Source organism: Aegilops tauschii, chromosome 7 (assembly GCF_002575655.3).
Source record: "Aegilops tauschii subsp. strangulata cultivar AL8/78 chromosome 7, Aet v6.0, whole genome shotgun sequence".
In the NCBI taxonomy this organism is placed as follows: domain Eukaryota; kingdom Viridiplantae; phylum Streptophyta; class Magnoliopsida; order Poales; family Poaceae; genus Aegilops; species Aegilops tauschii.
Genome location: NC_053041.3, coordinates 537,123,005 through 537,266,673, shown reverse-complemented (window position 1 = coordinate 537,266,673; position 143,669 = coordinate 537,123,005). Strand labels below are relative to the sequence as shown.

At 46.2% G+C, this 143,669-nt stretch overlaps 7 protein-coding genes, 2 long non-coding RNA genes and 1 pseudogene across 20 annotated transcripts; 5 read left to right on the top strand and 5 right to left on the bottom strand.

The window, feature by feature from the left end:
- Positions 1–23,604: 23,604 nt before the first annotated feature.
- On the bottom strand, positions 23,605–35,028 carry LOC109768842 (pentatricopeptide repeat-containing protein At4g13650). Of its 11 annotated transcripts, XR_012189589.1 has the most exons (6): positions 32,961–35,028; positions 30,692–30,771; positions 27,213–27,416; positions 26,991–27,084; positions 26,170–26,442; positions 23,605–24,460 (listed from the first exon to the last, which is right to left on the bottom strand). XR_012189589.1 is itself a non-coding variant. In XM_020327575.3 (2 exons), the coding sequence occupies exon 1, from the start codon at positions 35,012–35,014 to the stop codon at positions 32,984–32,986; it is 2,031 nt and encodes a 676-aa protein (XP_020183164.1). In that variant the 5' UTR covers positions 35,015–35,028; the 3' UTR covers positions 27,276–27,411; positions 32,961–32,983. The 11 variants fall into 11 exon arrangements, 2 of the variants coding, with proteins under 2 accessions (XP_020183164.1, XP_040250509.1); XR_012189590.1 differs by lacking the exon at positions 26,991–27,084 and having other exon boundaries at positions 23,605–24,725; positions 27,314–27,416; XR_002234192.3 differs by lacking the exon at positions 26,991–27,084 and having other exon boundaries at positions 27,314–27,416.
- Positions 24,047–28,906, top strand: LOC109768843 (beta-carotene isomerase D27, chloroplastic). The gene is made up of 7 exons (XM_020327577.4): positions 24,047–24,381; positions 25,818–25,957; positions 26,205–26,297; positions 26,641–26,702; positions 27,274–27,380; positions 28,565–28,654; positions 28,737–28,906. The coding sequence occupies exons 1-7, from the start codon at positions 24,066–24,068 to the stop codon at positions 28,769–28,771; spliced, it is 843 nt and encodes a 280-aa protein (XP_020183166.1). The 5' UTR covers positions 24,047–24,065; the 3' UTR covers positions 28,772–28,906.
- Positions 35,029–45,117: 10,089 nt separating the features above from the next.
- On the top strand, positions 45,118–45,998 carry LOC109768847 (uncharacterized). Its single transcript, XM_020327580.4, has 2 exons — positions 45,118–45,607; positions 45,715–45,998. Exons 1-2 carry the CDS (start codon positions 45,318–45,320, stop codon positions 45,767–45,769), a joined length of 345 nt encoding a protein of 114 aa, XP_020183169.1. The 5' UTR covers positions 45,118–45,317; the 3' UTR covers positions 45,770–45,998.
- Positions 45,666–48,799, bottom strand: LOC109768841 (cation transporter HKT2;4). The gene is made up of 3 exons (XM_020327574.4): positions 46,371–48,799; positions 46,061–46,291; positions 45,666–45,960 (listed from the first exon to the last, which is right to left on the bottom strand). The coding sequence occupies exons 1-3, from the start codon at positions 47,477–47,479 to the stop codon at positions 45,774–45,776; spliced, it is 1,527 nt and encodes a 508-aa protein (XP_020183163.1). The 5' UTR covers positions 47,480–48,799; the 3' UTR covers positions 45,666–45,773.
- A 315-nt stretch (positions 48,800–49,114) lies between these two features.
- LOC120968102 (uncharacterized) lies at positions 49,115–72,950 on the top strand. 2 transcript variants are annotated; one of them, XR_012189588.1, is made up of 5 exons: positions 49,115–50,300; positions 51,247–51,448; positions 51,556–53,614; positions 54,087–55,166; positions 72,358–72,949. It is a non-coding gene; the product is annotated as an uncharacterized lncRNA (long non-coding RNA). The 2 variants fall into 2 exon arrangements; XR_005762221.3 differs by having other exon boundaries at positions 51,556–55,166; positions 72,358–72,950.
- LOC109768846 (cation transporter HKT2;1) lies at positions 50,383–52,696 on the bottom strand. Its single transcript, XM_020327579.4, has 3 exons — positions 51,525–52,696; positions 51,177–51,398; positions 50,383–50,920 (listed from the first exon to the last, which is right to left on the bottom strand). The coding sequence occupies exons 1-3, from the start codon at positions 52,694–52,696 to the stop codon at positions 50,719–50,721; spliced, it is 1,596 nt and encodes a 531-aa protein (XP_020183168.3). The 3' UTR covers positions 50,383–50,718.
- LOC109756467 (protein FAR1-RELATED SEQUENCE 5-like) lies at positions 59,251–64,998 on the top strand (annotated as a pseudogene).
- Positions 65,555–66,482, top strand: LOC109768838 (uncharacterized). Its single transcript, XM_073505039.1, has 4 exons — positions 65,555–65,882; positions 65,983–66,065; positions 66,157–66,201; positions 66,289–66,482. Exons 1-4 carry the CDS (start codon positions 65,732–65,734, stop codon positions 66,334–66,336), a joined length of 327 nt encoding a protein of 108 aa, XP_073361140.1. The 5' UTR covers positions 65,555–65,731; the 3' UTR covers positions 66,337–66,482.
- A 49,103-nt stretch (positions 72,951–122,053) lies between the features above and the next one.
- Positions 122,054–125,157, bottom strand: LOC141027738 (uncharacterized). The gene is made up of 3 exons (XR_012189587.1): positions 124,330–125,157; positions 122,805–123,023; positions 122,054–122,293 (listed from the first exon to the last, which is right to left on the bottom strand). It is a non-coding gene; the product is annotated as an uncharacterized lncRNA (long non-coding RNA).
- A 2,476-nt stretch (positions 125,158–127,633) lies between these two features.
- LOC109774749 (uncharacterized) lies at positions 127,634–129,046 on the bottom strand. The gene is made up of 3 exons (XM_020333512.4): positions 128,741–129,046; positions 128,432–128,560; positions 127,634–128,213 (listed from the first exon to the last, which is right to left on the bottom strand). Exons 1-3 carry the CDS (start codon positions 128,969–128,971, stop codon positions 127,917–127,919), a joined length of 657 nt encoding a protein of 218 aa, XP_020189101.3. The 5' UTR covers positions 128,972–129,046; the 3' UTR covers positions 127,634–127,916.
- Positions 129,047–143,669: the final 14,623 nt, after the last annotated feature.

Here is a 143,669-nt window from a genome sequence, read left to right as displayed (position 1 = left end):
GAGCCCAAAAGGCATAGACACATAGCAGAAGGCTCCAAAGGGAGTTATAAAAGATGTCTTCTCCTGGTCCTTAACTGCCATCTTGATCTGATGATAACCAGAATAAGCATCCAAAAAACTCAAACGCTCACAACCCGCCGTGGCATCAATAATCTGATCAATACGAGGGAGAGCAAAAGGATCAGCCGGACAACCCTTGTTTAAATCCGTGTAGTCCACACACATACGCCAAGTGTCGTTCTTCTTGAGTACCAGAACCGGGTTAGCCAACCACTCAGGATGAAAAACTTCCACAATAAACCCAGCCGCCAAGAGCCGGGCTACCTCTTCACCAATGGCCTTACGCCTCTCTTCGTTGAAACGACAAAGAAACTGCTTGACCGGTTTAAACTTGGGATCAACATTAGGAGTGTGCTCAGCGAGTTTCCTCGGTACACCTGGCATGTCAGAAGGTTTCCATGCAAAGATGTCCCGGTTCTCAGGGATGAACTCGATGAGCGCGCTTTCCTATTTCGGATCCACATTAGCACTGACGCTGAACTGCTTTGATGAATCGCCAGGAACAAAGTCAACTAGCTTGGTCTCATCCGCTGATTTAAACTTCAGCACCGGGTCGTGCTCCATAGTTGGCTTTTTTAAGGATGTCATGTCAGCCGGATCAACATTATCTTTGTAAAATTTCAACTCCTCTGTCGCACAGACCGACTCAGCATAGGCTGCATCACCTTCCTCGCACTCTAAAGCGATCTTCCGGTTCTCGTGCACCGTGATGGTTCCCTTGAAACCCGGCATCTTGAGCTGCACATAAACATAACAAGGCCTCGCCATGAACTTAGCATAAGCCGGCCGTCCGAACAGAGCATGATAAGGGCTCTTGATTTTCACCACTTCAAAGTTCAATGTCTCTGACCTAGAGTCATGATCATCTCCAAAAGCAACTTCCAGAGCTATCTTACCAACCGGGTATGCCGACTTACCAGGCACCACGCTGTGAAAAACAGTTTTTGATGGCTTCAGATTCTTATCAGTCAACCCCATGCGACGGAAAGTTTCATAATAAAGGATATTGATGTTGTTTCCTCCGTCCATGATAACCTTAGTGAACTTATAACCTCCCACCTGAGGTGCCACCACCAAAGCTAAATGACTCGGGTTATCAACCCGGGGTGGGTGATCATCCCGACTCCATACTATGGGCTGCTCAGACCAGCGCAAGTAATGCGGAATCGCCGGCTCAACGGCGTTCACTGCCCTTTTACGGAGTTTCTGATCCCGCTTGCATAAACTTGTGGTGAAAACGTGGTACTGCCCGCTGTTCAACTGCTTTGGGTTACTCTGATACCCAGATTGCTGCTGCTGATTCCCCTGACCTGACTGTTGATGGTAACTACCTTGATTACCTTGATTGCCTTGATTACCTCGGAACCCAGAGTTAGAACCGCCGCCACCGTAACCCGGACCATGAGAACCAGAGCCTGGGTCGCCGCCCGGCCCATGATTGTCTTGAAATAGATTGGAATTTTTGTACTCCCTCATAATGAAGCAATCCTTCCAGAGGTGTCCAGATGGTCTCTCCCGTGTACCATGCTTCAGGCAGGGTTGATTCAGCAGCTGCTCGAGATTGAAACCTGATCCCCCAACCCGTGGGGGCGGCTTACCCTTACGACGCTGACCATTATTCTATGCATTAGTGTTGGCCACAAAGTCCAAACTGTTATCAGCTTTGTGCTTACCATTGCCTCCCTGATTCGCCGGATTATGTTGCTGCCCTCTGGTGCTATTACTCTTCTTTCCCTTTCCGGCTTCTCATCGTCAGACTTGGGGTCCTTGGTACCATCAGAGTCAGTGTACTTAACCAGAGCCGCCATGAGTGTCCCCATGTCGCTGCAGTGGCGTTTGAGCCGCCCTAATTTCTGCTTTAGGGGCGTAAAACAAAAATTGTTCTCCAACATTAAGACTGCTGAATCGGCATTGATGCGATCCGACGAGTGTAGGATTGCTGAGACCCGGCGCACCCCATGGGTTGTCAACTCACCTTCTTCTTGGACACAGGAGGCTAAATCCACAATTGACATAGGTTGCTTGCACATATCTTTAAAATTCTGGATAAACCGGGCTTTTAACTCGGCCCATGACCCAATGGAGTTGGCTGGCAACCCTTTCAACCAAGTGCGAGTTGTCCCTTCCAACATCATGGTGAAGTACTTAGCACATGCGGCATCATCAACATCCAGCAGCTCCATCGCCATCTCGTAACTCTCAACCCATGCTTCAGGGGGTAAATCGGTAGTGTAGTTGGGTACCTTACGAGGACCCTTGAAATCCTTAGGCAGACGTACATTATGTAGAGCCAGTGCCAAACACGGCACACCCAAAGTCCTGAAAGTCACACCTGTCTCCACCGAAGTCGTAGGATGAACCGGGGAATGCTGACGAGCCGCATAATGAGCCGCCAGCTCAGCCTCCCGATGCGCTCTTCCTTGATCCACTACGTTCTGGGCATTAACCCCACCACCTGTCGGGTTATGTCCACGGGGCGGGTTGCGGTTCCGCCCACTGCTTGACACGGCCAGCTCCTTGATATTCCTGCTATAACTTCGGCTCGGGCGTGGGGTTGAATGAATCCTTTCATGACTGTAAGAATAAGTCTGCTGCTGAACCAATGCTGTCTGAAGAAACTCTCTGGCCCTTCGCGCACCGCCATTGGAGACTCGCCTTCAACGGGGAGGGCCGCCAATCGTGATGCTGCAGCGATCATGTTATCTAAGGGGTTAGAATAATGACCCGGTGGCGTCGGCACATGCTGTGGCGGGGTATTGTTCTGACGAGGCGGGTCCATCGTGCACGGCTGAACCGGCGCTCCTGTTACGGGCGTTTCAATCCGGTTTACCACTGGCTGGTTGCTAGTCCCTGCTCCGGGCGTGTTAAAGAGATTTCTCGCCTCGTAAACCGGAGGTAGGCGAGTCTGATGCTTTCTCCTCATGACTTCGTTTGAAGCGTTCTGATCTAGCATGAGCCAAAAAGACTCTGACTGAATCCGCTGCGCCTGGGCATCTAAAGCGGCCTTCTCCGCGGCCATCCTAACTTTTTCTGTGTTCAGCTCCTCCTTGGCATGCGCTATCTCATCACGTAATTTTGCAACCGCCGCATTATGTTGATCCTGATTTGTTGGGTTAACCACTGCCATTAACAATGTTGTTAGTTTATCTAGCAAGTCAGTTAAGACCTGAGCCGGTAGGCGCACAGGGCCTCCTGCCCCGGCAGCCGTGGCCGCTGCTGACCCGGAAATCATCTCTGTCGCAGTCGACGAGTTCTGCACTGCCTGTGTACTGGCCATTCCGGCCACACCAGTGCTTCCCCGAGCTCGCGCACGACGCCATCGAGACCGCCGTGAGCTCTCCTCCGCTTCCCCTCCTTCCCCGCGCTCAATTTCGTGTCGTAGCCACGCTAGCCGCCGGACCCGAGCAGTCGCGCCGCCGTGGTACCTCCCCGTCGTGGCCAGAGCCACCGCAGCCCGCGCCTGCACCTGCCACTGTGCTCAGCAGCCTCCCAGAAGGCCAACGCCGCCGCCCGCAGCTCCTGCCGTGCCCTACAGCACCCGCGTGCACCTGGCCGAACTCCGGCCGCCGCCTCGAGCTCGTTTCGGATGAGCTCCGTCCACCCCCGTCTCTCCCGCTTGCTCCAGACGACGCGGACGAGCCCTGGCTCCTCGCCCGTGGCCTCCGCCGCCCAAATGGTCGCCGGAGCGACGAACCCGACGCGCTCCGCCGCGCTCGCCCTCGCCAGCGACTAATCGCTGGTCAAACTGGGTCAACCCCGCTAACTAACCCCCCCCCCTATGACACTAACATGTGGGGCCCGACCCTGCTAATTTTTAGTTTATGATTAGTTTGACAATTAATTAACTCTGTTAATTAACCATGATACTGACGTGTGGACCCCACACGTCAGGTTTGACCTGGTCAGCCACGGTTGACTCGCTGATGTCATGCCTTTGTAATGCTGACGCAGTTAATCATTTTCTGGTATTAAAATAAATCAGGAAATTCCAGAAAATTAGTAAAACTTATAAAATTCATAGAAATTCAACCGTAGCTCAGATTGAAATAATTTATATATGAAAAATTATCAGAAAAATGCAATCTATCCATCTGTACCATGTTCATGCATGAAAAATCAAGTTATACCTGCTGTATATGTGAAAACACATTCATGGCATTTTAAGAGACTTAATTTAGAGTTGCATTTGAACCTTTGGTTCAAATGGACCTCTTCCAAATAGAATGCTTGATGCATTAGCACAAACAACATCACATATTCATGCCATGTTCATACATCATATTGTTGCATATGCTTGTGTTTTGATTGCCGACATCGTTCCTTCTCGATAGGTCCTGCTCCGGAGGGTGTTCCAGAGTACCTGTCTGAGAAGCAGTGCCCCTCTGTTGATCTATCAGGCAAGCAAACCCCGCCTTGTTCATTCCGATACAATCCCACTCTCTCACTCCTGCTCTCTTTTATTGCATTAGGACAACAGCGATTCAACTGCTACTTTATGCTGCGGTAGTTGAACCCATTCCTCTGCATGACCTGTCATTGCCACAGTAAATAGTTGAAACCCACTAGCATGTGTAGGAGTTGATTGAGCCATGTTGTGTTCCTACCATGCCATGCCTGCTATTGCTTAGAGTTGTGTCAGGTCTGATTCATTGGGAATGAATTGGAGTGTTATGATATGTTCTGGTGCTGAGAGTTAAGTGTGTGAACACGATTTGGTAAAGGTAGCGGTGAGAGGCCATGTAGGAGTACATGGTGGGTTGTCTCACTGGAACCGTCCTTAAGCACTGAGTTCTGTGTATGTTGTCCAATGACTAGCTACTACCATACATTGGAATGCTTAAGTGCCCCTCTCGACTTATTAACCAACTTGATCTCTGTCCAGGAGTTGCAATTAGTTTCTGGTGTTTGTAGGTAGTGTTAGTAGTCTACCAAGTGGCACCCGGCCAGGTGGGCTTGGGACAGACTAGGCACAGTGGCACGGTGTACCAAGTGGCACCCGGATGGTGGGCTTGGGAACCCTGCTCACATCTTTTGGGGCCGTGAGCGACACCCCGGCCGGATCTCCTTGCGGATGGAACCCGAATAGGCAATAAACCTGGACTAGAGTCTTCTGTGGTTAGTCAGGTCGTGGCCGACTCCCTCGCCAGGCTTCCGCTTGAAGGTTGCCGAGATACACGACGTGTACATGGTGGTAAGTGGCGAGAGCGTGTGTGAAGAAGTACACCCCTGCAGGGTTAACATGATCTATTCGAATAGCCGGGTCCGCGGTTATGGACTTCTTGGATGCTTACGTGGTACATAGACAACTTGAAGTGGATACTCTAAAATGCTCAAGATAAGTGTGAGTGCTATGGATGGCTTCTCGTAGTGAGACGGGAATGAATCCATAGTGGTGTATTGAGGTGGTGATTAGTGGACTCGTGTGCGCTTTCTTACCTCAAAGAAGTTACTCGTAGTCGTAGAATAGGTTAGCCACTGAGTCAAAGCTGGCTTGCTGCAACTGAACCCCACATTGCCTCATTGATACTAATGCATGTATGATAGGATCTGATGTAAGTCTTGCTGAGTACCTTTGTACTCACCTTTCTTAATTTATGTTTTTGCAGATGAGACTTCTGTCTCAGTAGTAGTTCTGCATGGACTTCGACGACTAGCTTGTTACCTCAGCTACGGTCTTGTACCCTTGGGAGGGTCTTGTAGATAGTCAGGCTTCTCAGCTTTTTCTTTTGTAGTTGTCTGTACTCAGACATGTAATGCTTCCGTTGCTTGTATGCTCTGAATGATGGGTCATGTGACCCCTGTTTGTATTTAATGCTATGTGGCTCTTCTGGGCCTTATCTATATGAGTTTGCCTTATGTTGTGATGCCATGTTGTACAGCACATACTTGAATGTTATGCGTACGTGTAGCATGTATTGCTATGCGTGGGATCCGACAACCTAGTTGTCTATCCTTGGTAGCCTCTCTTATGGGGAAATGTAGTCTAGTGCTTCCACCGAGCCATGGTAGTCCGCTACAGCCCGGTTTACCGGAGTCCTGCTAGCCCAGCACTACTGCTCCGGAACACTTAGACTGGCTGGCATGTGATTCACTTCGTTCCTGTGTCTGTCCCTTCGGGGAAATGTCACGCGGTGACATCCGGAGTCCTGCCTAGCCTGCTACAGCCCGGGTTCCCGGAGTCCTGTTAGCCCAGTTGCTACAGCCCGGATTCACACGCTGCTGACTGACATGCTCGATGTTTTTCATGTATGCATGTCCCCGTAAGTTAGTGCCACTTTGGGTTCACGACTAGTCATGTCGGCCCGGGTTCTCTGTCATATGGATGCTAGCGACACAATCATATACGTGAGCCAAAAGGTGCAAACGGTCCCGGGCCATGGTAAGGCGACACCCGTGGGAATACCGTGCGTGAGGCCGCAAAGTGATATGAGGTGTTACATGCTAGATCGGTGTGACTTATAATCGTGGTCCTGACAGCTTTGGTATCAGAGCCTGACTGCCTGTAGGATTTCCAAGCCAACCTGGTCGAAGTTGAGTCTAGAAATTCTTTAGTTATATAGGGGAATTGATTGTGGAAGGGAACGTAAGGCTCTTTTTACTCCTTATACCTCATGCCTTCTGATCTGAGTCATCCTATCTTTCCTACAGGGTTAAGGAACTAGGCTTTCTCTTCCGTCTATCAGGATCACGAGTTACTACTCCGTAGTCTCTTAGGATTGGTTGATCAGAGTCATATTCCAGTTTTCAAGTACTTCCGGTGTAGTCTGTTTATTACTATCACAGAACCTTGAGTGATGATGTTGAGTATGGTACTACCCCATAATTTGCAGGATGTATAATTTTGAGCATTTTACTGCCGTTATGCTGCCGGAATTGTCCTAGGAGTTCGAGAGATACTAATTTCCTTGTGCTACATACTGCATCCTTTAGTTGATGTTGACTCTGCCCTTGGTTACGTTTCTCAGGATGTCGTCAGCTAACCGAAGTTCTGTTGCTCGTAGTCGGAACCACGGAGATGGTAGGGATGAGGATCCTCCCGACCAGTCTTCGTTGGCAAAGTTCATGTTAGAGGTTGAGATGAACAAGCGTGAGACCAACCGCTTGTTAGCACGTATCGAGGAGAACACCGCACCCCAGTGCAAGGAGTCAGCGACCATCCATGATTTCATTGGTCTGAAACCACCTACCTTCCATCATTCCATTGAGCCACTCGATGAAGATGACTGGCTTCGTAGTATCACTCACAAGCTGCGTTCTGCGAACGTAGCTGAAAGAGACAAGGTCACCTACGCTGCATATCACCTGGAAGGTCCTGCTAGTCTTTGGTGGCAGAACTATGAGGCTATGCTTCGAGCTGGCCAGATACCTACCTGGAAAGATTTCACTGAGGCTTTTCGCGAGCATCACATTCCTCAAGCCCTCATTGATCGCAAGAGAGAAGAGTTCTGTAGTTTCACCCAGGGTAAGATGGCTGTTGATGCTTACAGTAGAGAGTTTGAGAACCTCGCCGGCTATGCTACAGAAGAAGTGTCCACGGACGCCAAGAAGCAGGCTAGGTTCCGGAAAGGGATAAACCCGAAGTTGCGTCGTGATCTCCACTTGCACCATTGCAATACATTCCAGGCTCTTGTGAACAAGGCCATTAATGCGGAGACAGCTCAGCTCACTTACGAGGAGTCTCGTAAGCACACCCGTGATTTGGGTTCTTCCTCCGGTTCTAGTTCTCAGAAGCGCCGGATTTGGGTTCCGAACTCCGCTCTTCCACCCGGATATTCACCGAGGCCATTTTATGTGGCGCCTCACTCAGTTCAGCAGTATGCTCCACCCAGGCCTATTGGTAGACTACTTGTCAATACGGGTCCACATCCAACTTCAGGGACTTGCTTCACATGCGGAAAGCCAGGACACTATGCACGTGACTGCTCTCAAGCCAGTTATGCTCCACCCCAGCCCGAGAAGCCTATTGGCCATGGTAAGCCACCATGCAAGATGATCAGTGTCAAGTCAGCTCCCACTGAACGTGGACGTGTGCATCACGTCTCAGCTAAAGACGCTCATGATGATCCGGATGTCGTTCTTGGTACACTCCTTGTCAATTGTCATCCAGCATCGGTTTTGTTCGATACTGGAGCATCTCATTCTTTCATTTCTGAAAGCTATGCTAGCTTGCACAACATATAATTTTGTGATATTCCCTCTCCACTAGTCATTCAAACTCCTGGATCCAAATGACAAACTTCTAGTGTAAGCCATGGTAATGAAATCCTTGTCGACAGACTTGTATTCCTTGCATCACTTATAGCCCTCAAGTCTACAGATATTAACATCATCTTGGGTATGGACTGGATGAAAGCTCATTATGCCAAGATTGATTGTTACACTAGGTCTGTTCAGCTTACAGACCCATCTGGCAAGATAGTCACTGTCTCCACCAGAGTTGCAAAGCGTCAACTCTATTCTCTTAATGCCAGCCCTCTTCCAGACCTTGAAGATATCCCGGTAGTCCGTGACTTTCCGGATGTCTTTCCAGAGGAACTGCCAGGTATTCCACCTGATAGAGATGTAGAGTTTGTCATAGATCTTATCCCAAGAACCGCCCCAATTTCTAGGAGACCTTACAAGATGGCACCCTTAGAACTAGCTGAGCTTAAGAAACAACTTGATGAGTCCTTGCAAAAGGGTTTCATCCGTCCTAGTTCTTCTCCTTGGGCTTGCCCCGTTCTCTTCGTCAAGAAGAAGGATGGTACCGATAAAGAACAAGTATCCGCTCCCCAGGATCAATGACCTGTATGATCAGCTCGTGGGATCCTTAGTCTTCTCCAAGATGGATTTGAGGTTAGGCTACCACCAAATCAAGATTAGAAACGGGGACATTCCTAAGACGGCTTTTGTCACTCGTTATGGCCAGTACGAGTACACTGTCATGTCCTTTGGTCTAACCAATGCTCCAGCTACATTCTCCTGCTTGATGGACTCGATCTTCATGGAGTACTTACATAAGTTCATCGTGGTTTACCTCGATGATATTCTTATTTACTCGAAGAACGAGGAGGAGCATGCCGAACATCTTAGACTTGTGTTAGAGAAACTCAGAGAGCATCGCCTTTATGCCAAGTTCTCCGAGTGCGAATTTTGGTTGCCAGAAGTGACCTATCTAGGCCACATGATATCTAGTAAGGGCATTGCTGTCAATCCCGAGAGAGTTCAGGCCGTTCTTGATTGGACTCCACCTGAAACATTTAAACAAGTTAGGAGTTTTCTTGGTCTAGCCAGTTATTGTCGCCGCTTCGTTGAGAACTTCTCCAAAGTGGCCAAACCTCTCACGGAAATTCTCAAGAAAGATAAAAAGTTTGAGTGGTCCCCACAGTGTGAGTACAATTTTCAGGAACTGAAAAGACGCCTGACTTCTGCTCCCATACTTGTGCCACCGGATTTCACTAAAGACTTTGTTATCTACTGCGACGCCTCACGACAGGGACTAGGTTGCATTCTTATGCAGGATTGCCATGTGATTGCCTATGCATCTCGACAGTTGCATCCACGTGAGGAGAATTATCCTACACATGATCTAGAGCTTGCAGCCGTAGTCTATGCACTTAAGACATGGCGACATTACCTTCTTGGTAAGCGTTGCAAGATTTACACCGATCACCAGAGTCTCAAGTATATCTTCACCCAACCAGATTTGAACCTTAGGCAAAGACGTTGGTTGGAGTTGATCTCAGATTACGACTTAGGGATTACCTACACCCCAGGCAAGGGAAATGTCATGGCTGATGTGCTAAGTCGTAAGTCCTATTGCAACAATCTTATGTTGCAGCAGGGCCAACCATTTCTCCATGAGGAATTCTGTAAGCTTAATCTTCACATTGCTCCTCACGGATTCCTTTCTACCTTGGTGGCGAAACCTACCCTTGAGGATCAGATCATTTCTGGCCAGAAGTTTGATAGGGGTGTTATCCGCATCAAGAGAAACATTAAGAAGGGAGTTGGTGGATGTTCTCTATGGATGATCGAGGTGTTGTTTTCTTTGAGAATCGCTTGGTGGTTCCCAAGAATCAACATCTGCGACAACTGATCCTTAAGGAGGCCTATGAATCTCCTCTCACGATTCATCCCGGTAGTACTAAGATGTATCAGGACCTACGCCAGAGGTTCTGGTGGACTAGGATGAAGAGAGAAATCGCTCAGTTCATTGCTAACTGTGATGTTTGTCGTCGCGTTAAGGCAGAACATCAAAGACCTGCTGGCACCCTTCAGCCTTTAGCTATTCCTGAGTGGAAATGGGATAAAGTTGGTATGGACTTCATCACCGGCTTTCCCAGGACCAAGAAAGGGAATAATGCTATCTTCATAGTCATTGATCGTCTTTCCAAAGTGGCTCACTTCCTACCTGTTCGAGAGAATATCACCGCTAGTCAGCTCGCTGACTTATATATTTCTCCAATAGTTTCACTTCATGGTGTTCCACTAGAGATCAATTCAGACCATGGTAGTCTTTTCACTTCTCATTTCTGGGAAAGTTTCCAAACTGCCATGGGCACCCATCTTTCTTTCAGTACCGCTTTCCACCCTCAGTCGAGTGGTCAGGTGGAAAGGGTCAACCAAATTCTCGAAGACATGCTCAGAGCATGCGTTATCTCATTCGGTATGGATTGGGAGAAGTGTCTTCCTTACGCCGAGTTTGCTTATAACAATAGCTACCAATCCAGTCTCAAGAAAGCTCCTTTCGAGATTCTCTATGGACGAAGATGTCGAACACCTTTGAACTGGTCAGAAACCGGGGAAAGACAATTCTTTGGACCGGATATGATTCAGGAAGCAGAACAGCAAGTTCGCATTATTCGTGAGAATTTGAAAACAGCCCAATCTCGTCAAAAGAGCCAGTATGACCGTCGTCATAAGGAAGTGGCTTATGAAGTTGGCGACAAGGATTACCTTCGGGTTACCCCTTTGAAGGGTACCCATCGATTCGGTATCAAGGGCAAGTTGGCTCCTCGTTACCTTGGTCCTTTTCGCATTCTCGCTAAACGAGGAGAGGTTGCCTACCATTTGGAACTACCCCCACATCTTTCTCGAGTTCATGATGTCTACCACGTCTCTCAACTCAGGCGTTGCTTCTCGGATCCCATCCGTGGAGTGGACCACGAAACGCTTGATCTCCAAGATAACCTCACATATCGAGAGTACCCTGTTCGCATTCTTGATCAAGCAGAGCGTGTTACCCGACGTCAGAACATCAAGTTTCTCAAGGTTCAGTGGTCTCATCACTCTGAGAGAGAAGCTACTTGGGAGCGAAAAGATCGTCTTCGACTGGAGTACCCCACCTTCTTTCCATCGACCCCTGAATCTCGGGACGAGATTCTTTCAAGTGGGGGCGAGTTGTCACATCCCTAGTTCTGGTATGACCTCGGCTATCCTTCATGTGTGCATCATGTTTAAATTTCATTTAAATTTGAAATGGGGATTTGTGAAACCCTTAGAAATCATTTCTGGAAATGACCCAAATAAAAATTGCTCCAAAAGGTCCAAGAAAATGTTCATGTTGCTCTCTAAAAATATTGGTCAGAGGTAAATTTCAAACCAATATTTTTAGGAGCTCATAAATATTTATCTTGGCCATTTGGAATTAATGCAATAATTATTTGCATTGGATATATATGTGTTATATATTTTATATATGTCCAAAAATTCTGAATTTTGGTGAGGGGCTTTGGATTAATCCCTTAGGTCCCTGCAAAAATTGACAGAAGTAAATAAAATGATTTAGTATTTTACTAAATCAGAACAAATGTCAGAAAAATAAAAAAATAAACAAAAAGGGAAGAAAACCCACCTGCACTTACCTCCCTGTACAGCCTGGCCTGGCCCAGTGGCCCAACAGGCCGGCCTAGCCGACTGGCAGTGCCAGTCGTCGTCCTCCTGGCGCCAGGAGGACGAGAGGCACGCGCCCGCCGCCCGCGCGCATGGGCGCCACGCAACCTGCTTGCCTGGCCTCTCCCTCGACGCCGTGGCCGGTCCTGAACGTTGCCACGCGCCGCCCCGGATCTCTCTCACTCTCTCTCGCTCTCCCTCCTCCCATGGATCTCTCCCTCTCCTCGGACCGAACGCGCCCGTCGCCGCCGCTCGCCGTTGCCGCGCCCACCGCCACGGCCTCGCCTCTCCAACAAGCTCAGAAGCTTCGTCGTGTCTCCCTCGTCCTCTCCGTCGAGCCACGCACCTCCGGACGGCCTACATCGCCGCCACCAACGTCGTCTTCACCTCCGGCCGCCTGAGATCGCCGACGACATTCCGGCCACACCAGTGCTTCCCCGAGCTCGCGCACGACGCCATCGAGACCGCCGTGAGCTCTCCTCCGCTTCCCCTCCTTCCCCGCGCTCGATTTCGTGCCGTAGCCACGCTAGCCGCCGGACCCGAGCAGTCGCGCCGCCGTGGTACCTCCCCGTCGTGGCCAGAGCCACCGCAGCCCGCGCCTGCACCTGCCACCGCGCTCAACAGCCTCCCAGAAGGCCAACGCCGCCGCCTGCAGCTCCTGCCGTGCCCTGCAGCACCCGCACGCACCCGGCCGAACTCCGGCCGCCGCCTCGAGCTCGTTTCCGACGAGCTCCGGCCACCCCCGTCGCTCCCAATTGCTCCAGACGACGCGGACGAGCCCTGGCTCCTCACCCGTGGCCTCCGCCGCCCAAATGGTCGCCGGAGCGACGAACCCGACGCGCTCCGCCGTGCTCGCCCTCGCCAGCGACTAATCGTCGGTCAAACCGGGTCAACCCCGCTAACTAACCCCCCTGTGACACTGACATGTGGGGCCCGGTCCCTGCTAATTTTTAGTTTAGGATTAGTTTGACAATTAACTAACTCTGTTAATTAACCATGACACTGACGTGTGGACCCCACACGTCAGGTTTGACCTGGTCAGCCACGGTTGACTCGCTGATGTCATGCCTTTGTAATGCTGACGCAGTTATTCATTTTCTGGTATTAAAATAAATCAGGAAATTCCAGAAAATTAGGAAAACTTCTAAAATTCATAGAAATTCAACCGTAGCTCAGATTGAAATAATTTATATATGAAAAATTATCAGAAAAATGCAATCTATCCATCTGTACCATGTTCATGCATGAAAAATCAAGTTATACCTGCTGTATATGTGAAAACACATTCATGGCATTTTAAGAGACTTAATTTAGAGTTGCATTTGAACCTTTGGTTCAAATGGACCTCTTCCAAATAGAATGCTTGATGCATTAGCACAAACAACATCACATATTCATGCCATGTTCATACATCATATTGTTGCATATGCTTGTGTTTTGATTGCCGACAAAGTTCCTTCTCGATAGGTCCTGCTCCGGAGGGTGTTCCAAAGTACCTGTCTGAGAAGCAGTGCCCCTCTGTTGATCTATCAGGCAAGCAAACCCCGCCTTGTTCATTCCGATACAATCCCACTCTCTCACTCCTGCTCTCTTTTATTGCATTAGGACAACAGCGATTCAACTGCTACTTTATGCTGCGGTAGTTGAACCCATTCCTCTGCATGACCTGTCATTGCCACAGTAAATAGTTGAAACCCACTAGCATGTGTAGGAGTTGATTGAGCCATGTTGTGTTCCTACCATGCCATGCCTGCTATTGCTTAGAGTTGTGTCAGGTCTGATTCATTGGGAATGAATTGGAGTGTTATGATATGTTCTGGTGCTGAGAGTTAAGTGTGTGAACACGATTTGGTAAAGGTAGCGGTGAGAGGCCATGTAGGAGTACATGGTGGGTTGTCTCACTGGAACCGTCCTTAAGCACTGAGTTCTGTGTATGTTGTCCAATGACTAGCTACTACCATACATTGGAATGCTTAAGTGCCCCTCTCGACTTATTAACCAACTTGATCTCTGTCCAGGAGTTGCAATTAGTTTCTGGTGTTTGTAGGTAGTGTTAGTAGTCTACCAAGTGGCACCCGGCCAGGTGGGCTTGGGACAGACTAGGCACAGTGGCACGGTGTACCAAGTGGCACCCGGATGGTGGGCTTGGGAACCCTGCTCACATCTTTTGGGGCCGTGAGCGACACCCCGGCCGGATCTCCTTGCGGATGGAACCCGAATAGGCAATAAACCTGGACTAGAGTCTTCTGTGGTTAGTCAGGTCGTGGCCGACTCCCTCGCCAGGCTTCCGCTTGAAGGTTGCCGAGATACACGACGTGTACATGGTGGTAAGTGGCGAGAGCGTGTGTGAAGAAGTACACCCCTGCAGGGTTAACATGATCTATTCGAATAGCCGGGTCCGCGGTTATGGACTTCTTGGATGCTTACGTGGTACATAGACAACTTGAAGTGGATACTCTAAAATGCTCAAGATAAGTGTGAGTGCTATGGATGGCTTCTCGTAGTGAGACGGGAATGAATCCATAGTGGTGTATTGAGGTGGTGATTAGTGGACTCGTGTGCGCTTTCTTACCTCAAAGAAGTTACTCGTAGTCGTAGAATAGGTTAGCCACTGAGTCAAAGCTGGCTTGCTGCAACTGAACCCCACATTGCCTCCTTGATACTAATGCATGTATGATAGGATCTGATGTAAGTCTTGCAGAGTACCTTTGTACTCACGTTGCTTAATTTATGTTTTTGCATATGAGACTTCTGTCTTAGTAGTAGTTCTGCATGGACTTCGACGACTAGCTTGTTACCTCAGCTATGGTCTTGTACCCTTGGGAGGGTCTTGTAGATAGTCAGGCTTCTCAGCTTTTTCTTTTGTAGTTTTCTGTACTCAGACATGTAATGCTTCCGTTGCTTGTATGCTCTGAATGATGGGTCATGTGACCCATGTTTGTATTTAATGCTATGTGGCTCTTCTGGGCCTTATCTATATGAGTTTGCGTTATGTTGTGATGCCATGTTGTACAGCACATACTTGCATGTTATGCGTACGTGTAGCATGTATTGCTATGCGTGGGATCCGACAACCTAGTTGTCTATCCTTGGTAGCCTCTCTTATGGGGAAATGTAGTCTAGTGCTTCCACCGAGCCATGGTAGTCCGCTAAAGCCCGGTTTACCGGAGTCCTGCTAGCCCAGCACTACTGCTCCGGAACACTTAGACTAGCGGGCATGTGATTCACTTCGTTCCTGTGTCTGTCCCTTCTGGGAAATGTCACGCGGTGACATCCGGAGTCCTGCCTAGCCTGCTACAGCCCGGGTTCCCGGAGTCCTGTTAGCCCAGTTGCTACAGCCCGGATTCACACGCTGCTGACCGACATGCTCGATGTTGTTTCATGTATGCCTGTCCCCGTAAGTTAGTGCCACTTTGGGTTCACGACTAGTCATGTCAGCCCGGGTTCTCTGCCATATGGATGCTAGCGACACTATCATATACGTGAGCCAAAAGGCGCAAACGGTCCCGGACCATGGTAAGGCGACACCCGTGGGAATACCGTGCGTGAGGCTGCAACGTGATATGAGGTGTTACATGCTAGATCAGTGTGACTTAGAATCGGGGTCCTGACATGTTGTGTGAATTTTTGTTATTTTTCGGGGTTCGTTTGGACATTTCTATGCATTAACTGAGTTTCCAATGCATTTATGTGCATAATTCAAATTTGAAATACATGCACATGCTCCAATGCATATAAATTGGTCAAAAAATCAAATATGTGTCCTTGGGTGCATGCTTAGGTCCCATGCAAGAAATGGGAATGAATTTCAAACACCAGGGCACCGTTGATTGCCGGCAAAACATTGAGATGCCTGGTTTTTAAATTCTAGTAAATCCAAAACTTGTCTGAAATTCATGAAACTTGGCATGCTATCATGGAGTGGCATCAACATGTCGTGGTACAAATTTTGTCCCATTTGGGGCACGTTTGGGTATATGCTTCCAACAAACCGGAGCTTCTCACAACAAGCATGATGGTTTTCAGTAGGGAACGTCCCATCTTTGGGGACGAAACAATATCCATTGCCTCTTATTGCTTTCAAAAAAAATTCTCGTGTCAACATAGAACAACAGGAGTGTTGTGTGAATTTTTGTGATTTTCGGGGTTCGTTTGGACATTTTTATGCATTAACTGAGTTTCCAATGCATTTATGTGCATAATTCAAATTTGAACTAAATGCACATGCTCCAGTGCATATAAATTGGTCGAAAAATCAAATCTGTGTCCTTGGGTGCATGCTTAGGTCCCATGCAAGAAATGGGAATGAAAAATTTCAAACACCAGGGCACCGTTGATTGCCGGCAAAACATTGAGATGCCTGGTTTTTAAATTATAGTAAATCCAAAACTCGTCTGAAATTCATGAAACTTGGCATGCTATCATGGAGCGGCATCAACATGTCGTGGTACGAATTTTGTCCCATTTGGGGCAGGTTTGGGTATATGCTTCTCACAAACCGGAGCTTCTCACAACAAGCATGATGGTTTTCGGTAGGGAACGTCCCACCTTTGGGGATGAAACGATATCTATTGCCTCTTATTGTTTTCAAAAAAATTTCTCGTGTCAACATAGAACAACAGGAGTGTTGTGTGAATTTTGGTGATTTTTCAGGGTTCGTTTGGACATTTTTATGCATTAACTGAGTTTTCAATGCATTTATGTGCGTAATTCAAATTTGAATTACATGCACATGCTCCAGTGTATATAAATTGGTTGAAAAATCAAATCTGTGTGCTTGGGTGCATGCTTAGGCCCCATGCAAGAAATGAGAATGAATTTTAAACATCAGGGCACCGTTGATTGCCGGCAAAACATTGAGATGCCTGGTTTTTAAATTCTACTAAATCCAAAATTCTGTTAACCATTCACGTGACGCCACGTGTCTTGGTTTTAATGGCTGTAGGAGGTGCCATGCGGACAGCTGCTTGACCTTGACTGAACGGGAGGCGTGCGAGCGCCGTACGGTGCGCAGGTTGACCGAGAGGCGTGCAAGCTCTCCTCGAGTGTGCAGGCTCACCGAGAAGCGTGCGAGCTGTACACTGCGCAGGCTCACTAGGAAGCGAGCCCTTTGACTTGCATGGCCGCCCGCCTTGCTCGCATCCTCTCCATTAATGGCGCCCAAGCCACAGTTTAATTCCCTTTTTAAATATAAAACACTCATCGCAAACGTTTTAGTTAGAACACTCGTATGCAAACCGACAGCTTCTCCAGGAAGCCAAGAGAAAATGTGCCGAGCAGGATTTCTGCAGGTCTTGATCGCAAACGTTTTAGATAGAACACCCGTATGCAAAGTGAGAGCAGCGCAGGATTTGTGCATCCCTTCAACGTAAACGGTTGTTTTGGATGACCCGTGTGCAACCACGTACAAACAATTTGGTAAGATTTGTCAATCCTTGTAACACTGCGATTTGTCAAAATATGAAGCTAAAAATCACTAGCAGTATCTAATTTTTGCAACTAAAATTCAGTAATTAAGCATAGATTTCATTCATAGATTAAGCAGTAGTTCTTAATTTATACAAACAGTTCAACTTGACAGCTGAACCGACCAAACTTTTCCCCAATTGTTGCCAACCACGTACTGAAATAGCTAGTTCAACTATATATACTAGCTAATTTTAAGTACGTTGTACAGTTCCACCACATCTATAGTCAGATAAACTGAACAAAATAGCCCCTAAATACTACTACCAGTACTACTACTGCAGAGGGGCTTTGTACTACTTCCGGCTACCTCTCCTCTGCCGAGCGCGCTTAGTAAGAGGCAGAGGAGGAGGAGCCTACGGACGAGCTGGGCAACCGCAATGCGGTGCGTGCCGCTAATGCAGCTTCAGCGACGCTCACCTCAAACGCCCTCTGCCGCTCCAGACGACCCCTCTCGAAGCGGTGGTTCTCCTCATAGATCTCCTGATTCCTCGCCTCTAGGGCGGCGTGTGCCACGGCCACGGCAGCGACAAGGCTCTTTGCGTGCTCGACGAGGCGCTCCTCCTCCTCCCGCAGGAACTCGGTGTAGCGCGCAAGGTCGTTGACGCACGTGCAGGCATCCACCTCCGCCTCCCGCCTTCGAGCGGCGGTGGCGGAGCGGGTGATGACCCCGGTGGTCGCCGGTGGGCTGGCGGCCGACGACGGGGTGGCGGCCACGAACACCACCTCCCGTTTTCGGGCCGCGGTGGCGGAGCGGGTGATGGCCACAGTGGCCGGCAATGGGGTGGCGGCCACGACGGCCACCTCCCGCCTTCGGGCCGCGGCAGCGGAGCGGGCGATGGCCCTGGCTTTCGACGATGGTGTAGCGGCAACGGCGGCCGGCAACAGCTGCCGACGGGCACCGGCGGCAGAGCGTGTGGTGGGTGTTCCGCGCACACCCAACAGGGACGCCACGCGCACTACACTACGCCGGGGACTGCGCCGCCGCCGCGTTGTAGCCTCCCAGCTGGAGCTGTCCTCTGATGACGGTGGAGTGGCTGAGCGATGACGATGGACCGGTGCCATTGGCGATTGTGGGAGAAGCAGACGAGATAAGCTACATGGATGGAGGGAAAATGCGACGCATGACTCGCCGGCCGTGAGGGTTTTTATAGCAGGCCGGTAAGCATTGGGATTTGAGGGATTTCACCGAGTCGGGCGGGAAGTTTGCGCGGGAACCTGCGAGGTTGCGCGGGAACGGGCTCACCGACGATTCATTGGCGCCACCGTTTGGCAAAAAAACGCCCCCGCGTGCTGCGCAAGCTTGCACTGTAAGCCGTCTGCGGCAGTGGGGTGACAAGACGTGCGAGAGGAGGACGAAAGGCCACGTACACATACGGTTAATAGAAAATCGTTTGTAATTTAATTACCTACTATACCACCGTCCTGGTTTATAAGTATGATTTAACTAATAAAATACGAATGCATGTCGCCAAGATTATATAGTTGGATTTGTATTTGAACATAGTTTTCAATTATATAATTTTTAAAACATCCATTAACATTTTGTTGGTTAAATTTGAGGGCAAAGTATGACACGGAATATAAAGGAGACTATAGACTAGACAGAGGTGGTACCACAGGGCCGCTCTCTACGCAGCGAATCAACTGTCGGCCGGCTTGTAGGCGACCATTTCCTGCGTGTTCAACTGCTCTATGCGTGTGGTTGCTTGCGGTTCAGGCGGCCGCGGCGCGCTCCGCTCGCGTCCCGCCGCGCGCGCTCTGCTCTCGCGTCCCTCCGGGTGCTCTGCCCTCGTCCCTCCACGCGCGCTGCCAGTGTTTGGGGCCGGTGCACGGTCACGCACGTTCGTGTAAAACCGGTTGTGCCGGGCGCGGCGCGACGATGCAGTTACCCGCTGCAAAAACTGCCATGCGGACGCGCCGAGAATCCACGCCGCCCAACCCCCTTTTATTCCTGTAGCCATTTACCTTCATCTCTCGTCTCACACAAAACAATAAGCACACCCACGAGGACACATATAGATAGAGGACATCCAGCGGTTCCAATGGCGCTCCCCGTGGCTCCAATGGCGCTCCCACCGGCCGACGACGACAATGGCGGGCAGTTCACCACGCATCACGTAGTGGACACCCGCGTGAGGGGGAAGGCCCTCTCGGTGATGTACACGAACGATCCGGTCTCGGTGGAGAGCTCCATCCAAACTATGAAGCAGTTCCTTGCCGAGGACAAGTACTGAGTGGTCGGCTTCGACCTCGAGTACACCATCGGTCGTGCCGGGCACGATCAGAAGGTTGCCGTCGCCCAGTTGTGCGTGCGACATGACTTCCTCGTCTACCACTTCCACCTCGCCACAAGGCCTTGCGAGCGTTTCTCCAGGTTTATCAATAGCTCCGACTACAGTTTCGCTACGGTGGACACCACCAACAATCTAAAAGCGCTCAAGGTTTCGGACTTGAAATGCCCGAATCTTGTCAACATCCAACACCACTACAAGGTCTGGGGTAGCGACAAAAACAAACTGAACTCCCTGGTTGACCTCGCCTCGGCCATCATCGACCCCTACTACGCGAAGATGAAGAATGAGAGCAATAAGGACAAGAACGCCTGGCACAGTGTGTGGCATAAGAGACTGGATGAACAACATGTCAAATACGCGGCCATGGACGCGTACACAAGCTACGAGATGTACAGGCGGATCGTTGATATGAGGAAGTGTCTTCTTTCTGATAAAAACGAGGGATCGAGCCACATAGTAGTGGCGGGAGCGTCACAAGAAGTAGATGACTAGACGATCGTTTCTCCTACTTTAGAATGCATGCAATTGTTTATTGAGGTGTGTGTGAATGATCTGTATAGTCACTTATGTAATTGGATCTTTATTTTAGTTATATATATACATGTTATTCTACTGTAGACAGAGCAATTCACACGGCTTATTAGCAGCAATCATCTGTGTTATTATTGGTCTTCACACACATTTTAGATTACGGACCTGTTTGCCGTGTATCACACATATCTTGTTCAGTTGAACCGTTTCCATTGTGTTGTCTAATCACACACAGTTCATCCCAGTGAACCATATGATGTATATCGCACACGCCTTCATCTGGCTGCCCGTTTCTTTTGTTCCTCCTCATCCCAAACAGTTAATTGAGCTGAACCGTATCCCCTGCATCGCACACGCAACTAAAATCTGAACCGTGTTTGATGCATCCGTCATCGCAAACGTTTTGCACCTTTTTTTGACGGTTTTTTTACACCACCGTTGCGATTATGGCATCGCACACAGTTTCGTCGAAGGGTCTCTGATCGTAGTGTCGCGTTTGGACCATCCTGCAGTAGTGTTATATCATGATAAATGTTTATTATTCATGCTAGAATTGTATTAACCGGAAACTTAGTACATGTGTGAATACATAGACAAACAGAGTGTCCCTAGTATGCCTCTACTTGACTAGCTTGTTTATCAAAGATGGTTATGTCTCCTAGCCATAGACATGTGTTGTCATTTGATGAATGGGATCACATCATTGGAGAATGGTGTGATGGACAAGACCCATCCGTTAGCTTGGCACTATGATCGTTTAGCTTATTGCTATTGCTTTCTTCATGACTTATACATGTTCCTCTGACTGTGAGATTATGCAACTCCCGAATACCGGAGGAACACTTAGTGTGCTATCAAACGTCACAACGTAACTGGGTGATTATAAAGATGCTCTACAGGTGTCTCCAATGGTGTTTGTTGAGTTGGCATAGATCAAGATTAGGATTTGTCACTCCGATTGTCGGAGAGGTATCTCTGGGCCCTCTCGGTAATGCACATCACAATAAGCCTTGCAAGCAATGTGACTAATGAGTTAGTTGCGGGATGATGCATTACGGAACGAGTAAAGAGACTTGCCGGTAACGAGATTGAACTAGGTATGATGATAACAACGATCAAATCTCGGGCAAGTAACATACTGATGACAAAGAGAACAACGTATGTTGTTATGCGGTTTGACCGATAAAGATCTTCATAGAATATGTAGGAACCAATATGAGCATCCAGGTTCCGCTATTGGTTACTGGCCGGAGATGTGTCTCGGTCATGTCTACATAGTTCTCGAACCCGTAGGGTCTGCACGCTTAACGTTCGATGACGATTCGTATTATGAGTTTATGTGATTTGATGTACCGAAGGTTGTTCGGAGTCCCAGATGAGATCACGGACATGATGAGGAGTCTTGAAATGGTCAAGACATAAAGATTCATATATTGGAAGGCTACATTCGGACACCGGAATGGTTCGGGTCGTTTCGGATAAGTTCGGAGTATCGGGGGTTACCGGAACCCCCCCCCCCCCCCCAGGAAGTTATTGGGCCTCATGGGCCTAGTGGTGGAAGAGAGGAGGCAGGCCAAGGTGTGGCGCGCACCCCCCTAGCCCAAACCGAATTGGACTAGGGCTAGGGGGGCCGGCCCCCCTTTCCTTCTCTTCTCCCTCTCCTCCCCCCTTCTCCTTATGGAAGTAGGAAAGGGGGGGCGAATCCTACTTGGAGTAGGACCCCCCTCCTTGGGCGCGCCTCCTCCTGGCCGGCCTCCTCCTCCCTCCCTCCTTTATATACGTGGGAAGGGGGCACCCAAAGGCACAGCAGACAATCTCTTAGCCGTGTGCGGTGCCCCCCTCCACAGTTTTACACCTCGGTCATATCGTCGTAGTGCTTAGGTGAAGCCCTGCGCCGGTAACTTCATCATCACCGTCACCACGCCGTCGTGCTGATGGAACTCTCCCTCGGCCTCAGCTGGATCTAGAGTTCGAGGGACGTCACCGAGCTGAACGTGTGCAGATCGCGGAGGTGCCGTGCGTTCGGTACTTGATCGGTTGGATCACGAAGACGTTCGACTACATCAACCGTGTTACTAAACGCTTCCGCTTTCGGTCTACGAGGGTACGTGGACACACTCTCCCCGCTCGTTGCTATGCTTCTCCTAGATAGATCTTGCATGATCGTAGGAATTTTTTTGAAATACTACGTTCCCCAACATGTACTGCATCATTTACATAGTTACATGCGTTTGTATGGATTTGAGGTATGTTAAATTGAGGTGTCCAATTGTGAGAAGGAAAATTTAAGGCGTGACCAGTTAGTGTCCGCGGACGCGTCTCGGCGTGTCCGCGAGCGTTTGAGGGGCCAGATTTGCCAAGTATGTCTGTAGATGCTCTTAGGGTGTATTGTCACTTATATGTCGAATGCAGTCACTACTTTTCTTCTCAACTGGTCGCTCCAAATATCTAAGAAAAAATGAACTAATGTCTGGCAAATACTGGGGTGAAGTTTTTAGAGACTATCTTCGATGCAGATTAACCCTAGCCGCCACTCCATCTCATTCCCCTTTCACCGCCGCAAGGGTGCACCGCTTGCGGCGGCGGGGAGGCTGCTGATCGTGGGAGCCTGGTATGGAGGGTTTCGGTGGACTGCTGTGGATTGGCAACGGGGATGTGTGACTGAGTTGCGGTCTCCAGCAGGCAATGTTCGACAACGGCGTTGGTGTTCTAGCGTAGCGATCTTCAGCGAAGGTCTGGCCTGGCTACGCATCGGAGAAGAGGAGTTCGGTGCATGGTCCTGGACGGCGAGCTTGACATCAATCTCAGACCTGGCGTGCAGCGACATGGGTGTCGTGTTTGGTTTGGGGAAGCGAGACGATGGCGTTGCTCCAGTGTAGGAATAATGTTCTCCCCGCCCTTTCCATCTGCCCCGTTGGTGTGCTCATCGCCGGCGGAGGGCGTGTGGAGTCGTGTTTCTAGCGGGTCTTTCGAGATCCGAGTGATTTGGTTTTCGATGGATCCATCTGGATTCGGCTGGCTTTTGTGGTCTTCAAAGTTTCTACATGCCCCTATCGGTGTATTCTTCTTCATGGCAGCAATTTGCTTTGCAGATCACAGTTGATGGCGTCTTCCCGGCCGCCGCTTCTACGAGCTCCCGGGTTCAAACAAGTTTGCTTCGCCGAGGTAGAGGCCTGGTGGCAGCATCGAGCTATGCGCACGGCGCACCATCGGTGGATGCAGGCGGAAGAAGACTTCGACACTTTCAAGGATTTGAATGTAATTTTATTTTTGGTGTATAAGCACCTATGATACTTAATTTATGGCTTTGGGCCCTTTTGCAAAAAAAAATGCATATACGAAATGTTAGAATTGGTCGGTCCGGGGTCCAAGTTGGTGCAACAATTTAAACACCAGCATACACGGAAGTGCAGACATATGTCGCCGTGGAAACGAGCGGGTGCCCGGGAAAGTGTTATCAATTCTCATGTCTACGGCATCTCAAAAAAAAAACTCATGTCCATGGATCTTTTCGCCTGGTCCAACTGACTAAAGGAGGGAGCATCAATAGGCAAAGCCCATTAGAAACTGACACAGCTCGCTCTTGTCCATTCCGAGGTGAGGATCTCGACTCGTGGAACATGATGTTAGCCTTGATTCCATCGTCCCACCACACCAAGATGCCCCCCTCCCTGCCGTTTGGGCTTTTCCTCCTCGTCTCCCTCCATACGAGTCAAATCATAAGCTTAGGAATTAACATCCTACAAATACTCCTTCGACTCTTCCTCTTCTCCCACTCTACAAATATACCCCTCCCTCTCTCTCACACACACACTCATAGCTAGACAGGCCATAAACATGGAGGCCACCGCACTTGTGCTCCTCCCTCACAGCCACAGCGGCCTCACGGCCAGAGCACCCCCATGCGTGGGCGGAAGAGGTGTCTCCTGCGTGACGAAGAAGAGCTACGTGAGGAGGATCAAGCGGAGCTCCACGGTGCGAGGGGTCATGGCGAGGCCACAAGAAGCGACGCTAGCTCGGGTCCCGGCACCGGCGCCAACAAGGCCGGTGAGGGAGACGGCCGCGGCCACGACGACGACGACGGTGTACCACGACACCTGGTTCGACAACCTGGCCATTGGCTACCTCTCCAGGAAACTTCAACAAGCTTCCGGTTCGTGCTTGATCGTATACATATTTGCCAGCTTTGGAATGATCCTCTATCCTTCATGTGGTTTTACCCATGTGAGTTCCTGATGCATGTGAAGAGACATAGTTTTATTATAGCGAAATAAACCAGTGTTACTTTTAGCTATCATTAATGGTAACGGAGCCCTATTTTGATGATAAGCAAAGCCGCCACGGTTTCTTGGCTCGCCCTCACGATCTTTGCCTCGACGAGGAAGATGGCCGGCCGTGTGGCTCAGACATTTGTGTCCCACGCGGCCACACGTCTTGGAAGGTCTTTTTCTTTTTCAGAAGACGGGAGATTGTCGGATCTAGGGAGTATAAAAGCCGCTACGTTGACAAAAGAAAAGTTCGTGCTTAAGTTGGGAAAATAAAATGATCGTAAAAAATTGTTGAATTAAAAATGAGTAATTTGAGGTTAGATGCTTCACAAGAATAAAATGGGCATTTCCCAGATGCTTCTTTTCGTCGTTAGCTGATGGCCTTGCCACCTGACGGGTGCTACTATGGTCCATTTTTGTCAGTATAGGCCGATTAATTTAACTTAGTTAGCCAATAGTTAATTGATCAACGTTGATCACGTAATGCTATGCTTGCCTTGATGCTTTCGTCCGTACGTGGCACGGCAAATTTTCTACCATTGCTGTATGTATATCTATATATACGATCATATATGCCCCACATGCATGTATACAATGTGAGAGAACAAAATTCACTCGAGATTAGTGATGGCAGAATAAAAGGGAAAATATCAGACGATCAAACCAATCTGATAATATGTTGAAGAGCATAGGTACGCGATCGAGCGAGTAGCATATATTGCAAAACAAGCGCAAGTGCGTATCAGCATATATAGCCAGGCAACTACGAGTGGCCATAACTTGCCGATCGTATAACAATAAGAATGTGAGGTGCACACTCTAGGAATCTTTCAGTGGTGAGTCTGTCCTTTTTGTTCTTCTTCTTCACACGATACTACCTAATGGTAATGGACAAGTCAAACAAACATCATGTAGCAAATGGTTTCGCCTAGGAGCTAGCCACTTAGTTAGTGTGTCTACTATGTGGCAGCTGTAAATTCCTTCTGGCACTGATCAGATTTTTCGATGATGGTGTGACTAGACATGCGAATTACCATTCGGCGCGAGTGGTGAGCTATCTCAGAAACAATGACTAGACACGCGAATTAGCACGTAGCTATGACGTACCCCTTTTTAGTTTTTGCCCAGTTCGTCGATGGTACCCAAGAAAAAGTAGATATTGTTTTCTAGACTAGCTAGAGGAAAGCGTTAGTATCAGTGTGCTGTTTGTTGTTCACTATAGTTTTCTACACTACAGTTTTAGTTACATGTGGTCCAAATTAAGGATGGTCGACACTTGCTGACTGACGTGAACATCATGTATGTATGTCATGTATGACAGGGATAAAGAACGGAAAACATGGCTACCAAGGGTTAATAGAGGCCGCGGTGACAATCTCCAGAATCTTCAGGCTCGACACACAGTGCGAGATTGTGGCCAGCGCTCTCGAACGAGCAATGCCAAGCTACATCGTCACAATGGTAAGTACACACCCCAGCCCCATGCATAATTAACTTCATAATAGTATTCAGATTTCAGCTGGCTATGCTATCCCACCAGTGATTTATTTTCTCAACAAAAACAAAAGTAAAAAAGCAACTATATAGGATTTCAAACTTCTGCTTTCAAATTTAAAGGCCTTCTTTTTGGGCATGGAGGAAGGGGAAACAGTACAAATGTCTCTACTTTTTACCTGGATTTTGGTTTGACAGAATTCTGTTTGGGCAGATAAAGGTGATGATGCCGCCTTCAAGATTTTCCAGGGAGTACTTTGCTGCCTTCACCACCATATTCTTCCCTTGGCTGGTTGGACCATGTGAGGTACTATATCAACAGATTTTCTCTCCTTGACATGTTCTTGCTCCATGCAATAAATATGCAATATTTCACTTCATAAAATAAGTAGCCTGCCCTCAAGGAGGGCATCATTCAAAGAAAGACTCCATGCTAGTGCTTCTGGTGAGCCCTGCCCAAAATGAACCGATATAAAGCCACATGCCAAGTTGATAAATATTGCAAAAGTGGTAGGATGTGGCTTGGATGTAGCAATATACAAGACATTTATAGTACATATATTAATATTTCTTTAATGCAGTCCCACATGGAATACACTCCCCACTTTGGATAAGTTTTCTGAGTGATCATTATTATGTCATTGAACAAGGTCAGGGAATCTGAAGTCGATGGAACGAGAGAGAAGAATGTGGTGTACATCCCCAAATGCAGGTAATTCAATCATAACCGAGGAACTTTTCCGCTGAGTAGCTAATGCTAAGGAAACTAAATGCAAGAAAACAAATTGTGGAATGAGTTTAACTAGGTTGAATATAAGGTGTCCCAAATATATTGGTCCAAACGGTTGCTCTGAGCATTCATAGGTGCAAAAACAATTAACTTATTTTGAAATAAACAGTGCATGATTCTGCACCCATTGATTGAATGAATTTATTGCAGTATGTCCATCTTATAAGTAAATCCACTTGAAAGAAAAGGCAAGAAAGTACTAAGGCTGACATGCCACTTGTACTGTCCATGTCGCAATTGTGGCAGACTGATGTTCCTACTCACACTCCACAAACTGCCTATGAGAATAGGCGAAAAATACCTTCTGAAAATAAGAAGAAATGAAAAGTAAGAGGCAAATGCAACATACCAGTACTACCCATGTTTGAGACACTATCCCAATTAACACCAACATAAGGAAAATATTTACTAAGGTGCAGAGTGCAGACATACCAACAAATCTTGACGTAAGTGGTACTTATCTTACTTAATTTGTTATCTTACTCGGTGACAGGTTTCTGGAAAGCACCAACTGTGTCGGTATGTGCACGAACCTTTGCAAGATCCCATCCCAGAAGTTTATGCAAGATTCACTCGGAGTTTCTGTGTACATGTCACCCAGTAAGCTTCCTTTGCTCTGATCCACGAGAGGCTATCCTGAATAGTGAGTATATCAGTGGGTACGCAAAAACTGAAAGATAATCGGTTCGAATACAAGTGAAATAATAAAATTAATATTCCGGCCTGCTGAATAAATTCAGCAAGAGATTAATGGATTATCACTTAAGATATTGAAACCTGAAAGTGCATCTTAATTACCCTGGTCAGTGACCAAATTATAATACAAGTGTAACAGTATAGTAATGTTGACTTCAGTGAACTTAGAATGCCATCTTTCCACTTTAAGTAGTGCTATAATAGGTCCCTAGCCACCCAAATGTTTAGACTAGCCCTTGAAGGGAAATGTTAACTCAAAGCATACATGATATCAAGATTCTCATATGAATAATACAGAACTTGATACTTAAATAGGACCTTTCCATCTATACCTAGGTTATTTACCTTTTTTTTGGTTATGGGACCACCATTTGGGGAACAAAAAGGGTTGGAGCGGGACCAACATGTTTGCAGGTCACACATTAATTGCAAGTGTTGGACAGAAATAGGGCTAGAGAAAGGGAGGCTGGCAGACAATTTGTACTGTCTATTCCAACTGTTCCACAATCCAGGACTAGACAAACACAGTATAGGCACCTTCGCTTTAAAGTGCAGGGCCATCATGTTTCAAATATCACTATAGCAGAGCAATATGGTTCAGTCTCACTTATGAGAAGCACTTGTGAGTGTTGGTTCTTCCAGGGTGATTCGCTGTATATTTCAGCTGCAACAATCATTGTTTCTAGGTCATATGATGTTGATATTTTATGACAGCAGTCCACCCAACTAGGATCAACTTGCGTTGGGATATGCAAGGCATGATTCTCCTTTTGTGCTTTCAAGTACATAGCTCCAGGGGCAGCCAATGAATGTTGCTTACTGCCACTACAAAAGTGCTAATTGTCTTACCCCTTGGGGCTTCACTCCTGTATATTGCAATGGAGCGTTTCCAACTCCATGTCTGATGCCCACAAAACCAGATAATCTATTCTTGCTTTATCTACTTTCTTTTATTTGAAATTAAAAACCCACAGAGGGGGGCATATCAAGTTAGGTTCAAACAAGCCCTTAAGGCCGTTACTAGTTAATTATGTATGAGAGGAAATAGAATATTATGTACTTATGTCAACCATATTGTTACTGTTCAGATTTTGAAGACATGAGCTGCGAGATGATCTTTGGACAGCAACCTCCTGAAGATGACCCAGCACTGAAGCAGCCCTGCTTCAGCACGAAATGTATGGAAGTCCCCAAATGAGACATTCAACATACTCGACAAATATTCTTCTTAAATTCTTATGCTTTTTTACTTTTATGCAGGTATCGCGAAGCAGGACTATGGTGTGAGTTGCTAGCATACTTGATCAGATAGAAATCATTAATGATTAAACACTCCCGAAATATCAGTGAAATGCCCACAGCTCCATAGTTGTATTTTTCTTGAGAAACTTGCAGAAGGCATTTTTAATACATTCAACTATTACGTCAAATTGTTACCCAGAGTGGTCTAAGATGAAATGAAGAGCAGCGAAAATCATCATATCACTCAGAGCAAGAAATATGTAACATACTAACATCACTTGGTGGATCATGTTGTATACTTATAGGATGCGTATAGCTGTTCGGTAAACACTTACCTGGTTACCATTGATGTGCGTCCACATCAAGTACGGACCGGTAACAGAAGAAATTAGTTCAGATCGTTGGTTCAATCTTTGTAAGACCAAGAGAAAGTCTGCTCGGACTGTGAAGGTTAAATGAGTGTAATCATCAATGAGCTCTGGCAAAGCAATCCAAGACGAGACAATCCAGGACGAGGCTACAATTTGGTAGATGGCAAGAGCAGAATGATCGAGGGAGTTGTGTGCATCACTGAAAGCGCAAGTTTCAACATGAAGGCCTTCATAATACTACTCCATTTTGCTATTTCTTTAGTTTCTTGTAGCTTACTAGCTTATCTCGTCTATCTGGCACAAAGTCTCTTGTTCACAACCTTGTAAAATTTCAAGCCATCTTAATAGGAAACTATTAGAATTCTCAGCTAAGGTTGGTGTTTCAGAATAGGTTATTGGCTTTATCTTTTAGTTTCATATATTATTTGATCTCTGTTTTGAAGAGCAGCATATCTCATCTCTTACATAATCGAATTTGTTAGAGGCTTTATGTGAAGACGGGACCTCATACATTTAGGTCCAGCAAGAAATAAATAGAGAAGTGCACGCAAACCTTGCAGGACTCAAGAGCCTTGCGTTATGGCCATGGAAGAGCCTAGTCGTGCGATCATCGATTGAGGACGAGCTCTCCAACTACCCTCTTGTGTGTGTACACACACACACACACCATTCTAAGGTATAGCAAATGTGCACCAACACAAAAAGAAGGGCAACGCGGAAAGCAAGCTTTATTTCGGGGATGTGAAGGTTATCTATCTTACTTGATACAACTCCGTTATTATTCAGAAATTTCTTGTTTCTGTCAGTAGTCTGGAGTTAATTATGTTTTTACACTGTTCACTCACTCATACACAGGCTCAGACCACACCTGCAGAGAGTGTAGCTAGAGGCAAAAAATAACATGAGGGCATCACTTTGCGCTTATTGTGATACATTTTAGCCCAGAGCTTCTGACAGTACATTATGCAATCACATAAGATCTTTTACCAGTTAATTACATACTACCTCCGACCGGGTTTATTATTAGTCCCATTGGTATTTGGGTCCATAATTTTACTAATGAAATATAAGTTACACTCCCTCCGTTCCTAAATATAAGTCTTTTTAGAGATTCTAATATGAACTACATACGGAGCAAAATGAGTGAATCTACACTCTAAACAACGTCTATATACACCCGCCATATTAAAATCTCTAAAAAGACCTACATTTAGGAATGGAGGGAGTATTTAGCAAAAATAGTATCATTGGAAAGTACTTTCAAATATGAATCTAACAATATAACTTTAATGACATATCACTTATATTTTGCTAGTCAAATATACGGTCAAAGTATGACCCAAAATACAATGGCGACTAATAAACCCAGACGGAAGCAGTACTAGAACAGGATATGACGTCTACTTGGCAGAAAGTGCACAACATTTTCTGAATATACGAAGTTGGCAGTGGCATATATCTAATTAATCCATCAATCTCATACGTCTAAGTATCTTCTCGTATTTTGTAAAACAATCAGCCAAAAACTGGATCACACTTAAAAACTCTAATATCTATTAAGGGAAATAAGTGTCTCAGAAAGGAGGGAAAATAGTTCAGCACCTTGCTAGATTGTGGGGCATATCTCCACAGAAGTTGTTCTTGGTCCGAGAAAAAGGAAAAGGGGTTTCCACATCCTGATTCTGGAAACATTGGTAAATAAATCATGACTGACTTGACTAAAAAAGTAAAAAGTATCACAGCTTCAACATTATTACAGAAAAGAATAGTTAGGATCTACCAGCCTGAAGATGCCACTTTCTGGGACCTAGTGCACTTACAGAATATATTCACATAAAGAATTCATACAACACAACAAAGTCAAGACAAGGATAATCATCATTCAGCACTACCGACATGGCATGCACTATTACCATGTTTTGGCTGCTGAGTTATTTCTGTGGCTTGCTTTGATAATTCTATTGGCGTTGAAACTGATACTACTCAGAACAGTTCCTGATCCCTCACTGAATGTGCCACACATTCTCTCTTTCCCTGACACTTATTTTCCTTCAAAAGCATATAAACTTGTATGGTTACAGTAGTACTAGTACCGCAAATGGTGCACATAGAAATTTAACATTAAGGAGATGTACACTCATGTTTCTATTTATTAATATTGAATGTCATTAGAGATGCAAATAAAAAATGTTAGCATTAAACAAGGTCCCCGGTTTCCTAACTTAAATAGTCCGCAAAAGATAAATCTCCAAAAAAAAATGAGATTTAAGTTTAATGAGGGGATAAAATCATATCTCAAAGTCTATTCTCGACATGCAGATATGGTCACTACTCCCTCCATCCCGAATTAGTTATCTTAGATTTGTCTAGATACGGATGTATCTAGAGTTCTAGAGACATTTTGGTGTTAGGTACATCCGTATCTAGACAAATCTAAGACAACTAACTTGGACTGGAGGTAATAACCAGTTGCAATTTAAGAGACATGAAAGGACAGAAACCCAATAATTCATCTTTTCATGGTATCCAGCTAAGAGATTCTAAATTGAATTTGATATCATGATACAATATGTCTGAAACTTAAAAGAATGCCATGAGCCCAAAAGGCATAAGCTCCAGAACTCCATATAGTTCCATTTCTAAATTCCTTTTCAATAGCACTGAAGGATTGTGAAATAGATGCTAATACTAATCTTTCATTCACAGAGGTAGCTGCACAAAATTTCCTACCGAAGGGACTAAGATAGAACATCTAGCAACTCACATAGAGACGTGTGCATTCCAGTTACTTTAAAGGACAGACCCAGTGCTAATAGCTCCCACACCAGGGGGGGCTGGGGAAGGATTATACAAGGCAAGCCTTACCCCTGCACAATGCAATGCAGAGAGGCCGCGTCGAAACCAGGACCTCTTGGCACAAGTGGGGAGTACTTCACCACTGCGCCAGGCCTGTCCTTCGTGCATTCCAGTTACTTGAGAAATAAAAATAGAACAGGAAATGCCAAAGTGCAAATAAACAATAATCCCCTCATAAATCACATAAATCATTACTCCTATAAAGACGTCAATCGGTGGTGGCGGTTAATCACCTTCTGGCTCCTTTCTGCTGTGAGCCGTTAATCTATTGCGAACGTGTGAGACAGTGGTCATGCTTGCCACCAAAGTTGGAATAAAAGCAACATGCTGGGTCGTGTAACTTGATTCATCCATAGCAACGCATAGGTATTACCTAGTGTTGAAAATATTATATCATGAGATTTTAGCATTACGACCAATCCCCCTCTTGAGTTTTTGTCCTTCAAACTACTTTTCACACTGAGTACCTTAAAAATATCACACCTGGACTAACTATTAACACTCAACACATGGTCTAGTCACGCATTTGATGTTTTCCGAGAAAATGCAAAAGACTTTTGTGTTACATTTCATTGAAAAGGAAGGGTTAATCTTATGGTCACACTCCAAGGTTTTGTTGGGTTCACAACTTATAGTTCTATCAGTGAATGTATTTGTGAATTGTAATTAAAATATAATTGAAAATCTCATGCTCAAATAGCAGTTCCAGAGTGTTGAAGCAAAGGTGCATGCCCTAACTGGTGTCACATCAGTAGTATTTTCCACGTCTACAAATAACTGTGCTTAAGGTCGGTGGTTTGAACACGAAAGTAAAACTCAACCAGGCAAAGAGCTGTAAGTTGGATGACTTGAGTATTGGTTATGCTAAAAGAACTATGAAACGTTACCATTGAATGGTAAGAATATGATACATCTAGACAATAATATCAGAGCCTGCTTTAGAACTGAGAACATGATAGATGAAATATAAACAGAGGTGAGAAAAGAGGACGATTTAACCATATTTGAGTCATACCATCTAGCATGCACTTGCAACATTTAGCCACCTTCAGTCCAGCTGCAGCCTGGTTTCGAGTCTAGCCCTCTTGACAATGATAGTCTAAGGATATTATCAGCACTATCCCTTCTCCCAAGCGAGACATAAATATCAGCAAGCATTTTATAGTTGGCTCGATTTTCTGGATCCAGAGACAAGAGATGTCTGGCAGCTGCTTCTCCAATCACCAAATCCCCAGATGAACGGGAAGCACTTAGCAATATCCCCCATAATATATGATTGTCTACACGTTCAGAAATAGTACTTTTTATCAGGTCATATGCATATGCATCAGTCAAGCGTCCAGTACGACAGAGCATATCAACAACACATGAAATATGCTCAACATCCGGCTCAAGACCATATTGCTCTTCCATGAACTTGAGCAAGTCCATTCCCTCTTCAACAAGACCTGTGTTCTTACATGCAGACAGCACAGCAAGAAAGGTGTAGCGGTTCGGTTTCACTTCTGTTTTCTTCATCAGCTCAAAAAGCTCGACAACTTCAACAGCATGTCCATTCCAGGCGTATACCTGAATCATAGAAGTCCAAGAGATTACATCCTTGTCCACAATCCCACTAAAGGTGTCAAATGAATGTCTAAGATCCCCACATCGACCATACATGGTAATGAGTGAATTAGCAATTGTCCTTTCATTCTGGAAACCTCTTTTAACGATCTGACCATGTGCTTCCATCCCCTTCTTCAGTGATGGTATCGAAGAAATCATAGGTAGGATCTCCAAGAATGTGACAGCATCTGGATCAATGCCTACCCTCTGCATTTCCACTGCAAATCCTATTGCCTTTCCCACATGCCCGAGAACTCCACAGCCTTTGATCATGGCATTCCATGCAACTATGTCATCTCTCATTGCTGCAACTCCATGTAGAAGAGCAATTGAAGAATCTAACTGTCCACACCTTGCATACATATATATCAGTGCAGTTACCAAAGATGGATCTCTATTGAATTCACTAGAATCAGCCAGCACATAGCTTTGTTCAATCCATCTTCCTTGTTCCCACTCCCCCAGCTCAGCGCAGGCCGCAATGACATTAAGCAAGATGGACCTAGTGGCCGACACAGTCGAATTTGACAGCATCCAGTGGAAAAGGTTAAGAGCAGAATTCGGTCGTCCATTCCGAACAAGCCCACCAATAATCGTACTCCAAGTGATGGAATCTTTCACCTCCATCTGACGAAACAACATGACAGCCTCCCTCAAACAGCCGGAGTAAAGATAAAGCTCCAGGAGAGCGTTGCAAACACAGACGTTAAGGTGGAAACCAGACCTAATCACAACAGCATGAATCATATAGCAGACCTTCCAAGAACCATAGCTTGCAAACCCGGAAACCAAGCTCACCAATGTTGCCTCAGTCGGAGACACTCCATCCACCATCCTCATCCTTACGAATAACCTGAGAGCCTCTCCCATGCAATTCGCACGGGCATAGCCAGCAATGAGGGCATTCCACACCACGTCATCGCGGTGCGGCATTTCATCAAACACCGTGAGAGCAGCCTCCATGTCACCTGCTTCAGAATGCATTACGACCAGCGCCGTCCCGACCAGGAGGTCGGTTGAAAGTCCTCTGGAGCATGCTTCGCTCCCGATACGCCGACCGAGCTCAAACTCCGACGCGCGAGCGCACGCCGTCACGGCGAGGTGGTACGTGTGGCGGTCGGGCGGGCACGCCATCTCTCGGAAGACATCGACCGCCAGGCGGGGGAGGCCGAGAGCGAGGTACCCGCGGATCATGGCGTTGTAGAGGAGGGGCTTAGGCGGCGGCGCCGAGACGGGGAGCGATGCTGCCCGGCGAAGGGGAACAGCGTCGAACGCCCTGCGCGCGGCATTGGCGGCGCCGAGGCGGAAGTAGCGGGATACGAGGAGGGAGACGACGTAGCCGTTGCCGGCGAGACCCGACACTACGACGAGGGCGTGGGGGCGGCGCACGTCGCCGGCGGTGGAGATGGAAGCGGCGAGGGCCTCTTTGAGCGCTTGGTACTGGTAAGTCGCGAGGGGCATGTCTTGACAGGAAAGAAAGCAGGGAGAATACTTTCTTAGTGTAAGGGGAATACTTATACTTTTTTAATGTTTTTTTTAAAAGGTGTGTATTATATTAAATAATCAACATAGGTTCATTACAATCATCATCGACCAGTCGCAACACGCAGGCTGAAACTGAGCCGATCAACACACCCTTACCCACACCACTCCTACCAAAACTAGCGAGAGCATGGGCAACCCTATTGCCATTTCTAGGGATCTTAGCAATAGTAAAATTAGGGAGTTAGCCCAGCAAACTCTTGAATTCCCTACACAAGCTATCAATGGGAGATCTATTAAAGTCCTTTGAAGAAATTTGTTGGATGACATTCGCACAGTCGTTCTCAATAACTACTGGCCGGTCTATGAACTGCATGGTATCTCGGATTCCTTCAAGACAAGCTTCAGCTTCGGCCGCCTCAGCACTAGCGCAGTTACGGATTGTGTTCCAAGCAGATCCAATCACCGCCCCATTTGTATCTCATAGAACCGCCCCCCAAGCTCCATGGTTTGTCTCCTGAATAAAGCTTGCATCAACATTCTGTTTGAGCCAACCTGAGTTAGGTCTGACCCATTTATAATCTGCATCTTTTTGTTTAGTCTCATGGGGTGAAATGGCTGGCATCACTTTTCCTTTTCATTTAAAGTCAGGAAGCGACTGTCCCGCTCTAATCGCCGCAAGGCCGGGTTGCCAGGCACCTGAGTATGCCGGCGGAGCACCGAGGGTGGACGGAGCGGACCAGGGCATGGGCCATGCTTGAACAAGCCCCGTCCAAGGATCATGAGGAGGCCGCCATGCAACCGCAGATGGAGCACTGGTGGGTGGTGCAGGACTCGGTGCTGGTGATGTCATAGGCGGAACCGAACGAGTCGACGGCGGCCTGTAGATAGGGTTTTTGCCGCGGTAGTTCGGACTAGGACGCCAGCCTGGGGGCGGTTCAACAGATGACGATGCGGACGGCCCGGCGGTAGGAGCCGTCCTGGAAGGCGGCGCTGGTGTAGACGACAAAGGAGGACAAGCCGCAGCATGAAAGACCTTGGGGCGAGAGTCCTTGCGAGCTTGTGTTTCCGCCGCGAGTTGTAGCAAGGAACGAACTTCAGCGAAGGTAGGAGGGGGCCGTATCATCGGTATGAACGAGGCTTGCTTGTCAAAGTCTTCGCTGAGGCCGACGACGACGATATTGATTAGCTGTGAGTCGCTAACTGTATCGCCGAGTTCGTGGAGCTCATCACCAATGGTCTTAACGCGCTGGCAGAACAGGTTCACCGGGGCGTCTCCTTGCACCATATTGCGAAGCTCGGTGTGGAGAGCGTTTTTCCGAGCGTCGGTGTTGCTTTGGAAGAGCTGACGGAGGGAGTGCCAGATGTTGGCAGCGGTGGCGCCGTCGTGATCGAGCATGTTGAAGATCTCGGTGGTGATGCGGGTGTAGAACCAGTGGACGATCGCGAGATCGTCTTTCAACCATTGCGGATCGTCGGGGCGGGGAAGACAGTTGGCGGCGACATGCGAGCGCAGGTTGCAGCGGCCGAGGTGGAGATCGAAGAGATGTCTCCAATGGTAGTAGTTGTGGGCGGCGAGATCAAGAACTATGGGGATGTAGGGGCTGACGTCGGAGATTGTGTCAGCAAGAGATATTGGTGCGGCGAGGATGGGTGCAGGGTAGTTTTATGGAGCTATGGTGAGGGCCGAGAGAGAAGCGGCCGCGGCGTTGGCAGCCTTGGCGATGAGTGTGGCCCGGCGCTCGAAGTAGCCGGACGGCGGCGGCGGCGGTGGCGTTGGCGGAGCCATACCCTAAACCCTGGGACCGGTATCTGATACCATGAAAGCTGAATAAAACTGTTGCTTATTGATGATTTGGTGCGGCATACAAGAGTATATAAGAGGGTACAAACCGACTTGGGATAGAAGTATAAAACTGACTTGGACTAGAAGTCGTATACCATAATGACTACTCTAACAGGAGCTAGCATAACTTTGTAGGAAATCTGCTGATGCCTTTATTGTATCTTTCCCGTCACCAAATATAATGTTATTTCTAAGGTGCCACGCTCGCCACCAGATGAAGAGGAGGTGTGTACGCTCCTCCTCATTCGCCTTATCAAGAGTTAGAAGGACCCACTCACGCCCCGTACATGTGAGATCAGTGTCCCGGGGAAGGTTCCAGATCTCACGCATGGTGTCACGCAGGGCTTTAGCTTTGTGCATCTCATGACTACGTGATATCCATCTTCTGGTTCCATCCCACAAATAGAGCATGTAGGGAATAGCTCCAACCCTCTCTTATGTCTACTTGTCTGAACTCCGAGTGACTCCGTCGCCAAACGCCATCCAAAATTTCTAATCTTGGGAGGGACATTTGCTTTCCAAAGCACGCTCCAAATCTTTCTTTCTCCAGTTGGCGATGTACTGCTTTGTCCCAGATCTCGATTCGCCTTCTTGTCATTAACGGCTAGCCTGTACGCACTGCGAACCGAAAAAACACCTGAGCGTTCAAAGTGCCATGCTATAAAATCCTCAGAGGTAGACTGTGGAAGGCGAATTTTTAGCACTTCATCAACATCATGAGGTAGTAATATTTTCCTAATCAGTTCCTCATTCCATGTCCTTGTCACTGGATCGATCAGTTCGGAGACCCACTTTATCCTAGTACGAGAGTGTTTCCCAGTGATTTTTAAATTTCCCCTTGGATCCAATTATCTCTCCACACTCTAACTTTATCACCTTCACCAATCCTCCAAACGATGCCTTTCTTAAGGAGATCCAAACCATGGCAGATTCCTTGCCAGCACGGTGACACGTTCTGGATAAAAGCAGTGTCAACAAGATTGCCATGTGGGTAGTATTTTGCCTTTAACAGTCTCGCACATAAGCTGTCCGGAAATTGGATAAGTCGCCAAGCCTGCTTCGCCAGGAGGGCTTGATTAAATAAGCAGAGGTCCCGGAATCCCATACCTCCCTTCTCTTTTGGCATTAGCAGCTTATCCCAGGCAAGCCAGTGTATCTTCCTTCTATCATTTTTGTCCCCCCACCAAATGTTTCTGGTGATCTGTGACAGCTCCTCACATAAGCCTGCAGAAAATTTGAACACACTCATGGCATAGGTAGATAGTGCCTGGAGTACCGATTTTATGAGGCTCTCCTTAGCCCCACTGGATAAATATCTCTCACACCAATCCGTACATCTCTTCAATGAACGCTCTTTAATGGGCTGAAATTTACCATTCTTCATTCTTCCTTCAGGGACTGGAAGTCCCAGATATTTTTCTTCAAAATCAATTTTCTGAACACCCAGGATTTGTGCCACTCTCTTTCCTTCCTCCTGACTACAGGATTTGCCAAGCATGATAGAGCATTTACTAGGACTTAACAATTGACCTGTAGCCTTTTCATACCTCGTTAGTACATTCTTAATTCTCGAGGCTTGGTCCTGATTCGCCTTAAAGAATAACAGGCTATCATCCGCGAATAGTAAGTGAGAAATGCCAGGCGCCCCTCTGCAGATCTTGAACTCCTGAATATGACCGGTGTTGATCTCCGATTGTAGCAGAGTAGAGAGACCATCGGCAACGAGCGGGAATAGGTAAGGAGAATACGGGTCACCTTGACGCAGGCCCCGAGAAGGCGAAAAGACTGGAGGATAGTCCCGTTCATTCTCACGGCATACCTGACTGACGTCACACAACTCATCGTCCATCTAATCCATTGGTCTGCAAAGCCAAATTTCCTCAAAACCCGGCTCAAGGTAGTCCCAGTCCACACGATCATACGCTTTTGTGAGATCTAGTTTGTAAGCGCAAAAAGATCCTTTGGCATCACATGACTTTTGCATGGTATTTATACACTCAAAGGCTATTAAGGCGTTATCCGTAATCATCCTCCCAGAAATGAAGGCACTTTGGGTGGGGGCTATAATATCCTCGAGCAAAGGTCTAAGGCGATTTACCAGACACTTAGCTATGATTATATAAACAACATTGCATAAACTTATTGGTCTGAAATCCTTCAACTTAACTGGGTCTTTCTTCTTTGGAATAAGGACTATAACTGTATCATTCACCCCATCAGGCATAACTCCATCAGCAAAAAATTTCTTTACAGCCCGAATAATATCATCTTTTAAAGTAGCCCGGTGTCTTTGGAAAAAACGAGCCGGGAAGCCGTCTGCCCCAGGCGCTTTTAGTGGCCCGATTTGGAATAAAGCATTTGCAATCTCATCATCAGTGAATTCTTTACATAACGTATCATTCATAGCAGCATTAACCCGGCCTTGGACATGGTCAAGGATAATATTAGGTTCGATCTGATTATCTTTGGTGAAGAGCTCCTGGAAAAAACTTGTGGCCATGTCCTCCAAATCCTCTTTTTTGTCAATAATGTTACCCGCCTCATCTTGAAGCTTCCGGATAGAGTTTTTCTTTGCGCGCCAAGTAGCTTTTCGATGAAAATAATTTGTATTTCGATCGCCCTCCTTCAGCCACTCCACTCTTGATCTTTGCCGCCAAGCAATCTCTTCTTTATCTTGTAGTTCATCTAGTTCCTTTCTTAGCCGCTTTCGCTCAGAGTTTGCGAAACTGTCATTACGGTGACTGATAGCCTAAATTTTATTCTGAAGGTCCTTTATTTTCTTTGTGATAGAACCAAAATTCCGTTTGCTCCAGTCGTGAAGAGAACTCATCACACCTGATAGGTTTGCTGTAATATCTCCTAAATCTCTGGCTGGCCGATGCTTTGACCAAGCCAACTCAACTTCTTCAGTTAATTTGTTATCCTTTTCCCAGAAAGCTTCATATCTACGTTGTTGACTGACTGGGTGGTGTACAGGTTGCTGCACACAGCACACCTCAATGGGGCAATGATCTGAAGCTGTACTAACTATGTGATTAACCTGATTGTTTGGGAAAATATTCATCCATTCCGGGTTCGCCACCGCCCTGTCAAGTCTAACTTTAACATTGCGATCGCCATCTTGGCCATTGTCAAAAGTCCACGGCGCCCCTAAGAAACCTAAGTCATGAAGATCACAGTGGGATAGGATTTCTCTAAAATCAAACATTTGTTTTTTTATTTCTACACGTTCTAGAAAAATGCTCTTCCTGCCACATACACTCATTGAAATCGCCTGCCATCAGCCATGGTCCCGGCGAGGTTAAGTTTTCCATTTTACGCATTAGATCCCACATAAGATGGCGCAAGTGTGTACGAGGCTCTCCATAAACAAAGGTGCATCTCCACTTTATTCCAGAGGGCATATTACAAATGAATACATCAATAATTCTCTCGCCTAGCTTAAAAGAGCTCAACATCGACACTCTCATCCCAGAACAAAGCTAGGCCACCCCCTTTACCTTCTTCTATATAGGAAACTACATTGCGGAGGCCTAGCCTCCATCTAAGACCTTCTACAAACCTTTTATTTTGACGAGTTTCAGAAAGAAACAAAATTTTTGGACGCTGAGCATGCACAAGCCTCACCAATTCTTGAACTTTCCGGGGTCGGCCCAAGCCCCGGCAGTTCCAACAAAGTATCGTCATGGCTCCTGACAGGCACGCTCATCCGTGCCTGTCAGTTGACCAGCGGCCCCATGGCTGGTTGCCTCCGATTTCTTGGCGTCCTCCTTCCTGGTCTCCTCCTCCAGCGACACCGAAGGTGATCCTCTGCTCTTCTTGCTGCTCTCAAAACTGAACTTTGGCAGGTTTTTCTCATCATCCAGATCCATTGGAGCTCAGTCCTCTCCGCTGAGCTTACCAAGAACTTGATTCTTCCGGCGGTATACGCAGGCAGCGCTGTTGGTGTCATCTGGACCGTACAGCTCACGGCAAATAGAGCTGTCACTCCTGCCATATTCGCGGATCGGGGAGTAGGCCACCGCTGCCTGCACTGGCCCATCAGTAGCACCCCCAGCAGATGGATGCAGCGCCACTTGCTGAATTGCAGCGACCCCCATCACCTCATGTGCTGGGGTGGTCACTACAAGGCCATCAACACCCCCTGGATGAATTGGGGCATCAGAAGGCTTGTTGGCTTCACGACCAGTAGCAAGGCCAGCAGTATGCTTGGCCACTCCGGCCCTGGTAGCTGCAGCCAGTCGTCCCAGCCCTGGGTTCCTTTTGGCCGCCTGGAAGAGAGGCTTCCCACGCCCATTGCTGCTAGCCCTGGAATGTTTAGAACGGGCACGCTGATTCCAGACTGTCTTCGACTTTACTTGCTGTTCTGGATTCACCTGCATAGGAATGTTAGCTATCCCGTGTACTTTGTCCGCTACAACCCCTTCATTGGCCTTGAGATTCTCCACAGCAGCAACCACCCCTTTCACGACAGCCTTGATCATGGGATCCGTTGTCGTCCGCTCATCATTGTCGGTGGCCTTCAGATTGGTGCCCAACTTTTCTGTCTCCCCTGCTTTCTTCCCGTTTCCATCTTCTGCATCCATCACAAGAGCCTGGGAAGGGAGCCTACCAAACTGGAGGTTGCGCTTGGCACTGCTCACCTTCCCTGGCATATAGAAGCTCCGGTGCTCGAACATCTTGTATGGCGAGGCACGCTGCTCCGTAGAGAACCACCCTATCTTCTCCTCTTCTATTATCAGACATGATTTCTCTGTGTGCCCAATGATGCCACAATAAAAACAAAAATGGGGAACGCGCTCATACTTTACAGGGCATCTTTTCCATCCGTGCCTTCAATCTTTATCCACCTCCTGAGCGGTTCAACCACCTTGTGCTCGATCTGGATGCGGAGGAACTGATCTAAGGTGCGGCCATTATTGTTGGTGTGGACCAGCTGCACCTTTCCCAGCTTCTTGCCCGCTTGCTCGCAGAGGGTATCGTCCATCATGATGAACGGCCGGAGTTCGTAGATGTGAGCCCACATGGGCAGGATGTCGACGGGGACCTCCGCAGCCGCCCTCATGCCATCATGCGCCGCCACCAGCAGGGCGTCGTTGTCATGGATCCACGGGCCACCCCGTAGGATGTGGAGAATACTTTCTTAATGTTTTATTTTATTGAGAAGATCATATTTCTTCCAGGAGAATACTTAATACATTTTTAGTGTAATAAGGGGAATACTTAGACAAGTACTGCTGTGGGAGTTGGAAATGTGGTAACAAAATTTCACTTTTGGGGCTTCAATGAAAGCATGGAAGCCAGAAACATGGCCATTCCAAGGAAGCAACTGGTTAGAGACTTAGAGGTATCTCTTAATAGCACCTTGTAGAGATCATATTGGTGAAGCGCAGGGACGCATGAGAGTGCACCATGTGTCATTTTCTAGTGCGGTCCTGCGACACAGCAAAGGTGTGCTTCACACGAGATACAGGTGCAGGTGGAGCACAGGGAGAGGTGTTCTACCTAGGGTGAAGTACTAATATGCCCCAAAAGAGAAAAAAAGGTGAAGCATAAATGGGCTACACGGTAGAGCACATGTGTGCTTCTCGCAGAGCACAGGTGTGCTCCGACAGGTGGGGCACATGTATGTTCACCGTGATGTGCTTCCCAGTGAAGCACACGCTTCATGATAGAGCACAATTGTGCTCTCTTCAGGGAAGCATATCAAACCGAAAAGGAAAAATATATAAAAAGAATCAGTGTAATCCTTTCTTCTTTCGCTGCATGTCAAACGCGGAGCACCTTGAAGATCGGTCTCGATGGGCCACGTTTGTCACTTGTTGCGGACGGAAGCAACAGAAAAGTGAACCCGTAAAGGGTACTCTTAACATGTGAGTTCGTCGTTCAAGGTCAGGAAGTTCTGCCCTTTCAGGGCCTCTATCATGTCCATCGCATCGGTTACAAATGTCACACGGTATGTTGTCCTTGGTCCCACAATATGACAAGTCCTCCATAGCCCATAGCCCGTTCCCCTCTAGCTGTCGCACGTCCACGCCGACCCATGGAGACGCCACAACTCGGGTACTACGATGTGTGTGCTCCATTTACCCAACGAGCCATCGCCAACCGCTACAAAGGTCTAACCAGTGGACACCTGCGACGCCGCCTCGGTATCGAGCAGCAGAGAGAAGCGGTGGTTCCCCCATGATGTTGTGCCCGCACGCGCCCATGGAAGATGAAACATGACTGTTCTGTGTCTACATCATCTTAACTCTTCAAGCTATGCCAAGAGGAGGGCAATTACTTACATACAACCCCCTTTATTAGAACACAAGATGCAAACAAAGAATCGGTCACCCCAAGATCTACAAAACATGTACAAATCAGAGCTAATCTTTCCATTTCCCAACATGTCAAAATGCGCACTCCGGGTTTCTCTTCAAGAAAAAGTCAAGAAACTGCAGAAGACGTTGATTCATTGGATTCAGTGGATGTAAGCAAATTGATAAGTGAATTCACTGAAGTAAATGCCATTCATGTCAAGTATTTATTTTCTTTGCAATGTGACCTGAAATTTATCCGATATTGGCACCAATTGTATTGAACAAAATTTGCAGCAGTTGGAAAATTCAGACAACAAGTACACTTTGAGTTATTGGCAAACAGTGTAGCATGATGTGTGCATCAGGAGTTCATGACACGTGCTTTTTCCTCCCTTCCTGATGCGATAAATAAATTCTGGATTGCTAAATTGTAATTTTTCATCACTAGATGGTATACGAATCTAGATGTAGTTTTTATTATTTTTGGTGTTCGCTGTAAAAAATAGTAACTTGGAATAGTTCAAGCGCCAAAGCAATCCTCTTGGAGGATCGTGTGCCTATTTTTTATTCATGGAAATATTTTTAACATGAGGGACACATGCATCAGATGAAACCATTGGAAGAGATCGAGTGGCAGATGCCTGCACAAATCAGATCCAAGGCTATTGCATAAACAAATCCCTTGTCTTAATTGATCAATTGTGATAATAAATTTACACTCATTAATTCATGGTAAAATTAAGAATCTCACTCGCACTACTGGAAAACATCCCAGTGCAATGCTCCTAGACACTTGCAACCAGATTATATAGCTGACAACTTGTTACTCCCTCCGTTCCGAATTACTTGTCGCACGTATGGATGTATCTAGATGTGCGACAAGTAATTCGGAACGGAATGAGTACTTATCTACTTGCTTCTTTACTTTGCTCGGCTAAGTAAGACCACCAGTACTGCAGAGTGCAAAGTGCAGAGTCTACTTCCTCTGCTTCTCTCGGCTAAGTTAGAGCACCACCGGTAATACTGCACTGCACACCGGAAGAGCTTTCTCCTCCTCCTTGGATCACTTCACTTGAGCACACGTCCGTGGATATGCATGCATGCATCACTTGTACGTCTCCATGTCCCGTCGACGAGCCATCGCAACGAGCTGAGCTTGAGCACGCCATGCTTCTTGTCTTGCTTCGAGCAGCTCCTGTGGGGACTTGGTCACGTCTGAGGGGTCGATGTAGGGGGTCGTTGAACTGCACGGTGTCCACCATCCGCTCCACCTTCCGCCGGGCCTCTGCTCTGCTGCGCTCGATGTCACGCCGACGGCTGGCCTCTTCTTCCGCGGCGGCAGGGCGAGCCCAAGCCTTGGCGTGGCGAGCATTCTCGATGAGTTCGCGCATGTTGATCGGCGGCTTCGATTGTGTCGCGCTCGCCGGAGATTCGGCGACCTGGTTCTTGATCACGGAGGACTGGAAGCACGCAGGACTCTTCGGATCATTGGCGCTCGTGGGACACGGAAGGTTGATCTTGGCGGTGGTGACCGCGACGCGGAGCTCGCCGCCGGGGCAGACGCCGCGTACGCGCTTCGCCGGCGGCTGCGGTCCGTCGTGCACGGACATGGCACGCTTCGGCCTCTTGGCAGCGGCGGGGTCCGCCATCAGGGCAGGGTTCACGCGCACGTGGGAAAAGCACGAGTGAAGGTCGGCGGCGGCGGCGCTACGGCGCGGGGGCAGAGACGGCGGGAGCACCGTGGTGCCGCCCATGGTCGCGGCCGTGGAATCGCGAGAGCAATGGATCAGACGTAGCGCGAGCTGGTGGCGGGAGGGAGCAAGAGGACGTGGATCGTGATTCTGGGGCAAGAAGGCGAGCTCGCCGGATCGGAGGTCGGGGAGCGGGAGGGGCAAGCAAGGGTTGGAACCGGTGGTGTGGCGGCAAAGGAGTAAGCCGGATTCTCGATGGGGGGAATTGAATCCGAGTTGGGCCCTGAGACGCGCTGTTGGGAACGCGCTTCGATTTTCTGTGATTTCGTCCAAACAATTCGAACGGGCTAAGCTTCTCCAAACTCGAAGCCCAAATTAAAATCTCGAAAGCCCGTCGCGACGTGACGGCCCAAACCGGGCACACGGCCGCCGCAGCAGAGATGGCCGCCGGAGTCAACGCCGATGGTCCTGAGCCGGCACACCAGCCTCCGCCCCCAGCCCCTGAAAATGGCGCCGACTCCGAGGACGAGGACTACGTGGGCGACGGCGACAAAGCCCCGGTGGCATTCTCAGCGGTGGCCGGCGACGGGAGCCACCTGGAGCTGTTCGCTGGGAGCATGTGCGCGGCGCGAGGCGAAGGGAGAGCTCCGGCGTGCTGCGGGGCACCGGCCGCGGTGTTATACGGCCTCGAGCTCGGGGCAGCCCGCCGCCCGGTAACCTCCACCATCCTGTAAGCGCCCGTACTCGTGGCTTTTCTATTGTGTACAGTTCAGAAGCATGTATAATTGCACATACTGAAGCATTATTTAGGACCAATTTCTTGCGAATTTACACCAGGATTGAAGAGCACAACGAGGAAAAATGGCCGGAAAATTTGACGGCGTTGGCGTAACCGACTAGCTCCTCTGCCTGTGGAAGCATTTGAGCCTCCCGCAGAGCATCACCAGGACAAGAACCACCTTCCCCTGGTCGCTCCACCACCCGGAGAAGCTGTACGGCATGTCCTGGCAGACGCTCTGCTTCTCCGGGTGCGGCAGCCTCGCGCAACTGTAACCGGTGGACAGCCCTACGTTCCTGTACGCACTGCACGCGTGGAAATCGATTCAGTCACAACACAAGCAGTTCCTGAAGAATTATGAGAGGGCTAAAGTTTCAGAAGATTTCAGTGTGTTCGGCTAATTACCTTATGACCTCGAAGATCATGTTGAATGTGGAGAAATTGAGAGGGTCGGCGGAGAGCGATCTCCTCTCGGTGATGCAGACCAGCATTATCAGCACCGCGGTGCAGGCTAGCGGTGAAAACAGCATTTTATTCAGTGACAGTCTTCTCTTGTTTGCTCCATCCTTGTGTTCTGTGATGCCCCTCTCGGCATGTTCATGCAGTGAGAGAAATGATGTCGAGGCTGGAATGCACCTGAAAATGTACAGATACTTGTTAATTGCTCCTGTGGTTGTTTGCCTGCCAACAAGAACTTGGAGGGTGCGAAACTTACATCATGGCGATGCATAGTATTAAAACCGCAGGAGCGACGAGGGAGCAGTCGATGGAATTCTCCCCTGCCTGCCTTGTGTTCACCGCCATGAACAATGCGTTGGTGATCTTCTGATTGGGGGTCAGCCCCGCAAACACTGCGGATTCCCAGTTCAAGCAGCAGAAAAACGTGACGGCCACGGCTATGAGAGCAGCGACCGATGCTGCAAGGAATACTGTCTGCTTGTTAGGCAGCAAGTGGTTAGAACCCAAGGCCTTTGTGTTGTTCATCATGAACTCCAACTCTTCAGGTTTAGCTCTGGTTATGCTTAGTCCTCTCAGTGCCCATATCACCAGCCTCAGAAACACAGGAAGCAGCGTGTTGCCTGCAAGAATCTGGCCAGTGAGTAGCAGGAGGAGGCCCTGGTTTGAGGAAAACACCGCCATGCTCTCGTTCGTCGGAATCAGCCCTCCGTTGGTGAAAGAAGAGACAGTGACTGATATGGAGAAAAGCATGGTATTGATGCTTTTCCTTGTTAGCACATCTCTTGCAGTTGAAACATGTGCTACGTACAAGAACACCAATAGAGAACCTACAAGAAGAATCAAGACCATGTATGCCAACAGCACAAATCCTATGTATTTGCGGCAACCCTTCTTGAGGCTAGTGGTATTAGTTGATGGTGTTACCGGGATTGCCTCTTCTATCTGCGACTCATCTTGCACGGTAACCGATCTAACTCTACTATCTTCAGGGTCATGCTTGTTTTGCTTGCTCAACTCATGAATATGGCCAAGCAGGGAAACAAACATCTCACTGCCTAACAACATCAAGAGAGTTAGGATAACTACTTGAGAGGTAGAAAGATCCTCCATTTTGATTGTAGCTAATCCTGTAACTGTGACTGCAGATGTCGAAAGGAAAAATATATCGACATAGCGAGGACTGTAGTTAGGGTTGCTTGGCTTCAGCGCCATCAAGGCAGCAAAGCCAAGTACATCAACGATAACAAAATAGGACAAGTGAATCAAAAGTGGGCTAAGATGGAAAGCAATGAACTGAAAAATGAACACAGATGAATTGCTGACATGCCTTGCAGAACTAAGAAAAGTATGCAGCCGGATAGGCATTGGAGTTAGATAGATGGCAGTGTGCCTCTATATCTTTGATGTATGTGCCTTGATTCAGCAGGCAACTACAAGTACAAGTGAGCAATGGAAGTATATATACAGCCCGGTCAAAGTTAGTGGACAAGCAGACATGGACAATGCGGTTTGAGATGCCTTCCATATTTTCTTTTGGAAAAAAAGATACCTTTCAGAACTTAATGCTATGCGTGCGGGTGTGCAGACGAGCTTAGAAAAGAACAGTTTGAATGCGTGCTAAATTTTTGTCCCACCATTTGCCAATTGTCATGTTTCTAAAGGCAACTATGACCAGCTCACCAGAGTAGGCAAGTGAAAGTGTTGTTTACATAGAAGGCAATTTGCCAATTGCCATGCCACTAAGGCAACCTTGATCAGGTGGTGTAACAGTTCTGGTGGTGGAATTTCCTGGAATTTATGGTAAACTTTTTTTTGGATGGATGTAAGATCACCTCTGAATTTTGCATTGTAAAGTGCAAACAAGATCACCTCTGAATTTTGCATTGTAAAGTGCAAACAAGAATGTGCATGAGACGATTTTGGTACTTTGCATTTGGCTCTTCCCTTGAAGACAATTTTCCCCATTGCCATGCCAATAAGGCAAGCTTGATCAGGTGGTGTAACAGCTCGTATGTTCTGGTAGTGGAATTGCCTGGAAGTCATGTTGAACTTTTTTGGGATGGATGTAAGAGCACCTCTGAATTTTCATTGCAAAGTGCAAACAAAAATGTCCATAGAGCGATTTTGGTACTTTGCATTTGGCTCTTTCCCTGAAGATGTCCAGCAATAATGAGTCAGAAAGTGATTGCAGCTGCTATGCTGCAAGGACACAGAGCATGTTTAGCTGTAATGGAACTCATGGCTAGGAAGTATTCTATGCCATGCTTCAAGGGAAATGTACAGACACAAGTGGACAAGAACCTTTCTCAGTTAGTCCCTTTCTAGTCAGTTCCCTGCTCAGCATGGTACATCGCAAATCCAGGATGTAGTTACATCTTGATTGGTCCTAAGCTGAGGAGGTAAGATGAGTCCCAAGGTTATTCGAGTGCATGCGGCTAGGATTTCTCTACTCAAATTTGTGCTCAAATGGAGAGTGTTGCTTGATTGAAATCTTGAGGTGAAATCTGTAAATGTTACTGACTGAAGATGCTAATGGATTCACCTCACTTTGGAAGAGGACCCCAAAGAAGGTTCACTGAACTTAATAGCTCTACCCCTTTGCATGATTTGGTGTTTGTTGTGACTTTGGCTTCTATGATGGCCTTTTGTGTTCTATTTGTACAGTTATTTCTTCAAGTGAATCATTTGTGCAGTACTCAGACTGAATAGCGCCTCAACAAAATATGCCGAGGTATTGTTCATTATTTTCATGCAGACTTTAGGCTTCGATTCCATAATCAACTAACCTTTGTTCAAAGCCATCAAGGAAACAAAACCATGTACGTTGATGAAAAAAAATAGGACAAGTGAATCAAAAGCAAGCTAAGATCGAAAGCAATGGACTGAAAAGTAAACACAGATGAACTGATGATATGCAGCTGGCTAGGCATTCGAGTTAAATGGAGTGGTTCGAGCTCTTTATAGTGTATGTTCCTGGCATTTACAAGTGAAATTTTATCAATGGAGTATTGGAGTATATCATCAGTTCTTAATTTTTAATCTTTGGAAAAAGATACACTTCAGAATTTAATGTTATGTTTTAGGATCATGCACTGACATGCTCAAATGCACGCTAAAGCAGCATAGAAAGAACAGTTTCCATGTGTACTAAAACTTCCTCTCACCATTTGCCAATTGTCATCTTTTTAAGGGTAACCATGACCACATCACCAGATTAGGCAAGTGAAGGCTTTGCTTCCATACGAAGACAAATTGCCAATTGCCATCCCGCCAAGAGCAACCTCGACCAGGTCCCCAGACTAGGCAAGTGAAAGTGTTGCTTACATATATGTAGAGAAATAATGGCACAACATCTAGCAAGTGCTACTGGTAGTGGAGTTTCCCAAAAGTTATGCCAAACTTTTATAATATTTAAATGGATATAAGAGCATCTCTGAATTTCACAATGCAAACAAGAATGTGCAGAAAATGATTATGGAACTCTGCATTTGGTTCTTCCCTTGAAGATGCCCAGCAGTGATGGTCAGAAAAGTGATTGTGGTGCTATGAAACAAAATGGTGACACGCTGCATGTTTAGCTGTGACTGAACTCATGGCCAGGAAGTGTTCTAATGCCATGCTTCAAGGGGCATGCATAGACCACCAGTGGACAGGAAACTTCCCTCAGTTGGTCACTTTCTAGTTTGTTGCTTGCTAGCCATGGTACATCATAAATGAGGCATGCTGTTGTTACATCTTGATTGATCCTTAGCTGAAGAGGTAAGATGAGTCCAAAGGCTATTTTTGCGGATACAACTGGGACTTCTAATAGGGCCGACATACTCAAATGATAATTGTTCGGATGGAAAGTCATTGCTCACTGAAAATTGAGGTAAACCTGTTATTGTTATTGATATGGAGGCAAGGTTCAGTGATTTCAATAACCAGCAACTGAATGGCTCTACTGCTTTGCATGATTTGTGTGTTCGCTATGACTTTGCCTTCCCTGGTGGCCTTCCGTGATGTGCATGTACAATTATTTCTTCGCATGAACTGATCACCACATGTTCACGTCCGGAAGCAATTATGTGTTAGTGCAAAACTCAGACGTGTTAGCTGGATCTTCATGCTTGCTCTGCCTGTTGACTAGTCAGTAACTCGATAAATTGTGGAACGCCTTTTAAAGACCTCAACAAAATATACCAAGGTATTGCTCATTATTTTAATTCAAACTTCAGGCTTTGAGTTTCAATAATTAAGTGATTTTTTTTGTAGTTTCTCCCGGAACTTCTGCGTAGAGTAGTATGTACTAAAATGATAGGGCAACATTAGCTGTGCTTATAAATAGGGTGTCAACGCTCACATCTATATTGTAAATTGTGTGAAGTAATACTAACCCCGCCCTAACAATAAGAATAAGAATTCAATTGTCTTTCTGCTGCAACTCTGCGGAACCCACGTCAAGATGCCACACATTGATAAATGATTTCCATTGAATGCCCAACATCCACCTACATATTTTTTTCATCCACTGATCCAGCTAGAAACCTGATTCGTCTTGCAAGTACGCGGCAGTTATACCAGTTTGGCACACTTGCCCTTACAGTTAGTCTTGGTCAACTGTATCATACTTTCCAGGATTTACCTGTGGACACCACAAACGCTTTAAGCCTTCCATAGAGCATGACCAAGACTAGCAGAAACTTTCCTCCGTCACTCCACCATCCAGAAAAGCTGTATGGCTTGTCCTGGCAGATGATCTCTGGGTGCAGCTGATGCAGCCTAGAACAACTGTAACCAGTGGATAGCCCAACGTTGCCGTATGCACTGCAAAACAAAGCATACAAAATTACTCTCCTTACTGAAATGCATTCAGGAGTAAGATTTTGCCTTCTAAGTTAGTTTAGTGCCGTGTTTAGCTCTTGCAGACTCAAAGTGCTCGGTTTATAAATTAAGTTCATTCTTATGTTATGTTGCAATTGCCATTTATGTCTAGTCTATGCTACCATTGCCTTACTAATTTTTCTCCATCTTTAGGGAGAGTAATGTAAGGTTTTTTTCATCACATGAAAGAATAACACACCTGATGACCTCAAATATCATGTTCAAGGTGGAGAAGTTGAGTGGATCGTTTCTGAGCCTTCTCCTTTCAGTGATGCAGGCAACTATCACAAAGATGATGTTACACCCGAGCGGTGAGAATACCAAATTCTGCACCAACGACCCTCTCTTGCCTTTTGTGCTCGCATCGGTGGTTTTAGTATCTCCATTGGGTGGTGCAAATGTTGCTGATGATGGCAAATACCTGAGACCAAGAAGCAAATTGTCGCACATGAATTTGAGATTCCAAAGCAAGTAAGTAGTACCTACCAATCAAATGATATGAACTGAAACATTAATTAAATGAAGTGCTATTCAGTCATGAACTTACATCATGATGATGAATAGTACTATAATGGCAGGGGACATGAGCGAGCAGTCGATGGAATTCTCCCCAGAGTGCCTCGCATTCACCACCATGAAGAATGCATTGACAGTCTTCTGATAAGAGCTGAGCCCATCAAACACTGAAGAGTTCCAGTCAACAGCGCAAAACAGCGTGACCCCAGCTGCTGCAAGGCCAACAACCGTTGAGGAGAGAAAAACAGTCCGCAACCCAGGAAGCAAATTAGCGAAATGCACTTCCTCAGGGTTCTTGATCATGAGCCTCAGCTCCTTCACCTTTGTGAGCTTCCCCAGGAACCATACCAGTAGCCTCAGGAAGAGAGGGAACAATGTATTGCCTGCGAGCATCTGGCCACTGAGCAGCAGCAAGAGGCCTGAATTCTTTGAGAAGATGACCATGTTCTCATTTGTCGGCACAAGTCCTGCATTTGCAAAGGAGGAGACGGTGACTGATAGTGAGAAGAGCACGATGTTGATCCCTTTCTTGTTCAGTGGGGCACTTGCAGTTGGCACATGAGTTATATACAGAAAAACCAGCAGAAAGCCCAAGACATGGATCACAGCAAAGTACCCAAAGATCACATGTCCGAAACACTTGACAGATTCAGTCCTCTTCAACTCTGTACATTTCTTTGGTGGAATTGCATGAGCAGCTTCTTCAAGCTGCGACTCATCACATAGTGCCATGCTGTTGGCCAAGTCTAGCACTTCAAGCTCGACAGGAACTGAGCTGATCTTCACGCTCGGAAGATCTTGCATGTCTTGATGGTTCACTCTAAGCATGAGGCCTAAGAGCGAAACAAAGATCTCCCCTCCTACAAGCATGAGCAGTGTTAGGACCACAATCTGAGAGCTCGAGAGGTCCTCCATCTTGACGGTGCTGAGGCCAGAAACTGTTAGAGCAGAGGTTGACAAGTACAACATGTCAATATAAGGAGGGCAGAACTCAGGATTGCTTGGTTTCAGCGACATCAAGAGGACTGAACCAAGTATAGCCATGGCAAGGAAGTAGGACAGTTGGATCCAGAATGGATGAACATGCAATGCGACGAACCGATAGATAAAAACCATCGAATCGACAACATATCTACTGATGCGGCTGAAGCTATGCAGCTTGATATGTATGAAATCCTGGTAAAATCTTTTCACCCGGCCCATGGTGCTATATATGAGTGAGAAACAAATGCATATGTCTGTGACAAGATAAGTCTCGTATTGGTGCTACTTATATGGGTGCACTGGATCATTGGCTTGGTACCATGAGCAGATCAATCTAGTCCTATGATTCTATTTCGGGTTTTAAAAATAATTTGCACTTGGGTGTTCTTTCAATTGAGCTCAGGGCAGCCGGCCGGTGAGTTATTCATATGGTGCACAATAATCACAATAATGCACCAATGTTTATTGGACGTTGACGAAGAGTAATATCCATTGTAGCATCTCAGAGAGTCGGTCCCATGTGCAACTGCAGGAATGTGTGCCCATATAGAAACGGACCAATCAGGAGGGAGAGACTTCAAATAATTGCATATGGTCAAGCTGGAATTCCGGTCAAGCTACATCGTACACACTCACATGTTAGCAAGATAGCAACTTCATGCTATAGCAGACTGGGAATCTAGGATCAAAGCATATTCTGCATCCGTCCCACTTCCAAATCCAGAAAAGTTAGAGAATAGGATACGGTAGCGTTATCCGTTCGAATTTGGTCTGGTTTCACCCCTGGTGCACTGCATCATTAGCTTGGTACCATAAATGAGGAGACCAATTTAATCCTATGATTCCAGTTCTGATTTAAAAATTGATCATCAGACAGCCAGCCCAATAGAATCATGTTGCACCCTCAATCAATCAATAGCGTATTTTTTTCCTTTCCCGAGAAAAAATATTGTCACTCACAGTCATACACTTGATTATGTTTGTCTTCGCTCACAATTATGCATTCATGTTTATTGGACGTTGACAAAGAGTAATATCCATTGAAGGATTTGGAGAGTCTTGACCATGTGCAACTGCAGGAATGCGCAGCCATACAAAAATGGACCAATCAGGTGGGAGAACCTTCAATAATTGCAGGTACATATATACTAGTAATACATGTTAGCATACTCAATGTTAATAGTAGACTGGGATCAAAGCATGTTCTGCTTGCTCGTACTGTCGTACAAAGAGACTGGGATATAGTAGATGGATGATACATCCTAAATTGCTTCTTTGCATTTCGACGTTTCTTTCAGTTGAGCACAGGACAGCCGGCCGGTGAGTGATTGCGTACGGCGCACATGCATGTCCACTTTCTATTCGCCGCTGACTAGTCCTGAAAAATGTATCAATTGGGGCCCTTTTTATTTCTGTATTATTGGCTATCACCAAGCTAAATCTCACATGCCCTGTCTTCAGTTTCTCTTATGAAACTGTGATGGGGCTTTGGGTGTTAGTTCAGCAAGTTGCTTGAAATACTTGAAAATGTGTTCTTGATTACTTCACAATGTTCCGACTTGAGCCTCACCTTGCCAAGTTTCATGCCACTTTTCTTCTTGGATGCAAGTCCTCGAGGGTACTACATATGTTGTCAGGGAATTGTTCTGAAGTTGGATTGGTGGTCATGCGGAGTGAAAAATCTCATCCTTCAGTTTATTGGATTGGATATGCTGATACGTGCAACTGTGGAAGGTTGTACCCCTCTTGTACTCATTTCATTCCCTTCTATCAATGAAAGGTACGCAAGCTTTACATATTCGCGAAAAAATAGTTATAAACAGACGATGCAACTAAAATACCGACGATACCAAGCTAGGACATGATTTTGAAAATGTTACAACAACTTTCTTTGTGTTTTCTTTGGAGGAATACTGAAGCTTTCATGAGTAATAGGTTTTGCTGCTTGGCTTGGGTACTACAACGAGATATTGCCCGGCAAGCTTACGGACACAAAAAAGGCTGTGAAAGACAAAGCACAAGGTGTCTTCATGTCACAAATTGCTTCTGCATGTACTGGTTGATTTTAGTAAGATCACTCCAATTTTCTTGCAATGATTCTGACTCTGCCTGCTTTCCCTGCAGGGTTAAAGTTTATTTGTCTTATCAATCCCTGCAATTTGGATGAAATAGAAACAGTTTTGGCATTGAGTGAAACATCTCTAAATTAAAACTTACTCAACTGAATCGGATAAACATAGGTTTCTGAATGAATGGAATGTCATAGCACAAACGAATCTACTATAAATGCATATTTGGCTTACACGTTTATGATAATGCAAAAGCTAGAGAGAGAGAGTAACCATAGTTTAACACAAGGTGGATAGGACCATGGGATTGATCATGAGATATTGTCATAGTTTTAAATAGCGCACTATAGCGTTTAGAGAGATCCGCTGCTAAGAGGCATAGCCTGCTATTTAAAACTATGACAGTATCTCATATGCACCTCGGATTTGCTTTAGAATTGTTCTATTGTATTGCTCGCATGTTCTAAAATGTTTGAAATGCTCTTTGCAGACTGACTTTCTATGTGGGGGGAGGCTCAATTGTTTCAACACATTTGAAAAGTTTGTGGATTGTAAGAAAAAGTATGCTTATTTGAAAACTGTTCACGAATTTGAAAAGAGTCAATGGCTTTTAAGGAAAGGTATGTGAATTCGAAAAAAAGATCGTGGATTTGAAAGTACCTTGTGAATTTGAGAAAAGTTCATTGATTTTTTTAAGTTTATGGATTCAAAAAGTGTTCGCCAATTTTAAAAACATTCATGGATTTTGAGAAAAAGATTTCCAATTTTAAAAGCATTTGTGGATTAAAAAGAGGTCATGGATTTGAAAAAAACTCAAGAAATTTAAAAAAAATCATGGATATTAAAAAAAATGCAAATTTAAAAAAAGTTCATGGATTTTGAGAAAAAGCTCGCAGATTTGAAAAGGGTTCGTGAATTTGAAAAAGTTCATGTATTTGCAAACAAGTTCACATGGTTGAAAAGTTTTCATGAATTCAAAAAAAGTTGGCAAATTCAGAAAAGATCATGGCCTTGAAAAAGTATGCAGCTTTGAAAAAAGTTCACGTGTTCGAGAAATGTTCAGAACTTTTTTAAAGAAAGCTTAGTTTTGAAAAATAAAAACCAAAATATTAAGAGGAAAGAAAATCTAAAAACTCAACTGATAAAAAAACAGAGAGAAAACCAAAAAAAAATGAACGCGGAACCTTCCAGGATCTTCACAAAATTGGATCGGGCGGCTCAATCACTGGTCATTTTACATCAGCCGGCCCAAATGCTTAGCTAATGAGCACCGCGTATGGAAACAACACTATTCGGCGCGGTAAGCGCCAAATAGGACTCACACGGTAAGAGACGTCTTAATTAGCGCCTTCGGTGTTTCCTATTTGGCGACCGCGCGCCTGCTAAGCAGGCTGACGAGTCATTCTCATCGCTGGAATTCGCTTGCCTGGCACCAATGACCTTTGACCAAAATTATTGATCGTTGACTATCTAAAAAATGTTCACAAAGTAAACATGTCATCGCAACGAGGCTCGGCGAAGACAGTCTAAAAAAAGGTTGTCGTTTAACTTTAACCAAGGCGCTACAATGGGGGGACAAAAATAAGGGGCAAGACCGTACGAGTGCTCGCCTATAGCACCTGCGCCAAAGGGCGGGCCCAGGAAATTGTTCTCAAGTTGGATTGGTGACCATGCTGAGTGAAAAATCTCATTCTTCAGTTTATTCTACGATGGCGCTCATACGTGTAGCTGTGGAAGGTTGCACTTGCATCCCACAGTACCTGGTATACCAGTCCTCAATCAAGTTTTTTTTAACTCGTCCTCAATCAAGCTGATGTTGTTAATAGCAACACTCCGGAAGGTTAGATTACATCGTACTGTACGAACAGTGTAGTTTTTTTTTTCTTACGTTAGGGCATCTCCAAAGTGGTACCTCAAAGCTCCCTTAAAAGGCCCGGACAATTTTTGCCATCCAATTCAGTCCCCTAAACGTTTGTGGAAGCAACCTTTTGTGTGTGCACCACATGTCAACATAGCCTATGTGCTTTCTCCTTTAGGTCCGCCTGGCCCATGCCCAGATTTGATGCCTATTTGAGGGACATGGTAGGATGCTCGGCTCCCATATCCTATCTGCGGACGCGTCCGGACATGGTTTGCGGAAGAATAGTGTGTCCGTTTTAGGGGATAGCGTTGGAGATGCTCTTAGAGCATCTAAAACCGGAGTTAACAAATCGTGAGCACTATATGTCCGTGGACGCGCTCGCGGACAGTGACCGAGCACATATCAAAAGTTCTCTCCACAACTAGCTCCCTCAAACCAAATCCTCAAATCCATACTAGTTTCATGCAATGTGAAATTACATACGTAGTTGAATACACATGTCATGGGACTACCGAAATTTGACATGTTCTACTAGCTGCGACAATCGAAGAAGTTCATCCACGGCTGCCCTTGCCCTTGTCGTCTTCGTTGCGGAAGTAGCGGTCGAAGATGCAAAACGGATCAAGGTAGATCTTCTCACTGTCGAAGCTGTCTATCGGTGTACACAAACCGGGGTGTTTGTTTCCCCCTGACTTGTGCACAGACAAGGGCAGTTGCCGGGGGCAGCTAGGTCCTGCAGGGCGCCGCAAGGCCCGAAGTAAGGTGATGCCTAAACAGATGACCAAGTCAACAACTAGTTTAAAGGTTCTCAGAGGAGTCTCCCTTGCCGTCCAGGCGAGGCCGACAGGGCCGGAACTACGACTAGGATCGAGACCGAGCCGCGCCGGCGAGGTCTCCGAGGCCGCCAAGGTCAAGGCACAGCCACAAGACGAAGGCCCGGCAAGCCCCTTTGACATGGGCTCCCCGCCAACACCAGTGCTTCGCCTCTCTGGGCAGCTGGTCGCTGATTAGTGAGGTGTCGAGCCCACATGTGCTTCGGTGGACGTAACCCACGCTTGTCAGCTTGCTGGAGGGATAAATCACCTTTATCGACACCCGTCCTGATGGCGTGTCATGATAATAAGAGGTAGTTAAACAAGCCGTGGGAGAACCTTTCCGGGACTGCCTCTCCACCGGACACCTAATGATGCATTTAATGCTCTTTGTCTTAACTGGGAGAGTTAGGTGTGATAGCTCTGTTCCAGTCTAATCACCCTTGTAATGACCTTTTTGCCACTGTGGTAACCCCTTGAGCTATAAAAGGAGGGCCAAGGCAACATTAGAAGGGGTTCAAATCTTAGCAACCCTCACACATAGGTATTCGTGCAGCTGCTCTCTTCCAACCACTTGCCGGGGGGAGAGCGCTCCGTGTATTTGTGCCCAACACCTCCAATACACCCAAGGAAGGAGTAGGGTTTTACGCCTCCGGGCATCCCGAACCTGGGTGAAAACCGTGCGCCCTTCATTGTGTTTGCTCTTTGCGCCGATCGCCACCCCTTGCCGAACTAGCAAAGGGTCTATACTGCTCCATAGATCGCCGGCTCCCATGCCGACACTATCCGTTCTGTCGACATCCTCCGCCTTCTCCTCTTTGGGTAGCACTCCGCCATGACACGGGTCGCCTGGCTTTGCTCCCTTGAGAGGGTGCACGTCGCCCTCCTTCGTCGCAAGCACATGGGGTTTCCTCATTGATGTCCAAGCTGGCGTGCGACTCTGCCGGATCCACCTTGAGGGCTGCCTCCGCCTCGAAGACTTCCTTCGTCATGAAGGGTTTCCTCGGTGACTGGACACGCCTTGCCTCGTGGCTGGTTTGGCAGTAAACCATGACGACGTTGACCTCCATTTAGGAGGCCGATGCCGCTGGGACGAGGCACAACCTAAGGGGCTCCACCACCACCCCAGGGTTGCGCAGCCAGGCAGGGGTGACCGCAACCGGTGAGGCCGAGGTGACGCGCCTAGAGCCACCAGCACTGATGGATTCAAGCGCCATTTGAGCGAACACAATGGATTCCTGCCGGATCGAGACTGACCGCAGTCGGGTGCACTCCTCCTGAGACCAGCGGAGAGCCAAGTGGACGACTATCTCCTCCTCGTCCCCGCATGGGACGAGGTCCTAGTCTACGGATCCGGACATCTCGGAGTTGGATCACTACCCGCCATGCCGAATAAGTCCAGAATTCGCCATGGACACTACTAGGAAAATGCTTATACATAGAAGTTTACCAGTAGCATTTGTTTGTGTCCCCACGCTACTGGTAATTACCAGTAGCGCTGGGTACAAAGCACGCTACTGGTATGGCTTAGCAGCAGCGTTGGTTTCTTTGGGGCACGCTACTGATAAATAATTCTCGATCGTGCCCCGCGGACAAACCATAACAATAGCGTGGGTGGTAAACCTATGCCATTGCTAATGGGATAACCGCAGCGTCGGTGAGACACCCTGCGCTACCGCTAGCACAGTCCGTCAGTCCCACACCGACCGAGATCCAGTGCCTCGCCAGAGGCAGGTCACGGAGTGCCTTGCCCCCTACATCCATCGTTCAAATCAATCCTACGGCTGGCAGCATTTAACATCCAGTCAAAGCGACTCAATACAGGGGAAAACTACGCGGGCTGCCAGACACATTCGCGCGGGCAGGGGAAAACTGCGCGGGCTGGGGCATCGGCCGCCGCTGCTCGCCCGTCGCGTCCGCCGCCTCCGCTCGCCCGCCGCGCCCGCCGCCTCCGCTCTCCCGCCGCGCCCGCCGCCGCCCTCGCCCTCGCCGCCCTCTTTCTGGCCCGCCCCCGCTCCCGTCGCCCTCTTTCTGGCCCGCCCCCGCTCCCGTCGCCCTCTCTCCGCCCCGCCACCGCAGGAAACGGAGTGGATCGAGCTCCGGCCGCGGCCACTGAAGAAAACGGCGTCGACAGGTTCCTCCGTCGCCACTCCGGGCTCCTCCACCGCGCCCCCTCCGACGGGCTCCAACGGCTCCCTCCATCCATTCCCGCGGCTCCCCTGCAGTGGCCATTGAGCTCCAGGCCGACTCAAACAGGTAGTCGTCTTTGCTATTTAGCTGATTTTTTTATGTGCTGTGTGAAATTGATGTGTGTACTGTCCCATTTAACAGAATTGTTGCTGATTGGGCTGCGGAGTTGTGCAATTTGACAAGATTTTAGTGTTGTGAGTGTTGTGCATTTGCAAGTGTTGTGCAATGGGTGAAATTGATAAGGGAATACCTCAAGTTGGTATGAGGTTCAGAAATGTAGATGAAGCTTGGGTGTTTTGGGTTGCATATGGTGGTCGTGCAGGGTTTGATGTGAGGAAGAGAAACAAGCATGTAAGCAAGTTTGATGGTGAAGTGACTTCATGCAGATTTGTTTGTTCCAATGAGGGTCTTAGGAAAAAGGGATAACATTGGATCATGTGCCAAAGCGTATTAGAGCTGAAACAAGAACAAATTGCAAAGCCCGGATGACTATAACATTGGATCGAGTGGGGAAAAATTATGAAGTCACAGATATTGTGCTAGAACACAATCATTACCTCCAATTGCCACAAACTTGTCACTTGATGGCATCACAAAGGAAGATTTCCGAAGTACAAGCTTTTGAAATAGAAGCCGCTGATGACTCTGGAATCATGCCAAAAGCTGCACATGAGCTTGCTTGTCGTCAAGTTGGTGGACCACTTAACCTCGGCTACACTTGTGTTGACCAAAAGAATCATTTGCGAAGCAAGCGGCAGAGAGAGTTGGCTTTTGGACAGGCTGGTAGTATGTTGAAGTACTTCCATGACAAAATCATTGAGAACCCATCTTTCCAATATGCTTTGCAGTTGGACTGTGAGGAGCATATAACCAACATATTCTGGGCTGATGCTAAAATGGTTCTTGACTATGCACACTTTGGCGATGTTGTCACATTCGATACCACTTTTGGCACAAACAAAGTGAAAGATCGTGGATGTCGCCTAGAGGGGGGGGTGGGTGAATAGGCGCTTTAAAATAATTACGGTTTAGGCTTGAACAAATGCGGAATAAACCTAGCGGTTAATTTGACAAGCACAAAACCTACAACAACTAGGCTCACCTATGTGCACCAACAACTTATGCTAAGCAAGATAAACAACTAAGTGATAGCAAGATATATGACAAGAAACAATATGGCTATCACAAAGTAAAGTGCATAAGTAAAGGGTTCGGGTAAGAGATAACCGAGGCACGCGGAGACGACGATGTATCCCGAAGTTCACACCCTTGCGGATGCTAATCTCCGTTTGGAGCGGTGTGGAGGCACAATGCTCCCCAAGAAGCCACTAGGGCCACCGTAATATCCTCACGCCCTCGCACAATGCAAGATGCCGTGATTCCACTAAGGGACCCTTGAGGGCGGTCACCGAACCCGTACAAATGGCAACCCTTGGGGGCGGTCACCGAACCCGTACACTTTGGCAACCCTTGGGGGCGGTCACCGGTACCCGTCAAATTGCTCGGGGCGATCTCCACAACCTAATTGGAGACCCCGACGCTTGCCCGGAGCTTTACACCACAATGATTGAGCTCCGAACACCACCAACCGTCTAGGGCACCCAAGCACCCAAGAGGAACAAGCTCAAGGGCACCAAGCACCCAAGAGTAATAAGCTTCTCAACTTGTAACTTCCACGTATCACCGTGGAGAACTCAAACCGATGCACCAAATGCAATGGCAAGGGCACACGGAGTGCCCAAGTCCTTCTCTCTCAAATCCCACCGAAGCAACTAATGCTAGGGAGGAAAAAGAGAGGAAGAACAAGAAGGAGAACACCAAGAACTCCAAGATCTAGATCCAAGGGGTTCCCCTCACAAAGAGGAGAAAGTGATTGGTGGAAATGTGGATCTAGATCTCCTCTCTCTTTTCCCTCAAAAACTAGCAAGAATCCATGGAGAGATTGAGAGTTAGCAAGCTCGAAGAAGGTCAACAATGGGGGAAGAACACGAGCTCAAGGGATAAGGTTCAATGGGGAAGAAGACCCCCTTTTATAGAAGGGGAAAAATCCAACCGTTATGTGCTCAGCCCGCACACGAGCGGTACTACCGCTCCACGAGCGGTACTACCGCTCTGGCGGAAGAAGCAGGGAAAAGGAGCAACCAAACATGAACCTTGGGGCGGTAGTACCGCGCACCCCAGCGGTACTACCGCTGGAGGAGCAGAACACGGGACCAAAAATGCAGTAGCGGTACTACCGCCCGACCGGGGCGGTATTACCGCTTACAGGCGGTACTACCCCCCATCGGGGCGGTACTGCCGCTTATAGGCGGAACTGCCGTGCCTTACTGCCGTGCAACTACTGCAAAACTCGACACGAAAAATGCAAGACCCAAAATCGAGGCGGTACCAGCGCGGAACCGTAGCCGTACTACCGCTTATGGCCATAGGCGGTACTACCGCTTTGGACAGCGGTACTACCGCTTGGGGCAATAAGCGGTACTGCCGCTCTGGCCGCGGTACTACCGCTAGGAAACCAAAACTGCCATAACTTCTGCATATGAGCTCCGAATTGAGCAAACTCAAGCTTGTTGGATTGAGAAAGACGAGTAGCATCAAAATAGCGATTGGTTATAGTAAGAAGAAGCAGGGGAGGTATGCCAAAAAAAATAGAGGAGTGAAACCTCCAACCGAGAAGAAACGACATAACCTCCAACATCGAAAACATCATAGAAGATGCGAGTGAACTCCGTTTTCGATGAACTCGAGCTTGTCATCAAGATGACCATAAGCTCCAAAACTCACAAAGAGAAGAACCAAACAAGAACCAACAAAGATGATGCAAGGATGCAATGGTTTGAGCTCTCTATGCACGATAAGATCAAGCTACTCATCGAGAGCCCCCCTTGATAGTACGGCAATCGATCCTATAACCCGGTCTCCCAACTACCATGATGAGACCGGTAAAATAGAAAACCTATCAAGAGCAAACCTTTGCCTTGCACATGGTCCACTTGAGCTAGATGATGACGATCTTGACTCCCTCAAGATGGACCACCTTTCTTGGTTGTGTTGGCTCGATGAAGTCTAGTTGATTGCTCCCCCATACTCCACTATGGTTGAGCCACTCTTCCGCACATCTTCACCAGTCCATTGTCACCACAATGGACGGCAAGCTTCAAGCATTTGATCTCGTCATGATGCTTCACTTGAACTTGCACACCGCAACATCTTCACAAGTCCATTGTCGCCACAATGGACGGCAAGCTTCAAGCATTTGATCTCTTCATGATGCTTCACTTGAACTTGCACACCGCAACCTAACCCCACAAAGAACTCTCACGAAGATCATGGGTTAGTACACAAAGCGTAATTGACAATGCTTACCACACCATGGGATCGCTTGATCCCTCTCGGTACATCTTGTGCGCTTTGTGTGTTGATCAACTTGATTCACTCTTGATTTAGTCTTGATCAACCTTGACTCTTTCCAACTCTCTTCATTTGGATGATGTCTTGAAGGTAAACATGAATGATCACACAATCTTCTTCTTCACGACATGCTTGCAATAAGCTCTACTCTCACATGACCAATCTTTGGATAATTCCTTAATAACACCTTGGTCACCACATAAACTCATGACCAATCTTTGGATAATTCCTTAATAACACCTTGGTCACCACATAAACTCCTTGAAACCAACACATGGACTTCAAGAAAAGCTTATGGACAAATCCTTCAAATATAACTCAAGGCAACCATTAGTCCATAGAGATTGTCATCAATTACCAAAACCAAACATGGGGGCACCGCATGTTCTTTCACAAAGAATATAGGCCATTTGGTGTTTTTCTTGGACTCAATCAGTTTAGAGAAACCACCATTTTTGGTGCTGCATTGCTATTTGATGAAACATGTGACTCATTTACATGGCTTTTTGAGACTTTTCTAGCTGCACATAATGGGAAGCAACCTAGAACTATTTATACGGATCAAGATGCAGCAATGGGGAAAGCTATAGGAAAAGTCTTCACGGAATCATATCATGGATTGTGCACCTTTCATATAATGCAAAATGTTGTCAAGCATTTATCACCATTTAAGGGTGAAGAAAAAGATGAAGGGAAAGAGAAAGATGAAGGGAAAGATAAAGATGATGGGAAAGATGAAGATGAGGATGAAGATGAGGAGTCTCATATTCTCACTGATTTTAGTGAATGTATGTATGGCTATGAGGACAAAACAGAATTTCAGGAAGCATTTAACAATATGAGGCATAAAGTGCACAAGCAAACTTGGTTAGATAGTATCTACAAGTTGAAAGAAAAATGGGCTGAATGTTATATGAGAGATGTGTTTAGTTTGGGAGTGAGAAGTACACAACTTAGTGAAAGCTTCAACAATTCATTGAAAAACCATTTGAAATCAGATTTCCATATTGTTCGGTTCTTGATGCATTTTGAGAGGACAGTGGAAGTAAAAAGAAGAAAGGAATTGCAATCTGAATTTGATGCAAGGAAGAAATTGCCAAGAATCAAGATGCACACACCTATGTTGGTGCTAGCAAGCAAAGAGTACACTCCAGTTATTTTTGAAGCTTTCCAAAGTGAATATGAAAGATCCATGGCTGCATGCACTAGATCATTGGATGGGCATAACAAATTTGCAGTTGCTATTGGGAGTTTGCATGGTGATTTAAAATTCGAAGAGGAGCGCGTAGTGATCGGTGATCCTCTGACCCAAACAGCTTCATGTAGTTGTGGAATGTTCAATAGGACGGGAATATTGTGTGGACATGGTCTCAAAGTGCTTGATTTGATGAATATAAAAGTATTGCCATCACATTATTTCTTAAAAAGATGGACTAGAGAAGCACGCAATGGAAGCATACAAGATAGACAAGGAAGGAATGTGGTAGAAAATCCAAAGTTGGAAGCTCAACTTCGGTACAAAGATTTGTCTCACAAATTTCACACTTTGGCATATAAAATAGCCTACTCTCTGGAATGTTGTTTGCTGTTAGAAAATGCACTTGATTGCATTGGTCCACAACTAGAGGATAAACTGAACGCAATTGCCAATGCGACGAGTAAGCCATGTAATGGCGAAAAAAATGTTGACCCAAATGTGCAGCAAACAAATGAGGTTCTTAGTGCAGAAATAAAAGAGGTTCTTAGTGCTGCAAAGCTCAAGAAAAAAGAGGTTCAATTAAAAAATTTGAGGAGAAGAAAAAATTGGTTTGATAAGTTACTCAAAGGGAAGCGCAAGCCAACTAAAGTTGTGGCATCCAAAAACCAAAGAGCAAAGGTATGTAGCAAGATGTACATGGTGTGGTGTTACCTTTCATTCATAAATTACTTATTAGAAGTTTTATTGCAGAAACAAAAGAAACATGATGGTGTAGGGCCTCAAGTAGGAGTGAAGAAGGATGGGCGCGATGAAGGAGCAAATATGGAGTTTCAAGGGTGCAACAAGATAATGAGTTACACGCAACTCTTGACAGCTACCCGTTATGATGAAGATCTGTTCTAGTATTTAGAAGCTTGTTAGATAGTATTTTGGGAGTGTCGACTAGTATTTTGGACAGTGCTTGACTATAGTATTTTGGACTTGGGGGCTAACTATAGTCTTTTGTGCCCTAAATGTACAAGTAAAAGGGCCAACACTATGTACTTGAATGATTATGTAAGAACAAATTTCTATGGTAACTTGCTTCAAAAATTAGTTTATTCACGCCTACAAAAGGCTCTGTACCGTGTTCACCTTTCTGCCCTATTAATTTCCTGAACCTCTTAACTGAATGTCCTTGTATTTAAAATGGCTTGGGTTTTCCTTTTTGCTTGATGTTTCCTAAACTGAACCGAAGTGTTTTTGCTTGCTAAATTAAACTGTATTTTGTTACGTTGTTTACAGCCTTGTAAGACTGTTGTTTTGTCAAACTCTTGCTGTTTTGATAGACTGAACTGCGTGTTAACTGAACTTATGTTCTGCTCAGTTCTTTGCATGAAGGGCCTCTGTTTCCTCTGCCAGTTATTGCTGTTCTGTGTACAGGTGGGTATTTTGACTGTGAGTTGCTGCTGGCCGTAGGATCAACATGGACGCTGGATGGTAGGGGGCAAGGCGCGCGGTGACTTGACTACAGCAAGGCACGGGATCTCAGTCCCACCGGACCACCCCCGATCCATTACCCACCCCACCAACCGTCCCAGTTCAACCCCACACCGCACCCATCCCCGATCCAGATTCCCTCCACCTCCTCTCCTCTCCTCTGCCGCCGGGATCCCCTCCCGGTTCTTCTCCGGAAAGGGGAAGAGAAGCAGTGTGTGTCGGCGCGGCGGAGCAATGGCGGACAAGCCGAGCCGGGCGCTGGTGCTGTACGCCGCCGACCACGCGGCGCTGCTCGCCGGGGGCGGAGGGGGGAAGGGCCAGCTCGACGCGTTCGCCTCCATCGCCTCCTGCGGCTTCCTCTCCGTCCGCACCCCCGCGGTCAACGGTACCAATCCGCCCCCACCCCCTCTCGCGCTCTGCGCGGTTGCTCTGCTTTGCTTGCCCCCCATTAAACTGAGAGGCTTCTGGTCTTGTCTCCAACCCAGAGGATGGAGGGGACAGGAACAGCGACTCGATTCTCGAGCTGGCGCAGCTGCTCGACGTGTACGATGCCCTCTACCCTGCCAAGGTGCGATCCTGCTTTCCGGGTTTGGGTCCAGGCGAAGTAGTTGCAGAGAGGGTTTGAGTATGCGATGCTGATTGTATTTGTTTCACGTTAGGATGGGGAAATTGCCGGAGCTAGTAGTCCCCAAGCTATCCGAGAGGTTCAATGTGTGTGTGATCTTTTGCTTTGATTACTGTCAGTGTATCCATTGTAAATGCTAGGGCTGACTCTGCTGCTGAACATTCAGGTTCATGGGGCTGAGAGCTGCTATGGTCAGCAATTGCCCCAGTGTTAGCTCATTCGCGGCGAATCTTGGCTTCCACCTTTTGGTTTTGTGAAGTGAAGTTGAAAAATGCCATTCTAATGCATGACAGGACAGGACTAAATTATTTTACAGTAGATGCTACATCAGTCTATGTGCCATTTTGTTGTGTTACGCAGTCAACCATGGAGCAATGTATTGTACAATGAAAGCACATCTGTGTACAATGACACGTCTAGACTTACACAAATAACTTTATTATGCATATCCTGCAGGAATCATCATCCAATGCTACTGGCACAGTGGCAACAAGGAGTAACACGTTCTGATTTGGCCAAGGAGTTCTCTTTTGAGGAATTTATGAAGGTCTGCTTAATGCACTTTTTAGAATGTTTGCCTGAATCATAGAAACTTTATCAAATAATACTATATATGCAAGTTTGTTCCCGTGATCCTGTTTATTACTTTGTTTCTTCAGTTGTTTATAATGGACAAACACTGCAGTTCTCCCTTTTCCTAGTGTGGGTACTGGTGCCAGCATTAGAAACATGACGGTACCTTTTTTAGGAAATAGAGTTTGTAGATTAGAATAAGCCATGTAGTATTGATATTAATTCCTTGGGTAGTGGGCAGTTTATGTGATAATATAGTAACTATGGTATTACAAATTCTCAACCTCCTCTTTTGATTCGTAACAAAATTATTTTGATAGAATGGCAGGGCTTCTCTTCTGTAGAACCAACTTTACCCAGTTGCTTCCACAGAGCAACACCAAACTCCGCACTTAGCATCATTGTGTCAGTGCAACACCAATTCAGCACTTAGAATCATTGTATTTTGTCATTTAACTTCAGTTTTGTAGGTATGTGACAGATTTATTGCCCGTAAGCTTGTGCAACGGTTTTATGACAAAGCCCTTGCGTTTGGTCTAAAGGGCTATGCAAAGCTGTAAGTATCCGGTCCTCAGTAAGCATTTTTACATGACTCTTTTTACCGAATCTCCAGTTTTGACGTCATTCTTACTGTTTTCGTTTCGGTGCTACTGCTATACTCTCCTGTAAATTCCTACTATGTGTATATATGAAACCTAATTTTAGTCTTTTTTTAATAAATTAAATTCTCACTTGAGGACAAAAGACAGACCTTGTCTATCTACCCTTGTTCAGTGATGCCATTTTTTTGTAGTTCTAATTCTTCTAGGTAGTACCAACAAAGAGCAGACCAAATGATTTCTTAAGGAAAGAGGAAAAGCCCATTAACTTCAGAATTCATTTGTCAAGTCTGTGAACTGGCAGGTATATATGTTCAGGCTTCAGTTTGTATAGTCACTATGCTCTACCAACAGTAGATTCATGGACTTTGTTATCTTTGAAAACGTGAAAGATATCAAGGTATTGAAGTGACTACTTAGAAAAATGGACAGATAGAAAATTACTGAAAGAATTATGCCTCTAACTCCTTATGTGCTTCGTAGGTGCTGTTTCTTTTTAGGGCTTCCAACACAACAGAATTGCTTCTAATCTTTTGCGTTATCTTTTGTCATGGAAGTAGCTATGTGCTGCTTCAGTGTGTAGTTAAGTTGTGCATTATGGCTTAAATAAGAATCTCGGAAAAAAATTGTAGCACATTGGCATCGACATGTACCGCATTGTTTTTCCGTGTCATTCTTCTGAAGAATCTGAAGTTTTTAAATCTCTGTTGGTAATGCTACAGGCTTGTGGTGGCGACGCTGACGGTCGTCGAGAGGTTCGTGGACTGGATGGTGTCGTGGCTGCCGATGGATTCCTTCGTCCGCTGGTGGTGAGGCACGAGCACGACATCGATCGAGGCCTGCTGGAGCTGAGGGTCAGGGCGAGGGACGTGACGGCGTCACAACTCAAGGCGGCGGCCGCCGTCGGTCAGGTGTGGCTCGCGAGGCTGCTCGGTGTGTTTCGTCGCAGCTACAGGCCACGTGATCAGGCCGGGCAGGCTTCGCACATTGACTAGGCACACAACACTATGTGATAGGAATTATACATGAGTTGCCGCTAGCTACAATGAGAAATTGTGTGATGGTGGATACAACAATTGTGTGACAAAATGGAATTGCTTCATTTTTTTTAATTCCTAATAAGTTACTAGTAGCGTGGGTAGGAAACTGGGCGCTACTAGTATATAGGATACTAGTAGCGTTTGTAGTTTACCAACGCTGCTACTATTTCATTACTGGTAGCGCGTGTACATAATAGCAGTAGCGCGGGTGGAACATGCTACTAGTAACTTTTCTAGCTGTAGCGTGGTGTAAAAAACGCGCTACTGTTAAAATTTAGCTGTAGCGCCGTAGCAGTAGCGCGGGTGCACGCGCTACTGGTATGCAAAGGACCTACGCTACTGGTAGTGTTTTTCCTAGTAGTGGGAGGAGCTAGGGGACGAAGGGAGTGAAGTGGAGTGGCTAGAATTTGGTCCTGAGTGAGGAAGGGAATGAATATATGTGGGGTCAAAATGGGCCATAATAGGCCGATACCGGCGCGTTAGGCATGGCCGGGCGTCCCCATACCCGCCCCACATATGGGATGGATATGGGGTTTGTTGGTCAACCCGGACATTTGGGCTGTGTTTGGGGTGGCCAGTTGGGTGGTTTTTTCTATCCGCCTAGTGTCCAAACAGGCTGCCTGGGCGTTTGGGTGGATATGAGGCATCCGGTTGTAGATGCTCTTACATTCCAACAAAGAAGCACATTAAAAAAGTCTACACTTTTAAATGAAAATATATACTAAAAAAGTTTTTTCAAATCCATAACTATTTAGGTTGATCATACGAGTTTTCATTGAGTTTGTCTTGAAAAATATTTTCATAGCTTGTTTGATAGGTGCTTGTTTGTAATTGAGTGAGCAAGCAGCAAGCTCTAGGTTCCTTGGCGGGCAGCTTTGATTTACATGTTCACAACGGCCACTGGCCAACAACATGGCGACGCTAAGAATCATGAGCGGAAAACCGCGTGACCCTATCGCTCGACTGAATCGCCTCTTTCTAAACCCAGCGTGGACGCCGTCGGAGTCGTCGCTTCCGCATCGGTCGCCCAGCCGTCAGGTGGGGGGTGGGAGCAGGAGACATTCCAAATGAAACGAGGGTCACATTTTTCTTTTGAGAAAAAGAAAACGAGGGTCACATAGTCCTGTTGGCTTCCCGTAGGGGAGGCTGCTCAATATGGTTAGCGATCGTTAATAGAGTGAAGCCAGATTACATGGAATTCACACCTAATTTGACGGACAAACATGCTCAAAAGCGATGATCAAATGGCCAGGGACTTTGATGGCCTGAGAGGGCAGGGTAGGAGTACTCCCTCCGTAAAGAAAATATAAGAGCGTTTAGATTACTAAGTAGTGATTTAAACGCTCTTATATTTCTTTTTTAGTGATCTAAACGCTTTTATATTTCTTTACGGAGGGAGTAGTAGTGTAGCCTCAAGGCATCATGGTTAATGCGACCAAAGCAAAAATCCGATCGTAATACAACTTGAATAACTTAGTTCTTTTGCGATGTAAAGAACCTCAGGAATAGGTAAAGAAACCAACATGGAACTCAGGTTCCAGGGCAGCAAAAACCACATTCTTTTGGACATTGAGTTGTATACATCAACTATCTATATATATTCAGTTCGTGCATCGAGGATGGTATCACTGGAAGGTGGGGAGGAGCGATGAATGTTGGCGGCACTGGCTGGTGAAGGAGGCGCGATGAGGTGGGCGGCGCTAGCATGTGTACAAGCGCCATGTGTTGGTTGAGGCGGCCAAAGGAAGAATAGGTAGGGCGAGAGGCTGTGGTGATTGGAACAAGAAATAGTGCGTGCTACCGAGTAATGCTTTGCTGATGTATTTGATAATTTTCGGCCGATAAGATTTTCATAGGAGTTTGATTGCTGATGATTTTTTACAGGAGCTTGACTGCCGAGCTCAGTTATGCTTAATTAATGACATTAGTATTGCTACTGGACCAACCAGCAAGAACAATTCTTAAACAATGATATATATCATAGTAGATGAACTCAGTTGTGCTTACATTCCTACGGGACCAACAAGAAGGTAGTACAAGTTCTTAAAAACGAAGGCAAATTTGACGAAAGAGGAAATTAAACAAGGGAGTGAATAATAATGTAAAATTTATTCTTGAGCAAACAGATACCCGTAATAAAAACCAAGAATGATCACCACATTGCAGTGTAAGTGTAGATTAGCATTTCTCTTAAGCACCATTATATGTTGCCCTGTAGGCAAGAAAGTCAAGTTTCAGGAAAACAAGCCCGTTCACTGAGTTGTGCAATTAGATTTAAGGAAACAGGTAGCAAGTTCGATCCAAAATTACACAAACTAATTTTTCATTTATACTCTATGATCTGGTGTACATCATTGATAGTTCCGGTGAAGTGAAGGACAAAGGCAAACTCACATCTGATTTAATAATCCAATGCATCTAGGAAAATGCACTGTCCCTTCTGAATATTGCTTAGATCACTCGAAAAGGAACACATATTAATAAATATGTTGATCTCGTGGCCTTTAGGGCAAATCGCGCGGGCCAAGAGGACACAGAGCGGTGCCTTTTAAAGAATAAATGTCCACTGTACGTGAGCTAAATATACTTATACTGAACTAAGTGATACGACGAAATTATGCTTCCTAGCATAGAAAGAAGTACATGATCGGCAATGGCAGAAGAAAATCTGCACATAGTAAATAATCTGATACTCGTTCAAACAAAAACCCTGATACAGTATAGACTGTATACTAACGGAAACTGGAACAAAACGATTCACAAAATGCACAAACTTCACTCTGCAGACTGCTGCAGGCTATAAAAACAGAATATATATACTCAGGTGCAGGTTCTTCAAAATAACTTCAATTGGTTGCACCTTTAGTCAGATCAAACAAAGTAGTAGCTGCAATTGTTTAGAACAAAGAATGAAGCACTCATAGCTTAGCTGCCATTTGGTTCAGTTAAATAATAGGTGCTAGCTTGCTTGATGGCTGTGGCCAAAAAATTCAGAGTGAACAACTCTGAACCTGACTCTGGCTAGAAGAAAAAAGATCATTGGCTTGATTTAACTTATGCGTTCTGCATTATGGACACTGTGACATGAGTAGCAATGTAAGTAAAGCTTACCTGAAAGAATAACACCACAAAGGCCTCTCACCAAGGGCCCTGGAAGCACATGTAAAACCGATGCTCCTTTCCGTAGGGGAAATATAAGTGAACTGACAATCAACTGTTCTAGTCATCCGTGCTTATATATACTAAAAAACATGGTGAGTTCAGAAAGTTAATATTTTCTTTAAAACTAAAAGAAGAAGGAAAAGAAACATACATGTGCAGCCAATCGCATTGGGAAGACATGGCATGATTGTTGTATGCATGTACCCAGCAGTGGGCGTTTCAGGCATTCTGCAGGAAATTTTGTCGGACACTTATACACATTAACCGGAGCAGCAATAATGGTATGGAGCAAGAACCATCTATCGTCTTAGATCCTTGCCATCGGCAAAAAATCGTCCATGCCAACCGTGCTGCTCAAGGTAGACCCCGGCTAGCAGTTCGCTGTCTTCGCTCCCAAGGCCGAGCCCATCAAGGCCGTTGCATCGCTGTCTCGGCGTGACGCCGGCAGAGCTGAGCCGTGACTATGAATAGACCTTGCCAGGAATCTCGGTGGAGATGAGCGCGGAGCGCAGCGATTACGTGTATGTTGCAGAGACCAATGTGAGCACGACGCAATCGCAGTAATGCAGGTTGCAGGGAGAAGTGGAGGACGCAGAGGGTTCAGCTGGCTAGGGGAGCGCGAAGACTTCATGCTGGTGGCCGGTGCTGTCACGTTCGTTCTGGACAGCCCACATGAAGAAAAAACCGGCAGTCCCACTCCTCGAATCATGAGTGGGAAAGGTCCCTGCGAGCTCTATCGGTTGGAGCAGCTGATGGTGCCGCTGCTGGATGGGCGCCGGATAGCAGTTCTCCTATCCCATGGTGCCCAGCGCTCTATGACATCCTTTTGAGCGCGACCACGGCACCGGGTGTTCATGGCAGATCGGGTCCTTGCCAGCACGGCCTGATGGCGATCGGACTGTCGGCGAGGCGGAGGAAGAGTATCAGGCTTCGAAGCACGACATGGCGGACGGCATCGGCGAGTTCCTGCAGCACTGGTCCGTACGCACATGGTCCGACGGTGGCTTGTTTCTCGACGAGGCAGAGATAGAGTGGCAGTCTCCTGAATTTTCTGTAGGAGGACAGTGTGCCTGGCCAGCGTGTAGTTCTTGTTCAACACAGGCGCTACACATCTCGCAGGTCATGTCCCCTGGTCCTGCTATTGCTCTGCCTCCACCGATTCACATCCAACCCTCCACCCCTCCGGTCCTCTCTTCGAGCCAATATTTATGGGAGGAGTTTTTTTTGTTGTTGGAATAATGGGAGGAGTTAGGAAGACAGCGAGACGTGGAGTTCAATTCCAACTGTCCGCGCCGTGAGGAGTCCTAGATGGAAAATCGAGTTTGGCCACCGTATGCTTTGTATCCAATTTGTTTTGGGCCGGCAGGCTGGCACCGCATGCATAGTCAGATTGCACATGACGTGGTTCCCCGAATTAGTACCACCTCGTGTATATCTTTTCCTAATCTTTCCCTTATTTTTTTTAATTAATAATAAAGCACGGATTGACTTTGTCGGGTTCACCGTCACAATACGCTTCTTCCCGTGAATTTACGCTTTCAACTTTTTTCACCTATATTATTTTCTACATTCGAGGTGGTACTATTTTACTTGCCTATAGTACACGTGCGCCCACAACTGGCTGGGCCTCAACCTGATCTATTCGGCCTCTCAAAAAGGATTCGAACCGGGGAACGCCAGATCCAGCCTTCGTACGATTGAATCTAAAATGAAAATCAATCCAAGATTAAGTTAGAATTAATCACGCGTTCAGTATACGTATCAAAGCCTGCTATACCTAACCAAATATCGCCACTTTTTACATCGAACCATATCTCCTCTCTCGAGGTTTCCCCGCTTCCGGGATTTAGGGCTTATCACCGCCGTATCATGTGCAGGAGGCCTCTATCGAGCGCATCGTTGGTGCTAAGAAGGAGGGGCTGACGCGGACGACGAGTGTGGCCGGAGGGAGGCGTTCTCCACTGCCAGATGCAACCACGTTTGCCGGACTTGAAGCCATGGGTTCGGGCGCTGGGTGACCCCGTCCCCCGCCGTTAGTCGTAGGCTACCTCTTCCGGCCCCGGATGCCTCTTCGCCTGCTCCTAACCTCCTGTTAGCTCACTCTAAGCAAGGCCCGGCTCCCAAGATCACCGTCGACTGGATTGAGTGGAGCGTCTCTGGTGGCTTCGCGGCAACAGCATGTGCACACCATCGCTCTTCTCCATGGTTTGCTCACCCTCGCGGTTCATGGTTTTCATCCTGATGTCCTTGCACGTACGGTCGTCGCGCGTGGCCTGGAGCCTGTCCGGTTAGCCGTAGGACCCTGCGCTTCCACCACTCCTCTTCCAGCGAGCGCCTCTATCTCGCCTGCTGATGCTGCAGCCGGTGGTCGTCCTGTTCCTCCCTCCACGAGCCTACATGCTGGCATGCTGCCGATCCCTGCATGAGCACGCTGTCAGAGTACTACTTGGGCCAGGAGATCCAAAGACAGCGCCCTCCATGGCTTCAGCATGGTAGAATCCGCACACTGGCCAAAGGGAGATTTTGGTGTTGAAATTTGAAACGAAGGACTACAACGCTCCAATGAAAATTTGATGGCACCAACGCTCTCCAACGCAAATTTGATACATCAAGCTTAGCTTCTACATGGCTGTTGTTACAGAAGATGTATCAGAGAAGCACTTCCTTATAAATTATTGATGCTTAAAAAAATTTGGATATCATGAAGCACCCATAATTTTGGGTGGGACTGGCATGACATGTTCCCTCTTTCCAAATATAGTCATAGTGATGGACTACTATATGGTACACGCAGATCGATCTGACTGCCATTTTACATATTCGCACAGGTCGATGCTCAATACTGTTTCTTTCTGATTCTCTTACTGACATTTACATTACTTTGCCTCTTTAGAGTTGCAAATTATTTTCTCTGACAAGAAATGCCATATTTTCATTGTACTGAAATTTTTCCGTTTCCGGATCAATTTTGTTACTAATATACTTATAACTAAATTTCTTATTGATTTTCTCTATGCAGGTCATAAAGGGGTGCCTCTCAGAACATGTCATATTTTCATCATACTAAAAAAAGTAGCTTAGCTTCCTGGTCAATTTTGTTATTAATCTATATATAACTATATTTATTATTGTGAGGTGAAAATATTCTGAGGATGCTTTCAGGTATTTAAAGGTAAGGATTCAGCTCCTGCTTACACTTTCATTAGTTCAGTGTGTTCATTATCATATCATACCATCAGCAGAGTCATTTGTGCTTACTTCCATAAATAGTCATATAACGATCAAGTCTGCCCTGTTATATCCAAGCCAATTACATATTTATGCCTTTTCTTGGGAGCAACATTAATTTTTTTTATTGTATTATGAGATTAGTAATTTGAGATTTTGCTTTAACTGTTGTAATTTAAAGGAGGTAGGACGGATGAAAGAAACTTGGACATTTAATTTTCTTTGATTTGAATTGAGCTCGCTCTTAACATAAAAAATATATAAGTTTTGTATATTCTTGTTGTTGTATACAATAATTTATTAGCATTACCAATAGTAATGGCACCATGCTATACCACATTGCCGCACGCTAGATCTAACAAGGTTGCCTTGGAGTTCGCCAAAAGGCAGCGGCCACCTCACCAACTTCATCCTACCCATATTTACCACCTCCCCCGCTTTCTAGATTCACCGTACTTTGGGATCCCCCCCTCCTGGCGCGGCTGCAGTTTGGGGGCTGGACTTACTACATGGGCCAAATGACAATGGACCAAGCCCAAACAACAGTGAAAAAACATTGAAATGAAATTTAATATTAAAAAAACATCGCCACAAAAATGATACCATTTTAAAAAGATTCTCAAAAAATTTTAAAAAACACCTTCTCAAAGTGAAACAAGTATGATTGATAAAAAAAAAGTTCGTATTTTTCGGATGAAATGAAAGTGCGGAGCTGAAATAGGTAACAAGAACATTGTTAGGATACGTCCAAATTTCATCGTACAAAAAGAAATACTTAGTGTAATCCTATTTATAATGTTTGCAAAAATTGGAATAAATAATGTTGCACAATGGGATGTTGAACATGTTATTATTTTGGAAGATATTTAAGTCAAACAAATGGTTTTTTAAATTATACGTATCTTTTAAACCGTAACTCCGATTTTAACATGTTATATATGAAATTTGATTAGAAAAATGTGTGAAATCTGAATATGATGTTAATTTTACCTGTTAAATATTTTTTAGATATTGTTTTGGAAGCAAACTCATAACTATAGCACACGATCCATTTTTCTTTCGTACAGGCGGCGATCTGGATTACAAATAAACACTCACTATAGTCATATAGGAAAAAAGAAAACATCGAGAGCTACACATGCATACCTCTGAATACATCGTAGGGGAAAACAACCGATTTCTCATCGCGAGTGTGAGAGAAAGCGAGAGAGAGAAAGAGGGAGACGGAGGAGAGAGGGAGAGAGAGACGTCTTCGGATTAACCACATTCAAACACGTTTTGGTTTATGTGAACACTAAGGCCATCGCCGGCGAGGGTGATAAGAAGGTTAAGCGGCAACACAAATATGATGCATCGCTAAAATAAAGGAGATTGACCTATTATGGTCTTGAGTGATGGTTGTTCAGTTAAGAGTGTGTGTTGTGTTTTTTCTCCCGTTGCAACGCACGGGCTCTTTTGCTAGTGTTTTAAATTCAAACTGAAAGCGTAAATTCACGGGAAGAGGCGTATTGTGACGGTAAACCCGACAAAGTCAATCCGTGCTTTATTATATAATAATAAATAAATAAATATATATATATATATATATATATATATATATATATATATATATATATATATATATATATATATATATATATAGTAGCACATATGCCCGTGCATTGCACCGGGAGAGAAAAAATGTGTGTACTTAAATTAAATGTAATGGGAAGCAGAATGGAGCTAGCAGCAACTGAGTCTGAATTAAAAAGCCTTCCTCTTTGCCGCTATACAAAAAGCCTTTAGGATTCATGACGCGCCAGTCCAAAGGCTTCCAAGGCTTCCTGCTGCTGGGCGCGCGAAGGAACTTACAATTCTCCTCTCTGGAAGCCATACGTAGCTTCAAGTAGTTGAAGGTATGTGGATGGAGAGGAAGATGAGTATATGCTGAATGTTAGTGCAATCATAATTCAGATATTATTACCAGCAGAATGGTAAATTTGCTATGTTAAAATTAGTCAAAAAATGGTTTAATGGTAGCCTGTTCTATCACAAATCATGATATTGCTAAAAATGTGTGTAAGCAAAAAAGAAAAAGAAACATGAACCGCCATATTCAAATTCTATCAAACCAAGACACTGTTATTCATAAATATCTAGTGTAGATGACAAGGCAATTCAAAAGGGATGGAGAATTAAATTGGAAATTAACTTGACCCAATCTGCACGAATAGAATAGTAGTGAGGAGAACCAGTTAATTAGAAGTGATGGAGCGTAGCAGTAGCAGATAACCATTAATGTGTTGGAACATTCATTCACATAGTAATAATCAGTCAAATTCATTCACAGAAGCGGAGCGGCTGCTCCGCGAGCGCCAGGCGGAGGTCGGGCAAGGCTGCCGCGGTCCCGCGTCCTTCTACCGCTAGAAGGACGACGATGACGGCACGGACAAGGATGGCGATGCGGCCGGCCAGGGTGGCCACGCATGCGTGGTCGTCGTCTGCTGTAAATTAGCATCCTAGAACTTTTTAAAAAGTTTTTAGAAATATCGTCCATCTTAATTAAAATATGTTAGAGGAATATCGAGCAGATCATTGATGCTCTGAGCATGTAAATGAGAGGAATTTGTGAGCCTATCATTCATGTTGTAAATAGATTATATCACCAGTGAATTTGTGAGCATGACATTCGAAGCTATTGACGAGGAAGGCCGCAAGAGAGAGCCAGAATATTTGCACGTGCGCACAAGATCAAAGAGCAGATTTTCTTTTTTGAGAAACATATCAAAGAGCAGATATCACGCCGTTTCTGTGTCCTCAATCCCTTTGTGGGCCGACTGTTGCGCTGTGTTCGCTCAGTTCCACGGGCCACCGTCGGATGCGTATGGGACGGTAGCAAATGATCTACGTCCCTCTGCAGTACTTTGTTTCTACGTCAGACGATCTGGTTCCGACATTGGAGGTCCTGGCTAGCGAGGCTAGCGTGCGACATATCAAATTTTATTAGTAATCATATCAATTATACGGGCGTGGTTAATTCACGCGAATTCAGGTGGGTGAGATTACTTAGTGTGGGCCCCATGATTGAATTAGGGAGGGGGTGATTAGTTAGTGTGGGCCCGCCCTTGAATTCACCTCGGAGAGAAATTAATTAGGATGAGGAGAGATTTACGTGGCTTCGTCCCCAAATGCGTTGCGGAGCGTAGCAATGCTCATAGGCAAGGAAGTCTTTTTCCAATTGTACTTTAAGAAGCATGCTATAGATACAATGCTTTTGATAAAGGCCCACTAATAAGCAAATCTTAAAGGCATTATTTGTAAGTTGTCATAAAAAAAATCTCGCTAAAAGAGTTCTGTCAGCGATTTTTGTACGACAATTCTGACTCTAAAGGACCCCCTAATTTTCAAATCTTAAAGGCATTATTTGTAAATTGAAGCAATTTTAAAATCTCACCAAAAGGTCTGTTAGGCCATGTCTAGAGCTATTTGAGTTAATTGCATGCCATGTCTGGGTAATTGCTTTGTGTCATATCATACACCTTTCTTTCTTTCTTGTCAAACTCTCCTTCCTTCCTTATTTATGTATACTGATCATGCCCTCGTATATAATTCCTTTGCAACATATTATTATCTCCCTTCTTTTTTCAAGGAACTCTCCTTCCTTATTTATGCCCACGTAATACCTCTCTGCAAGAGAGTGCTTCTCTCCTTCTTTTTTTAGGAGCTCACCTTCCTTATGGTCATTATCCTCTCCTTCATTTTTCTTTTTGTGAAACTCTCTTTCCATATTTTATTCCCGCTAATGACGCCACTCTTTTTCCTTATTTATGCCCGCTGGTCATGCCACACATCTTTGTCAGCCATCTTTGTTACCATTAATTGTCCAGGCTGCTTATTGATTTTGAATAGGAAACATATATAAATCGGTAGAACGGATTGCAAAGGAGCGAGGTGGTACTAATTTATAAAGAAACAAACCTTTTGTTTGCATCATGATGCCTTAGTTCTGTTGGTTGCAGTTGCAGCCTTGGGCCTTGACGTGCAACTTTGGGAGTTCGACCCACATGGAGACGCTTATTTCTGCCTAATCTCGGTTACACGTCATATTTTTTGACTGGGCCGATTTCGGGCCAAAGCCCAGTAAGGCGATTTAGCCCAGCCTGTATGAAAAGTTGTATCGAGGATGAAGCCTACGAGCAGCGTGACGGGCGAAATTGACGTAACAAACAAGGACAGCCACAAAATTTAGTACCACCTTGAATATGTTTTACATTCAAACTGAAAGCGTAAAATCACGGGAAGAAAGCGTATTGTGACGGTGAACCCGACAAAGTCAATCCGTGCTTTATTATTAGGGAAAGATTATTATTATTATATATATATATATATATTATTATTATTATCATCATTATATATTATTATTATTATATTATTATTATTATTATTATTATAATATTATTACTAGCAAAAATGCCCGTGCGTTGCAACGGAAGAAAAAAATATGCCTCAATCTTAAAAGATGGTTCAAGTCCCCACACAGATACACGCCCACCATTTGAACACAGCGGAGAGGCACTAATAGCATAGACTGTGAATATGAAATATTAATAAAGCTTAATTTCCCTGTTCAAGTTTAATAGTGCCAAAAAAGTTACAAAGGCATGCATTGTTTTGTACATGGATTGATAGCTACAGAGTATCTACTGCTAGTGTAGATTTTCTAGCTTGAATTGTACCCTTCCTGCATAGAATAAGAGATTTTTAATATGCCAAATCTCATTTCATGATATTAATTTTAAAACATTATCCTACTGTAACAATTTTAAATTAAATTGATGAAATCTAACAGGCTAATATTTCTTTTAGGTGAGATCATATATTCATTTTTTTCTTAGGAATATTCAAAATCTCATTGTTAGTTTATTTAATTTTCTAAAATGAAGTTTTATTTTTTATATGATCTTCCTTGGTCATTGTACCTGAAATATGACTATGTTTGTAGGAAAAATAAAACAAAAACTTAAATGTGTAGTTAATTTTATTTTATTTAGAAATATGAGCATACATGTTTTGATTGTTTGCACCTGGTTATATTTTTTGGAAAGATGTTTTGATTGTTTGCACATAATATTATTATTTGGTAACAAAAAAAGCCTCAAATGTGTAGTTAATTTTGTCATCCGCATGAGGCATTTTTTTGAGCGTTTGTGAGTTTTATACAGTTTTTGTGTGTGTGTTTGCCTCGGCTTCCATCGCCATCAGCATATGTCCATGTCCCTGCGCACACTCGTAGTAGTTGGCAATTGCTGACGCAAATGATGGTATGTGTGCATGGCGTGGTAGTCATTTTTTGATTGATCATGGGGTATTCTTATTCCTATCCTCTTGAAGCCAATGTTCATTTTTTGATAAATGTAAATCCAACTCCTATTTCTAACCCATTTGAGTTAAATTCTAATGAGTTTGAATTTAAATTCTTCCATCACGAACAAACCTTATGTACCTGGATTAAGCACATTTAAATTAATCCAAGGGAATTTTCGTCGCTTCAAAACTGTTTTCAAACTCCGTGTCTGTATTTCCAAATGGAAAAGATAAGTAAAAGTTAGCACAGAGAACACCCAACTGAGGCCCACTTGCCTAGCCTGCCTAGTAAAAAAAGCCCATCTTCTTTTTCCCCTTAACCCTAGCGATCTCATCATATGCCCGATCCCAAATCCCTTCTGCGCCGCCACCCACATGCCCGATCCCAAATCCCTCTCTCTCTCTCCTCGAGATATCCTCGCCCCCTGCTCCCCGCGCCTCCCAGCAAAGCAAGGTTTAGCCAGCCGGCGAGATCCTCCTCCTCCAGGCCTCCCCTTCCTTTTCTTCTCTCCCCTGAGCGAGCCCCGCCATGGCAAGGAGCTCGGCACGCCCCGTGTGTCTGCCTGGGCGCGAGCACCAGCAGCTCATCCAGCTCGTTAACGGCCCCGAGCAGCAGCATCACGTCCAGCTTCGTTACCGGCCCATGCAACCATGGCCACCTGATGATCTACGCCGCGCCCTTCCGTCTCCGGGCGGGCGTCGTGGCGCGCTGCCGCGGCCATGTCCAGCCTCGGACTCCACTTGATCTCTCAAATCTGTCCTCTCAGACGCGTTTCAGTGGACGTGTTGTGCCTCCGCGACGGCGGCCGCCGCCTCTCGTCGTCTCCCTTTCTTCGATCTTGGGTTTCTGTCTAAAGAATTCTTTCTTTGACCCCCTCGGCCGCTTGTTGTCTTTGACCCGCAAAGATATTTGAACTGGTTAGATTGTATCGAAGAAAACGATGTGGGATTATCTATTCAATTGTTTTTACCAGATGTTTGGGATGGATGAGGCCCACGCTGGCTGACGATTGACGTACGAAAAAGTAGGACGAAATTACGGACAAATCACATGAATAATAGTACCACCTCAGATAGAAAATAATATAGGTGGAAACAAACAGAAAGCGTATTATATATATATATATATATATAGGGATACACTAGCACATATGCCCGTGCGTTGCCATGGGGAAGCAAATCCTCGCATGCTTCAAGCGACCCACCCGTCTTACACCATGGTCATATTGTCCACCTATTCACGACAAACCTCATAAAATTCAACCCGATGATGTATCACATCCGTCGCACGCTGCTGTCGCAGGCCCCTCTAGTCACAATAAAAAAAATTCCCGCACTCTCCTTCAAAAAACAGAATGCATGTAAACTGATAAATATCTACCTAATAAAATGTTGCAATCACACTAGTAGAAAAAGAATCAAATGTGAGACACATTAGTGCCGGTTTGCATTTGAGCCGGCACTAATGTGTCCATTAGTGCCGGTTCAAACGGCTAGGAGGGAGGAGATCTTTAGTACCGGTTCGGGGCGAACCTTTAGTACCGGTTCATGCCACGAACCGGTACTAAAGAGAATGGGGCCCGGCCGACACCTTTAGTACCGGTTCGTGGCACCAACCGGTAGTAAAGAGGTTGTGGCAGGCTGTTTTTAGTCCCACCTCGCTCCCCTAGCAAGATTTTTATCACCTTAAATATGTTAATTCTCAAACTATCACAAGCACTTGGTCTTCATTGAACTCTATGCGTAGAATTTGTGGTCGCAATATGAGTCTTCACCGGTTTCTAAACCGTTGAGGACTCATATTGACAATTTAGATTGTACACAAAAAGATCATTGATAATCAATGTATTTTTTTTATGATAATCAATGTTTTTTAAACTTATTTGAACTCCAACCTATTTTTGCGTTCAGTATGCATCATTTAAAGCGACATCATGAATTTCCAACACGTTCTGACATCATTTGCTGTTTTTCAGTCATTTACCAATTTGTTTATAGAGCTAAATGACGGTGAAATTGAAAATCGCTACAAAATGAACTCTGAAAATGTTGAACTTGGCATGGTATCATCATTTTACCCGCATAGCATGTGCAAAAGAGTAGAGAGGGTCACGGCGAAAACTGGACGCACCTCGTGTACAAACTGGACAATCTCTTTCGGAGTATCAGGGTTTCGGACGAGAACTCATGTGTTACACGGGCACTTCATTTTTTAAACTTATTTGAACTCCAGTCTATTTTTGCGTTCAGCATGCATCATTCAAAGCGACGTCATCAATTTCCAACACGTTCTGACATCATTTGTTATTTTTCATCCATTTACCGATTTGTTTAGAGGGCTAAATGACTGTGAAATTAAAAATCACTACAAAATGAACTCTGAAAATGATGGAACTTGGCATGGTATCATCATTTCACCCACATAGCATGTGCAAGAGAGTAGAGAGGGTCACGGCGAAAACTAGACGCACATCGTGTACAAACTGGACAATCTCTTTCGGAGTATCAGGGTTTCGGACGAGAACTCATGTGTTACACGGGCACTTCATTTTTTAAACTTATTTGAACTCCAGACTTTTTTTACGTTCAGTATGCAGCATTCAAAGCGACGTCATCAATTTCCAACACGTTCTGACATCATTTGCTGTTTTGCATCCATTTACCGATTTGTTTAGAGGGCTAAATGACCGTGAAATTGAAAATCACTACAAAATGAACTCTGAAAATGTTGGAACTTGGCATGGTATCATCATTTCACCCACATAGTATGTGCAAGAGAGTAGAGAGGGTAACGGCAAAAACTGGACGCACCTCGTGTACAAACTGGACAATCTCTTTCGGAGTATCAGGGTTTCGGACGAGAACTCATGTGTTACACGGGCACTTCATTTTTTAAACTTATTTAAACTCCAGACTTTTTTTGCATTCAGTATGCAGCATTCAAAACGACGTCATCAATTTCCAACACGTTCTGACATCATTTGCTGTTTTTCATCCATTTACCGATTTATTTAGAGGGCTAAATGACCGTGAAATTGAAAATCACTACAAAATGAACTCTGAAAATGTTGGAACTTGGCATGGTATCATCATTTCACCCACATAGCATGTGTAAGAGAGTAGAGAGGGTCACGGCAAAAACTGGACGCACCTCGTGTACAAACTGGACAATCTCTTTTGGAGTATCGGGATTTCGGACGAGAACTCATGTGTTACACGGGCACTTCATTTTTTAAACTTATTTGAACTCCAGACTTTTTTTGCGTTCAGTATGCAGCATTCAAAGCGCCGTCATCAATTTCCAACACGTTCTGACATCATTTGCTGTTTTTCATCCATTTACCGATTTGTTTAGAGGGCTAAATGACCGTGAAATTGAAAATCACTACAAAATGAACTCTGAAAATGTTGGAACTTGGCATGGTATCATCATTTCACCCACATAGCATGTGCAAGAGAGTAGAGAGGGTCATGGCAAAAACTGGACACACCTCGTGTACAAACTGGACAATCTCTTTCGGAGTATCAGGGTTTCGGACGAGAACTCATGTGTTACACGGGCACTTCATTTTTTTAAACTTATTTGAACTCCAGACTTTTTTTGCGTTCAGTATGCATCATTCAAAGCGACGTCATCAATTTCCAACACGTTCTGACATCATTTGCTGTTTTTCATCCATTTACCGATTTGTTTAGAGGGCTAAATGACCGTGAAATTGAAAATCACTACAAAATGAACTCTGAAAATTGAAAACTACTCGCACTAATAGAAAGTTTGTAATTTTTTGTACCTAAAGCAAAAATATTCACAAAGAAACTAAATACAGCAAAAAAACTACTTAGGAATAAATAGAAGAAAATAAATAAAACAGAAAAGGAAAAAACTATATAAAAATTACTCAAAAATAAATAGAAGAAAATAAATAAATCAGAAAAGAAGAAAACTATATAAAAAATTACTCAAAAATAAATAGAAGAAAATAAATAATGCAGAAAAAGAAAAAAAACTATATAAAAAATTGTTGGGGCGCTGCCCAGTGGGCCTGCCAGACCTCGGGTGTGTAAATTCAGGCCCAGAAGGGCTAGCAAGCTCACAGGGTAGCGCGCCATAGTTATGTTGGAGATCGTTCCAGAAATTAAAAATTTTCTACGCATCACCAAGAACAATCTATGGAGTCTTCTAGCAACGAGAGGGAAAAGAGTGCATCTACATACCCTTGTAGATCGCGAGCGGAAGCGTTCAAGTGAACGGGGTTGATGGAGTCGTACTCGTCGTGATCCAAATCACCGATGACCGAGCACCGAACGGGCGGCACCTCCGCGTTCAACACACGTACGGTTGGGGAAGACGTCTCCTCCTTCTTGATCCAGCAAGGGGGAGGGAGAGGTTGATGGAGATCCAGCAGCACGACGGCGTGGTGGTGGAAGCAACGGGGATCTTGGCAGGGCTTCGCCAAGCTCAGCGAGAGGGAGAGGTGTCACGGGAGGGAGAGGGAGGCGCCAGGGGCTTGGGGTCGGCTGCCCTCCCTCCCCCCTCTTTATATAGGGCCCCTGGGGGGGGGCGCCGGCCCTAGGTGATCCAATCTCCAAGGGGGGCGGCGGCCAAGGGGGTGGCTTGCCCTCCAAGCCAAGTGGGGCGCCCCCCACCCCTAGGGTTTCCAACCCTAGTGAAAGGATCGATATAGTTGACTAGAGGGGGGTGAATAGGCAACTAACAATTTTTAGCTTTTCTTTACCAAATTAAACTTTGCATCAAAATAGGTTGTCTAGATATGCAACTAAGTGAACAACCTATATGATGCAATGACAACAAGTACGCAAGCAAGTAAGAGATATAACACGAGTAAACTTGCGAAAGTAAAGGAACGAGATAACCAAGAGTGGAGCCGGTGAAGACGAGGATGTGTTACCGAAGTTCCTTCCTTTTGAAGGGAAGTACGTCTCCGTTGGAGCGGTGTGGAGGCACAATGCTCCCCAAAAAGCCACTAGGGCCACCGTATTCTCCTCACGCCCTCACACAATGCGAGATGCCGTGATTCCACTATTGGTGCCCTTGAAGGCGGCGACCGGACCTTTACAAACAAGGTTGGGGCAATCTCCACAACTTAATTGGAGGCTCCCAACGACACCACAAAGCTTCACCACAATGGACTATGGCTCCGCGGTGACCTCAACCGTCTAGGGTGCTCAAACACCCAAGAGTAACAAGATCCGCTAGGGATAAGTGGGGGGAATCAAATTTCTCTTGGTGGAAGTGTAGATCGTGGCCTTCTCAACCAATCCCGAGCAAATCAACAAGTTTGATTGGTTAGGGAGAGAGATCGGGCGAAAATGGAGCTTGGAGCAACAATGGAGCTTTTGGGGGAAGAGGTAAGTCAACTTTGGGGAAGAATACCCCCTTATATAGTGGGGGGAACAAACCAACCGTTACCCCCACTTCTGCCCCGCAGAGAGCGGTACTACCGCTGTGCCAGCGGTACTACCGCTTGCCACTATAAGCGGTACTACCGCTCCTCCTTGCGGTACTGCTGCTTGGCCCACAACAGTACTACCGCGGTGGGAGGGCGGTACTACCGCATACGAGTGGTACTACGGCCCTCCACAGCCGCGGCCAGTACCGTAAAACCCGACACGAAAAAAGAGCCCTCGAATCGAGGCAGTACTAGCACGAGACCACCGCGGTACTACGGCTGGGGGCTACTAGCGGTACTACTGCTCTGGAGCAGTACTACCGCTCCCAGAGCGGTACTACCGCTTGTGGCACCCAAGCGGTACTACCGCTCCGTCCCGCGGTACTACCGCTGGGACCAGAGTGAGCACACAGTTGGGGGCTACCAGCGGTACTACTGCTCTGGGCGGTACTACCGCTCCAGAGCGGTACTACCGCTTGTAACACCCAAGCGGTACTACCGCTCCGGCCCGCGGTACTACCGCTGGGACCAGAGAGAGCACACTGAGAAGAGAAACGAGCCCATCATCGAAACGGAAAGGCTCGGAGGGAGGGGCAAAGGAAGTGTACGTGATGATTCCGCCCTAGCCTTTCCAAAACGGACCCCCTCTTGATAGTACGGTGATCCCTATGAAACTAGTCCACCAAACTAATCCGAAAGGACTACACCATCTTCGCTTCAAGCTCCGAGGGGAGGGAATCGTCTCGTGCCAAAAGGATGAATCTCTGAAAAACACTCAATGCACACGATTAGTCCGCAAAAGCATTGTCATCAATCACCAAAACATCTTAGGGATAAATATGCCCTTACAATCTCCCCCTTTTTGGTGGATTGATGACAATACGGGATTTGCACAACTGGGAAAAGACAAAGGACATAAGCAAACCCCAAATCTCTAAAATATAGACGGGCTCCCCCTAGATGTGTGCCATAAAGATAAGTGCTTTGGACTGCACGACACACATACTAGGATCAACACTCACCCTGTATTTTAGAGACCAACAACCTAAGCGAGATACAAGATAGCAGGATATATAACATAATGAAGCATGTAACTCATGAGATATCAAATGACTAGAGACAAAGATAAAGATATGATAAGGATAGGGTAGCATATGTCTCACACCATATGACTTGAACTAAGGTCTCACTGAACACAAAACCAAACCAAGCAAAGCACAAGGTCGCACACAACGAAAGCACAAAGGCAAAGACACACTCGCAACACAACGACGCAAATCCCTAAACTCTCTCCCCCTTTGGCATCGAGACACCAAAAGGGGCAAAGAGCTAACCTACGGCTCCAGGTGAGAGCATGCTGAGGACCTCGAACATCAGGACTCTGCGTGATCATCTGCACTGCCGTCCTCGCCCGGAAACTGCTCGGCATCTGAATCGGTCCACGGACAGTGCTGCTGGATCCACTCCTCCTCCTCAGTAATCTGACCCTCAGAGCCGCTGGTGACGGTCGCACCCATCTGACGCATAAGCTCCTTGTGACATCCCCTTGCCTTCTTCTCAGCCACATGAGTCATGTACTGACCGTGAGACTCCATGTAGAACAGCTTCTTCATCTTGTGTTTGAGCTTCTTTGCCCAAGAGGGCTCTGCCGCAGAAGGCTCTGTCCCAGAAGGCACATAATCCTCATCATCATCACCGGCATCAGCCTCGTCCTCGGTCTCCATGGCAGCAGCAGAAGATGGAACTCCAGATCTACCCCAATTATCCTTCTTCCTCAGATGCTTGATCTCATGAGAGACCAACTCTCCAGTTTCCAGCTGCTCCTCAGGATAGGTATGTCTCCAGGCCCTCTCAATAAGCAACATAATGAACGGACCGTAAATTGGGCACTTGCGCTCAGAAACAGCCGCCAGAAGTTCAGACCACATGACATGAGAGATGTCCAGGGACTCGCCAGTGTTTGCTTCCTTCTCACGCTGGCAGAAGAGAAGCATGTCCACAAGATAAGAGTGTACCATGTCCAGATTCCCAATACGAGGGAAGAGAGTCTCGCGAAAGATATGGTGAAGGATGTCCAGATAGGCAGACAACTCATAGGTTTCCTTCCTGGTCTCAGGGTGGACCTTCCGAGTACAGTAGGGCCAGAGGGCTTGCTTGTGAGTGGAGGTAACATTTTGGTGAGGACGAAAACCGACTGGAGTCTCGAGCCCTTGATCTTCCACCTCAAGCAGCCCCATGAAGGCCTGCCACTTGACAACTAGCACCTTCCCATTAGTCATCCAAGTCAGAGTCCTGTCTGCATCAGTTCCTAGGTGAACAGTGGCAAAGAACTGTGCCAGCAAATCTGCATCAAAGTCCTTGTTGAACTGCATGATCCTGAGAATGTTGAACTGAGAGCACATCTGAAGGGCATCACCAAAGTACTCAGGGTCCTTCTCCATAGCATCCGTGTTGATGGAATGAACATTGACAAAGAGGTTCTTCTTAGCCTTGATCACATCAAAGTATGTGGCATACTGAAACCGGTTCCAGAACGGGCGATTGACAAGGTTGGGTTCTTGGTCTTCCTCATATGGGTTGCGCCGACGCCTGTCCCAGAATTCCTTGCTAGACATCTCAGTCACCTTCTTGCCACTTGGCTTCGGTCGGCTGGCAATCTTCTTCTTGCGAGGAGGATTAGCACTTGAGGAAGCACCCCCTGCCGGCGGTGGAGCACTGGAAGAACCACCTGCAGTCTCAGATGAGCGGTACCGCTTTGACGTTGAACGCCCGGGGTTGACACGGCGGACTTGCTGCTCAGGATGTTCATCACCTGGAACCAAACACACGGACACAAGAAACAACCAGAAGGAACGATCAAAACCAAATAAACACAACACAAATGGATCAACATGTGGTAGGAAACGATGGAACTGGGCATCCGGCGGTAGTACCGTGCCTGTACTGCGGCAGTACCGCACAAGCGATAGTACCGTGCCCTCCCAGCGGTAGTACCGCTCCGGCGGTAGTACCGCACAATATGGGCGGTAGTACCGCCCGAGACGGGGCACGGAGGATCCCTACTGCCGTGGTCAGATCCGGCACTACCGGGGATGCCAAATTCAAAAATAAACCTACCAAACATCAATCCAAAGAGTCTAGTTGCCTTCTCCAACCTACTCAAGCCTAGATTTGGCCAAAAATCTAGAGATGCAACTACTACTGCCCCTAAAACGCGAGATCTGAAAACTAGACAAGAAGAGAAAAGGAACGGGGGCAATACCGGCATCCATGGCAAGAGGACGAGGTGGGGATCGACTCCACCGAAGGGAATGGAGAGGGACGGTCCGGAGACGGAGGGCCGCCGGAGCCCTCCCGCGGCGAGATGGCGCTGGAGAGAGAGGAAGAGGAACCAGGGGACAAAGCAAATGGGTATGGGGTGGAGGAAACCACCCCTGCCCACGACTTAACCCCTGGCCCCGCCCCTCAGCGGTAGTACCGTGGTGATGGGCGGTAGTACCGCTTAGCCACATAAGCGGTAGTACCGCTCCAGCGGTAGTACCGCGCCTTCACAACGGTAGTACCGCCCAGCGCAACTCAAACCAGACTCAACACCTATGGTGCAAAACGAAAGACGGGAAACAATGGCAAGAAGACCAACACGAGCACTAGCAAGAGAACAAGAATCACACGCCTCTATACGAGAGGGCGGTGGCCGAGGCCACCTATGTTTGAGTCACTTGGTATGGCACCGCGAAGAATTATCCTTGGGCCCATGACCAAAGCTCGTCTTTGAAGCACAAGTACCATCAAAAATGGCTAATGTGAAAGAGTGAGATCAGTTTATGCATTATGGGGGGAGGGAGAGTTCATTGAGAGAACAACACTCCCCCTACATCCATGCCTACACCTAGACAAGAATGCACAATGAATGTGAGGGGTGTGCAAAGGTTCAAACCACATTGCTCGAATCAATGATATTTAGCTCATGCCTTAACTCGTGAAATCTTGCCTCATCCAATGGCTTCGTGAAAATATCTGCAAGGTTATCATGAGTGTTGACATAGTTGAGCTCGATCTCCCCTCGAGTAATATGATCCCAGATGAAGTGATAGCGAATCTCAATATGCTTTGTCTTGAAGTGTTGCACCGGGTTGAGAGAAATCTTGATAGCACTTTCATTGTCACACCAAAGAGGCACTTTGTCACAAATGACACCGTAATCCTTTAAAGTTTTCCTCATCCATAAGAGTTGTGCACAACAACTTCCGGCCGCCACATACTCCGCTTCGGTGGACGAGAGAGACACACAACTTTGCTTTTTAGAAGACCAACTTACCAAAGAGCAACCAAGAAATTGGCACCCTCCGGAAGTGGACTTCCTATCCACTTTGTCTCCCGCCCAATCGGAGTCCGAATAACCTACAAGCTTGAAGTTTGGTCCTCTTGGGTACCATAGGCCAAAGTTTGGGGTATGAGCCAAATATCGAAAGATTCGCTTGACCGCCACAAAGTGGCTTTCCTTAGGTGCGGCTTGAAACCGTGCACATATTCCCACACTCAACATGATATCCGGTCTAGATGCACAAAGGTAAAGCAAGGATCCAATCATGGATCGATATACCTTTTGATCCACCGCTTTACCATTGGGATCAATGTCAAGTTGGCACTTGGTGGGCATTGGAGTGGAAGCCGGCTTGACATCACTTAGCTTGAATCTCTTTAGCATGTCTTGAGTGTATTTGGCTTGGTTGATGAAGGTTCCTTCTCTTCTTTGTTTGATTTCGAATCCGAGAAAGAACTTCAACTCTCCCATCATAGACATCTTGAACTTTGAGGTCATGAGAGCGGCAAATTCTTCATTGAAGGCTTTGTTAGGGGAACCAAAAATAATATCATCAACATATAGTTAACACACAAACAACTCCCCTTTGACCTTCTTAGTAAAAAGAGTGGGGTCGATTTTCCCGATTTCGAATCCACGATCTTGTAACAACTCCGTAAGATGCTCATACCACGCACATGGGGCTTGTTTAAGGCCATAGAGCGCCTTGTGGAGTTGATACACATGATCGGGGAAATAGGGATCTTCGAACCCGGGGGGTTGTTTGACATATACCAACTCATTTATGGGACCATTAAGAAAAGCACTCTTCACATCCATTTGTTGCAATGTGAAATTATGATGAGAAGCATAAGCAATCAACAAACGAATAGATTCAAGGCGAGCGACGGGGGCAAAGGTTTCACCGTAGTCGATACCCTCGACTTGGGAGTAGCCTTGTGCCACCAAACGAGCCTTGTTGCGAACAATGATTCCATGAGCGTCTTGCTTGTTCTTGAATATCCACTTGGTTCCAATGACATTATGATTTCCGGTTGGCCTTGGCACTAACTTCCACACTTGGTTATGTTCGAAGTTGTTGAGTTCTTCATGCATGGCGTTGAGCCAATCCGGGTCCTCGAGCGCTTCATAAACCTTTTGGGGTTCAACACAAGAAACAAACGCATGATGTTCACAATAGTTTGCTAATTGTCTACGAGTGCTTACCCCCTTTCTTAGGCTTCCAACCACATTCTCCATGAGATGACCTTTGGTGGTGAGCTTGGAAGCGATCTTAGCGGCACGACGCTCCAATTCCTCCTCAGAAGTGAAGTGAGGAGGGGTTACTTGATCATCTTGAGTGTCGTCTTGAGCTTGTTCTTGATCTTGAACTTGCTCGAGGGGAGGAACTTGACCTTGGGCATCATTTGGTGGATCACCACCATATTGAGGTTGATCTTGCCCTTGATCTTGTTCATGAGGTTGAGGGCCTTCACTTTGTTCTTCGGAAGCGTGTGGGTCTTGGGTAAGTGGAGCATTGTCCTTCTCCTTCGGCCACAAGGGGTTCCTCAATGGGTAGGATATATCCAACACCCATTCTTCTTATGGCTTGGGGAGGAATTTCATCACCTACATCACAAGTACCACTTTGCTCCACTTGGGAGCCGTTATTCTCATCAAACTCCACGTTACACGTCTCCTCAATAAGTCCCGTGGACTTATTGAGAACACGGTAAGCATGGGAGTTTGTAGCATAACCAACAAATATGCCCTCATGAGCTCTAGTCTCAAATTTAGACAAACGAACACCTTTCTTGAGAATGAAACACTTACACCCGAACACCCGAAAGTACTTGAGGTTGGGCTTGTTACCGGTGAGTATCTCATATGGAGTCTTGTTCAAGCCTTTGCGGAGATAGAGCCGATTTGAAGCATGACACGCGGTGTTGATGGCTTCGGCCCAAAAGTTGTATGGAGACTTGAACTCCGCCATCATGGTCCTTGCCGCATCCATCAACGTCCGGTTCTTCCTCTCCGCAACACCATTTTGTTGAGGGGTGTAAGGTGCGGAATATTGATGCTTGATCCCCTCATCACTAAGAAACTCATCCAGGGTGTAGTTCTTGAACTCGGTGCCGTTGTCACTTCTTATAGTCAAGATCTTTGCATTGTGTTGACGTTGGGCTTCATTTGCAAAGTCAATGACTGTTTGTTGGGTCTCACTCTTCCTCTTGAAAAAATACACCCAAGTGTATCTAGAATAGTCATCCACAATTACCAAGCAATATTTTCTACCCCCAAGACTATCAAAGGATGGAGGCCCAAAGAGATCCAAATGAAGGAGCTCCAAGGGCCTCTTCGAATAAATGAGAGTCGTGGGAGGGTGAGCCTTCTCATGAAGCTTTCCTTCGATACAAGCACTGCAAGCACGATCTTTAGCAAAACTAACGTTCGTTAGTCCACGAACATGGTCCCCCTTGAGAAGACTTTGCAAAGATCTCATATTGACATGGGCTAAACGGCGATGCCAAAGCCATCCCATGTCAACTTTAGCCATTAGGCATGTCGAGGTCTTAGTGGGTCGCTCCGAAAAGTTAATCACATAGAGACCATTCTCGACATGCCCAACAAAGGCTACTTTAAGAGTCTTGCTCCACAAGAGGGCCACGGTATCAATATCAAAGAAAGTGGAAAAGCCCATGATAGCAAGTTGACGAACGGAAAGTAAATTGTATGCAAGGGACTCAACTAGCATGACCTTCTCGATCGTGAGATCATGAGAAATGACAAATTTGCCGAGTCCCAATACCTTAGAAGACGAGGCATCACCCCACTCGACATTGGTGGGCATAGATGGAATCTTGTGCACGTCCACCACCAAGTCCTTGCTTCCGTTCATATGATTTGTAGCTCCACTATCGAGCAACCATGATCCCCCACCGGAAGCAAACACCTACAAGAGATCAATGCTTGGTTTTAGGTACCCATTTTGTAATGGGTCCTTTGATGTTAGTAACAAGGGTCTTAGGAACCCAAATGGACCATTCAATATACTCATGAGGAGAACCAACAAATTTGGCATAAACATGCCCATCACTTGCACGACATAACACATAAGAAGGATTAAAGTCGCCGGCTTTGTTGGATGGGGTGGAATTTCCCTTCTTGACACCGTCACCCTTCGCATTGTTCTTCTTCTCCTTGGAAGTAACCTCTCCCTCTTTCACAAAAGTTTGCTTGAGAGGGGGAGGTCGTTTGGTCTTGTCATTCTTCTTCTTGTTCTTGGGCTTGGGAGAGAACCCAATCCCCTCCTTGGCCAACTTCCTTTTGGTTTCTCAAAAGGTCGTTGAGGTTCTTCTCACCTTGTATGCATGACACAAGGCCTTTCTCAAGTTGCTCCTTCAACTTAGCATTCTCCTCAACAAGATGCACATGCTCACAACAAGGGTTAGTAGCATTTGCATTATCAATTAACACCATATGAGGAAAGGTGGCTTTCTCCTTAGTTAGCATTACTTGGAGTTGATCATGAGACTCCTTGAGGCTAGCATGAGCACCCTTCAAGACTTTGTGAGCCTTGTCGAGAATGTCAAACTCCTCTTTAAGTCTAGCAAGATCAACCCCAAGTTTTGCCTTCTCGGAGTTTAGCACACGAGACACAACAAGAGCATGATCAAGATCTTTCTTTAACTTAGCATGATCATCGTTGTATGACTCCTCAAGAGCCAAACGAAGACCACGCTCTTCGTCAAGAGCATTGGAAAGATCTGAAATCTCATCGGCATAGTCACGACTATGCCCCTCCATCTTAGAGATGGTATCTTCGTGAGCCTCGATCATGTCATTGGCTTCACCAAGTTGTTCCAAGAGAGCAACGAAGTGCTTCTTGGATTTACCCTTGAGTTTACCCATAAAGATCTCAAACTCATTTTCCTCCACATTTGTCCCCTCATGTTCATCAATGCTATCCGTCGAAGAAGGATGATTAATGATGGTAGTTTTGATGTTGGAGGTTACCTTATTGGTGGCTTTAGCCATGAGGCACTTGGCGGTGATGTTCTCATTGGGTGAGTCGAAGAGAGACACCCGTGGAGCCTTCGCAATGGCAACGGAGGCCATGGCAACCGACTCACCATCTTCATCATCGTCATCATCCTCATTGTACTCTTCTTGTACCACCAACGCCTTGGGAGGAGTCTTCTTGGTGAAGTTGCTCTTGTTGGGGAACGATTTGGCCTTGTCTTTTCTAATGAGCTTGCCACCATTGTCTTCCCTCTTCTCGTAAGGGCACTCCGCAACAAAGTGGCTCACATTGCCACAATTGAAGCAAGTCCTCATCCGTTGCTTGCCCTTTGTGCCACTTGAATTGCTCTTGTTGAAGTTTGGCCTTGTGTTCTTCTTGCTCCAAAATTGCCTTGAAGCAAGCGCCATGTGTTCATGATAGGCATACTTCGTATCTTCGAGGTTGCCCTCCTCTTCTTCCTCTTCATCCTCTTCCTCCATACTAACCTTGGCCTTTAGAGCAAGGTTGGGCTTCTTTACTCTTTGAGAACGAAGAACCGCATTGTCGGCGGTCTTGTCCAAGATGCTCATAGCAACGAATTCATCCAACACTTCACTTGACGATAAGGTGTGGAAGTCCGGCCTTTGACGAATTACGGAGGACATGGCTTTGTGGTAGGGCATCATTGCCTTGAGGAATTTGCGCTTGATCCAATTGTCATCCGTGTCCTTACTTCCATGATCTCGGAGAGAGACCGCGAGTTTGGTTACTCTCCGAAAAAGCTCTCGAGGTTCTTCATCTTCTTTCATTGCAAACTCGTCGGCTTCATCTTGCACCACTTCATAGTTGGAGCGTTGAATGCTTGCGCTTCCCCGATAGAGGGAAACAACTTGGAGCCAAGCATCTTTGGCCATGGTGTAAGGCCGGAGATGAGGAAGATCTTCGGGTGGGATTGCTTCTTGGATGATGAAGAGAGCATTCTCATTGAATTGATGATCCACAACTTCTCTAGGAGTGAAGTTACTTCGGTCATGCGGATAAAAACCCTCTTCAATGATTCTCCAAAGGTTAGTGTTCACATGATTTAAATGACGCTTAAAACGATAGACCCAAGAATCAAAATCTACATTCTTCTCAATCTTAGGGGCCGGGCCGGCATGATTCAAATGAGTGGAAAGGAGCGGTCCACCATAGACAGGTGGAGGTTCCACATGGGCAAAGATGTCGGTCCCATTTTTATCACTAGAACAAGGAGCTTTCTCGCTAGTAGCTTCCCCCTTTTCGGAGGTAGCATCCGTCACCTTGTTAGCGGGATCACCCACTTTCAATGGTGCGGTGGTAAGTTTAAGCCCTTCTAAGAATTTATTCAACATGCTTTCGACCTTGGTCGTCATGGAGGTTTTCAATGTGTCCAACGCCACATTGAATTCCTCACGAGAGACCGCGGTTCCCCCATCTCCCGTAGATGAGACTGGATTCTCACCGGAGTGCTCCTCCACACCGTCTACGACGTCAACCATACTCCTTGGACGGTAAAGTCCTTAATAAAGAGACGAGGCTCTGAAACCAATTGAAAGGATCGATATAGTTGACTAGAGGGGGGTGAATAGGCAACTAACAATTTTTAGCTTTTCTTTACCAAATTAAACTTTGCATCAAAATAGGTTGTCTAGATATGCAACTAAGTGAACAACCTGTATGATGCAATGACAACAAGTACGCAAGCAAGTAAGAGATATAACACGAGTAAACTTGCGAAAGTAAAGGAACGAGATAACCAAGAGTGGAGCCGGTGAAGACGAGGATGTGTTACCGAAGTTCCTTCCTTTTGAAGGGAAGTACGTCTCCGTTGGAGCGGTGTGGAGGCACAATGCTCCCCAAAAAGCCACTAGGGCCACCGTATTATCCTCACGCCCTCACACAATGCGAGATGCCGTGATTCCACTATTGGTGCCCTTGAAGGCGGCGACCGGACCTTTACAAACAAGGTTGGGGCAATCTCCACAACTTAATTGGAGGCTCCCAACGACACCACAAAGCTTCACCACAATGGACTATGGCTCCGCGGTGACCTCAACCGTCTAGGGTGCTCAAACACCCAAGAGTAACAAGATCCGCTAGGGATAAGTGGGGGGAATCAAATTTCTCTTGGTGGAAGTGTAGATCGTGGCCTTCTCAACCAATCCCGAGCAAATCAACAAGTTTGATTGGTTAGGGAGAGAGATCGGGCGAAAATGGAGCTTGGAGCAACAATGGAGCTTTTGGGGGAAGAGGTAAGTCAACTTTGGGGAAGAAGACCCCCTTATATAGTGGGGGTAACAAACCAACCGTTACCCCCACTTCTGCCCCGCAGAGAGCGGTACTACCGCTGTGCCAGCGGTACTACCGCTTGCCACTATAAGCGGTACTACCGCTCCTCCTCGCGGTACTGCCGCTTGGCCCACAGTGGTACTACCGCGGTGGGAGGGCGGTACTACCGCATACGAGCGGTACTACGGCCCCCCACAGCCGCGGCCAGTACCGTAAAACCCGACACGAAAAAAGAGCCCTCGAATCGAGGCGGTACTAGCACGAGACCACCGCGGTACTACGGCTGGGGGCTACTAGCGGTACTACTGCTCTGGATCGGTACTACCGTTCCTAGAGCGGTACTACCGCTTGTGGCACCCAAGAGGTACTACCGCTCCGTCCCGCGGTACTACCGCTGGGACCAGAGTGAGCACACAGTTGGGGGCTACCAGCGGTACTACTGCTTTGGGCGGTACTACCGCTCCAGAGCGGTACTACCGCTTGTAACACCCAACTGGTACTACCGCTCCGGCCCGCGGTACTACCGCTAGGACCAGAGAGAGCACACTGAGAAGAGAAACGAGCCCATCATCGAAACGGAAAGGCTCGGAGGGAGGGGCAAAGGAAGTGTACGTGATGATTCCGCCCTAGCCTTTCCAAAACGGACCCCCTCTTGATAGTACGGTGATCCCTATGAAACTAGTCCACCAAACTAATCCGAAAGGACTACACTGTCTTCGCTTCAAGCTCCGAGGGGAGGGAATCGTCTCGTGCCAAAAGGATGAATCTCTGAAAAACACTCAATGCACACGATTAGTCCGCAAAAGCATTGTTATCAATCACCAAAACATCTTAGGGATAAATATGCCCTTACACCTAGGCGCAGGGGGAGGCCCAAGGGGGGCGCACCAGCCCACCAGGGGCTGATTCCCTCCCACTTCAGCCCATGGGGCCCTCCGGGATAGGTGGCCCCACCCGGTGGACCCCCCAGGACCCTTCCGGTGGTCTCGGTACAATACCGGTGACCCTCGAAACTTACCCGGTGGCCGAAACTGGACTTCCTATATACAATTCTTCACCTCCGGACCATTCCGGAACTCCTCGTGACGTCCGGGATCTCATCCGGGACTCCGAACAACTTTCGGATTTCCGCATACTAATATCTCTACAACCCTAGCGTCACCGAACCTTAAGTGTGTAGACCCTACGGGTTCGGGAGACATGCAGACATGACCGAGATGACTCTCCGGTCAATAACCAACAACGGGATCTGGATACCCATGTTGGCTCCCACATGTTCCACGATGATCTCATCGGATGAACCACGATGTCGAGGATTCAATCAATCCCGTATACAACTCCCTTTGTCAATCGGTACGTTACTTGCCCGAGATTCGATCGTCGGTATCCCAATACCTTGTTCAATCTCGTTACCGGCAAGTCACTTTACTCGTACCGTAATGCATGATCCCGTGACCAAACACTTGGTCACATTGAGCTCATTATGATGATGCATTACCGAGTGGGCCCAGAGATACCTCTCCGTCACACGGAGTGACAAATCCCAGTCTCGATTCGTGCCAACCCAACAGACACTTTCGGAGATACCCGTAGTGCACCTTTATAGCCACCCAGTTACGTTGTGACGTTTGGCACACCCAAAGCACTCCTATGGTATCCGGGAGTTGCACAATCTCATGGTCTAAGGAAAATGATACTTGACATTTGGAAAAGCTCTAGCAAACGAACTACACGATCTTGTGCTATGCTTAGGATTGGGTCTTGTCCATCACATCATTCTCCTAATGATGTGATCCCGTTATCAATGACATCCAATGTCCATAATGAGGAAACCATGACTATCTGTTGATCAACGAGCTAGTCAACTAGAGGCTCACTAGGGACATGTTGTAGTCTATGTATTCACACATGTATTACGATTTCCGGATAACACAATTATAGCATGAACAATAGACAATTATCATGAACAAGGAAATATAATAATAACCATTTTATTATTGCCTCTAGGGTATATTTCCAACAGTCTCCCACTTGCACTAGAGTCAATAATCTAGTTACATTGTGATGAATCGAACACCCATAGAGTTCCGGTGTTGATCATGTTTTGCTCTAGGGAGAGGTTTAGTCAACGGATCTGCTACATTCAGGTCCGTATGTACTTTACAAATATCTATGTCTCCATTTTGAACATTTTCACGAATGGAGTTGAAGCGACGCTTGATATGCCTGGTCTTCCTGTGAAACCTGGGCTCCTTGGCAAGGGCAATAGCTCCAGTGTTGTCACAGAAGAGAGTCATCGGGCCTGACGCATTGGGAATAACTCCTAGGTCGGTAATGAACTCCTTCACCCAGATTGCTTCTTCTGCTGCCTCTGAGGCCGCCATGTATTCCGCTTCTCATGTAGATCCCGCCACCACGCTTTGCTTGCAACTGCACCAGCTTACTGCCCCACCATTCAAAATGTACACGTATCCGGATTGTGACTTAGAGTCATCCAGATCTGTGTCGAAACTAGCATCGACGTAACCCTTTACGACGAGCTCTTCGTCACCTCCATAAACGAGAAACACATCCTTAGTCCTCTTCAGGTACTTCAGGATATTCTTGACCGCTGTCCAGTGTTCCATGGCGGGATTACTTTGGTACCTTCCTACCAAACTTACGGCAAGGTTTACATCAGGTCTGGTACACAGCATGGCATACATAATAGACCCTATGGCCGAGGCATAGGGGACGACACTCATCTTCTCTCTATCTTCTGCCGTGGTCGGGCATTGAGCCGTGCTCAATTGCACACCTTGCAATACAGGCAAGAACCCCTTCTTGGACTGATCCATATTGAACTTCTTCAATATCTTGTCAAGGTACGTACTTTGTGAAAGACCAATGAGGCGTCTTGATCTATCTCTATAGATCTTGATGCCTAATATATAAGCAGCTTCTCCAAGGTCCTTCATTAAAAAACACTTGTTCAAGTAGGCCTTTATGCTTCCCAAGAATTCTATATCATTTCGCATCAACATTATGTCATCCACATATAATATGAGAAATGCTACAGAGCTACCACTCACTTTCTTGTAAACACAGGCTTCTCCATAAGTCTGTGTAAACCCAAACACTTTGATCATCTCATCAAATCGAATGTTCCAACTCCGAGATGCTTGCACCAGCCCATAGATGGAGCGCTGGAGCTTGCATACCTTGTTAGCATTCTTAGGATCGACAAAACCTTCCGGCTGCATCATATACAATTCTTCCTTAAGAAAGCCGTTAAGGAATGCCGTTTTGACGTCCATTTGCCATATCTCATAATCATAGAATGCGGCAATTGCTAACATGATTCGGACGGACTTCAGCTTCGCTACGGGTGAGAAAGTCTCATCGTAGTCAACCCCTTGAACTTGTCGATAACCCTTAGCGACAAGTCGAGCCTTATAGATGGTCACATTACCATCCGCGTCTGTCTTCTTCTTAAAGATCCATTTATTTTCTATGGCTCGCCGATCATCGGGCAAGTCAGTCAAAGTCCATACTTCGTTTTCATGCATGGATCCTATCTCGGATTTCATGGCTTCTAGCCATTTGTCGGAATCTGGGCCCGCCATTGCTTCTTCATAGTTTGAAGGTTCACCGTTGTCTAACAACATGATTTCCAGGACAGGGTTGCCATACCACTCTGGTGTGGAACGTGTCCTCGTGGACCTACGAAGTTCAGTAGTAACTTGATCCGAAGTACCTTGATCATCATCATTAGCTTCCTCTCTAGTCAGTGCAGGCACCACAGGAACATCTTCCTGAGCTGCGCTACTTTCCGGTTCAAGAGGTAGTACTTCATCAAGTTCCACTTTCCTCCCACTTACTTCTTTCGAGAGAAACTCTTTCTCCAGAAAGGACCCGTTCTTGGCAACAAAGATCTTGCCTTCGGATCTGAGGTAGAAGGTATACCCAATGGTTTCCCTAGGGTATCCTATGAAGATGCATTTTTCCGACTTGGGTTCGAGCTTTTCAGGTTGAAGTTTCTTGACATAAGCATCGCATCCCCAAACTTTTAGAAACGACAGCTTAGGTTTCTTCCCAAACCATAATTCATACGGTGTCGTCTCAACGGATTTCGACGGAGCCCTATTTAAAGTGAATGCGGCAGTCTCTAAAGCATAGCCCCAAAATGAGAGCGGTAGATCGGTAACAGACATCATAGATCGCACCATATCCAATAGAGTGCGATTACGACGTTCGGACACAACATTTCGCTGAGGTGTTCCAGGCGGCGTGAGTTGTGAAACTATTCGACATTTCCTTAAGTGTGTGGCAAATTCATGACTCAAATATTCCCCTCCACGATCTGATCGTAGGAATTTTATTTTCCTGTCACGTTGATTCTCAACCTCACTCTAAAATTCCTTGAACTTTTCAAAGGTCTCAGACTTGTGTTTCATTAGGTAGACATACCCATATCTACTCAAGTCATCAGTGAGAGTGAGAACATAACGATAGCCACCGCGAGCCTCAACACTCATTGGACCGCACACATCAGTATGTATGATTTCCAATAAGTTGGTTGCTCGCTCCATTGTTCCGGAGAACGGAGTCTTGGTCATCTTACCCATGAGGCATGGTTCGCACGTGTCAAATGATTCGTAATCAAGAGACTCTAAAATTCCATCAGCATGGAGCTTCTTCATGCGCTTGACACCAATGTGACCAAGACGGCAGTGCCACAAGTATGTGGGACTATCATTATCAACCTTACATCTTTTGGTACTCACACTATGAATATGTGTAACACATGTTCGAGATTCATTAAGAATAAACCATTAACCAGCGGGGCATGACCATAAAACATATCTCTCATATAAATAGAACAACCATTATTCTCGGATTTAAATGAGTAGCCATCTCGAATTAAACGAGATCATGATACAATGTTCATGCTCAAAGCTGGCACTAAATAACAATTATTGAGGTTTAAAACTAATCCCGTAGGTAAATGTAGAGGTAGCGTGCCGACGGCGATCACATCGACCTTGGAACCATTCCCGACGCGCATCGTCACCTCGTCCTTTGCCAGTCTCCGTTTATTCCGCAGCTCCTGCTTTGAGTTACAAATATGAGCAACCGCACCGGTATCAAATACCCAGGAGCTACTACGAGTTCTGGTAAGGTACACATCAATAACATGTATATCACATATACCTTTGGTGTTGCCGGCCTTCTTGTCCGCCAAGTACTTGGGGAAGTTCCGCTTCCAGTGACCACTTCCCTTGCAATAAAAGCACTCAGTCTCAGGCTGTTGGAAATATGCCCTAGAGGCAATAATAAATGGTTATTATTATATTTCTTTGTTCATGGTAATTGTCTATTATTCATGCTATAATTGTATTGTCCGGAAATCGTGATACATGTGTGAATACATAGACCACAACCTGTCCCTAGTAAGCCTCTAGTTGACTAGCTCGTTGATCAATAGATAGTCATGGTTTCCTGACTATGGACATTGGATGTCATTGATAACGGGATCACATCATTAGGAGAATGATGTGATGGACAAGACCCAACTTAAGCATAGCATAAAAGATCGTGTAGTTTCGTTTGCTAGAGCTTTTCCAATGTCAAGTATCTTTTCCTTAGACCATGAGATCGTGCAACTCCCGGATACCGTAGGAGTGCTTTGGGTGTGCCAAATGTCACAACGTAACTGGGTGACTATAAAGGTGCATTACGGGTATCTCCGAAAGTGTCTGTTGGGTTGGCACGGATCGAGACTGGGATTTGTCGCTCCGTGTGACGGAGAGGTATCTCTGGGCCCACTCGGTAATGCATCATCATAATGAGCTCAATGTGACTAAGGCGTTAGTCACGGGATCATGCATTGCGGTACGAGTAAAGTGACTTGCCGGTAACGAGATTGAACAAGGTATTGGGATACCGACGATCGAATCTCGGGCAAGTAACATACCGATTGACAAAGGGAATTGCATACGGATTGATTGAATCCTCGACACCGTGGTTCATCCGATGAGATCATCGTGGAGCATGTGGGAGCCAACATGGGTATCCAGATCCCGCTGTTGGTTATTGACCGGAGAGGCGTCTCGGTCATGTCTGCATGTCTCCCGAACCCGTAGGGTCTACACACTTAAGGTCCGGTGACGCTAGGGTTGTAGAGATATATGTATGCGGAAACCCGAAAGTTGTTCGGAGTCCCGGATGAGATCCCGGACGTCACGAGAGGTTCCGGAATGGTCCGGAGGTGAAGAATTATATATAGGAAGTCCAGTTTCGGTCATCGGGAAAGTTTTGGGGGTTATCGGTATTGTACCGGGACCACCGGAAGGGTCCCGGGGGTCCACCGGGTGGGGCCACCTGTCCCGGAGGGCCCCGTGGGCTCAAAGTGGAAGGGAACCAGCCCCTAGTGGGCTGGGGCGCCCCCCTTGGGCCTCCCCCCATGCGCCTAGGGTTGGGAACCCTAGGGGGGGGAGTTCCCCCTTGCCTTGGGGGGCAAGGCACCCCTTCCCCCCTTGTGGCCGCCCCCCCCTTGGATCTCATCTCCAGGGCTGGCGCACCCCCCCAGGGGCCTATATAAAGGGGGGGAGGGAGGGCAGCACACAACAGCCTTGGGCGCCTCCCTCCTCCCCTGCAACACCTCTCTCTCTCGTAGTAGTAGCTCGGCGAAGCCCTGCACGAGACCCGCTACATCCACCACCACGCCGTCGTGCTGCTGGATCTCCATCAACCTCTCCTTCCCCCTTGCTGGATCAAGAAGGAGGAGACGTTGCTGCACCGTACGTGTGTTGAACGCGGAGGTGCCGTCCGTTCGGCACTCGGTCATCGATGATTTGGATCACGGCGAGTACGACTCCGTCATCCACGTTCATTGGAACGCTTCCGCTCGCGATCTACAAGGGTACGTAGATGCACTCCCTTCCCCTCGTTGCTAGTACACTCCATAGATGCATCTTGGTGAACGTAGGAAAATTTTAAAATTATGCTACGATTACCAACAGTGGCATCATGAGCCAGGCCTATGCGTAGTTACTATGCACGAGTAGAACACAAAGCAGTTGTGGGCGTTGAGTTTGCCAATTCTTCTTGCCGCTACTAGTCGTTTCTTGTTTCGGCGGCATTGTAGGATGAAGCGGCCCGGACCGACCTTACACGTACGCTTACGTGAGACAGGTTCCACCGACTGACATGCACTAGTTGCATAAGGTGGCTAGCGGGTGTCTGTCTCTCCTACTTTAGTCGGAACAGATTCGATGAAAAGGGTCCTTATGAAGGGTAAATAGAAATTGGCAAATCACGTTGTGGTCATACGTAGGTAAGAAAACGTTCTTGCTAGAAACCTACAAACCACGTAAAAACTTGCAACAACAATTAGAGGACGTCTAACTTGTCTTTGCAGCAAGTGCTATGTGATGTGATATGGCCAGAAGATGTGATGAATGATATATGTGATGTATGAGATTGATCATATTCTTGTAATAGGAATCACGACTTGCATGTCGATGAGTATGACAACCGGCAGGAGCCATAGGAGTTGTCTTTATTATTTTGCATGACCTGCGTGTCATTGAATAACGCCATGTAAATTACTTTACTTTGTTGCTAAACGCGTTAGCCATAGAAGTAGAAGTAATCGTTGGCGTGACGACTTCATGAAGACACAATGATGGAGATCATGATGATGGAGATCATGGTGTCATGCCGGTGACGAAGATGATCATGGTGCCCCGAAGATGGAGATCAAAGGAGCATGATGATATTGGCCATATCATGTCACTATTTGATTGCATGTGATGTTTATCATGTTTTTGCATCTTATTTGCTTAGAACGACGGTAGTAAGTAAGATGATCCCTTATAATAATTTCAAGGAAGTGTTCACCCTAACTGTGCACCGTTGCAAAGGTTCGTCGTTTCGAAGCACCACGTGATGATCGGGTGTGATAGATTCTTACGTTCGCATACAACGGGTGTTGACGAGCCTAGCACGTACAGACATGGCCTCGGAACACACGCAATAAACTTAGGTTCACTTGACGAGCCTAGCATGTACAGACATGGCCTCGGAACACGGAGGACCGAAAGGTCGAGCATGAGTCGTATAGAAGATACGATCAACATGGAGATGTTCACCGATCTTGACTAGTCCGTCTCACGTGATGATCGGACACGGCCTAGTCAAATTCGGATCATGTTTCACTTAGATGACTAGAGGGATGTCAATCTGAGTGGGAGTTCATTAAATAATTTGATTATATGAACTTAATTATCATGAACTTAGTCTAAATCTTTACACTATGTATTGTAGATCAACTGGCCCACGTTGTCCTCAATTTCAACGCGTTCCTAGAGAAAACCAAGCTGAAAGATGATGGCAGCAACTATACGGACTGGGTCCGGAACCTGAGGATCATCCTCATAGCAGCCAAGAAAGATTATGTCTTAGAAGCACCGCTAGGTGAAGCACCAATCCCTGAGAACCAAGACGTTATGAACGCTTGGCAGCAGCGTGCTAATGATTACTCCCTCGTTCAGTGCGGCATGCTTTACAGCTTAGAACCGGGTCTCCAGAAGCGTTTTGAGAAACATGGAGCATATGAGATGTTCGAGGAGCTGAAACTGGTTTTTCAAGCTCATGCCCGGGTCGAGAGATATGATGTCTCCGACAAGTTCTTCAGCTGTAAAATGGAGGAGAACAGTTCTGTTAGTGAGCACATACTCAGAATGTCTGGGTTGCACAACCACTTGTCTCAGCTGGGAGTTAATCTCCCGGATGACGCGGTCATTGACAGAATCCTCCAGTCGCTTCCACCAAGCTACAAGAGCTTTGTGATGAACTACAATATGCAGGGGATGGAAAAGACCATTCCCGAGGTATATTCAATGCTGAAATCAGCTGAGGTAGAGATCAGAAAAGAACATCAAGTGTTGATGGTGAATAAAACCACTAAGTTCAAGAAGGGCAAGGGTAAGAAGAACTTCAAGAAGGACGGCAAGGGAGTTGCCGCGCCCGGTAAGCCAGTTACCGGGAAGAAGTCAAAGAATGGACCCAAGCCCGAGACTGAGTGCTTTTATTGCAAGGGAAGTGGTCACTGGAAGCGGAACTGCCCCAAATATTTAGCGGACAAGAAGAAGGCCGGCAACACCCAAGGTATATGTGATATACAAGTAATCGATGTGTACCTTACCAGTACTCGTAGTAGCTCCTGGGTATTTGATACCGGTGCGGTTGCTCATATTTGTAACTCAAAGCAGGAACTACGGAATAAACGGAGACTGGCAAAGGATGAGGTGACGATGCGCGTCGGGAATGGTTCCAAGGTCGATGTGATCGCCGTTGGCACGCTACCTCTGCATCTACCCACGGGATTAGTTTTAAACCTCAATAATTGTTATTTAGTGCCAGCTTTGAGCATGAACATTGTATCTGGATCTCGTTTAATTCGAGATGGCTACTCATTTAAATCTGAGAATAATGGTTGTTCTATTTATTTGAGAGATATGTTTTATGGTCATGCCCCGCTGGTCAATGGTTTATTTTTGATGAATCTCGAACGTGATGTTACACATGTTCATAGTGTGAATACCAAAAGATGTAAAGTTGATAACGATAGTCCCACATACTTGTGGCACTGCCGCCTTGGTCACATTGGTGTCAAGCGCATGAAGAAGCTCCATGCAGATGGACTTTTGGAGTCTCTTGATTACGAATCATTTGACACGTGCGAACCATGTCTCATGGGTAAGATGACCAAGACTCCGTTCTCCGGAACAATGGAGCGAGCAACCAACTTATTGGAAATCATACATACCGATGTGTGCGGTCCAATGAGTGTTGAGGCTCGCGGAGGATATCGTTATGTTCTCACTCTCACTGATGATTTAAGTAGATATGGGTATGTCTACCTAATGAAACACAAGTCTGAAACCTTTGAAAAGTTCAAGGAATTTCAGAGTGAGGTTGAGAATCAACGTGACAGGAAAATAAAATTCTTACGATCAGATCGTGGTGGAGAATATTTAAGTCACGAATTTGGTACACACTTAAGGAAATGTGGAATAGTTTCACAACTCACGCCGCCTGGAACACCTCAGAGAAATGGTGTGTCCGAACGTCGTAATCGCACTCTATTGGATATGGTGCGATCTATGATGTCTCTTACCGATTTACCGCTCTCATTTTGGGGTTATGCTTTAGAGACTGCCGCATTCACTTTAAATAGGGCACCGTCTAAATCCGTTGAGACGACACCGTATGAATTATGGTTTGGGAAGAAACCTAAGCTGTCGTTTCTAAAAGTTTGGGGATGCGATGCTTATGTCAAGAAACTTCAACCTGAAAAGCTCGAACCCAAATCGGAAAAATGCGTCTTCATAGGATACCCTAAGGAAACTATTGGGTATACCTTCTACCTCAGATCCGAAGGCAAGATCTTCGTTGCCAAGAACGGGTCCTTTCTAGAGAAGGAGTTTCTCTCGAAAGAATTGAGTGGGAGGAAAGTGGAACTTGATGAGGTGATAGTCACCCCTTCCGAACCGGAAAGTAGCGCAGCGCGGGAAAATGTTCCTGTGGTGCCTACACCGACTGGGGAGGAAGTTAATGATGATGATCATGAAGCTCCAGATCAAGTTGCTGAACTTCGTAGGTCCACAAGGACACGTTCCGCACCAGAGTGGTACGGCAACCCTGTCCTGGAAATCATGTTGTTAGACAACGGTGAACCTTCGAACTATGAAGAAGCGATGGCGGGCCCGGATTCCGACAAATGGCTAGAAGCCATGAAATCCGAGATAGAATCCATGTATGAAAACAAAGTATGGACTTTGACTGACTTGCCCGATGAGCGGCGAGCCATAGAAAACAAATGGATCTTTAAGAAGAAGACGGACGCAGATGGTAATGTGACCATCTACAAAGCTCGACTTGTCGCTAAGGGTTATCGACAAGTTCAAGGGGTTGACTACGATGAGACTTTCTCACCCGTAGCGAAGCTGAAGTCCGTCCGAATCATGTTAGCAATTGCCGCATACTATGATTATGAGATATGGCAGATGGACGTCAAAACGGCATTCCTTAACGGCTTCCTTAAGGAAGAGTTGTATATGATGCAGCCGGAAGGTTTTGTCGATCCTAAGAATGCTAACAAAGTATGCAAGCTCCAACGCTCAATTTATGGGCTGGTGCAAGCATCTCGGAGTTGGAACATTTGCTTTGATGAGATGATCAAAGCGTTTGGGTTTACACAGACTTATGGAGAAGCCTGTGTTTACAAGAAAGTGAGTAGGAGCTCTGTAGCATTTCTCATATTATATGTGGATGACATACTATTGATGGGAAATGACATAGAATTCTTGGAAAGTATAAAGGCCTATTTGAATAAGTGTTTTTCAATGAAGGACCTTGGAGAAGCTGCTTATATATTAGGCATCAAGATCTATAGAGATAGATCAAGACGCCTCATTGGTCTTTCACAGAGTACATACCTTGACAAGATATTGAAGAAGTTCAGTATGGATCAGTCCAAGAAGGGGTTCTTGCCTGTATTGCAAGGTGTGCAATTGAGCACGGCTCAATGCCCGACCACGGCAAAAGATATAGAACAGATGAGTGTCATCCCCTATGCCTCGGCCATAGGGTCTATTATGTATGCCATGCTGTGTACCAGACCTGATATAAACCTTGCCGTAAGTTTGGTAGGAAGGTACCAAAGTAATCCCGGCAAGGAACACTGGACAGCGGTCAAGAATATCCTGAAGTACCTGAAGAGGACTAAGGATATGTTTCTCGTTTATGGAGGTGACGAAGAGCTCGTCGTAAAGGGTTACGTCGACGCTAGTTTCGACACAGATCTGGATGACTCGAAGTCACAGACCGGATACGTGTATATTTTGAATAGAGGAGCAGTAAGCTGGTGCAGTTGCAAACAAAGCGTCGTGGCGGGATCTACATGTGAAGCGGAGTACATGGCAGCCTCAGAGGCAGCACAGGAAGCAGTCTGGATGAAGGAGTTCATTACCGACCTAGGGGTGATTCCCAATGCGTCGGGCCCAATGACTCTCTTCTGTGACAACACTGGAGCTATTGCCCTTGCGAAGGAGCCCAGGTTTCACAGGAAGACCAGGCATATCAAGCGTCGCTTCAACTCCATTCGTGAGAGTGTTCAAAATGGAGACATAGATATTTGTAAAGTACATACGGACCTGAATGTAGCAGATCCGTTGACTAAACCTCTCCCTAGGGCAAAACATGATCAACACCAGGACGCAATGGGTGTTCGATTCATCACAATGTAACTAGATTATTGACTCTAGTGCAAGTGGGAGACTGTTGGAAATATGCCCTAGAGGCAATAATAAATGGTTATTATTATATTTCTTTGTTCATGGTAATTGTCTATTATTCATGCTATAATTGTATTGTCCGGAAATCGTGATACATGTGTGAATACATAGACCACAACCTGTCCCTAGTAAGCCTCTAGTTGACTAGCTCGTTGATCAATAGATAGTCATGGTTTCCTGACTATGGACATTGGATGTCATTGATAACGGGATCACATCATTAGGAGAATGATGTGATGGACAAGACCCAACTTAAGCATAGCATAAAAGATCGTGTAGTTTCGTTTGCTAGAGCTTTTCCAATGTCAAGTATCTTTTCCTTAGACCATGAGATCGTGCAACTCCCGGATACCGTAGGAGTGCTTTGGGTGTGCCAAACGTCACAACGTAACTGGGTGACTATAAAGGTGCATTACGGGTATCTCCGAAAGTGTCTGTTGGGTTGGCACGGATCGAGACTGGGATTTGTCGCTCCGTGTGACGGAGAGGTATCTCTGGGCCCACTCGGTAATGCATCATCATAATGAGCTCAATGTGACTAAGGCGTTAGTCACGGGATCATGCATTGCGGTACGAGTAAAGAGACTTGCCGGTAACGAGATTGAACAAGGTATTGGGATACCGACGATCGAATCTCGGGCAAGTAACATACCGATTGACAAAGGGAATTGCATACGGATTGATTGAATCCTCGACACCGTGGTTCATCCGATGAGATCATCGTGGAGCATGTGGGAGCCAACATGGGTATCCAGATCCCGCTGTTGGTTATTGACCGGAGAGGCGTCTCGGTCATGTCTGCATGTCTCCCGAACCCGTAGGGTCTACACACTTAAGGTCCGGTGACGCTAGGGTTGTAGAGATATATGTATGCGGAAACCCGAAAGTTGTTCGGAGTCCCGGATGAGATCCCGGACGTCACGAGAGGTTCCGGAATGGTCCGGAGGTGAAGAATTATATATAGGAAGTCCAGTTTCGGTCACCGGGAAAGTTTCGGGGGTTATCGGTATTGTACCGGGACCACCGGAAGGGTCCCGGGGGTCCACCGGGTGGGGCCACCTGTCCCGGAGGGCCCCGTGGGCTGAAAGTGGAAGGGAACCAGCCCCTAGTGGGCTGGGGTGCCCCCCTTGGGCCTCCCCCCATGCGCCTAGGGTTGGGAACCCTGGGGGGGAGTTCCCCCTTGCCTTGGGGGGCAAGGCACCCCTTCCCCCCCTTGTGGCCGCCGCCCCCCCCCCCCCCTTGGATCTCATCTCCAGGGCTGGCGCACCACCCCAGGGGCCTATATAAAGGGGGGGAGGGAGGGCAGCACACAACAGCCTTGGGCGCCTCCCTCCTCCCCTGCAACACCTCTCTCTCTCGTAGTAGTAGCTCGGCGAAGCCCTGCACGAGACCCGCTACATCCACCACCACGCCGTCGTGCTGCTGGATCTCCATCAACCTCTCCTTCCCCCTTGCTGGATCAAGAAGGAGGAGACGTCGCTGCACCGTACGTGTGTTGAACGCGGAGGTGCCGTCCCTTCGGCACTCGGTCATCGGTGATTTGGATCACGGCGAGTACGACTCCGTCATCCACGTTCATTGGAACGCTTCCGCTCGCGATCTACAAGGGTACGTAGATGCACTCCCTTCCCCTCGTTGCTAGTACACTCCATAGATGCATCTTGGTGAACGTAGGAAAATTTTAAAATTATGCTACGATTACCAACACAGGCTTGGGTCCATTCTTTGGCTTCTTCCCGGCAACTGGCTTACCGGGCGCGGCAACTCCCTTGCCGTCCTTCTTGAAGTTCTTCTTACCCTTGCCTTTCTTGAACTTAGTGGTTTTATTCACCATCAACACTTGATGTTCCTTTTTGATCTCCACCTCCGCTGATTTCAGCATTGAATATACCTCAGGAATGGTCTTTTCCATCCCCTGCATATTGAAGTTCATCACAAAGCTCTTGTAGCTCGGTGGAAGCGACTGAAGGATTCTGTCAATGACCGCGTCATCCGGGAGATTAACTCCCAGCTGAGTCAAGCGGTTGTGTAACCCAGACATTTTGAGTATGTGCTCACCGACAGAACTATTTTCCTCCATCTTACAACTGAAGAACTTGTCGGAGACTTCATATCTCTCGACCCGGGCATGAGCTTGGAAAACCATTTTCAGCTCTTCGAACATCTCATATGCTCCGTGTTGCTCAAAACGCTTTTGGAGCCCCGGTTCTAAGCTGTAAAGCATGCCGCACTGAACGAGGGAGTAATCATCAGCACGCTGCTGCCAAGCGTTCATAACGTCTTGGTTCTCTGGGATGGGTGCGTCACCTAGCGGTGCTTCTAGGACATAATCTTTCTTGGCAGCTATGAGGATGATCCTCAGGTTCCGGACCCAGTCCGTATAGTTGCTGCCATCATCTTTCAGCTTGGTTTTCTCTAGGAACGCGTTGAAGTTGAGGGCAACATTAGCGTGGGCCATTTGATCTACAAGACATATTGTAAAGATCTTAGACTAAGTTCATGATAATTAAGTTCATCTAATCAAATTATTCAATGAACTCCCACTCAGATAGACATCCCTCTAGTCATCTAAGTGAAACATGATCCGAGTCAACTAGGCCGTGTCCGATCATCACGTGAGACGGACTAGTCAACATCGGTGAACATCTTCATGTTGATCGTATCTTCTATACGACTCATGCTCGACCTTTCGGTCTTCCGTGTTCCGAGGCCATGTTTGTACATGCTAGGCTCGTCAAGTCAACCTAAGTGTATTGCGTGTGTAAATCTGGCTTACACCCATTGTATTCGAACGTTAGAATCTATCACACCCGATCATCACGTGGTGCTTCGAAACAACGAACCTTCGCAACGGTGCACAGTTAGGGGGAATACTTTCTTGAAATTATTGCGAGGGATCATCTTATTTAAGCTACCGTCGTTCTAAGCAAATAAGATGTAAAACATGATAAACATCACATGCAATCAAATAGTGACATGATATGGCCAATATCATTTTGCTCCTTTTGATCTCCATCTTCGGGGCGCCATGATCATCGTCGTCACCGGCATGACACCATGATCTCCATCATCATGATCTCCATCATCGTGTCTTCATGAAGTTGTCTCGTCATTTATTACTTCTACTACTATGGCTAAGGGTTTAGCAATGAAGTAAAGTAATTTACATGACGTTATATGTTGACACGCAGGTCATAAATAAATTAAGACAACTCCTATGGCTCCTGCCGGTTGTCATACTCATCGACATGCAAGTCGTGATTCCTATTACAAGAACATGATCAATCTCATACATCACATATATTTCATTCATCACATCCTTTTGGCCATATCACATCACAAGGCATATGCTGCAAAAACAAGTTAGACGTCCTCTAATTGTTGTTGCATGTTTTTACGTGGCTTCTATAGGTTTCTAGCAAGAACGTTTCTTACCTACGTAAAACCACAACGTGATATGCCAATTTCTATTTACCCTTCATAAGGACCCTTTTCATCGAATCCGATCCGACTAAAGTGGGAGAGACAGACACCCACTAGCCACCTTATGCAACTAGTGCATGTCAGTCGGTGGAACCTGTCTCACGTAAGCGTACGTGTAAGGTCGGTCCGGGCCGCTTCATCCCACGATGCCGCCGAAACAAGATAAGACTAGTAGTGGCAAGAAAATTGACAACATCTACGCCCACAACAAGCTTGTGTTCTACTCGTGCATAGAAACTACGCATAGACCTAGCTCATGATGCCACTGTTGGAGATCGTTGCAGAAATTAAAAAAATTCTACGCATCACCAAGAACAATCTATGGAGTCTTCTAGCAACGAGAGGGAAAAGAGTGCATCTACATACCCTTGTAGATCGCGAGCGGAAGCGTTCAAGTGAACGGGGTTGATGGAGTCGTACTCGTCGTGATCCAAATCACCAATGACCGAGCGCCGAACGGACGGCACCTCCGCGTTCAACACACGTACGGTTGGGGAAGACGTCTCCTCCTTCTTGATCCAGCAAGGGGGAGGGAGAGGTTGATGGAGATCCAGCAGCACGACGGCGTGGTGGTGGAAGCAGCGGGGATCTTGGCAGGGCTTCGCCAAGCTCAGCGAGAGGGAGAGGTCTCACGGGAGGGAGAGGGAGGCGCCAGGGGCTTGGGGTCGGCTGCCCTCCCTCCCCCCTCTTTATATAGGGCCCCTAGGGGGCTGCCGGCCCTAGGAGATCCAATCTTCAAGGGGGCGGCGGCCAAGGGGGTGGCTTGCCCCAAGCCAAGTGGGGCGCCCCCCACCCCTAGGGTTTCCAACCCTAGGCGCAGGGGGAGGCCCAAGGGGGGCGCACCAGCCCACCAGGGGCTGGTTCCCTCCCACTTCAGCCCATGGGGCCCTCCGGGATAGGTGGCCCCACCCGGTGGACCCCCCCGGGACCCTTCTGGTGGTCCCGGTACAATACCGGTGACCCCCGAAACTTTCCCGGTGGCCGAAACTGGACTTCCTATATACAATTCTTCACCTCCGGACCATTCCGGAACTCCTCGTGACATCCGGGATCTCATCTGGGACTCCGAACAACTTTCGGATTTCCGCATACTAATATCTCAACAACCCTAGCGTCACCGAACCTTAAGTGTGTAGACCCTACGGGTTCGGGAGACATGCAGACATGACCGAGACGACTCTCCGGTCAATAACCAACAGCGGGATCTGGATACCCATGTTGGCTCCCACATGTTCCACGATGATCTCATCGGATGAACCACGATGTCGAGGATTCAATCAATCCCGTATACAACTCCCTTTGTCAATCGGTACGTTACTTGCCCGAGATTCGATTGTCGGTATCCCAATACCTTGTTCAATCTCGTTACCGGCAAGTCACTTTACTCGTACCGTAATGCATGATCCCGTGACCAAACACTTGGTCACATTGAGCTCATTATGATGATGCATTACCGAGTGGGCCCAGAGATACCTCTCCGTCACACGGAGTGACAAATCCCAGTCTCGATTCGTGCCAACCCAACAGACACTTTCGGAGATACCCGTAGTGCACCTTTATAGCCACCCAGTTACGTTGTGACGTTTGGCACACCCAAAGCACTCCTATGGTATCCGGGAGTTGCACAATCTCATGGTCTAAGGAAATGATACTTGACATTTGGAAAAGCTCTAGCAAACGAACTACACGATCTTGTGCTATGCTTAGGATTGGGTCTTGTCCATCACATCATTCTCCTAATGATGTGATCCTGTTATCAATGACATCCAATGTCCATAGTCAGGAAACCATGACTATCTGTTGATCAACGAGCTAGTCAACTAGAGGCTCACTAGGGACATGTTGTGGTCTATGTATTCACAAATGTATTACGATTTCCGGATAACACAATTATAGCATGAACAATAGATAATTATCATGAACAAGGAAATATAATAATAACCATTTTATTATTGCCTCTAGGGCATATTTCCAACAAGTTAGGCCCACAAGCCTGCTATATAGAGGAGTTCGAAGGAGCAGCCGCGGCTGGGTTTATAAACCAGTGCGGCTGCCCTTCGCCCGGCGAGGTGGGACTAAACTTTGCGCCCCTCGCCTAGCAGCGCACCACCTTTAGTACCAGGTGGTGGCTCCAACCGGTACTAAAGGCTGCGTCTTTAGTACCGGTTGCAGCCACCAACCGGTACTAAAGGTGGTCGCTTCCCGCCGCTTGGCGTCGCCAAAATTGGCCTTTAGTACCGGTTGGTGGCTCCAACCGGTACTAAAGGCCCCTCCTATATATATAGCACTTATGAAAAATTCAGTTTCCATCTCCCCACTTCTTCTTCAACTGCTTCTCGCACGTCGACATCGCCGCCGCCGCGCCGTCGCCCATCGCGCGTGTCTCGCCCTCGCCGCCCCCACCGCGCGCCGTCGCCCCCTCTCGCGCCGCCGCCCCGGCCGTACGTCTCGCGCCGCCGCCCGGCCCGTACGTCGCCGTCTCACGCCGTCGTCGCCCCCGGCCCGCCGCCCGTCGCGCCGTCTCGCGCTGCCGCCCGTACGTACGCCGCCGCCCCCTGCTCGATCTCGTATACACACAACACACACACACATGCACACACACACACATTTTTTTACTTATTTTCTATTTTCTGTTAGAATGTAGCTAGATGAATTACGTAGATAAGAATGTTAGAATGTTAATGTTACATGAATTAGGTATATGCATTTGAACTAGCTAGTTGAATTAATATAACTAGTTTATTTTTAGTAAGAAAATTAATATAACTAGTTTATTTTTAGTAAATGCTTAGTTGAACTAGTAAATGCTTATTTTTAGTAAGAAAATTTTGGTATATGAGATTTGATGATCTAATTAAAAAATTACTATATATAGCTACTTTATATATTTTAGTAAGAAAATTAATAGAACTAGTTTATTTTTTAGTAAATTCTTAGTTGAATTAATTAGTTGAATTAATATAACTAGTTTATTTTTAGTAATAAAATTTAGGTATCTGAGATTTGATGATCTAATTAAAATATTACTATATAGAACTAGCTACTTTATTTTAATTAGTAAGAAAATTAATAGAGTTTATTTTTAGTAAATGCTTAGTTGAATTAATAGAACTAGTTGAATTAATAAAAGTAGTTGAATTAGTTGAATTAATAGAACTACTAAGTGTTTAATGTTTCATCTATATGAACATAGGAAATGTCGTCTGACAACGAAAAAGATTTCATTATATGCGAACACTGTGAAGACCAGCGAGGCCTGTGCGACAGAAATTTCCTTGTTGATGATAGGCGCTTCAGCATCAAACTGGATGAGACCTTCGAAGTGGATACAGTAAGTCACAACGACAATTTTAAATTTCCTCGTAATTAAGCATGACTTATGCTTCATTTGCTTCAACTTATAATTTTAAATTTTCACTATTTTACTAGCGCATCCCCTGCCATGCAAGAATTTTTGTCTTCGATAAGATAGGTTTCAGTGCTATGGATGATATGGAGGTAAAGAGAGTTTACTTGAAGACCGAGCATGGTATACTTTCAACGTCAAATTATACAATGCAGACACATACACCCATTTTGAATGCAAAACTTGGCAAGCACTATGCAAGGCTTATGCATTTGAGCCTGATATGGTTATCACCTTTGATATTCGTCCGGAAGATGATATTGAAGGTAATAGAGACATCTGGGTCGATGTGCAGACACCTCCAGTTCTACCATTATGTGAGTTTCTCAACCATATTTATGTCTTCAAAATTGTTTATTCAAAAATAGTTGACAACTAATTTCTATTGTCAGCTTATTTTGGTTCAAGCAAACATGTCCGGCGCTTGGTAGACAGGACCTACTACTGTCCGGAGCTGAACTAAACTGCGAGGAGATAAGTCATTATGTTTCATAGCTTGAGGATCTTCATACTGTTAAGACAATTTTTTTCTGCACTTAGAAATGTTAGTACTCAAAACGTGCGACCAATAGTGATCGTATTGAACTACGGTCACATCTATTTATGAAAGATGGTAAGATTTTTACTATTTGTCCTCAGTGCATCTTTTGCATACATTATTTTTTTGCTAAACTTTCATTGCTAAGTGTATTAATTACTATACGATGTTCTTCAACAGGGACTCCCGATGACAGTTGTGCCTCAGTGGATCGAGACTAAAGGTCAAATGTCAATGGTTAGCTTACGGCCAAGATATCCTACATTGCACATGAGTGCATTCGGGATTTCTAAAAGCGATGAATGCTTAATAGTGAAAGATTGGAGCAAAATTGTTAACGATCCCAGAGAAGTACTAGGGGGCAGCAATGAGAAGCGCAGCCCACAATTAGGAGACAGGTTCATCTGCATGCTCCAGTATGATGAATCAGGAGAGCTATACATGTTCTATGCTATTTTACCTGAGAGAGAGCAGCAGTAGTGATTTAGCTAGTTCATGCTCTTAGTACTTTTGTCCTCTCATGTCCGTGTTCTACGTCCTGAAGTTAATCTCAAAGGGTGATTTGCTTTTGTGGTGTTATGAACGCTTATAATATGATGACCATGTTGAACTCGATGATATCTTTGCTTCTGGTACAAGTGAATGTTCTTTAAGCTAGTGTTGGTGCTGATTAGATAGCGGTAATGACTATGATGATTAAACAGTGGTAATGACGACTATGATGATTTTTAGCTAACTAGTTTGCTGTTGTTGATGATATGATGCAAGAGTTTTTATATTAATATGATGATGATGATGAGTTATTATATCATTTATAAAAGAAACCGCAGATTAGTTTCAGCTGGATGGAGTATACTATGGGTGATCAAGTATAATATGGATATGGCATATATATACTTGATCACTTAGTTAGGATCCACATGCATCCAGTCGAAACTAATCTGTGGTACTTTCACCTAATGATTTAACAACTAAAATAATCACAAAATTAAATTAAAAACACAAAATTAAAGGAAAAATAAAAATAATACCAAAACACCCCCAAATATTTAGTACCGGTTGGTGTTACCAACCGGTACTAATGTCCTGCACACACCCGGGCTGGCTCGTGCCACGTGGTGGCACTTTAGCACCGGTTCGTGATGAACCGGTACTAAGGGGGACCTTTAGTCCCCACTCTTTAGTGCCGGTTGTGGAACCAGCACTAAAGGCCCTTACGAACCGGCGCTAAAGCCCGGTTCTGCACTAGTGTCAACAAGCCAAATTATGTGGCCTATGCTAGCCAAATTTTGGCTATATTAAGAAAAAAAATTAAGCTAGCAAAACTTTGATTAGCTATTAACACTGAGATATAAAGTTTGGGAATGAGAAGATACATCTCTTTTTATTCATTTTGATAATAAGTATTTTCGGACGAAGGGAATACACAACCACCAATCAACAACGTGCATCAAAGCTGATCATTATTTTTTCTTATTTCCCTTCCTTGCATTTTATCCAATTATATCCGCTGTATATATTATAAGCAATTCCTTCCTTCCTTTCTTATTATCTGGCTGAAATCATTTTATTTCCCTTCCTTGCATTCTATGCATGTCGTGCTCTTTCCTTCCTTGCTTACTGCTCCTTCATTTGGACTGCTTTCCTTTCTTTTCTTACTCTGTCACAAGAACTCAATTCCTTTCTTTCCTTATTTCTCTCACACGTTGGCATCTTATTTCCTTCCTTTCTTTATATGCATGTCGTCCTCTTTCCTTCCTTCGTTTATTTATTCCCGAGATAGCTCCTTGATACATAGAAGATCAAAGGCGTATATAAATTGAGTGGATTAGACGAAAGAAGGCGAGGTGGGACTATTTAATAGAAAGAACAATTTTAGGCCCCGTTTGATAGCTCAGTTTTTTCTAAGTATTTTGATAATACTGTAGTATTTGAGATTACCATGGTTTTAATTACTATGAGGTGTTTGGTTGCCACAAAAAACTATGATTTTAATACTGTAGTATTTGCAAAACTGTAGTATTTTCTCTGTTTTTAAAAAAGAACCCTGAACCTCTTTTTTCTAAACTGAGCTGGTGAAAGAAACGCCTCGTCGTCATCTTCCTCCTTGCTCCAAGCCGCTGTCACCTCCTCCTTCATCCTCATGTTACTTCTACTCGACGACCTTGTTCGGTTGAATCTTGTCCGTGAACTCCTTCGCTCAACCTTTGCCTCTGATGTGCTGTCGTGGTGCACTGTCTAATAGCTTTTTTTTGCGGGTCCACTGTCTAATAGCTGATCGCCAGTACGTCATACACTCTCCGTGCCGGTACTAATCCCTGCCTCCTGTCGTTTCCCCCTCCAGCCCGGTCACGCTAGCCGTGAGGAACGGAGCGAGCAGGTCCTATTGGACTGCTGGTGGAGCTTGCTACCCAGGCATGCAGCTGCAAAGCTGAGCTGCTGTAGCTGTTGTTTGCGATGTTTGTCCATCGGTGCCGGCTACAACACACGGGTATCCATACCATATACCCAACTAGCTCTTGCTCGAGTGACTGTAACTAGTTAGGAACAGACGTGCTTGTAATAGCTATCAGCCGGCTAGCTAGCTACTTTTACGTTGCTGCATAAAGCACTAGCCAAACAGGATGTAGTATTCAGAATACTACACAATACTTTGGTATGTCAAAAACTGTGGTATCTTGTACCCACGGACTAAAATACTACAGTTTTCAATACTTTGGTTTTTGTAATACCTTGCTATCAAACACAGCCTTATCTACAGAAAATACTGGGATAGCTCAGTTGGTTGCAACGATTGATCTGTGAGAGGGAGGTCGCAAGTTCAATTCTCTACAAGAGCAAATATTTTTACCTTGCCTTATGTGGGCCTTCTTTCTTGGGCCACAGCACCAAGTTGGGCCATGAAGCCCATTGTGCGTACGCGCTGGGCGTGTAACTCGGATCGAAGCGACGGCCAAATTTACGTATTATGACATGAGAAGAAAGCGTAGTATTGTGACGGTGAACCCAACAAAGTCAATCCGTGCTTTATTATTACTACCATAAATGCCCGCGTTGCAACGGGAGAAGAAAAAAACCATACTTCCTAAACCCAATAGCTCAAGACTCCCTCTCCTCCTCCTCCCATGACCGACTGCCAGACATGTCCTCCTCCTCCCACGACCGACTGCCAGACATGGTGACATTAGTAAACTCTTTGAAATCTTCCACACTACCACATGAGAAACAACATGAAAAGATGTGTTGTGCAAAAACATAATCGTGAAAGGAATTCATAAGTGTAATCTAGGTGTGTGCAATTTAAATCACAAAAAAATCTACCTGATCGCGAGTATCTCTTCACGTATTTGTTGGCGTTGCTTAGTGATGCGGTGATGCCCCAAAAATATCACACTATAATAAAAATAGTGAAGTCTTGGTACAACATTCTTGCTTCACTACGGAGGCAACAAAGATTTCCATGAACCAGTGTGGGCTAGGTTTTGGGACCGGGTAGCATAGCACTATTTGTGTCCAATGATATTAGAAGCATTTTTTGCGGGGTAATGATATTAGAAGCATTTTTTGCGGGGCAATGATATTAGGAGCATTGTACAAAGATCCTCTGTCAGTGGCTAATAGAACAAAGTAAAGTGCGGAGTTTGTGTCGCACACAGCAGGGAGTCCGACTTCTTGTGCTTTGGTGATCAACATTATTTTTATTAGGAGGATTGTAAGAGTTTGTGACGGGGGCTAGCTGGTCGAGCAGAAAAATTAAGAGCAAATATTTGTTCTGTTCTCGGAAAATATTGTACATGGCCAACATAGAATGAATCCTGTTTATTGTGATTTAGACATAGTATTTTTTTGCGCATGTTAAACAATTCCAACAAATTTTCTTTTGAGTTATAATTTGACGTCAACAATTCAGATATAAAAAGTAGTTCAACTTAATTTGGCATTGCTACTATACCGATGGAGGGAGACTTTAGTGCCATTTGGAGACCCTCCCTATCTTTCCTTTTTTAGTTTTCTGTATTTTCCTTCCTTACCTTAATTATGGGACAGCTTCAACTTTCCATTTTTCCTCTGTCTAGACATGAAATCCCCGCCCTCTTTCCTTCCTTATTCTGTCAAGAGACATGAACTCCCTCCCTCTTTCCTTCTTTATTTTTCTCTCTTTCCTTCCTTATCCTTATTATGGAAGGACTTATTTCCTTCTATATTGTTTCCCGAGATGGCTCCTTGATACCAAGAAAATTCGAAGATGTATATAAATTACAAAGATTGGGTTTAAGAGAGCGGTATGGGACTATTTAAAAGGTGAATCAACTGTCTAAATATAATATACCGTGATTTTTTTTTTGAGGAAAATACACAGGCGGCTGAAAATCCTCCTGATGTGATAGACTAAGAGGGTAATCCTTGTTACTCTAAACATATGATGGGCCAGCTGACTTGGACGCTCGATCTGTGCACTTTTCTCACAACCCGTGTTCGAGTCCTCAAAATGGCAACTTTTTTTGTGTGGCCGTTTTTGAAAGAAGTGATTTAAAAAAGGATGACGGAGAACACATGCATGACTTTAGCCCAGTTGGTTGTACACGTTGAGATGAAACGGCAGGTCATGAGTTCGATCCCCATGAAAATCAACTAATTTTTGCTGCTGCTCCTCTACAATCTCGGCCCATATGCAAGGGCAAAGTCGTTGCTCACAATCTCGGCCCATGTGGGGCAAAGCCCATGACGGATAGAAAAACGTAATTTGTCGAATCTATACCGATGGCAACATTAGTACCACCTCGCGCATATATTTTAAATTCAAACTGAAAGTGTAAATTTACGGGAGGAAGCGTATTGTGACGGTGAACCCGACAAAGTCAATCCGTGCTTTATTATTAGGGATAGATAGGGAGAGATTAGGAAAAGATATATATCATAGTAGATGAACTCAGTTGTGCTTAAATTGCTACGGGACCAACAAGAAGGTAGTACAGATTCTTAAAAACGAAGGCAAATTTGACGAAAGAGGAAATTAAACAAGGGAGTGGATAATAATGTAAAATTTATTCTTGAGCAAACAGATAAGCACAACGGGGTGGCCTTCTAGCTCATCAGGGGGCGCATGGTTGGGCGTCTGAAGTCAGCTGCCATATGGCGTTGTCTGTGTCTGATGACCCGGAGTAGATCCCGACCTCTGTTCCGACTTTTACGCTGCCGTCCAGGCCGTTGAGGTGAAAATCTGTCTTCTTGTTGTTCTTGGTGACAAACAGTTTGTAAAAGCGTTCGGTACGTGTGGGATCCATCGACGTGGGCTGCTCCGGCATCCACAGCTCCTCGCGTGCTTTTTGCTGCCAGTTCTGTATCCTCTCCAGCTCCCACGGGTAGCTAGGGCGGGCTGTACAGTTCCACCTGGGGGTTGGTACGTGTTTCATCAGGCAGTCGTCACTTGGTTAGGCAAGATGTTAATCAAAAACAACATGTAAGATGTATACTACTAACACTATTGCTATCAGTAAATACTACTCCATGTGTCTCATAATATAGGATGTTATTATACGACTCTAATAACATCTTATATAGGGTCGCGCTATTCGTCACCCTGGGTGAGGAATTCTTATTCCTCACCCCAGCCTATCCCACATCCAGAGTTTTGAAACATAAGAAATAAAAACAGGTGAGGTAAGATTACTATGGGGAGGAAGAAACCATTCCTCAGCCGTATAAAAGGGAGAGAGGTAATCTTACATTATGCATGGCACTAAGCTACGTCCTGTGAGAAACTGTTATGGCGCTGCCATAAGAAACAAAGGTTGTGACGTAAATTTCCCTCATGCATGCTAAGTAAGTTATGGCGCTTACTAAGTCTGCGCACCCGAACCACTGCCGTAAGAGACAGTAAGCTCGCACGGTAACTTTACCTCCGCATCGAACTACCTCTATGTGCACGAGCTGCATCACATGATACTCCGTTCCTTTAAAAATATCTTTTTCTGCTCCTAGAGAAACAACGAGATAGTGATGCATTCAATTTGTGTTTTCTCCTTTTCGCTCAATAGTTTCATCTAGATTTGGTGTGATGGCAATCTCAGTTGTAATCTTTCTGGAGGTACCATTTCTGGAATTGCGTCCTCAGTTACACAAAATATTTTTATTTGAATGGCATTCCTAAGAGAACCTTATTGTTAACCTATAAACACACCATCACCTTTTAATCTGGGGAGTAGTATTATCTTTAAGGGCCTGAGGCTGAACTTTATTTAAACATTGAAGAATTTACATATCAGCTCAAAGAAAACAGAGCTAGAATTTACAGGGTCAGCTCTCAAGAAAAACAGAACTGGAACTCTATACATTGCCTCAGATAGCACACTGATTACACGACCCTCCAGGGAGAACCCTATACTCCAATACACTCACAGCAAGGAGAAAAAAGCAGGAACATGATTCTGAAAGAAAATGAAACTGGTTAGTAGAAAGCAAGGCTGCAGCTATTCTGCCATCTATAGACACTCCACAATACAGGCAAATGCAACTAATTTTATTTGTTCTAAGCAGGCGATTAGGTGCGCAGAAGGATGCATGGCACATCATTTATCAAAAATATGTTTTCTTCGAGAAGCCCAACTGATTTGCTCTGTGCCTTTGAGAGCTGTTGAACAGCAACATCAAATGGAAGAGTAGCCTCCGGAAGTCATGCGTTGCAACTCAATAGGAACAAAACATTATTCCTGGGATAAACTCCCAGAAAGAATTTGGAAGCAAAATCAAATTTCCTTTACTCGCTAATTTTGGTCTACACAAGAGATCAATTAAACCAATATACTGTATTTTTTCTGTTCTTTATCAGGCCTTCATTGGCATGTCTACATGAACCAACAAGAAGCACATTTGGAAACGGGCTGCTAGTAGTGCTTGTTTGCTAAAGAAATGTTAAGCATGATTCAGGAATAAAATCACCTTTTTAATTGCTCTAAACCTCAATTTTAGAGCGTGGAATAGTTGCCCACTCCGCCATTCCCCGCTGCAGTCAGCGAGTCACCTCCTCTATGCTTGCCCATTGGTGGTTGATTTCAGGGCCACGTTGGGGTTCCGGTCACCTTCCGTGGCCTCTGTCCGCAATCTGCCAGATGTCGCTCACCTCGCCACGACATTCTTCATGTTTTGTTGCTGGTGCATCTGGAGGCATCGCAACGACGTCGTGTTCGTAAGAAAATGGAGAGTATTCCTAAGAAAATCAAATTACATATAGGAAAAGGAAGATTGCTACACAACTTCACAAAAGGAAGACTAAGAAGAATCAACGATATGAAGGAAAGCTGTATCTTTTCTATTCCATGGATAGTTCAAACTTTTCAGACCCTCTTCAATTCAGAATGGAAAGGCCATGCCACCAACCGGAGCCAGCCATGTGCTTCCCAAAAAGACAAATAATTGTGAACCAACATTTTGGAACTATTGACTTGATTATAGCTATCGGCATACTGCCAGGGTGAAAAAAGGTAATGATCAATAGCAGACTGGATAAGCTATCAGCGTACTGCCGGGATGAAAAATGGAAATGATCAATAGCAGACTGGATAAGTAATTTATGCAAAGGCATGCATATAACCATGTAGATGAATCAATATTAAACGGACGAAAAAGAAAAGCATGTCAATGTCACTATGCCAGTGTTACAAATGTATTAAGTCACATAGTAGAAATTGAATATACTTGAATGGACAGCTTTGCAAGATAGGAAAATGGGTTGAAGTTGAACAAAATCAATTCCTTACAGTATACATGAATCTAATGTAAAAATGATATGTCGATCTTCCGTATAGAATCCATGGTTACGATTTGTTTCAATAATGTGCCAAGTTAGATGGTAAATCTGCAAGCTTCGACGGAATGTAGAAACTTGGCAGATATGATTTTGTTTCAATGACAAAAGGCTGATGTATGTGTTAAATTTTCATAGCAACTAGCGGCATGTTAAGAAAGAAGAAGAAATAATCATTATCTCATGATAGATCAGAAAGTATGCCTTAGAGACATGCAGAAGAAGAGCCAATTTTTTAAAAAAAATTGTACATGATAATTTGGATAGATAGTCATCCTACATGCCAACGCTGTATTGAAGTGAAGGAGCATCTTTAGAACATGAAATTTGAGCGATAAATAAGGCAAACACTTATAATTGGAACTGAAAAATGTGTACCTCACAAGCATGCTGAACGTATCCCTGAATAAAACAGAAAGTATTCATCTAAATTGCACACAAAATCAGCATAGAGATATGAAGAGAACTAGCAAGCCCATAACATAGATTTGTTGGCAGGATTAACCTTACGTATCGAAATTTGATGTCAGGAGATGAATTTCTGAAACAACTAACTGCAAATGCTAGGTTTGCTCGCCACATAACCCCGAATGGAAAACAGTAACAAAACCTGAACCAAAAAAAGCCTAGCAGGACTCAGGATTTAGCACGCCACCGTACCCTGACGTTGAAGCCCACTAGTGTGCTCCGCCCACCATATAACCACCAACAGCAGTGCCGAGGCCGGCCGGCGCTTGCTGATGCCGCCCGTCGAGCCGGCCGCAGGCACCCAAAGCTTGAAAACCTTTGGGTAAAACAAAAACAGTCTTAGAAATTTTCCTAGAAAGGAACGGCTTAAAGATTCACGTACACCTAAAGCATACATCTTCTTCTGCTCCTAGATTTCTTGGCAGAATTTGAATTATTGGTTTGCCTGATAAATTCACAAAACATAAAGCTAGCATCACCGATATAAATCTTATCTTAAGAATAGCATAAAACAAACAAAAATCGGAAGGTGAATATTCTTTAGTTGAAGAAATATTGCTCGTATGTATGCGCAAATTTTGATTAACACAAATTTACAGAGAATTAGCATTGTCAGCTAGGTACAGGCTGATTCTTTATGTACATCACTACTAACATTCAATCAAGTCAGAACCATCATTTTTTTACTTCAGGATGAAAATTCGTGAAATTTAGACAAAACCAAATCAGAGAGAGGATTCACATGTCCCGTGAAAACAAAAGTTGATCTCAGCTAGATGGAAGTCTGATACTCTACTGTTGTCCTTTTTCTCCGCAGCCTTGAGCTCCTCCTCTTCTTCTATGTCATCCACACGGCCTTCATATCCTCTGCTATGATCTCCACCTCCTCCTAGAATTGATCCCACCGCCAGGAGCCCTTCTCCAGCATTACCTCCATCACCCGAGCTTCTCATTTTCCTTTCCTTTCCTTTCCTTGGTCTTCTTCCTCTTTCCCAGCACCGCTCCCAAAAACCAATAACCCTAATCCCAGAAATTCAGAAGTTCATGGAGGAGGATACGGGAAGAGATGAGGAGGGGGGTCTTACTGATGATAATACCGTCGACGGTGAAGAGGGACGCCGGAGAACGCCGTCGTCCTGCCGAGCTCGCCCAGATCTTGCACCGCCCACGGCGCCTCCGAGTCGCTACCGCATGAGAGAGGTAAGGGAAGTACTCCACGCGCAAGAGAGGTAGTCCTCGCCGCCGGGTCGTCCGTCCGGCGCCGTCGCTGCCGCCGCCGCCGCCGCAATGACGAGATGTGAGGGGCCGGAGGGAGATAGGAACGGACTGGAGGAGTGGGCTAGTTTTTTTTTTCCTTCTGACATACACCTTCTGTGAACTGCCTGACGGAGGGATCGTGACCGTGATGACCTGCAACGTCACTACATTCACCAGCGAGAATGGCTTAAGCTCAAACTTTCCGTTGAACAAGGTGGAGTCGGTGTACACAACGAACCATTTCTGCACAAACATGCATGCAACGTTGACAGTCGTCAATACGGGCTACATATACATATATACTTCGCATGAACGCGTTTGTATATTCATGAGCTAACTACTAGCAGTAGATGGACCACCCGCAAAGAAAGAAAAAAAAAAACAGCAGCATATGCGTAGATGGATAGGGTCTGGTGGGTCGGACCCCAGACTGGTCTGGTGGGTCAGACTGAGGACCCCTTGCCAACCCGGGCCACATCGGGCAAACCATGGCGTATAAACAAAAGGTTCCAGAAGACTTGGTGTACACGACAAGATGCTGGATCCGTGGAGGAATCTGCCTCCCCGTACATAACCGACTAGGTTCTTGTACCCTAGGACCCCCAGTACCTATATAAGCCAAGGGGCCTGACTCATAGACAAAATAAAAAAAAATCTCTTGATAGATACTTGTACCTTATACTTACTCCAACGTAATAAACAAAAGCAGGATCTATGGTATTATCTCCTTGGAGGGCTCGAACCTAGGTAAAACCCTGTCTCTTAGTTATCCTCCTTTCATGACAAGTAGCTTAGGATCCCCTGTCTCGAGATCTGTCAATTTAGGTTCCGTCACAAAGTATGTTTACCGTCGGAATGCTTATCTTCCTCTAAATCTAGATGAAGCAGCCATTCGCCTTCAGAAAAGAAGATACCAAATTGCTTCTTTCAAAAGACTAAAATAAACACTTTGCATAGGTGGAAGCATATCATGAGCGCTTAGAGAAAACTACACAGAGGAATAATTTCGTACACTTGGAAGCATCACTTAGCACACATGGAGTTCAAAAGGCAACGACATATCATGAGTGCTCAGAGAAAACTACAAAGAGGAATAATTCCGTACACTTGGAAGCATAACTTAGCATACATGGAGTCCAACAAGCGACCTCGGGTGCCATTGTCAAACATCGCTTTTTGAACTCCATGTGTGCTACGTTATGCTTCCAAGTGTACGAAATTATTCCTCTCTTTAGTTTTCTCTGAGCGCTCATGATATGCTTCCACATATGCAAAGTGTTTATTTTAGTCTTTTGTGTTTAAAGACACAAGAGTTCAAACATATCAAGATCAACTATGGTGATGGTAATATATGGCAACTGTTTGAACATTAGCCTTAGGACCAAACTAAAGTGAGTATTGTCATGTCTCTAAAATTCAAGAAAATCCTTCACGCATTTTTCATCAATGCATAAGCTAGCGATTATATCCAGTATTAGCAAGAACCTGTATAAAGAAATACATCAATCTTACTTGAATATATGTTAAGAGGATGAAACTAAACATTGTTATTTGGATTATCTGGCTCACTGAACAAACTATCGCTTATTTTATTACCTACTATGTGCAAAACTATTTGGACTGACCTTATGAGTTTTCATTAAGTTTGTCTTGAAAACTATTTTCATAGCTTATTTGTTAGGTGCTTGTTTGCCAATTCAGTCCAGATAGCTGAACTCCTGACCAACAAGTAGTGGAGGAGGCGCGACGAGGTGTGCAGCGTTGGTTGGTGGACAAGCGCCATGCATGTAATAGTTGTGGCGACCAAAGGAAGAAGAGGTAGGGCGAGACGCGATAGTCACTGAAACAAGAAATAGTGCTACCGACTAAAGCTTTGCTGACGTATGTGATAATTTTTTATCAATAATGATTTTCAAAGGATTTTGATTATCGATAATTTTTTAGGGGAGCTTGATTGCTGATAAAATTCTTGATTGTTGGAAGCAAGTGTAAGGCAATATTTGTCACAACGTAGTCATAAGCCACATCCATGATATGCTTCCGTAAAAAGAAAAAAAAAACAGCATGATATGCCCATGCCCGTGAATGTTATGATCAATATTTCTAAACATATTCTTTTTCTTCCATGGCAACATATGCAGGGAGTATATAAAATACAAATGGGGTAGGAACAAGCAGAACGACGAGAGAACATGAAAAATAATAATATCATAGCTGAACTCCCGACCAACAAGAAAAATTCTTAAATAATAATATCGTAGCTGAACTCAGTTGTGCTTCAGTACATTGCTACTGGACCAACAGGCAAGAACAATTCTTTACGGAAATTGGCAATGGTAATATCATGGATGAACTGGGACACTGGGTTGTGCTTACATTGCTACAGGACCAACAAGAAGGTACAGTTCTTAAAAACGAAGGCAAATTTGACGAACGCAGGAAATTAAACAAGGGAGTGGATAATAATGTAAAATTTATTCTTCAGCAAACACATAAGCACAATGGGGTGGTCTTCTAGCTCATCAGGGGGCACAGAGGGCGGTGTCTGAAGTCAGCTGCCATAGGGCGTTCTCTGTATTTGATGCTCCAGAATAGATCCCGACCTCCGTTCCGACTTTTACGCCGCCCCCGAGGCCGTTGAGGTGAAAAGCTGTCTTCTCATTGTTTTTGGTAGCAAACAGTCTGTAAAAGCCTTCGGTACGTGTGGGCTCCGGCGACTTGGGTTGCTCCGGCGTCCACAGCTCCTCGCGTGCATTTTGCAGCCAGTTCTGCAACCTCTGCAGCTCCCACGGGGAGCTAGGCGGGCTGTACAGTTCCACCTGAGGGTTGGTACGTGTTTCATCAGGCAGTCGTCACTTGGTCAGGCAAGATGTTAATCAAACAACATTTAACACGTGTACTACTAACACTATTGTTAGCAGTAAATACTACTCTCTCCGTCTCATAATATAAGATGTTATTAACGGAGGGAAGTACATTCGTGTGTGTGTGTATATATATATATATATATTGGTTATCAAGTTGGCTCGATCGCTACCTTCTGTGAACTGCCTGATGGGATCGTGACCGTGATGACCTGAAGCGTCTGTGCATTCACCAGGGAGAAGGGCTTAAGCTCAAACTTTCCGTTGAACAAGGTGGAGTCGGTGTACACAACGTACCATTTCTGCACAAACATGCATGCAACTTTGACAGTAAATACGGGCTATATATACATATATACTTAGCATGAACGCGTTTTTATATTCATGAGCTAACTAGCAGTAGATGGAGCACCCGCAAAAAATAAAAAATAAATAAATAAGAGCAGCATATGCGTAGATGGATCGGGTTAGAGGAGCCTTGCCTGTGACCAGTCACTGCACTTGGCGTTTGCGAGGACAACCTTGCCGCCGACTATGGCCACGTTCAGCGCGGCGTCCTGCCTGCAGTATATCCTCACCGGCGATGGCACGGAACCTTGAGGAAAGAAGTTGGCAAGGAGTAGTCTCTGGAAGCTCGTAAGTTCAGTTTGCGCGGCGCCGAGCGCAACGCACATGAGCAAGGTCGCCCATACCAAGCCTGCAGCTGCGGCCATTACCGTTGGCGCGCGTATAAAGAAGAGAGAACTAGCGTTGGTTGATCTCGTGTGCTTTGGGTGGTGTCTTCTAAGGGGCTCACCACCCTCCCTTTTATAGATGCACCTACGTACGTACGTATCCCAACGGCTCATGCATGCATCCATGCAGCCCAAGCATTTCTTGGACAACTCAAGCAAGCCCCCATCGGGTGGCCTGGGCCATGTGACCATTGATTAAAGTCGCCGCACAAAGGAAATCGCGTCAGAGAGATTTGCAACGATAGTTTAGCCATGAATGGCGCGATCTCCCGCGATACAGGAGTACAACCCGAGCATTTCAAGGCCATTTTACAGACGACAGGCAATACCAAAGATAAACATAATGAACTGGGTCATCGATTGTTTGCGCTGATTCCAATTCACTAAGAGCATCTCGAGCCGTTGGCCTCTCAGGAGGCGCTAAAAATCACCCTCGGGGGCGCACCGGCGCAAACTTGCTGGGGGCGTGATGCCCCCAGTCGTGGCGCCCACGTTTTTTTTTGAAAACTAAAATCCTGCACAAACACGGCGCAAATTCAACCAAACTTCGGCGAGTTCATACATATTTAAAATATTTTACAAAAAAAGAAAGAAAACGCTACTAGGCCCGCCGTCTCCCTCGCCGCTCCTCGCCGCCCGCCGCCCTTGAAGGAGGAGGCTGTAGAACTGTGTATAGTCGCCGCCGTCGTCGTCGTCGTCGCCTCCTCCGCGGCTGCCGTCCCTGCTGCACCCCTCCCCAGGTTGGCGCGGCGGGTTGGACGGTCCGGGGGCGTCCTCGTCCCTGTCGAGGATCACCACGCCGTGCTCGTCCTCGCGCCCACGCTTGCGGACGGCTATCTCCTCCAGGGCCCGGCGCTGCCGGACCATCTCGTCGCGGAGGTAGTCGTCCCGCGCCTACCGTAGGGCCTCCTCATCGGAGAAACCGCGCCGGGCTATCTCCTCGTACTCCGCGGGGAGGCCGGGCTCCGGCTTCGACCTGACGAGGACGAGGCGGCAGAGGTGGGGGGGGGAGTCGTCGATGCGGACGCCAGAGCTGCGGGTGCGCTAGCTGACAGGCGTGTCCTGGGGCTCCGGCTTGACGGGGCAGAGGCAGGGAGAGCCGGACGAGCGGCCGGACGAGGAGGAGGACGCCCCCGGGTCCATGCGCCTCGGCGTCCACGAGCTCCCACATCGGCGAAAGAAGGACGGGGGAGCGCGGTACTCCAGTCTGGGCGTGTTGCCGCCCTCGATGTACTTGAGGACGACCTCCAGCGTGCGGCCGGGCACGCCCCACCATCGGCGGCGGCCTTCGGAGTTGAGCCTCCCGGAGGGCACGACGCCGTTGGTGGCCTCGAGCTGCTCGGCGTGGGGGCGACGGAAGTAGGGCTCCCACAGCGGGCTGTCGGGGACGTACCGTGGACCTTCCCTCGCCGCCCGCGGCAGAGAGGCGCGGATACGCGCGATCTCCGCACGCCGCGCTGCCCCGGGTGGGGGTGGTGGCACCGGGACCCCGCCGGCGCTGATCCTCCACGCCCCGGGCACCCGCATGTCCGGCGGGACCGGGTACTCGGCCTCGTAGAGGAGCCGAGCTTCGTCCTCGTGAAGGTGTCGGCGGTCGAAGCCGTTCGCCGCCGCGCCATCGCCTGGGAAGCGCTCGGCCATGGTTGAACTGGAGAAGGCGAGAGGAGAGGGGAGGAACGGCGGTGGAACGGGGCGTCGGCGGTGGAGAGTCTGTGCTTCACCGGCGTGCTGGGGGGACGGCTTATATAGGCGGAGGCGCCGCGCGTACGCGTGGCCGCCGTGTGTACGCGTGGCGGGCGAGGGGCGCGCGGCGTCCCGTCTTCACTGCGTCACCCGTCAGGCATCAATGGAGGAGGCTGACCGGCGCGGCAGCGCGCGGCAGCTTTGGCATTGATTCCGCCGCGGGAACCGAGGCGATGAGGACGACGAGGCGGCGAGAAGAGCCGAGTCGCTGCCAAGGAGGGCCCACCGATTTTCGCGCCAAAAACGATTCGTCCGGCGCCCCCCAGCGCGCCGGGTTCGGCCTGGGTCCACCGGCGCCAATTTCGGCCCGAGTCGGCGAAAACTGGGCCTTTCGGGGCGCGACTGGGCCGACCTGGGGGACCTTGTTGGGGGCGCGGCTGGAGATGCTCTAAGAATTAAGTTACTACTGTACTAGATATGATGTAAAGCCAACTCACAGTACTGTGTTAATAATGCTAGGGCCGAAAGGGAACATGGTGAGAAGAGAAAGGAAACAAATATTTTATGGTATCTTGTTTAGTATTGATGAGAAATCAATAGAGATTTTCGAAGGTGTTTAACCTGACAAGAGGAGATCCAAAGGAAAATTGCCGTGAGATCTAACGACCGACCTCATGAGCAATTGAGTGCCATTGCATACCATGCATCCCTGCGTGCAAGCACGATGAATAGTTGACTCACTCTAAATTAAACTTCGTTTATCTAGGAAAGTAATAGCGTGGCACATCTCTCGAGCCAAAATACACGCCTAGCCTAACGGGGTACGATCTGATCTGATACGTTGTCACGCTAAAAAACTATCCATGCCTTCCATTAGGTTTGACTGCGTTGAGTTTAAAAATAAAAGCGTGCAACACGCACGGTGAAGAAAATAGAGAAGGCAGAATCAAGTTCTGCGGGCCGGCGAGGGCTCAGGCGCGTTGGCGACGGGGCGCGCCGGCGAGGGCTCAGGGGGCGACGGCAGGAGCTGCTTCCCCCGGTGGTCGCGCGAGGGGCCGTTCGGGGCACGCCTATGGTGGCCGTGGTCGATCTGTTTCAGATCTGACCGCCGGTGCCTCGGGCGGCGCGGGGATCTCGGGGCGGCGGCCTCGATTGGTGCCGCACGGTGCGGCCTGCCTGGCGGGCGGCACCCGCGGGTGCAGATGGGGGGCCTTCCATGGCTGTGTGGGCGGCGTGGAGGCGGCGGCGCTACGGCGGCTCCTCGATGGCCGCCCGGAGTTCCATGGGAGGCGTCGTCTCCGACTCGATCTACTCCGGTTCGCGCTGGCTACAGTAGCGACTACGGTCGATGCAATATTGCCTGGACGGATCTGGCGGGTGGGTATGGATCCGGGGAAAACTCCAGGCCGGCGTGGCGGCCGCACCAAAGTCGACGCCCTCGGCGCCAATTACCTTCCTGGAGGCTTCGGTGTGGATCATACGCCCCCCACCTCTGCCATGAGCGCAGGCGAAAGCCTCTGTTCCTCTGTTTAGGCGACGATGGCACTTTGGTATCGTGTTCCTTCCTGAAGGCGTCGGCCGAGGACTGCTCAGGGTGGTGGATTTGCTGGTAGTTCGGAGTCGACGCGAGATGGCATGTAGGTGGAGCGGTGTGGCATCAACAGTATCATCGACGGTGGGTCTCGACGGCATGGCGTAGTGGAGTCTCGTCATCCGAGGCGCGGAGATGGACTCGCGCAGGAGGAGGAAGTTGTCTGGCGTCGTGGTGGCATCGACGGTAGCTAAACCGTGCAAGGTAGATGCAACAGTACAGCTCTCAAGATGGCAGGTGGCTGCGGCGGCCTCATACCGGCAGGCGTCCTGGTTGAGGAGTGCACCGGACTGGTAGGTGCCCCATACCCGGCAGGCGTCCTGGTTGGGACCTCGGGTCTTAGATGTTTAGGTTTGGCTGCGATGTCTGTTTGGTATTAGGCACAGACTATCAGCGCCCCTTCATCAATTGGATAGGTGTAGCGACAGTTGTTGCTTAGACGGTGGCTTTAGTCTTGCTGTTGTATGACTTTGTAATGTCTTGTGAAAATAATTAATAAAGTGACCGTATGCATCACCCAGATGCAGAGGCCGAGGGTTATCCTTCTTTTCTAAAAAAAATCTGCGGGCCGTGAGGAAGCTTTCTCTTCCCAACAGACGTACTGTAACCTCTCTGTAACCGTTTAAAAACAGTCCATATATACTACCTGTATGATGACATTGTCTACTATAATGTATAGCACCCGAAAGCAGTACCCGTAAAATAAAAGCATCCGAAAGCAATGGTAGGATAATTTTACAACATTAAATGATGAAAAATCAAAATCTACAAGATGGCACAGTGTTTGAATAATTTCAAACCTAACTCATAATACTAGTAGTATCCATAAGGCTAGTCATAGTGGGAGTAACTTAGCGAGTAACACATCGCACTCCAAGAATTTTTTGTTTATGTGGCAAGTAGTTAATGAGAAGTAGTAACATAACATGTTACTGTAATATAGCGCTTTCCAATACAAGATGAGTCTACAAGCTAATAAATGAAGCCATCTATGACACTATTACTATGTTACTTTGTACTATGAATGTAGTAACTTAGACTAGTCTCATATGATGACACTAGTATAAGTTACTAGTGTCATATGATGACACTAGTATAAGTTACTACCCACGATAAGAGTAACATAGGTGGTAACATCACACATCTTTAGGCAAAATAGATGATGTGACGAGTAATTAATGAGGAAAGAGAGGCATGTAGTAACATACTAGTTATTGTAACATCACACATATCAAGACAAGATGAGTCTACAACCTAATAAATGAAGTGTTGCATGACATCACGTATATGTTACTTCCCACTATAGAGGTAGTAACATAGATAGTAACCTATGCATGTTACTAGTCTAAGTTACTATCCATTGTGATACTCCAGTGGATGTCGACTATTGCAATGGTAACATTAAATGATGAAAAATCCAGTGGAGTACTTACTGTGTTAATTAATACTGCTACGGCCGCTGAAGACGGAAAGGTCAGGAACTTTGTGAGAAAGAAAGGAAACATATAATTGCATGGTATTTCGTTTAGAATTCATGACAAATCAATAGAGATTTTAGAAGGTGTTAAGAAAAAGGGTTTCCCCGCTTTATATTATAAAGCAAACACCCGATACATTCAGCTTGCTGGGGCCGAAAAGCCCAAAAGAAAAACAAGAAGAAAAAAGAGAAATAAATGCCGACACCGGCAGATCAACGAAGAAAGGAAGACCGGCAACCGCTGCACCCTCCGAAGAAGTACCACCACGCTTCCAGCATCCCGAAGCGCCGCGCACCAAGCAATACCTTCAAGAAGGAATGCGACGATGCCGCCACTGTTGCCCGAACAAGTTCTAGGGTTTCCCCGGTACGCGAGGGATAGTGGGGAAGGGATATACCCGATGCCCCTCAGGAAGGTCCGACGGCGCCCACAGGCGTCATCGCATCGGTGTCGACAGGCCGACAGGGATTTCTCCCGATCCACAACCACCACCACCACTCCAGACACTTCGTAGTGCACCACCCACGCAGCCGCCCACCAGCATGTGTCACCACGGTTACCGGACCACCCTCGCCGTCTCTCTGGGGCTGCCAACACGAGGCCTGGAGAGGGAAAGGAGATAACGGCCACGAGAGCGGGCACTACTCGACCGGTGGGAGGGAACAGCCTCCATCGCAAGAGCGAAGCCGACCGGACGCGGCGACGAGGACTTGCCGGGCCCTATGGCCCGGCCGGCCCACGTGGGCCCGGACAGTCCCTGTCACCACGCTGCAACACGCCGACCAACGAAGTACTCGCCGCCGCCTCGCCACTGTCACCAGGAAGCGACGCCGCCGAGCGCCGTGCCACCGGCCCGACCCAACCCAGACGGGGCCCAAACGGGCCCAGATCTGGGCTCGGTGGGCGCCGCCGGCCAACAGCGCCACCATGCCGCCCCACGACCAACGGTCGTGCCGCCGCGTCGAGGGCCACCGTGGCATGCAGCAGCGCCGCCGCCTTGCCACACCACCGCCGGCCACCACCGCCCGAGCAGGAGGGACAACGCGCGAGGAAGGACGGGCCCGCCGCCGCCGGCAGCGGCGGGGGGAGGGAGGAGCGAGGGGAGCACGGAGGAGAGACGGGTCGAGGCCCCCGGTCGCCCCGCTCGGGGAGGCGACGCGGGGGTTACAGGAGAGGGAGGGGGAGGGAGGGGAGGAGGTGGGGGGACGGGGAGGGCAAGCGGCGGCGCGGGAAACCCTAGGGGAGCCGCTCCTCTCGCCCGCCCCGTTCTAGTCCCACCCTTTTAGGAGGTGTTTAACCTGAGAAGTGGAGATCCAAAGGCGTGAGATGTAAGGACCAACCTCTTGTGCAGTTGAGTACCATTGCATACCATGCATGCGTACGTGGAATAGTTGACTCACTCAAAATTAAATTTAGTTTGTCTAGGAAAGTACACATCTCAAGGCAAAATACTCACCTAATGAATGGGATACGATCTGATCTGATTTGACGTTATGCTAAAAGAAACTACTGTATCACACATGCCATGAGGTTTGACTGCGTTGAGTTTAACTAAAGGCATGCAGCAGGGAAGGGAAAACAGAGAAGGCAGAATCAAGTTCTACAGGCCATGAGGAAGCTTCCTCTTTGCCAACAGACGCAGTGTAGCCATTTTGCCTCTGTGATTGCACTGTATTGAAAAAATGTTTAAACCGAAGTCCCCCCCCCCCCCCCCCCCCACCCCCTCCAAAAAAAATTGTTTAACGAAAAAATATAGTTCATACTAGATGCATGATGAGGCCTTCAGTACACTAGTGTAGAGTGTAGACACATCCTATGCAAACTGTTTTTACCGCCTTTCGATGACACAATTTTAAACCGTCGTCTTGTAACGTATGCAATAGGGGGTCCATACCATATGACCTAGATATCATCGGCGATAGCACCATTGGTCACACACGCTGAGCAAAAGTGCTCGTGTGCGTTTGGGAAAGCTATCACAAACAATTATACGGGCAAGTCGTGTGCGATGTGCTTAACATCCCACACAATGGTTCTCAAACAAAATTTTGCGTTGGTATAGTGCATCACACACAATTTTTGGCAAAAACACGAGTGTGATAGGTAGAGCCATCACAGAGGCTTTTCCTCAGTTAAGCATTTTTGTTATTCGAGTATATCACACACGATGCTTACAAGAAAGTGGTATAACATAGGGCTATCCACCACACTTGTTGGAAATATTTGTGCAAGATGGCGTAATGCAAGCGGTTGTAAGGGTAACATCATGTGTGTGGTTGTTCTTTGATCCCACACACGTATTTTGTACAAACTGCGTTGTCTGTGGAGATCACCCATGAAGGTTTGTGAGTACCTGTCTGCAATATAAAAACCCAATAAGGGGACTAATTAGCCTATTATTTGTAATACCTTTAGTAAGCTAATTGACATTTCATATCAAACACACAATATATTTCATACTCGTATAATGGTCACCGTGATTTCAGTATTGACATACATCACGGTACAATATCATATAGCTAGTTCTACACTCGGTTACACCATATAGTTAGTTCAGCGCCAATTAAACAACAACAACAAGTTTCACATGCAACATCTAAAATCTTTGGAAAGTAGCATCATAGAGGGCAAATAGACAGATGAGTCTCATCTGGAAAACTGTTGAAGCGGAAGGCGAATGTTGAGCCTTCAAGGATGTTGAAGGTCCTTGCAACTTTAGGCCAATGCTTCTGGATGATTGCCCGCCCATCTTTAGTCCAATTGAGGAAGACTTCAATATTGTACCGTTGTTGTTGTATGAATACCTTCCTCGCCTCTTGTCACATCCCTAGCCTGGTAATGCACCTAGGCTAGCATTTCCATGTTGCATCATGTTTAAATTTATCTTAAACTTGAAATGGGTAATGATCAAACCCTAGCATTAAATCAGATCAACTAGGTCGAACATCAAATTGTATCAATGAACCCAAAATGCCCTTCATCTATATCCATCATTTTTGGCATAAGATGAAAAGTACAACAAAAATGATACATATTTTTAAGGATTTATTTAGGGATTTAATTTAACCACCAAATATTTGAATTGGAACTATAAATGACTATAAATAGTTTTATTGTTCCAAAAAATGAATTTTTTTGTGGGGCTGTAGAATATTCCATTTATTCCACACAATAATTTTCAAAATCAACAAATCTGATATGGTTTGAAAATCACATCAAAAACAGAGTTAGAAAAAAGAAAACAGAAAGAATTAAATAAAAGAACGAGAGAGACAGAGAAACTTACTCAGGCCAGTAGGCTGGGCGCGTGCCCAACGCGCGCTTCAACTCCTACTAGGGCTGCGGTGAGTGGCATTCTCCATGGCTTCCACCTGGAGGAGGCAACAACATGGCGGCGGCGGTGCCTATACAATAGTGTCGGGTTCACGGTGACAATCTTATTCCGTCGGTGCATCGCGGCGGGGCATTGCAGGTTGACGCTTTGGCCTCAGTGGTGGGGCAATAGTGGCGAAACATGCCACAGGGAGCTGACGGAGGTGGATCGAAGGTACCGCCTATCACCGCGTGACTGGAGGTGCCGGCTACCATAAGGGATCGCCCTGTCCACTATGGAAAACAGCTAGTTTGCTGTTAGGCTTCTACATACGGCAAAGACAGTATTACAGACGGCAATATTTTTGCCGCCAGATGGTTGACGGCAAAGTGTGTCGGCAAAGCCTAATTGGCAAAGAATACTTTGTCATCAGCTTTTCATCGGGCAGACAGCAAAGATTTTTCCGTAAGTCAACTATAGATTTACAGTCTGCCTTAAAAATAACAGACGGCAAAGAAAAGTGTCGTTGTTGTCAGCAAGAATTTGTCTTTGCCGTCATCCTCAAAAATCACAGACGACAAAGAATTTTGTTTATTAAAATAACCTAAACCAATAGAGTGAGGCGTTTTGGCTCCCAGGATCATCTGCACCTGTGCTGAGTAAAAAAATCAAAACAAATACTAGAAAAATTCAAAAACTTTCAAAAAAAATTGGCATTGTAGATAATTAGGTGCGTGATGTCCGCCCCAAATTTCAAATCATTTGGACATCTGAGTAGCTCTCGGCAAAAAAGACAAATTTGGGGTCTGTTAAATAGTGTATTGTTCATATATTGTTCTGACCCAATTTGTCTTTTTTGCTGAGAGCTACTCAAATGTCCAAATGCTCTGAAATATGGAGCGCACCTCACGCACCAAATTATCTACCTTCCATAAAAAATTGGATTTTTAATTGTTTTAATTTTTTTATAAATTGTTTCTTGACCGGGTGCGGATGAGCCTGGGCTCAGAATTGGATATTCGGAACCAATAGTCCAAGTGCACAGCACAACAATGAGAACACCACACCACAGTATACATCAACACTTTGTTCCAAGAATCTATGATGACGAACAAATTTCACAATACAAAATTACTCTATTTACACAGAGTACATCATCACTTGCTGATGGAGGTGGATCGGAGGTACCACCTATCACCGGGTGACCGGAGGTGCCGGCTACCACAAGGGATCGCCCCGTCTGGATCTGGAGTTGCCAGATCTAATGGGGTGGCGCCCAGCCCTCTCGGTAGTGCTGGCTGGTAGATGGCATGTGGTGTGGGTTGGCCACCAATGGAGGGGTTGGACTTGTTCCCCTCGGGGATTGGTTGCTCCCCGCATGTGCTCTTGTCCCCCTTTGCGCTCGTCAAGGCAGTGTCTTATGGATTGGTTTGCTGGCAACCGTGTGAGGATCTCGGGGCGGCAGCATCGGATGGCGGGCTGCATGGGTGACTTTTCGGCAGGCTCCATGGTGGAGGTGGTGGCTCCATCTCTTGGTCTTGTTGGCCGCAAGGGGTGTAGTGAAGGGAGGTTCTAGCATGCTTTGGTGGTGCCCAGATCTGGTGTGGATGGGCTGGCCCTCATTGTGGTGGTTACCGTGGTACCCCTTAGTGGTATAAGCAAGTTTCTGAGCAAAAGCTTCATGCTCTTTGGCGCCCATGACGGTGGCGCCCATGGGTTCCTCTTGCTTACTGAAGTCGTCATCGAGGGTCTCGTCCTTGTGTGAGGGCTCCGGGTGAAAGCATTTGTCCGTTTTCTCGAAATTGGCAGCGATGATGCTTCGTGATGTCACCCTCCTAGGGGTGTCGTCGTGGAGCTCAAGTGTCGTCAAATTAGGCCTCGGCGAGGTGTTAGGCTAGTTATAGGCTTTTGTGTTGTATCTTTTGATCTGCTTGGTAAGAGGGCCTCCTCACCACATTGTATCGTTCACACGTGTACTTTGGTGTGTTACTTTATACTAGCAAAACGGCAGGAGAAAAAAATCATAACCTCTGATGGTCATGCTCATATTTTGATGCATCACCGAGGTACACAAGCATCCTCATTTTTGTGAAAATCATGAACAAATTTTGAAATTCATGAACATTTTTTAAAACTCATAAAATATATGAAATCATTAACATTTTCAAATTCGTGGACATTTTTACAGATTTTCAAACATTTTCTACAATGATGGACATTTTTCGGATTCATGAACATTTTATAATATTGCAACGTTTTTTAAGAACTATGAACATTTAAAAAAATCTTGAATAGACGAACATTTTCTGGAAATTGGTGGAACCATTTTGAAATTTATGAACATTTTTCTTGCTTTAACGAATACTTTTTGAAATACATGATCATTTTTTCAATCATCGAACATTTTATGAATAAATAAACGTTTTTGTAAGTCACAAACAGTTTTCAAATTTGTAGGATTTTTTCAATTCATGAATATTTTTTATTAGATTATTTTTGTTCTATTTCATTAAAATATTTTAATACAGTAACTTTATTAGAAAAAACATGAACATTTTATAAATTTCGGAACATTTGTTTTAAAAATTATGAACATTTTTTTGAAGATGCGAATATTTTCTGATTCCAGAAAAATGTATGAATTATTAAACATTTTATTTTAAAATTCTCATTTAAAAAAAAATCGGATTTGCTCTCCTATGATAGATTTTAATCCTCTGATCCTAGTCTTGGTTTTAAAATCTATCATAGGAGAGCAAATCAAATACAATCACGATGTACTCTCAATCAATCAATAGCATTGATTTCTTTTCCAAGAAAAACATTTGGTAGGTGAGTCTTAGGCACTAAGTTAGCAGTATTAAACTCTCTTTTGTCATCAGGGCACATGAGGTGCGAACACCAGCTAATAATCACAATAATGCACCAATGTTTATTGGACGTTGGCGAAGAGTAATATCCATTGTAGCATCTCAGAGAGTCAGTCCCATGTGCAACTGCAGAAACGGGCCAATCAGGAGGGAGAGCCTTCGAATAATTGCATATGGTCAAGCTACATCGTACACGCTCACATGTTAGCAAGATAGCAGCTTCATGCTATAGCAGACTGGGAATCTGGGATCAAAGCATATTCTGTACAAAGAGACTGATAGATATAGTAATACAGGCCAAATTGCTTCCTTGCATTTGCCGGTTGAGCTCAGGGCAGATGAGGCGGTGAGTGATTATTTGTACGGTGCGCTGGCCTGTCCGCTTCCAATTCGCCGCTGCCCAGTCTCGAAAGATTTATCCACTGCGGCCCTTTTTATTTCTCAATTATGTGCTTTCTTTTCGGTTTATCTTATCAAAATGTGCTGGTGGTTTTGAATGTTAGGATTCAGTAGGCAGCTTGAATACCTGGACATGGGTATCTGACCATTTTACGATATTTGGACTTGAGCCATCAACCTGCCAAGTTTCTGATTTTTATTTTTTTCTTGCTTGGCTGGAAATCCTGCAGGTACTGCAAACACATGTGTCATCAGGAAATTGTTCTGAAGGTGGATTTGTGATCATCCTTCAAATGATTCGGGGGTGATTCATGTACAGGCTGATGCGTGCAATTGTGGATGAAAGGTTGCACTTGCACCCCACAGTGCTCTGCATCATTAACTTGGTGCAGTGAGGAGACCAATTTAATCCTATGATTCTAGTTCTGATTTAAAAATTGATCATCAGACAACAAGCCCAATAGAATCATGTGACACTCTCAGTCAATCAACAGCGAATTTTTTTTCTTTTCCCAAGAAAAACATTGTCACTCACAATCATACACTTGATTATGTGTGCCTTCGCTCACAATAATGCTTCTTATTTATTGGACATTGACAAAGAGTAATATCCATTGTAGGATTTGGAGAGTCTTGACCATGTGCAACTGCAGGAATGAGCAGCCATACAAAAATGGACCAATCAGGTGGAGAACCTTCAATAATTGCAGGTACATATACTAGTACATGTTAGTCTTAGACATATTATTCTGTCACGTTGTATTCTGTACAAAGGCGCCTACTTGTGTATCAAGTCGGTTTAGTTAGGAGGTTAGGCTAGATAGGAGAGGTTCCTGTTTAATCTCCTATTCTCTCTTATCTCTCCAACTGTAATATCTCTCGTTGTTGCCATAGGCTCGACCGACCCTTGTAATCTCCCTGATCAATCAATATAAGCAACGCAGGTCTCCATGTTGAGGAGATTGAGACACTTCACAACTTCTTTCATGGTATACAGAGCAGGCCTTTTCCATAGCATCTAGCGCATCCTCTCCATCCTCTTTGATCCCTGAACCACCACGTCCCAGCCATGTCCACCTCCACCGCCGCCGTCTTCTCTGGCCTCAACTACAATATCTCTAAGCCTCTCACCCGGACAAACTACGTTCTCTGGTGAGCCCAAGCACGATCCCAGATATTAGGCGCCGGCTTGTATGGCTATATCAATCAATCCATCGAAGAACCTCCCAAACAATCTCCACCAAAGATAAAGATGGCAAGGATCAAGTAGTCTCCAATCCTGCCTATACCCCTTGGCTAGTCCAAGATCAACAAATCGTAGCATACCTTCTCCGCAATATGTCAAAAGAGGTACTTGTTCAAGTGGCCTCGCTTGAGTCATCGCATGCAATCTGGGCTGCGTTGGCAAATATGTTCTCTGCAGTATCATTATCCCGTGTCAACAATATCCGATCTGCCCTTGATGACTCACAAGTATAGGGGGATCTATCATAGTCCTTTCAATAAGAGTGTCGAACCCCACGAGGAGCAGGAGGAAATGACAGGCGGTTTTCAGCAAGGTATTCTCTGCAAGCACTGAAATTATCTGTAACAGATAGTTTTGTGATAAAATAATTCGTAACAGGTAACAAGTAACAAAAGTAACTAAGGTGCAGCAAGATGGCCCAATCCTTTTTGTAGCAAAGGACAAGCCTGGATGAACTCTTATACAAAGCAAAGCGCTCCCGAGGACACATGGGAATTACTATCAAGCTAGTTTTCATCATGCTCATGATGTGTACTCGGAGTGACAAATCCTAGTCTCGATCTATGCCAACTCAATAAACACCTTCGGAGATACCTGTAGAGCATCTTTATAATCACCCAGTTATGTTGTGACGTTTGATAGCACACAAGGCATTCCTCCGGTATCCGGGAATTGCACAATCTCATAGTCGAACTAATATGTATTTGACATGAAGAAAGCAATAGCAATAAAACTGAACAATCATTATGCTAAGCTAACGGATGGGTCTTGTCCATCACATCATTCTCCTAATGATGTGATCCCGTTATCAAATAACAACGCATGTCCATGGTTAGGAAACCTTAACCATCTTTGAACAACGAGCTAGTCAAGTAGAGGCTCACTAGGGACACGGTGTTTGTTTATATATATTCACACATGTATTTAGGTTTCCGATCAATACAATTCTAGCATGAATAATAAACCTTTATCACGAATAAGGAAATATAAAATAACAACTTTATTATTGCCTCTAGGGCATATTTCCTTCACTTCACTCCCCGACAACGGCGCCAGAAAAGAGTCTTGATGACCCACAAGTATAGGGGATCTATCTTCGATAAGTAAGAGTGTCGAACCCAACGAGGAGTAGAAGGAAATGACAAGCGGTTTTCAGCAAGGTATTCTCTGCAAGCACTGAAATTATCGGTAACAGATAGTTTTGTGATAAGATAATTTGTAATGGGTAACAAGTAACAAAAGTAACTAAGGTGAAGCAAGGTGTCCCAATCCTTTTTGTAGCAAAGGACAAGCCTGGACGAACTCTTATACAAAGCAAAGCGCTCCCGAGGACACATGGGAATTACTGTCAAGCTAGTTTTCATCATGCTCATATGATTCGCGTTCGTTACTTTGATAATTTGATATGTGGTTGGACCGGTGCTTGGGTGTTGTCCTTCCTTGGACAAGCCTCCCACTTATGATTAACCCCTCTCGCAAGCATCCACAACTACGAAAGAAGAATTGAGATAAATCTAACCATAGCATGAAACATAGGGATCCAAATCAGCCCCTTACGAAGCAACGCATAAACGAGGGTTTAAGCTTCTGTCACTCTAGCAACCCATCATCTACTTATTACTTCCAATGCATTTCCCTAGGCCCAAACAATGGTGAAGTGTCATGTAGTCGACGTTCACATAACACCACTAGAGGAAAGACAACATACATCTCATCAAAATATCAAACGAATACCAAATTCACATGATTACTTATAACAAGACTTCTCCCATGTCCTCAGGAACAAACGTAACTAATCACAAAGCATATTCATATAATCAGAGGAGTATTAATTATCATTAAGGATCTGAACATATGATCTTTCATCCAATAAACCAACTAGCATCAACTACAAGGAGTAATCAACACTACTAGCAACCCACAGGTACCAATCTGAGGTTTTGAGACAAAGATCGGATACAAGAGATGAACTAGGGTTTGAGAGGAGATGGTGCTGGTGAAGATGTTGATGGAGATTAACCCCCTCTCGATGAGAGGATCGTTGGTGATGACGATGGCTTCGATTTCCCCCTCCTGGAGGGAAGTTTCCCCGGCAGA

Coding starts and splice junctions, on each gene's coding strand:
- LOC109768841 (XM_020327574.4), bottom strand. CDS start 47,479: ATGCCTATCCGGCTGCATACTTTTCTTAGTTCTGCAAGGCATGTCAGC. Junction 46,292..46,370: donor ATACTATGCATCGCCATGAT/GTAAGTTTCGCA, acceptor GTACATTTTCAG/GTGCATTCCAGCCTCGACAT. Junction 45,961..46,060: donor ATGATCTTCGAGGTCATAAG/GTAATTAGCCGA, acceptor CCACGCGTGCAG/TGCGTACAGGAACGTAGGGC.
- LOC109768842 (XM_020327575.3), bottom strand. CDS start 35,014: ATGCCCCTCGCGACTTACCAGTACCAAGCGCTCAAAGAGGCCCTCGCC.
- LOC109768847 (XM_020327580.4), top strand. CDS start 45,318: ATGGCCGCCGGAGTCAACGCCGATGGTCCTGAGCCGGCACACCAGCCT. Junction 45,608..45,714: donor CCGGTAACCTCCACCATCCT/GTAAGCGCCCGT, acceptor AATTTACACCAG/GATTGAAGAGCACAACGAGG.
- LOC109774749 (XM_020333512.4), bottom strand. CDS start 128,971: ATGGCCGCAGCTGCAGGCTTGGTATGGGCGACCTTGCTCATGTGCGTT. Junction 128,561..128,740: donor AGTGCAGTGACTGGTCACAG/GCAAGGCTCCTC, acceptor ATGTTTGTGCAG/AAATGGTACGTTGTGTACAC. Junction 128,214..128,431: donor CATCAGGCAGTTCACAGAAG/GTAGCGATCGAG, acceptor ACCAACCCTCAG/GTGGAACTGTACAGCCCGCC.
- LOC109768846 (XM_020327579.4), bottom strand. CDS start 52,696: ATGGGCCGGGTGAAAAGATTTTACCAGGATTTCATACATATCAAGCTG. Junction 51,399..51,524: donor GTACTATTCATCATCATGAT/GTAAGTTCATGA, acceptor TCTTGGTCTCAG/GTATTTGCCATCATCAGCAA. Junction 50,921..51,176: donor ATGATATTTGAGGTCATCAG/GTGTGTTATTCT, acceptor TTTGTTTTGCAG/TGCATACGGCAACGTTGGGC.
- LOC109768838 (XM_073505039.1), top strand. CDS start 65,732: ATGGCGGACAAGCCGAGCCGGGCGCTGGTGCTGTACGCCGCCGACCAC. Junction 65,883..65,982: donor CCGCACCCCCGCGGTCAACG/GTACCAATCCGC, acceptor TCTCCAACCCAG/AGGATGGAGGGGACAGGAAC. Junction 66,202..66,288: donor GTCCCCAAGCTATCCGAGAG/GTTCAATGTGTG, acceptor CTGAACATTCAG/GTTCATGGGGCTGAGAGCTG.
- LOC109768843 (XM_020327577.4), top strand. CDS start 24,066: ATGGAGGCCACCGCACTTGTGCTCCTCCCTCACAGCCACAGCGGCCTC. Junction 24,382..25,817: donor GAAACTTCAACAAGCTTCCG/GTTCGTGCTTGA, acceptor CATGTATGACAG/GGATAAAGAACGGAAAACAT. Junction 27,381..28,564: donor TTCTGTGTACATGTCACCCA/GTAAGCTTCCTT, acceptor GTTACTGTTCAG/ATTTTGAAGACATGAGCTGC.